The sequence below is a fragment of the Anabrus simplex genome, chromosome 14 (assembly GCF_040414725.1).
Source record: "Anabrus simplex isolate iqAnaSimp1 chromosome 14, ASM4041472v1, whole genome shotgun sequence".
Classification (NCBI taxonomy): domain Eukaryota; kingdom Metazoa; phylum Arthropoda; class Insecta; order Orthoptera; family Tettigoniidae; genus Anabrus; species Anabrus simplex.
In genome coordinates this window covers 79,127,332-79,251,993 of record NC_090278.1, presented here as the reverse complement: position 1 = coordinate 79,251,993, position 124,662 = coordinate 79,127,332, and the positions used below count along the sequence as shown (strand labels likewise).

At 38.4% G+C, this 124,662-nt stretch overlaps 2 protein-coding genes across 6 annotated transcripts; one reads left to right on the top strand and one right to left on the bottom strand.

Moving 5' to 3' along the window:
- Window positions 1–23,694: 23,694 nt before the first annotated feature.
- LOC136885405 (dynein regulatory complex protein 9) lies at window positions 23,695–72,911 on the bottom strand. Its single transcript, XM_067157922.2, has 6 exons — window positions 72,796–72,911; window positions 55,511–55,615; window positions 37,173–37,413; window positions 33,919–34,125; window positions 29,316–29,447; window positions 23,695–25,304 (listed from the first exon to the last, which is right to left on the bottom strand). The coding sequence occupies exons 1-6, from the start codon at window positions 72,906–72,908 to the stop codon at window positions 25,092–25,094; spliced, it is 1,011 nt and encodes a 336-aa protein (XP_067014023.2). The 5' UTR covers window positions 72,909–72,911; the 3' UTR covers window positions 23,695–25,091.
- A 4,202-nt stretch (window positions 72,912–77,113) lies between these two features.
- On the top strand, window positions 77,114–116,902 carry LOC136885697 (uncharacterized). Of its 5 annotated transcripts, none has more exons than XM_067158412.2 (2): window positions 77,114–77,562; window positions 108,618–116,902. In XM_067158412.2, exons 1-2 carry the CDS (start codon window positions 77,371–77,373, stop codon window positions 112,533–112,535), a joined length of 4,110 nt encoding a protein of 1,369 aa, XP_067014513.2. In that variant the 5' UTR covers window positions 77,114–77,370; the 3' UTR covers window positions 112,536–116,902. The 5 variants fall into 5 exon arrangements, with proteins under 5 accessions (XP_067014513.2, XP_068086523.1, XP_067014515.2 ...); XM_068230422.1 differs by lacking the exon at window positions 77,114–77,562 and adding an exon at window positions 77,703–77,877; XM_067158414.2 differs by lacking the exon at window positions 77,114–77,562 and adding an exon at window positions 77,908–78,096.
- The last annotated feature ends 7,760 nt before the right edge of the window (window positions 116,903–124,662 follow it).

Below are 124,662 nucleotides of genomic sequence, written 5' to 3'. Positions count from 1 at the left end.
TTAGCAACATTATGAGAATTTTTTTTTCTATTTGCTTTACGTCGCTCCGAAACAGGTAGGTCTTATGGCGACGATGGAATAGGAAAGGCCTAGGAATTGGAAGGAAGCAGCCGTGGCCTTAATTAAGATACAGCCCCGGCAATTGCCTGGTGTGAAAATGGGAAACCACAGAAAACCATCTTCAGGGCTGCCGACAGTGGGGCTCAAACCCACTATCTCCCGATTACATGAAGAATCTTTCAAGCAGTACTATGTTGCCGCATTCTAGTGCAGAATTAGAAAGCGTGTTTAGTAATACAAACACCATGAACAAAATTACAAAATTGTTTAGGTCTTACGTTAAAAATGCATACCAATAGTACGAAGTTTGGTAAAGTCGTTTGGAAAATGGTGTCATTTGTACAAACATCCACATGATGTGCTTCATTTAGTACATACAGCAGGGAAGTATTGACAGACATCCCCTCAGCCATTTACCTGCAGTATTGGTGAGTGCAAGGGTTCCTACAGAGATGGCTTTCCTGGCATGGAATAAAATAGGTAATTAATATTGAATTGGCCCAAATAGGCGACTTCCATGCACTCTACAGTGTAATGGCAGTAGTGAATTTTATTGCATGTACTGTTACACATTTTTTAACGGAATATTACAATTACGATACACATTTTGAATGAATGAATGCCTACATGAATAGGTGGATGTGGAGGGTGCATGATTGCTTGATTGTGTTCATGACTGAATGAATGAATGAATGAATAAACACTCTTCTCACCCAGTCATGGATAGCCACCAACTGGAGAGAGAGCATTTGTTAATGAATGGGTGAATGAATTAAATAAATTGAATTAATGCTGTCAGCCTACCACTGCGCAGTGATGACAGTAGTGCAATACCTATAGCTTAGATCCTTTCGAACAGAACAAATATGATCTAGGCCACTATAGCTCAATGGTAGAGCAACCAACATAAAATCAGGAGGGTGTGGGTTAGGATACCAGTGGTGTCCGGTTGGCCATTTTTGTTCTGTACTTAATATCTCTATTAAAATAGGTGAGTTCATAACAATACATTGCATGAGCCATTTTTAAAATTTGTTAGTGTATTTTGATTTAGCGACTTTTTGAGTCCTATTTAGTAACTAACTCATGAGTTAATAGCATTGGTGTGGAGAGCATACACTGTCATGTAAAACTGTGTACAACTGGGTTGAGGGATGGAAAAATGGCTGTGCCTCAACGAAGGTGACTTGTTCTGGGAGGACAATAACTACAATGAATATCTCAAAAGTGGAGAGGGTCATCCTCAACAGCAACTCCATCACATTCCTAATAGAGGTAGGCACAGAACATAGTGCACGAGTACCTGCAGTTGGGGAAGGTATCCTCGGTGTGTGTTCCCTGGTTTTTAACTGAAGCAGAAAGGCACGTTTGTGTAGATGTCAGCAGTGATCTTCTGCAACGCCTCAACCAGGATGCAGTGGTCTTCATGTAAAGGTCTGTGTGTGAGGATGAAGCATATCCCCACTGTCATAAACCAGAGACCAAATGCAGTGGAAGCATATGGCCAGCCTACCCCAGAAGAAGTTTAGAACTGTGCCTTCAGTTGCCAAGCACGCAGGCATGAATTTTTGGGACAGGGAGGATATCATCCTCATTTTCTAGCTGGAACCGGGGGCCATTATCAACAGTACTGTATATGTGGCAACACTACTCAGATTGCATCTTTTTCTTGTGCCATCTCCTTGCAGAAGGTTGGTGACCATCATGGAGTAATTTTTTACTATTTTGTCTCTCCCATATCAGGTTTGTTATATCATAAGTAATAATAACTTAAATGTTTCCACCTTTTCAATACAATATATTCACAAGATTACAAAATTATACGGTACTAGTTTCGACCCATCTAGGGGTCATCATCAGCCGTATTGGAGCAAAGATCATTTGTGGCGAAATCCTAAGACAAGATCACATCAGCATTTCCCTTCTTTCTCAGGCTGTATTTGTCATTTCAGAAGATGAGACCAAAACGGGCTGCTTTTCTGAATTTTTCAAGGGTTAAAGGCTTTGTGATGAAGACCTCCTAATTCGCGACGTGGTCTACCCCTGGGGATCTTCAACATTCTGTGATAACACCCCATTTCAAAGGCCTGCAGTTGGTTCATTGACAAAGCCTTCATTGACCATCCATCATTTTCCAGCTCCAGCTTCCTGGGTATGGTTTTCAAGCGCTCACCACTTCTTCCTGAGTTAGTATAGTTTCTGTTTCTCTATGTTCTCCCATTTGACATTCCTCTTGCTGACCTTCACTTTCACCGTGTGCATCCTTCTACACTCTAAAACAACACTGGTAACACTTCATGACATGCTGACAAGTTTCAGATCAGAGGTCACATCTACATATGAGATGTTTTATTTTCAGATCAAATTGCATCAAGCATTTCAAAAGATGTCACAGAAATGAGTGTATGTGTTGTTCTGCAACACAGTGCACACTCCTATATGAGCTGGGAAATGATTGCCATCATTGCCAAGCTGGGTTGAACGTACTACCACATCCACCTTACTACACTGACTCGACTTCTTATTATTAAAAAAAAAAAAAAACTTTCTCATTACGAGGCAATGGATTCCAAGATTCAAATTCTTTTAACCTGGATATATTTTGGGCTGGAGGTCTTCTGAAATTAGCATCATTACTTTAGTATCGGCAGAAAACCAACATTGTGGTAACCAGGCAATCAGTGTTCATCATCTATCTGTACTAAGTCCTCATCATCTTCTTCGTCGCTTTATTACCTTGTGCAGAACACTGCCTTCTATATACAGTCGGTACAAATGGCACCGTGTTTTAAACGAGTTTCCACTGTCTTTGACTGGCATTTCGTCTAGGTCACAGCAAAGCCCCTTACACACGGTAACGTCACCGAAGGCCGCAGAATTTTTCTCATATATGTACCTTACAAAAATTTATGGCCATAAAATTGTGTGCTAAATCAGCGACCATTGTGTTGGAAGTAGATCTTGATAGGTGAAGTTATCTTGTGACATGGCATGGGAATGTTGTGTGCTCAATCAGCTGCCATATTGTTAGATGTAGATCATGATGCTACATAATATTTCTTTCACTTTATCGGAACTCTTTGTCCCCGCCCCCATGGGTGGAGCCAAAGGATGTATTATCTGTACGCCTTGCATGTCTTAAGAGGCCACTAAGAGGAGAACAACCAAAGAAAGAATCTGTACTCACTCTATCGTTGTCTAAGCCAAAAAGCAGAGAAATTTACATATACAGTGAAACTCTGTTAAGAAGTTTTTCAAGGGACCACAAAAAAAAAACTTCTTAAGCAGGAAACTTCTTAAAAGGGGTAATGCCCAAAAACTTATTCTGTACTTTGACATACATGTGAAACACACAGCCAACAGATTTTCTTACTTGTGAACACAATACTGAAATAGGCTGATATATAAGAGCTGCTAAAAGAAAGCCACAATATAAATACAGTATTAGATTATCATGACATGTATTTTTAGAGATAAAGTAAAATACTGTAATTGAACATAATGAATTATAAAAATTCTTGATAAGAGAAAGGAACATATTACATAAAACCTTGCACAAGAGATAAAAGAAATATTAAGAACATTAAAACGGTAGATGGTGAACGTACATTATGTAAATTCCATACTGCATTAGACATTAAATACATTTCCAAACACAAAAATCTAGGTTCCTACTCAGAAAAGAAATTGTCCACGGTTGACTGTTTTTAGGTTTTTACTGCTTTCTTGAACTATAAACCACCGAGCTGGATAGCTGCAGTCGCTTAAGTGCGGCCAGTATTCAGTATTCGGGAGATAGTGGGTTTGAACCCCACTGTCGGCAGCCCTGAAGATGGTTTTCCGTGGTTTCCCATTTTCACACAAGGCAAATGCTGGGGCTGTACCTTAATTAAGGCCATGGCCGCTTCCTTCCCATTCCTAGCCCTTTCCTGTCCTATCGTCGCCATAAGACCTATCTGTGTCGGTGCGACGTAAAGCAACTTGCAAAAAAAAAAAAAAACAAACAAACTATAAAACCTCCCACATTCCCACATTGCCTTCCATGTGTTCTGAGGCACACTGACTGAACCTTCCATAAACCACCTCAGTTTTTCACACCCCCCGACATCTTCAAGTTAACGCAGCAGACGGGACATCGGCAACTTATTCTTAGAGATTCTTAGAACCTATTCATAGGCCTATATCGCCCCTGCATTTATACTAATTGTCACAGCCACGGGCGTAGTTTCTGGCTGTTTCGCAAGTACCGCATGGACAAGCCGATATTGAGTTTATTTTCCTGCTTTAATCCTCTTCATGCTAAAGGTAATGAAGAAAAGAAAAGCAGGTTCGAAGTTGCACAAATGAGTGCATGGGAAAGTATTGGGGTATTACGTGCGAGTGATAAAGGCACAGTAGCAACACTAGCACATCTAAACGTAAACAGTTTCTTTCCCCGCGAGAATTTTATTTCATGTCTCCTCATCCTTGTGCTACGTTCTAATAATCCGATGTAATAATTACGAGCAACACGATAATACAATGTTTAGCTCGTATAAAGGTAAAAATGAAAATAACTTTCAATTTTACGCCAATGCGTGGTATCGCAATGCCTCTGCGTATATGTATCAGGCCCCCTCTCACCAACACCCAGCTGGTTATAAACATTCGTTCAACTTCGTAGACAATCGGGATCTTTCGGCCGGCTGTTTGGCGGCATAATACATATCAGCTGGCAAGTCGGCTGCATTCTCTTTGGTCGGCTGTTTCCTGCATAGAGTCGGGATGTTTCTTTGCTTCGTAATAGTTTATTCACCTAACTAATAATGGACACAGGAAATCTTATCAGTTTAGTTCCAAAACGTAATTTCCTCTACGACAAGACCCATAAGCATTATTGCAACAACAACGTAAGAGAGAATGCCTGGAAGGAAATAAGCATGGGAATGTAAACCAAACTGGTTAGAATATTCAATTTTGTGGTAGATTAAGCCTATATGGTACTTTATTTCGCAATTATTGTTGACCTTCTTTCAAATCATATTATCATGTTAGAGTTCATATACAGTACGGTATGTCAGTACAATAATTGACTTGGCTTGGAATGTACAGTATTTACCATGAACAATTTTGTAAGTGGCATTCCCTACGGTTGTCGTTCATGTATTCCTAACAAACAGTATGGTAATGCATAAGAAGCTGCTGTGTTGTGGACAAATATATTAATGTTGATGCCACCTCGATTAATGACTTCACCATGTCGCGGCCCGCAACTTACTGCATTACTGTTTTATCAAAGCATCCATTGCGGGCTTTTTGTTTCCCGCGTAGAATCCCATTTGATTCTATTCTGCTTGATGTAAACGGTGGAGTGGAAATTATGACTGATGGATTTGATTCGATTACACAAGGTGAGAGTGAGCATCTGGTGGTGGTGGTGGTGGTGGTGGTGTTGTCACAGCATGACGTCATATGGCCTTGGCAAGCCCGGAGAGGCTCCATGACAGGCGCAAATGGTTTAACACAGGGTTCAACTTGCATGGGGACTGGAGGGTTCTAACCATGAGCTGCTTTGAGCGGACGTTTTCTATCTCAAGGGGCTCTAAAATTTGAACTGTTTAACCGGGAAATATATTTACAACAGAACACTTTAAGCAGGATAAATATGAATATATCTTAATGCAACCAATCAAGGGACCAAGAATACCACACTTCTTAGGCGGGAAAACTTCTTATGCGGAAACTTCTTAACCGAGTTTCACTGTATCTTTTTTCTCTCAGTTGTTTGCTATAATTTCAGGCATTTATCTACCTGCGATTTTTTAAGCAAGATATCTGTTGCTAAGTTGGCCATGCAATTATGCAATTTGGGTCATGTGGCTGTGAGTTTGCAATCAGGAGATGGTGGGTTCTCAAACCCCACTGCCGGCAGCCCTGAAGATGGTCTTTTTGTGGTTTCCCATTTTCACCTTACTTTATTAAGGCTACAGGCACTTCCTTCCCAATCCTAGGTCTTGTTGCCATAAGACCTATCTGCGACATAAAACAAACGGCAAAAGAAAAAAACAGTCCCCAAGCAAAAGGCCAAGGAGCCAGACACAATAAGATACATTTTAAAAATACAAGATTTGCTTTGTAAAAAATAAAAACATTGCATTTACCCACAAATGAACAGCACACTTTTGAGCCAGTTATGCAAATCAATAAACATTACAAGTAATAAACATCACTTTTAATCATCAGTATTGACAAAATACTCAAGTTATTAGATGAGAAGAGTCGACCTTTCTCAATACCTAATACTGCCTTATCTTTTTAAAAGTAATATATTTTTTACTAATATAAATAAAAGTACATTCCGTCCCTCGTTGGGGACATCTTCAACTGATAGAAGATATTAAAATATTAAAAAATGCATGACAAATAAATTATAACTAGACACTCTAAACCAGTTTTAAATGTTTTTTAGGGTACACTGCTTATTAATAACACGTCTTCTTTTTTAACATACAGTTCTTGTATATTACCTCTTGTGATGATTTTAATGTATTTTATTAAGCTGAAGCTGGCCGCAATAAGGGATGAAATATGTACTTCCATTTATATTAGTAAAAAAAATGTATTACTCTTAAAAAGATAATACAGTATTAGGTATTGAAAAGGGTGGACTCTTCTAAATTACTGAATTGAGTATCACTATTCAAAATAGCTAAATATCCTATGCAGAGGTACCAAACATGAAGATTCATAATCTCTTTTAGCACATTTTTATTACAAATGATAACATCTGAAAACTCTACTTATGATAAAATCAGTGACATTCATGGTTAAGGGAGTGAACAGTACTGAGATAGCAGACAAACAATTTATTTTAGCCACTACATAATATTTTTTGGAAATTTGACCATTTATGAAGTACATTGTGTTTGTGTACATAAATAACAATATAAGCAATATCATTTTTTTTACAAGTTTCTTTACGTTGCACCGACACAGATAGGTCTAATGGTAACGTGGGACAGGAAAGGGCTAGGAGTGGGAATGAAGCAGCCGTGGCCGTAATTAAGGTACAGCCCTCGCATTTGCCTGGTGTGAATATGAGAAACAACAGAAAACTACCTTCAGGGCTGCCGACAATGGGGTTCAAACTCACTATCACTCAAATACTGGATACTGGCAGCACTTAAGCGACTGCAGCCACCGAGTTTGGTAGAAATATGAATTGAATAAGCAAGTGTATAAATTTAAATAATTAAGCTAGGGAGGATATAGAAACACACACAAGGATGTAATAATGACATGTGGTCTCCGGTGAGGCCTGGTGCAGGTCGTTTGACATGCAATGTAAGCGGCTGAAGTTTTACGGGGACCTTCTGAGAACGGGCAATGGCAGACTTAAGATCTTCTAACTTATCAAAAGCTACAAGACTAGAAGCATGTGGCTGAATGAAGTAAAAAAAAAAAAAAAAAAAAGCCTTTACCAAAGGTTGTTAAATCTTGCAAACGTAAAGGAAAAACTAATAGCAGGACTCAAGAGGTATTTGGAATGAACGCGAGCATCCAAGAGAACTAGTTATCTAGTCATAAGTACTCCCTAGTGGGCTTATATCACTAATAATAAAGAAGAATGATGAATAATTTCATAAGTTGCTGCCAGAAATAGTTAGAAAATGAAGAAAGCAGTTCCTACATCTCCTTGCATGATCACTTTAAATATTATTAGCCAGTGAATATTATTTGTTGCTGTCTGGCCGTGAGTATAGGCTGGTAGTTTCTAACGTCAGGCTTATATGATGGAGCAGTTCTACCACCACTATAGCCTAAACCCACAAGCTGGATATGTCTTGCTGCGGGTACGAAGGTGACTAGAATCTGTCATTAAAGATGATGACATAGTTCTAAACTCCAGTGTTGTAATATGAAGATATTAGTCATCTGAAAAAAAAGAAAAGTCATCATTGTAGCTGGCAGATTATTAAGAATATTTCTATAATACTGTATTCTGGACAATTTTAATAGAAGTAGAGTCAGTTATTTATATTTTATACTATACCTTATATACTTGTTGGGTATCTTCAGAAGGTTGACTTACCATTCTGTCTAGTTGTTGGCCATCTACTAGTGCAACTTGTCATGTACCACATGCTTCAGACATATACAGTGCAGTAAGCTGGGTGACCTAAATTAACAGGTCTTTTGGAGAAGTAGAATTGCAGTCCAAACTCCAGATCTGTCAAAAATATCTCTGCTTTCCCAATGCAGCAGGACAAGCTACTCTTACTAAAGCAAATTGGGAAAGTTGAAGAAATTAATTTCCTTTTCTGCGGCTACATACATGACATAATACATCCAACATTACCTGATAATAGAGGGTGATCTTGTGGGAAATATTAGAGCACAAAGTGAAAGTGTCTCACCCTTCACGTTGTCTAGGGTGCAAGAAAGCGTTATGAGGTGTGTAGAGGGCGGATAGTTTGAGCATATTTTGTAAATGAAATGGTACTATGCAGTAATAAAATTGCACTGTTTATTTAAGTTTATCTTCATTCCATTATTTGAGGCTTTCTCCCTTAGAGCAGATTGCCCTCAGCACAGATAGCAGAGACGTTGCTGAGAGCTCGGATTGAAAATCTACTTTTCCATAGCACCTATTGCTTTAGGCCATCCAACATATGTACCTGAAGCACGCTGAACATTTCATGAGGGGAAAACTAAAATGAGACATATCTGGTGTTGGTGATGGTTCTGTGATTGCTGTTTCAAGGGGAATCATCCGCTTGAATTCTAACAATAGGAATAAAGAGGAAGAAGCCCTTCCTTTCCAGGATTGAAGGAATTGGGAAAAGAAGGGAAATGGCTCTGATAGGTGTGAATATTACAATAAAAAGTGATTTTATAGTTCTACATGACTGTTGATATCATAACCATAACCAAAGAACCTCAAGGTTTACATGGGATCCGAGCCACAGGTATTTGACTTTCCATCTCAAAAATCCCACCTTCATTGGATATGAATTGAAATGCAGTCTTGCATTGTCCTATGGTTATCACGCCTCAATTTTTTCCCCATGTGTTTAACGTTCACTAACACATACATGTTTTCAGCAACAATGGGACAATAGGAAGGTAGTTACAACAAACAAAACCAAAAACACAAATAAAAAACACTTAGCTAAAGGCTAAATATGCATTCCCTTACCTTCCACACATCTTCATCTTCCACTTCCATCCAATCCAATTAACCTGGACTAATCTCCTGGCCAGAGAGAGGACATTACTTTCTAGGGGGCCTGCCCCACCCCGTCAGTGTAAGAAATGAAAACATTCGTAGCTAAATAAATAGGTAGTAAATATTGAGACATTTTCCCTATGTGAAAAAGAAAAAACCATACTGAGGCCTGCCTATGGCAGCATTGCAAACCATGATCTCCCAGAATCAAGTTTACAACTACATGACCCATACTGCTTAACACATTCACTCCTGTAGACGCCTTAATGCGTTTAAGAGCAGCATTATGTGCGGGACCGTATCCGAGTTAAGGCATTTAAGGTCGCGCAATGTAAACGTTGTTTCGAATTTAGCACTAAATTTGTTCAAAGTCATACTTCATGTTGAAAACAATAGATGGCATATAAATGAACAGCCTGTCATCCTGACTACCTGAACAGTGGGTACATTCCAATGCTTTCTTTCTTTTTTGTTTGTTTGAATAAACACGGACCTAAACCAGTCATGGTATTCTTGCAAGGGTGTGTAGTGAAGTGAGTTATTGTGTCGCGATAACATGACAAGTAACAAACACAGCATACGAAGAGAGGAAATTTAAGACATACTACTGAACGATAATTCTGGTGATGAACTCATCTCTGATTTCAGTGATAGTGAAAGCAATTCTGATGGTATATACCAGACTCTGGGCAAAGTGAAATTGAGCACATTGAAATAACCGATACGCATCCGTCTTATTGCCCACCTGCAATCAAGTTCATTGGCTGGGTAGGATTAAATGTTGACATCAAAAATAGAAACAAAATTATGTCTTTCGTTAATTAATTTGTAAATGACAGTTTCCTTGAATGTGTATGCCATCAAACAAACCTTTACATGGAATAAGTTATAAGTGCAACACCGCATCCATTCACTAAATAGGCCTAATCTTTTTTCAGACGTGGAAACCAGTTGACATAAATGAGCGGAAAATGTTTTTAGGGCTAATGTTTGTAACCAGAATAATTTAAAAACCAGATCGAAAAATGTACTGGACAGAGGACACTATTTTTGGCTCACTGACTTTTTTCGAAAACCATGGCACGAACCCGGTTCAAAAACATATTGTCATCCTTGCACCTTAATGACAGAAGTCATGAGGGGAATCCTGAAAGGCTATACAAAATTAGGCCTATTCTCAAAATGCTCAGTGATCAGTTTTTGTACAGCAACATTTAATGTAAAATAGTGCAGTATAGAGATGACAGGATTTAAAAAGGCTGGACTGGAGGTTTAAATCACCCACTGAAAAGCTGGTAGTCAACGTGTTAACTAAATCACTTGGCCTTGCAAACCCAATACCATATCAGGGTCAGAAGAGATCAAGAACTGTACAGTTTGACTATCTAAGCAGTTGCCACTTGCCAGATGATCCAGACATATTAGTGCTACAGTTACTTCATTCTCTAATGAAATTAGTATCCCTTCACACAGAGGTATAAGAAGTTCTTCCTTGTTGTGATAGATGTCAAGGGATATCTGGGAGAATTTTGAAAATAATGACTAATGTCATCTAATTTTTAATATTTTTTTTTTCAATAAGAACACTGTTTGATTTCTTAGGCTGCACATTTCTTGTATCCTGAAATTTAACCAAGAGTAGCAATAACAGACAGATAACATTACTTAGATAATGTTTTCATAAAAATAATGTAAATAATAAAACAAATGTTTCCTTTTGAAAATTCAAGTGATCCATTCATTTTGCCTGTCAGTATATTTAGAGAATGGAGTACTGGGCAGCTGCTAAAATAATACTGTGATGAATGTTAGCAGCCAAGAAATTCTGAACATTTATCCAACATGACATTTTTAAGGAAATAGGCTTAAACTATGCAAATTCAACCAGGACTCAAATTATTAAATCTATAAATTTTCACAAATTTTATGAATCAAATAAATACTATACAACTCACCCTTCATTCATTTCATTCTTTTTATTTGCTGATGAATACAGATATAATAATTAAGCTGAAAACTACTTTCTAAATTATCAACTACATACTCGTACAACACCTGGAAAGCAAAGCTGCCTTACAATGCTGTGTTTGTAAGTGGAGCAGGATTGCTTGTCTGTCCACTATTTCATGCTCAGCTTAAAACTAATTATTTTTAAAAGGAGTAAGTTACGTCTTACGTTCAGTTCAGCTCTCAAGGGAAACTGACAAACTGATCAACAAAAGTATAGTCTTGGAACTTTCACAGTTAGCAGCATGCGGGACAAGAGAATCACATGGCACTTCTTAAATTCTTCATACATAGAGCCAGAGTTGTAAGGTTTGTCGTAGTTCCATTAAAACTTCTTCTTTACTGTGTTTCTCTATATTTCCTAAAGATGTCTTCTTTCAGAGTTCTTAACTTCATTTTAAAATGCTAACACAATATGCTTTTTTGTATGTATAAACTCGTGGAAAGTGATGTTATGATTGAATGTAAGAATAAAATAAATTATCAATGAAAGGAAACAACAAATTTGAAAATGGACACAGAAGCAACAGCAGGGAGTAAAAATACAAGAAGGATCGTACTGCATCTGCAGCAGCCATTAGAGCTTCAGTTGGCACCAGAGCGACGCAGTGTAATAAATCAATTACTTAAGGGACAGCTCCGAGCCAGACGTCCTGTCCAGTAACTCCGAATCCCTGCCATCTATGACTTCCGTGCTGTCAAGCTAGAGCTCATTGGAGGGCAGAGTGGAGATCTGTTGTGTTCTCAGATGAGAGCCATTTCTGTCTTGGTGCCAGCGATGGCCGAAGGGAGAGTCCTTCATGGATATACAAAATATTATCTGCATCTGCTCCGGATCTGCAAATGGTTATCTGTGGTTATTGTAACTATATAACATCCAAGGTATTGAAAGGGATAGATCTGTTAACATAATACAGTGGACCTGATACCTGCACCAGCACCCCTACAGTGACAGACTTATGATGGTTTTCCTCTTGTGACAACTACCGACATATTGAGTGGTTCTCTTTCAGAACATTTGTTCCTTCATTTCATTAACTGCGGGCAGGAGCCAATTAGGCTTGGGTCATATTTACGGCTTTATGGACTCAAAGCTCTTTTTACATCACCATTCTCCCATACCAATTTCAACGGTCGCTTCACCACAAGCAAAAGTAACTGCATGAAATATATGACTGACTTGTGGACATTTCTTGAGTATACCTGAGTGAAAATGAATAAACATCATTATTTAGAAATTATCAGCAAAATTATCCATACTGACACAGAGTTTCCATCCGCAAAGATACTAACTTTGCAGATATATGCATCCGTGCAGGGCTGTAATTGTAGGTTGGTAGGGAGGAGGCCATGACAGTGCCTGCAACCAAGCTGTCTGCAGCATTGACACACTGGACTACACCAGGAATTATGGTCTGGGGAGGCAGGCTGGGCAGTTCAGATGGTAGAGCATTGGCCTTCTGAGCTCAAGTTGTGGGTTTGATTCCAGCTCAGTCCAGCAGTATTTGAAAGTGCCTAGGTATGTCTGCCTTGCATATTCAAAGAACTCTTGCGGGACAAACTTCTGGCACCTCAAAGTCTCAGAAAATTGTTAATGTAGTTAGGGGACATAAAACCAATAATATTATTATAATTAAATTAAGAAATGACTTGAAGGAGACTCACCAAGATAGCATATATAGCAATCATATGCCAGTGTTGACATGTTAGTGCTGACCTACTGCCCTTTTCCATTCCTCCTTGGCTCACCTTGCATCTGTTAGTGTACAGTAACTGCTAGGGACTATCAAAGTATCCCTTACAACTCTGGTTCTATAAAGTGTGAAACACAAAATATCACATCTTTAGACCTCCCCATGAGCTATAAATTGTGAAAGTTTCAAAGTGATAATCGTCGAACAGTTCTCTGCTTTTCCGGGTCCATCAAGAGATCTGGATGTCAACCCAGCAAACAGTAATTCTGCTAACATTTCTAACAAAGAGACAAAGAAGCAACTTCTATAAGAAAGATATAGGCATGAAATATTAAAGGCCAAAACTTACAAACTATAATATTACATCTACTTGAGTTAGTTCTCAAGCTGTTAGAACTACAGAAAGCTTTAGGAGGAGAAATTCTCCTGTTTTGTACAGGGATATATATAATATACAGAAGTCCTCTTGAGTAATACTTGAAAATAGGATTCAGAAAAAAAAATATTAAAATAAGCTTAACTATTGGTTGAATACCACTCAAAATTTTCACTAGAATTCAGAAAAATTATTAAAATAAGCTTAAATATTGGCTGAATACCACTCAAAATTTTCACACCCCATAGGAAATAAAGTCTAAAACGGTCTAACACCGAGGTTAGCCGGTTCGAGTCCCGTTGGTCGAAAAAATTTTCACCATCAGAATGTTGGCCGGCAGGGTAGGGGAGGTGGTGGTATACAATTTCTAATCACTAGATTGCGTGCCAAAAGCCTGGATTAAATTCCAAACCTCTCCGCAGTGCTCATATGGAGTGAGGGCATATGACGCTGTTGATGGTGATTCGTCCGTCGGATGGGGACGTTAAGCCTTGAGCAGACCCCTTGGTGCTATTCGACAGGAGTAGGCTATGTGCCGGCACCGGGTTTCACCCTCTCCCTACTATCATATATCACGTCATTCATTTCATCTCTCATTAACTCCTCTGATGAGGTTGACGTCAGGAAGGGCATCCGGTCATAAAAAACCGCCACGACAAATTCATCTCACCTCATACCCGACCCCGTAGGGAAACGGGACAAGGGCTGGACAAACATAGGAAATAAAGAAAAAAAAGCACAGATAAAATTATTAGATAAGTTTAATCATATCATGATCAGGTTTGGTGGACCATGCACAGCTGCAGGACATTTCCTTCACTGTGTCCCATCCCTTGTTCTCTCCCACCAGGCGTTCTCAAAGCTGATCTGTCTCCAGTCTTCAATAGTCTGTCACTCTACCCATTCCTTGATCTGCCCAGCGGTCCCTTCCCACAGAGGACAAAATCTATCAGTTTCACAGGTCATCTGTGTGTATCCATTTGTGAAACATGCCGGGCTAACACGAGGCGTTTACTTCTTATGCAGCTTATAATATTTGGAAATTCATACATTTCATCCTGCTCACAACTGTATCATTTCTACCCCTCCCCAGTTGTTGCGTCCTTTATCACTCATGAAGATCTTCTGCTAAACTTGCAATATGTGTTCCTGGATTATGTTGACTGTCCAGACAAACTTCTTCTATACACTTGCATAGCCATTGTGGTGTAGTATCTGGTATAGTGCAATGGAGCATTGAACCTCCAAATTCCAGTTTATATCAAATTTTAATTAACTACTACAGTTTCAGAGTTCCTTATGAATCTCAAAGCTCTTGCTAAGCCCACCTCTCCATAATATACTCGTACTGACTTTCAGTTCATGCAAACTGCGCGAAGTCCATGACTGGATACTCGTCTGAAATGTTCCCTCTTGCATGGTGAGGGGAGAGATAAGGTGTGGGGGGACATCAGTCAGCACAAGGACGAGAGAAGGATATCACAGAAACTGTATCCCTGCTATACGCACGCGCAATATGCTACAAACAACAACACGAAACATGGATTCTTTAGTCACAATAAAACTAATAAACTTAAAGATGACGAATTCCAGGAATCGGGTATTTATAAGCTGACTTGTGCTCAATGTAAAAAAACTTACATGGGACAATCTGGAAGGAACTTCTTAATTAGATATCAAGAACACTTCAATGCTGAAAAATACAAAAGATTCTCTGCCATGGGATCCCATATGAAAGTCCAACCACAAATTCACTAATATAAAACAGGACCTTCAAATTATGTGTATGATAAATAAAGGTAATCTTATGAACAACCTGGAAAACATCCACATCGTTCTTGATAAATTGGAAAACGGTGAAGAGAATCTCAACGAAAACGAGCATAAAAACATCTTATATGAGAATATTAGCAAATACTTAGAATGGGTAGACATGAAACAGACTAGACGAACAAGAGATATAATCAAATACAACATCGCAGAAGCCCAATCTCCCTCCTCACATGTTATTTTAGATGACGATAAATCTCTACTTCCCTTCTCACCAGAGCTTACCATGAACTGTCAGACTGTATCACATCGTTACTTCACCAGGTCGCGCTCAAAGACAGACCCTCTAGACAGCGCAGAATAAATATCTTTTCCAAACAAGAACGAGAGGCAAGATGTCCTATTCTGATGACCTCCATTTTTATCAAAGAAGTCTCCAAAGAACTTTTATTTGTGCTTATTGTCATAATGTTTTTTCTTCTCAATTCTTTATTTATACAGCTGAAGAGGACCACTAAGTGGTCGAAACATGTCCTGTAAGTTTTAATTATATTCAATTTTGCCTGAGGCAATAATAAAGTATCGATTAGGTGGTTATTTATACTTACTTCTTCAATATGCTACTCTCGCTCATCTTCGTAATTGTTGTGGGGGTTGCAAAACTAGCATGTGCCTGCCATCTATTGCCTTTACAGGAATTTAACTATTGCATATAGTGCACGTCTGCATATAGTTAGCACTACTGCTGACAAACATCATTACTACCATAAGTCGCATTAAACTACCCAACTCCGATTGATACTTTCTCTCAAATGTATCAATACTTACTAAACATCTATTCATTTGCTTTCTTTGGGGTAATTACATTTTGGAGGGAAAGCTACGTCATTGAGACAAAGAGGATCGGAAAGGTAATACCGTTCCTCACACAGGTTCTTAAAATTAAGTTACTAACATTCTCAACAGTGTGAACATACATCCTTAAAGTTTCCTCATGTTTACAAAAGTTTGTTGAACCCCTGGTGACAAAAGTCACAAGCTGCCACTGTAACACTTCATGACATGCCAGTGAGTTTCTAATTGGAATTTGTAGTTCCACAGAAACACACTTCTTGTAATGTCAATTCTGGTTTTTGTTTCTACAACCCAATCCCATTCATTCTTTTCTTGCAAAAACTACAAAATGTTTTATATGCTTATAAGCTGATGTAGGAAATGTTGGCTTGAGAGCAAATGATGCTCACAAAAATGCCAAATGGTGTTTAGTGACTCGAAGAACAGACCCTACATCTGCAAGACAACAAGATGATTTCTTCATCTTTTGTGTTCCCCTTGAGGCTAGATGTTAAACAAGAAACCCTCCATTGAACGACAAGTCAAAATCAATACAATTGACTAAATTAGAGCACGACACTGAACTATTTTATTTCTGAAACAGATAAACTAAATATGTATGGTACAGAATTCGCTTTAGTCTTACCTTTGGAATAGTAAGACACTACTATACACTAAAGTGAGAATGGTTAAGACATTAGTCTTTTCCATAGCTACATATGGTTGTGAAAGCTGTACCATAAGGAAGAAAGATAAGAAGAATGTTAATGCATTTGAGCTCTGGTGTTGGAGAAGGATATTGCATATCCCTTGGACAGCCAAGAAGACTAATACATGGGTCATTCAAAAGATCAAACCAGATCTGTCTCTTGAGGCATTGTTACAAGATTACAGCTGTCATATTTTGGACACATTTGAGATGCTGTGATTCATTGGAAAGGACTATTATATTTGGGAACGTGGAGGTATCTCAGGGACTAAGGCAGCCAACATTGAGATGGATCGGTTCTATCAAATCCAACATGAACATGTCACTGAAGGATCTGAAATACGAGGGCAAGCCAATAAGTATCTGCAATTTTGCTCTAGTTGTCTTTAGGTTGGCTCTATGGCAATGTGTGCTCACCAACCATTGTCTATGTCTGTGGCAGGTTTCAGCATTATCAGATTAGTACAGCTGCGCTGTTGCGACGTAAAGATTGTCGCGCCACTCTCTGTTTGTACCAAGGAAGAACAGCATTCCGTAATCCGTTTTTTGTGGACTGAGGGTGTACCAGGAACAGAAATTCATAGAATAGTTACTCGTGTGTTATTCAGGATCATATCACGCACGTGTTCAATATTGGCATCAGTTACGGCTGCAGATGGACTCCCGGATCTTTCCTCGTCCTTCACGCTCGTGCAACCCCCTTTGAACTAACTGTTCAATCTACTGGTAAACACTTCGCTGTGGCAAAACATTTTCACCGTATTGTACTGAGTCTTCTATGAATGTCCGCTCCTGGTACAACCTCAAACCACAAAAACCGGAGTACAGAACGTTGTTCTTCCTTGGTGCAAACAGAAAGCGATGCGTCCATCTTTACCAGCTGTACTGATCTCATAAAATCTGGAGGCAGTCCATCCATACAGTCGCCAGGAGTCGACATTGACTTGACGGCACCTGATCATCATTATTATCATCGTCACTATATTTAATGAGGAGAATACTGCAAATAACTTGGCAAGACGGGCGCACAAATATCAGCGTTCTTGAAGAGGCACACACCACCAGTATAGAATTGATGGTTTTTAAGACGCCAGCTACGACGGACAGGCCACGTAGTTCGCATGCCCAATAATTGCATTCCCAAACAAGTGTTTTACTCTGAGCTATCAGTAGGTAAACGCTGTGTAGGCGGTCAGAGGAAGCGATTTAAAGATGTAATCAAGGCTAACTTGAAGAGATGTAACATTGATGTTGATAACTGGGAGAGCTTAGCGCTTGACCGTTCATCCTGGAGATCACTAGTCCATTACGGCACACTGTCTTTTGAAGAAAACCGCCGACGTACAGCGAATGACAAGAGGCAACGTAGGAAAGAAAAGGAAGTGCTGAGAAGACATAGAAATAACATAACTGCTCCACCTGGGACTACCTGTCATCACTGTGGCAAATTGTGTAACTGTATAGTCACCTCCGAACACATAGATGAAGAGACATCCTACCTGGAAGACAAACCTACTCGATTACGAGTGTTTGCTATCATCATTTAATGAAGAGAAAGATAAAAGTTTAGCTTTTCCTGCAGCTGCTTAAAACAACACTCTTGCAGTTTTTTTTTTTTTTTTCCCTTTCTCTATATTACAGAGTTAAAATTTTGAGTGATACAGCATTTTTAGCATGTAATAAAAAGGTATGAAATGAAAAGTAAATATTTAGGTATACAACTCAGCCATTTTGTATGGAGAGCAGATATGGTGAACATTGATAAAGAGAATGTAAGAGAAATTTTGGGTGAAATTTTGAACTAGAGAAAAGGTTGTTAGAAGCTGTTCCCTGCATCAAGACAATGCACCAGCTGACAATGCCCTTTCTGTGAAATGTTTTTCTTGAATATCCTCTACACTCGCCAGATATGGCACTTTGTGACTTTTTCCTTCTCCCATAAGTGAAAAGTGTTTTAAAGGGAACTCATTTTCAGACCATGGAAGAGTTAAAAGCCAAAACAGTGAAGGTACTGCACAGGTTTGACATTTAATGACTATCAGCATTATTATGAATAGTGGAAGATCCATATGCAGTGATGTATAGACAGAGAAGAGAAGTACTTTGAAGGTGTTTCGGGGAAGTTGTGATATTCGTGTAATAAATCGTATTTATGATATCAGACCTGTTTCCTTGGGTGTAGCCAGGGGAGGAGGAGGGGGTACTGGGGTTGGAACCCCGCCCATGAGATTTTTACAAAAATAAAATGAACACTGAAGTACATAAACATTCAGAGGTATAACTGCAGAACCAACATATCTGTTGAATCTATTTTCTAAAAAGCCTTGAAAGTTGGATTTTAGATTGTAAATCAAACAGACCATTCCGTGTAAAACTGTTGTCCTTGATTGTATTGTTCTTGTTCTGTATTTTAATGTAACATGTTATAGTGCACTCTAATCTGAATATCAACATAATTCACTTGTATCATTGTCCTTACATAAAAAAGTCATACGTGCGTGCACCACACGCACAAGCACCTTGTGTTCTATCATAATTTTGTAGTCCGGCTCCATGGCTAAAATAGTTAGCATGTTGGCCTTTGGTCCAGAGGGTCCCGGGTTCGATTCCCAACTGGGTCGGAGATTTTAACCTTAATTCATTCGGGGTGTGTGTGGCATATTCAGTATTAGAAACCATCTTAGGTTGGGCCCACATCTTCACAGCCATGCAGGTCGCCTAATAGGCCGTCTATGAGAAAAAGACCTGCACCAGGCCTCTCTGGAGGCCATATGTCATTATTATTATTATTATCATAATTTTGTAACTAAAACCCCCATTGGCCGATGCTGGCTATGCTGCTGCCTGTTACACACCTCATATGCATATGTATAATCATAATATCCCTTCAAATGCTATCAGTTTGAACCTTCCATTTCTCCAGCGACCTCAGATATTTGGGACAAACAGCTTGTAAAGATGGATTCATAAAATGAACAAATTAATTTTCTATTTGAAATAAAAATTAAAGAACTTTTGTATTTTGTCATAGAGTGAATTTAGTAAATGTTAGGTAGTTATTTCAAACTTAGTTCTTTTCTTTTCATTCATACCTTTCTCTTACATAACTGATTCTTACCTTTTTCTCGTAATCATAAATAAGATCTCAAGTACTGTTCCCAAGTGAAGAGACTCCTCCTAGTGCTCAAGTACCACCAGTGTAAATGCTTCAGCTGATATAAATATTCACTCTACTGACATGAACTTCCCACTGAACAAAAAGTGGGACTTGTATAATTTTCAACAAGATGGCTTACAGTAAGTCTTACTAACGAGAGGGACGGGTTACTCTTATCAGCGATAGGTGTCAAGATCACCGCTTGCACCTAATGTACTGTAGCTTTGCTCCCACAAAAGAAAGAAGGAAGGAAACCGTACTATAGTAGGTGTATAGTAATACTATTGGCACTTATAAGGGCCTCTCCGTTAAGGGGTTAATACTTTAAATAAAGAACAATCTGGTGTTACGTTGTTTGAAGAGGAACGATGATGACATAAAGAGAATAAACAACAAGCATGGAAGCTCCATCAAGCTCATCCATGCCCTCCCCCCAGCCATTCCATATGATCTGTGTGGATGGATGTTTCATGCCAAGATTGGGATACTAAGTCATATGAAAGAATATGTTTACTCGGATATGAGTTGCAGCCAACGATGACGGAAGAACAATCCTGTATGACACCAACTGAAGGTAGTTTCTCCAGAATTAATTTTTTTTAAATATTCTTTTTATAAGCTGCTTTACGTTGCACCAACACAGATAGGTCTTATGGCGGTGATTAAAAAATTATCAGATTATAAGAAATTTATAAGAGAAGTTTCAAAAAATTGTTGACAAAACTCCAAATACAATTTTTTTAAAACATACATTGTACATTCCTTGATGGACCAGGAAGACTTCTGATCATGCACCATCTCATAATCTGTAGGCCTTTGTGCTGAGCAGCGATTGCTTATGTTTTTGCACCATGAGATTTGTTCGTCAAACATAAAAAAAGGATAAAAATTATTGTAAATAAAACATGAAAGGAGGAAGCATAATTGTTCTAATAAGTTTAGAATCTGCAAAGGTGCACTTGCGTGTGTTCCCACAAAAAATCTATTAGATGTGATGCATTTACTGAAGAAATACGGAACTTAAATTTCACTCTGTTCTGATATTCTTCTTCTCCTCTTCGTCCTCTTTCCAGTCTTCTGGGTCGGGTTATGAATCAAGGACCTCCACAGTCTTCTCTTTCTCTCCTCGCTCCCTTCCTTCCTCCAATATTTCTTCTCTATCCTCTCCTTCACCGTATCCATCCAACTCTTCCTGGGCCTTCCCATTATTTTCTCTGTAAATACTCGCTTTGGAATTCTATCCTCTTCCATACTCACCAATCAATCAATCAATCAATCAATACTGATCTACATTTAGGGCAGTCGCCCAGGTGGCAGATTCTGTATCTGTTGTTTTCCTAGCCTTTTCTTAAATGATTTCAATGACATTGGAAATTTATTGAATATCTCCCTTGGTAAGTTATTCCAATCCCTAACTCCCCTTCCTATAAATGAATATTTGCTCCAATTTGTCCTCTTGTATTCCAACTTTATCTTCATATTGTGATCTTTCCTACTTTTAAAGACGCCACTCAAACTTATTCGTCTACTAATGTCATTCCACGCCATACAGCTCGGAACATACCACTCAATAATAAATGTAAGAAATTTATTTTTAACTTCAACCTATTCAATACAGTACAAGATGTTAACGTGTTAGTTAAACATCATTAAAATAATTGAGACATGTTTCACCCCCTTTGTGGGGCATCACTAGTCATATCAAAACCTCAAAATTCTACCAGACGTAAAATTGTAAAATCATGTTAAACACCAAATGTGTCACAAGAAATTTTCTTTAACATGTCGACATGTCTTTTTTTTTCCAACCTTCAAAAATCCTTCTACCTCTGCCGGGTTTGAACCTGCAACCTTGGGATCCAGAGGCAGATATTCTACCACTGATCCAAAGAAGCAGCTCACTATTCAAGAAGTTAACAAGATCTGGAAATAACTACGTGGTATTTCAAAACAAGGGCTCGACAACTATGAGAAATGAATTATTTTAACCAGTAGCGGCGACTGGGAATTAGAAGTGAGGGGACAAAAAAATGTACAGACAACAAGTACCAGGGTTTGAGAGATATAGCAGCAACTATGGGGTTAAAATCAAAACTGAAAAAGTTTTTTTGATGTTGTCTGAGCAAATTTCACCAGAGAGGTAAAGGTTCACGGTTTACCAACTTAAGTGTGGTAATCTTAGTTATTTGAGAAAACTCCAAAGAAAAGCAGCTCGATTTGTTCTGGTTGATTTCCGACAAAAGAGTAGCGTTACAAAAATGTTGCAATGTTTGGGTTGGGAAGAACTGAGAGAAAGAAGAAGAGCTGCTCGACTAAGTGGTATGTGATTGAAATAATAACATTAAGTTATTTATTAGACCACCACTTAAAATTAATTTTGTATTGATTAGGTGGTCTAATAAATAACTTAATGTTATTATTTCAATCAAATATCATCAATACGGACCAAAAATGATATTTATTACATGTAATAAGTGGTATGTTCCGAACTGTCAGCGGAGAAATGGCGTGGAATGACATTAGTAGACGAATAAGTTTGAATGGCGTTTATAAAAGTAGGAAAGATCACAATATGAAGATAAAGTTGGAATTCAAGAGGACAAACTGGGGCAAATATTCATTTATAGGAAGGGGAGTTAGGGATTGGAATAACTTACCAAAGGAGATGTTCAATAAATTTCCAATTTCTTTGAAATCATTTAGGAAAAGGCTAGGAAAGCAACAGATAGGGAATCTGCCACCTGAGCAACTGCCCTAAATGCAGATCAGTATTGATTGATTGATTGATTGATTGATTGATTGATTGATTGATTGATTGATTGATTGATTGATTGAGAATTTGATTCAATAATATACAATAAAACTTTCACCAAAGGAACAATATTACACATGTATTACAACTAAATAGAAGTATGGCATGATTATACAATTAAAATCATTCAGTATTTGACTACATACTAACAGATTAACAGGCACTAAGAGACTGCCAGACTGATCAATGCACACGGCAAGTGGGTGAATCATATCTCACTGTCCATGACCTTAGCGAAAAAATATTCCCTGCTCACCCTTCATCACAGCACATACAAAGTCTCCTCTACTTGCTGCTACACTATACAAATCGGTTAACCGCAACAAATGACATTTTGTGCTAATTTCCGGGAATAATTAAAGAAAATAAAGGAAAGAATTATCTGATAAGACAACAGGGCTTGTACAAATTGCTATGATTCCTAGTTTCAACTGGCTAAAATGGAATTAAAATTTAAGGTTTTTCCACAAAATGGGGTGGCAACTACCCCCGCCCCCTTGTACTCCCTAATTGACGCTAATGATTTTAACCTTAATGGTCAGCTATATTAGGTCCATACTGACTTAAAATTAATCATACGTTCATTTAAATACCTTTTTCCACCTTGCGAATTCTATTAAGAGTTCATTGTTATTAAAAGCTGTAAATGTTTTGAGAAACTTGAACTGTTCTCTCTTCTTCAGCGGCATAAAATTACCAAATTGGATTTGGATTATAATGATGTAACAAGTCCAAGAGTATGTTTGGTAATTTTACGCTGCTGAAGAAGAGAACAATTTAAGTTTCTCTAAACATTTACGGCTTTTAATAACAATGAACTGTTAATAGAATTCACTAGAATAAACTGTTAATAGTATTGACAAGGTGAAACATGATGTTTAAATAAATTAATGCATGATTAACTGTGAGAGAATTGCTATCTTTACCGAAAGTGGGAACACAAGAGCATCCCCTGAGCTCTTAGGAGTACAACAGGACAAAATGTCTAATGCCTGTTATTTAAAAAAAAAATTAAAAACACATGGCACTACAGCCCTGATGGGCCTTGGCCTACCAAGCGACCGCTGCTCAGCCCGAAGGCCTGCAGATTATGAGGTGTCATATGGTCAGCACAACAAATCCACTCAGCCGTTATTCTTGACTTTCTAGACTGAGGCTGCTATTTCACCGTCAGATAGCTGCTCAATTCTTATCACAAAGGCTGAGTGGACATTGAACCAGCCCTCAGATCCAGGTAAAAAACCCTGACCTGGCTGAGAATCAAACCCAGGGCCTCCGGGTAAGTGCCACACACGCTACCCATGGGGCCAGCCTAATACCTGTTGCTCATGGTAAAATTTTCCTTCAGATTTATTGTACAATAATTTAATTTTATAAAATTTCTATTGCTCACAGTCAAATTCAAATTTTATGAAACCTTTGATAAAACTTTTCATAAAATAGGACATGTTCTATTCTGTAAAATTAATTTTGCAAAATAAACCAATCAACGAAGCTAACATGACGATGATTCTGGTACTATGATGTGAGAAGGTTGTGAAGTTCGTTTGTAAACATAAACAAATGCTTCTAAAATGGTAGGATCTGGGTGGACTAACGAGGCTGTTAGTGTTTGTAAGAGGTTAAAACGCCAATGTATCACAACAGAAATGCAAGAAGGGAGGCAGAAAACTTAATCGCCGAACACAAGCCAGGCTGATGTGAAGACGAAGGTAAACGGCCTTTGAAATCAATTCTTGGCAGCACATACACATCTTAATTCAGAATTCGGTTCATACTCGTAGATGGCCATTCTGATGCCTCCACGGATTTTATAAAATAATTTTACTGTGAACAACACAACTTGTTTTTGTCATATTTTATAAAATTAGTTGTACAACAAATTTTACGAAACATTTTACCGTGAGCTACGGGCATAAAAGTGGGATTGTATTGTCTAGTCTGAGACATCTGGTTTTATTTTACTTTTTTTAAATTTTTTTTTTGCTAGCGATTTAAAATTTGACAAACACATCAAAGGAATGATTGGAAAGGGCTAGGAGTGGGAAGGTAGCAGTCATGGCCATAATTAAGGTACAGCTCCAGAATTTTCCTGGTGTGAAAATTGGAACCCACGGAAAACCATCTTCATGGCTGTCAATGGTGGGATTCAAACTCAACATTTCCAAAATGCTAGTTCACAGCTATGCGACCCTAACCACACGGCCAACTCACTTGGTGAGTTAGTTTTCCTTTTCGTCTTTGCTCAGGCTGAAGTTGTGCGTGTTCTATTCAATTGAGAACAGTACACAAACAAGCAAACAGAATATTACGTGATTAAATTAAATATGCATAAGCATAATTTATAACTATAAATAAGGAATATAAAAAAGCATTTATAACTATAAATGAGGAATATAAAAATCTATAAAGAGCTACAAAATACATAGATGTATAAAAAAGTGTATAGCATGGGACTAGTGCATTATTTCTTTTTTTTCTTTCCTTTTTTAGCACTTCCTTTCTTATCCTTCTTCTTCTTCCTGTATGGGCCAAGTCCTCTGCGGACCATAGTGCCTCTCCACCAGGCTTGAATTCGGATCGCCATTTTGATCCGGAGTTCCTCCTCCTCTTCTTTTAGTCTCTTTGCCTCTTTGTACTCCAAAAATTCTTGTATTTCTACTTGGCGAGCATTATACTGGAATTAAGAGAGTGATCATTGCTATAGATGGTAGATATTAGCAATCTGAAAAATAAATTTAGCATCTTCTAACATTATTCATGTAACACTTAACATTTTTACACTGGAAATGATATTTTTGTATGGTGAATTGAATGTTAAAATATCAATGTATCAGCTGCTGGATTTTCTGGATATTTCAGCTTAAATTCAAGAAAGTAACTAAAGGAATATATAAAATTGAAGTAAAATGGTAAATAACAGACATGTAAATCATACAATATACCAACATATATTAAGAAATCTATATTAAAGGAAATAAACAATTGTATTTTGTTATTTGAACTCACCCCTTAAAAATTTAAGACAAATTTTACTTTCATTTACCTATTGTAGATACACAAAGATTTTTTAATTAAGGACTGTTTATTAATAAAATATGAACCAGTACATATTATAATTTAAATCCCTTTTTTTATTCCATTCTATGAACCTTCAACTACTCTTCCACATAATTTCCATGCTTAGTCAAACCTTTGTTATAGCATAGAAAGCCATTGCTGACAAGTGTGAAAACTACCACACCGGTAGTTTACTATCTCACACCTGCAAAATTTTAACATGTATTATTTACAGAAGAACACAAAGACAAGTTGAAACTGAGTTGGGAGAAGATGAATTTGGCTTCAGGAGAAATGTAGGAAGACGTGAAGCAATCCTGACTTTATGTCTGATCTTAGAGGGCCGAATTAAGAAGGACAAGCTTACATAAATGACGTTTTTAGATCTTGAAAAGGCATTTGATAATGTTGATTGGACCAAGATGTTTGGGATTCTGAAGGTGATTGGGATTATCTACAATCTGTCTACAGTCTACAGCGGGGCCTCTCAAACGCCCAAAATCTCACGCGTGCAAATCGAGGCGCAAGAGCTCCGTGCACTGTGCGTCGGTCCCGCTCGGCTCGGACCAATGCTTCATCTCTGGGCTACTTGGCTAAGCTCGGCTCGGATTTGGAGCGCTACGAAGCAAATGAGGATGAGGGAGACAGGCGTGGGGAAAGAGAGAGACAGCGTTATTGCTCCACATTGAGGAGTGGGGGTCTGCACTCTGGTCAACCAAGCAAAGTCGTCTTATGCACCATGCACAGGGCATGCACCAGGCGCATGCACCCTGAGAGGCCCTGGTCTACAGTGATAATAATCGAGGCCTTTGGAAAAGAAGCAGCAATCCAGAAGGCAGTGAGGCAAGGTTGCAGTTTTATGTCCCCCCCCCCACTTTTCAATGTTTCAATGTCTCACAACATTATCAAGGTCATTTTGCCGTTTTTCACAATGACGGTCCATTCAACTATCTAGTACTCTCTACAAAGGGCCTTAGATTCAATGTGACTGCATGGTTATTTTTAGTTCACCTTTATGATATTCTTAGCGGCGATTCCAGCTAACGCCTTATTTTATAAATGTCAAAATGTCTCTATTGACAAACTTTGCATACTCACCCGTTATTTACGATAGCACCAACTACGTATTTCACAACTCATGGGCGCCCATGCCTGGGGGCAAGGTGGGGATGCGGCAACCCTCTCCCCCTAGCTTTCAGATAAAGGAAAAAATCCAATATAGTCAGTTGTTTTTCTTTCAAGAAAATGAGTTAAAAGTCGGTATTATGTAGAAGTGGCCGTGTGTGGTACTCTACCATGGAATACAAGTTGCCATTCATCTTCCAAAATATTTAAAATACTACAAACCCCCCCAGGTCTACCCCCCACACCCCACCCCCCCGCCCATGTCACAACTCACTCAAAAATTTATATTCTTGTACAAATGCAATCATCTTTGTTCAGTTTGAACACACGAACTTTAACTTTAGGCAAGGTCTTTTGAGACTTTCTTGGAATTACATATTCGAGAATATACAAGTTCCACATGTTCTAGAAGGATGAAGATCTAGTTTTAGTTTCAGACGCGTGGTTTTAGACTAATATTGAGATAGTTTTGATCTATTACGTTATCACAGTTTTAATGTAGTATTGTCCATATTTTAAATGACTTTGTATACTAGTTTTAGCTTTACAATTTAATTATCTAGCTTCTTGTTTCACATTTTATTTAATATTTAAGTTCAACATTTTAAGACTGACTAAAGGCTGAAGATGCCCTCTAGAAAGTGCGAAACATGTACTGTGAAACCTATAGCTGTATATAAATGTAACCACATAACAGTGGATAGTTTTGAATAGGCGGACCAATAAAATACCTTTCTTCTTCTTCTTCTTCTTCTTGCGTTCCGGCCTTCTAAAGACCACGTTACAATTTCAATTCTTCCTCCTTAGTTGTTCTTTCCTTTTCTTCCAGTATTCTTTCATTGCTTCACTGTGCTTCTTTTTCCTGTCTTCAGTCCACTTTGTGCCTGTTTTCTTTTCCTTCCTCCCTTGGAATTCTTCCATTTTAAGGCTTTCTTCCTAAAAATCTTCCTTTCCAATAATTCTTCTACTCGTATGTTGTTCCTTTCCAGGTCTTCCTTGACTTCTTGAATCCAGGTGGTGGTTGTTTTCTTTTCCAAAGGTACTTGTCATCCATTCCATAAATGTGTATAAAACTTTCAATACAGAAAAATGATGAGGATAATAACTTGTAATAAGGGGTATGTTCCAAGCTGTCAATGGAGAGATGGCGTGAAATGATGTTAGCAGACGAATAAGTTTGAGTGGTGTCTTTAAAAGTAGGAAAGATTACAATATGAATATAAAGCTGGCATTCAAGAGGGCAAATTGGGGAAAATATTTGTTTATAGGAAGAGGAGTTAGGGATTGGAATAACTTACCAAGGGAGATGATCAATAAATCTCCAGTTTCTAAGAAATCTTTTTTTTTTCCCCGCACCAACATAGATATGTCTTATGGCGATGATAGGATGGGAAAGGCCTAGGAAAGGGAAGGAAGCAGCCGTGGCCTTAATTAAGGTACAGCCACAGAATTTGCCTGGTGTGAAAATGGGAAACCATAGAAAACCATCTTCAGGGCTGCCGACAGTGGGGTTCAAACCCACTATCTCCCGATTATTGGATAATGGCCACACTTAAGCGACTGCAGCTATCGAGCTCGGTAAGAAATCATTTAAGAAAAGGCTAGGGGAAAAAGAGATAGGGAATCTGCCACCTGGGCGACTGCCCAAAATGCAGATCAGTAGTGATTGATAGTCATATTTCATTCCTAAAGTCATTTTACAATTAAAATTAAAATTCATAATGAAATTTCTATCTCTTAATGACATCATTTTACCCAAAATCTTAAAAATAACTGTAAATGGCGAGTTCCTGACCCAGTTTAAAGCAATTTTATGCTGCATATAAATGCATATTTTGGCCATTTTTATTGCTTTGATCATACTTTACTCATTTTTGTGGTATAAGGTTATTTTTGGTTATATTTTGAGAATTTTTGTTCAAATTGAGGCGTTGTTTTTAAGAAGGTATATGTTATCTGTGTCGAGTTTCAAACACAGGATTTCAAAATATTGTAGTAGATGTATTTTTCTTTGTTTCCCTGAAACAGATAGGCAGCAGGTTTACGAGACATGACTCCGAGAAACAGACAGATACCAAAAAGCATGCTAATACCTCATTTTTGGTTATTGTTTAGGAAAACAGAGTGAGAACTCTGCCTCAGGGCTATGATACTGAATGAATGTATAAAGTTTCAATTTATCTACTGCAGCTCTGTCAGTTTGCATTATTAAATGTGTCTGCTCTATTATCGCTTATCCTTTTTTGACGTGTTTAATGTTAGAAATACTCTAATACTTGCTAACTATACCTACAATTCATAAGTCTCATTTTACTTTTTTTTAAGGTCATATTTAGCTAGTTTTTAGGGAATTTTGGCTTCCATATTTTGTACTTCTTTAGATCTAAAACTTCCAGTCCCTAGCTATAACAAAGATCTACTGTATTTATTACAAATGATGCAATTCTTAGGTTTTTCAGTGCTATCCTAGCATTTACTACAGGGAAGTAACAAAACAACTTACCAAGTCCATAATGGTTTCCAATTCTTCCAGTTGTTTTTGTTTCTTATCATTTAGCACTATGATCATGTCATCCAAATGTGTAACATCTTCTTCATACTTTATTGACCAAGCCTCAATATCATTCGTCAGTTTCTGTATTGTAATTAGAAAGAAAGGCAATTAATCTATATATATTAAATAACATGTCTTGACTGACTGACTGACTGATTCTTCATCACTGAACCAAAACTACTGAACATAAAGAAATGAAATTTTGGGGATACGTTTGTATTATAGTGTAGTTGCTCATTAAGGGGGTATTTTTGGATATCTGTAGAGTTCAACAAGAGGGTACAATAGCGAAATGCATTTTTTCCAGAGTGTGAAGAACTTACCTGGAAGTGTAAATAGGTAATATACAGGTTGTCCTTGAAAAAGGGTCCAATATTTACAGAGTAGGAAGCATGCAACAAACAAAGGCAAAAAGGTGCTGTGAACCTTGATTGCAAACCTAACATCTTTGGAGTTATGGTCTACTACCACTACTATCAATGATCACGATGTTCCAATAATTTACGGAGAGTCGTATGAAACAAAAGACGGAAATACGTTCCTACCTAAACATTGGTCGTAAACCTAGCGTGTTGGGCACTGGCCCATTTTCATTGCAGGGTCTGGCAAACATGGATCTTCCATGAGTGATGGGTTGGACCAGAAGGGCCAATCCTTGGACTGCCTGTTTGCCTGATCTAAATCCTTTAGATTTTTGGCTTTGGGGACATGTAAAGACCATAGTGTGGTGTTGGTTGTGGTAGTTACTGTTTTAAGAGGAAGTACAACTAGGCAACCATCTTCTATATAACACTACTCGGAGAGAAAAAAACAGAAGGGATCCATCACTTCGAAAAATGAAAAAATCGGCCAAAGAAATCAAGGGCCATGAAGGATGTGAAAAGTAAATACTCCCTAGCCCTCGGAAACCTAACAGCGTCGGGGTTGGAAAAGAACAAGAGTTGACCAAGGAAGGTCAGATAGGATAGATGAAAGTGAAGAGCCTAGCACAAGTAAGTGGAAGCAATGCCAGGACTCGGCTAAGGGTCCCGTGGTTGCCAATCCGCACTCCCAAGTTGAGAGCTCCTAGGTCCCCTTTCAGTCACATTTTACGACAGGCAGGGGATACCGTGAGTGTTATTCTACCGCCCCCACCCACAGGGGAGTAGATGGCAGTCACATGTTGTGAAGAGTAGATCAGAGACACTAATTACTGATGGCAGTGGTAGCGAATCGTAACTCCAAAGTTGTGATCAATGTTTAGAGGACTTTTTTCTCCTTAATTTGTTGTGTGCTGCCTGCCCTGTAAATATTGGAACCTTTCTCAAGGACACCCTGTATAAAGTGTATTATTGCCAAAACTCTCGTATGCAGCAAAGTCCTGGTCTCTGACGGAAAGACAAAGTAGGACAGGGAAGAAATGAGGTTGTTGGGAAGGAAATCAGCCACGGATTTATGAACTGCAAAATCCTGCATTGCAAGGGTCTCTAAAAACCCTTAGGAATTTTAATACTGATGGTTTCTGGTTGGCTTCTAATTCTTTTTTTTCCAGATGGCACTGGTAGTTTGATCATTCTGGAGTTCATATCGATTACATTGCTATAATTTCAACTTTCTTTCCAGGACAACAGGCTATTTGTTGGCCACTCTGACTGTGAACTTAACTTTTTCATGTCATGAAGTACATTGTTTTCATTGTTCACTGGTGGTGTCATTGCTGTTTAAGAGGAAGTACAACTCCTCTATTAACCCTTTGAGAGTTGGGTTTACAAAACACCGATACACCCCACAATACAGGATTTTGCACATTTGTAAATAAACCCCAGTATAAATTACTGTAGAGGTACATAATACATTATATTTAAAAAATGTCCAAATTATACATGAAAAAAGTGAAAATTCACACAATTTTCATAATTAACAATTTCAACACTACCATATTTTAACATGGACCCTGGCAGCGAACTGGGTCATTTTCTCGAATCTTAATACCAGGTGTATGCATAAGTTTTTGCCAGTTTTTGTGGTAAAGAAAACACGTAATTTTCAAGGGAAATTCATTTTTTTATTTCTTCAAAAAATTGGCCATTAGCTTCTACACATTTCGCCCACCTTTCAAGTAAGTTATGAATACCATACCTGAAAAACTGCTTATCTTTTGTGGCAAACCATTTGTTGAGCCATTTTACAACTTCCTCAAAATTGCTGAAGTGCTGCTCGGCAAGTGCGTGCCCCATTGATGCGAAGAGGTGATAGTCAGATGGCGCCAGGTCGTGGAAGTATGGCGGGTGTGGTAGGATGTCCCATCCAAGCGATTTCAAGGTGTCTTTTACTGGTTTTGCTGTGTGAGATGGCACAGGGTCGTGTAACAAAATCACTTTGCCATGTCTTCTGGCCATTGCGGTCGTCTTTTGATCAATGCGTGATTAAATTAATCATTTGTTGGCGATAGCGTTGTGCATTAACAGTTTAGCCGGTCTTCAAGAGTTCATAATACACAATACCGCTACCAGAGCGCGTACTGTCTTTCACATTGAAATCACCATGTTTAAATTGTCAAAACCATGCCTGACATGTTCTAATCGATGGAACGTGTTCACCATATGTTTTTACTAGCAAACGACGACTTTCCACAGCCTTTTTCTTTTGATTAAATAAGAAAAGCAATGTGTGCCTCGAATGTTCTTTTTTGGGCACAAACGTCAATATGATCACTGAACGATACAACACAGACGCTAGTGTTTGGCGGACTCAACTTTAGGTTAATGTCAGATGAACAAACAAACGAAAAAGACTTATGCATACACCTGGCACATTATTACACAACAGCAAACCATAGTACTTACCTGATTTTCGTTTCATATGAAGGTGTCAGCAATCCAAAATAAAGATGATAATCAGGAAGTACATATCTAATGTAATTTAATTATACTAGTCTTACAAAAAGCATAAAAAAATGCACAGAAAAAGCTTTTACAATCAAGTTATACCAATAAGCCCACTCATACAATAAAAATTACAGTAAAAACTGTTGGACACCAATGATATTGAAACTATGAATATACAGATTTTACTACCCCTTATGAATCTGACTCAAACATACTTCCCTACATTGAAATACCTACCGACTAATATTTCACTACAAATTTTCTGTTCTTGATAATAATGTCACATTAAGCAAAAAATAAACAAAATTACATTTGAAATACAAAATTTACTCATTTGGGAACAGTTTGTTTTGGTAGAGTAGCCCTGAAAACATTGGGCAATGCATAGTCTAACCTCGGACTCCTTGCACCCCCATCTACTTTCTTTTCACGGTACAGGGGAATCATCAGCCAGCGTCTCTTTGTCTAAACAATAAAAATAAGCCCACATTTCTGGAGAGGTGAAGTATTTCTATCGTTTGTAACATAAGTAAAATAATGCAGCTAAAAACTTGCATTTGAAAGTGACATAACAAATAAAAATCTTGCCCGAACTATCGCTTGATATGTGATCTGGTTCTTAAGCAAAGTCTTCATCACTGTCATCTGCAGTATATCTGAACCCACTTCTTGTGATAAAATATCCAAGCTATCACTATCACTGAGCCGGCGTGAGGATGCACAGCTGACAGCGCGACAGATTTGGCGCGTTCAGCACCCGGCATATCAAGTGCTTCGGTACAGGTCACAAGAAGGAGAAACTACATCATTTCAATTGCTGCATTCTAGTGGACACTACATAAACTACTACCTCCAAGCAAGGGTTGGAAACCATATGGGATACATTCAGCTGCCTATAAACACGCATGAAAATCAGTCCACAATCAGGAAAGCAGTGCACCCGTATCCCGTACGGGCATAGTGTTGAAAGTGCCTACTAGATAGCGTACAGAGTAAACTAAATCTACCTTGGGCGTGTAAGAAACTAACACCTACCGAGCTCGATAGCTGCAGTCGCTGAAGTGCGGCCAGTATCCAGTAATCGGGAGATAGTGGGTTCGAGCAAAAAAAAAAGCAAACAATTATTTGTTCATTAAAATGAAGAAGTACTGGGCCGATCGAAAGAGGAAGAACCGTAAATAAATGATGCTTAATGTGGTCCATAGTAGACCCATTCGAAAACAAGAAGAAGAAAATATCATTACTATATAAAAAGTAAACAGGAAGAAGTAACAATTAAAATGGGTCTATAATAAACTAGACATTAATCACAGGAAGTTGATATCCAAGTCATAGTAATGTGCCAATTAAATTGTAAGATTTGGCTAAAAGTTCCTGTTTTTTCTAACACTGCCAGTGTTAAGTTATTTATCAAAGCATAAATGTTCATATGAAGATTAAACTGTATCCGTATGGACCTATATAATGAAGTATGTAAATTGCAACATTCCACTTTGGCCGACTGTAGTCAAGTGGGCCATGGGTGTGGGGAAAGCTGGGTGGCCTTGGCTAAGCCGTGTGCAAGTGGTCAGGTTTTACACGCAAAACCCTGTATGTTTTGGATTGAGGAAAGCTCACTATATTAAAAGTAGTGCAAAACCTAAATGTAAATTTTAAATCAGAAAATAAAAGAACTTGAATCTTACCTCTTCAGCTGCTTTAAGAAATGCCTCAATTTCATTGTGAACCCTAATTTCTATATCAATTCCAATTTGGTTGTTAGTAAGTGCTTTATGAAGATCATTTTCTTTCTTACTCAAAGCCATATCATTCTGTTCCATCCTTGAGAACTCCCACTTCTCAATAAATTTTGTCTCTGCAGATGCTCGGAACATAAAATCTTGCATTTTGTCCTTTGGAAGATAAAGTACATGTAATTAGAATTACAGGCACCTTTAAACATTATTGGATGAAGTCTAATAATATTGCCATCATTCCTTATTAAATGATGTGCATCTATATGGTGAGTACGTTTATCTAAGTACCCTTAGGAATCATTTATACAACTAGTTAAAAAATGATTAACACAGTAGCCTACGAACACAATTTAAGGGAATTTATTATGTGTAGTTTTATTAATATAATTTTGGATCATCTAAATCAGAGGCAATCTACCGGTGGATCATGAGAACAGATTTAGGCAACTGTGAGCTTTATGGAGAGAAAAAATGGTGTCCAGAATCAATCACTACTGATCTGCATTTAGGGCAGTCACCAAGGTGGCAGATTCCCTATCTGTTGTTTTCCTAGCCTTTTATTAAATGATTAAAAAGAAATTGGAAATTTTTGAACATCTCCCTTGGTAAGTTATTTCAATCCCTAACTCCCCTTACTATAAACGAATATGTGCCCCAACTTGTCCTCTAGAATTCCAACTTTTATCTTCATATTGTAATCTTTCTTACTTTTAAAGAAATCACTCAAACTTATTCGTCTACTAATGTCAGCTGCTAAGATTAAACTTATATGACAATGTGAGGCTGTACTACATGCCAAGTGTCATATTTATCCATTCTGCTAGAGAATACTTTTGCAGAACCTAAGAAATATTGGTGAGTGATTCCACAGGTGAAAGTAATCTTTGTTAAATGATGATGTATTTTGTTTATAAGCCTTGTTTGCTTCTACGTACCTTAGAAAATACTTGTTTTTAAGCATGAGCTACATTAATCCATGAGGGGTCATGTTAGTGTGTTGCAGGATAAAAATACAAAGTGTCCAGGTTAAAGGTATAATAATATAAAATTTAATAACTTGAGAGTAATGGAGATATTTACTTGCGGTTAGTTTCTGCAAGTAGGGTAACTCAAAATGTTTGTTTACATACATAATAAACCTCGATATGCGCACCACTAGTGGCACGACAGACATCTAATCATTAATGGTTATGAATTTCATGTTTTTGGTCCGTATTGAACTGAGAATAATATATAAGTAATAATAATAACAACATAAACGTTTCCACCTTTTCAATACTAAAATATATTCACAAAATTATAAATTACACGGTACTAGTTTCGACCCATCTAGGGGTCATCATCAGCCGTATTGGAGCAAAGATCACTTTTGGCGAAATCCTAAGAAAATGTTATTTTAAAGAATAACAAGTGAAATGAGATGTTATTATGGTAATAGTTAATAATACAAGGAATATACATATTATTATTATTATTATTATTATTATTATTATTATTATTATTATTATTATTATTATTATTATTATTATTATTATTATTATTATTATTATTATTATAATAAACTATTACTTGTAACCTTACTTATTCCAGAGGTTACAAGATGGATACAATTGGGGAGTACCTTCTACCACCGGGTAGTGGTGGTGGTGGTGGTGATTATCATTTTAAGAGGAAGTACAACTAGGCAACCATCCTCTATATAACACTAATCAGAGAAAAAAATGGAAGGGAACCGACACTTTGAAAAATGAAGATATCGGCCAAAGAAAGACAAGGGTCATAAAGGATGTGAAATTGAGAAACTCTCTAGGCATCTTTACCTAATACCGTCAGGGTCGGAAAAGAACAAGAGTTGACCAAGGGACATCAGATAGGAAAGATGAAAGTGAGGAGCCTGGCACAAGTAAGTGGATGCAATGCCAGGACTCAGCTAAGGGCCCTGTGTTTGCCAACCCATGCTCCACAAACTTCAGAACCCCAGGGGCCCCTTTTAGTCACCTCTTACGATAGACAGGGTATTTTGTTGCTCCCATCCACAGGGGTTGTCGTAGGAGACCTGGCAGAAATCTCGTGGACTGGTACGGGTTGAGCATGATATGCCTGTTCCACGTCGCTGTATCCACATTAAACATCACCATGTTGATCGCCAACCTTCGCTAGGAGATGGCAGGTTAAGAAATGTGATATGTTGGAATAAACAGAATTAATAAAATATGTTTGAATGAAATCACTCAATACTCATTCCAGACAATAAATTGCTATAATGTATCAAAAAGAAAAATCTGCCACCTGTAAGCAATCTTTTGATATTGATTTATGCACCACCAGGTACAGAGATTAATATGGAATTAAGATGTAACAATGAAGGCTAAAGAAGTAATGTCCAAGGGGTATTACTTACCTATAATGACATACGCATCAGAAACCTGAACAATAACTCAGAGAGAACACAGTAGAGTATAGGCAGGAGGTTGTTTTGACATATCAAGCAGATGAAAGAAGAAAAACTGCCAAGACAAGTACCGGAAAGACAGATGACAGGCAAGAGAAAACGAGGAAGACTCTCTGAAGAACAGCACAGGACAACAGAACCTGGACTGGAACACAGTGTTGGATGAGGAATGGTGGACAGACAGGATGAAATAGAGAGGAACCATATTTGCCCCCACCTGGTGTAGCCGGAAAAGGGTAAATGATGATGAATATGAGAAATGTTAGGACATTTCCGAGAGACTTTTTAAAAGTCCATCTAAATCCATCCGGAAATTGGCACAGCAGACGGGTGTATCTGTTTTCACAGCATGTACAGCAGCAAGAAAGAAGCTAAATCTTTATCTGTATAAATCTGCTGTGAACCTGGTAAGTGTACAACCAATCATGAGGCTTACAATTCACTCTTTTGTTATTGGCTTTTTTAACAGTCTATCATTATGTAATATGTCATTACAGAACCGTTGTGCTGAGCAGACATTGCTGCCACTAGAACTATGCACCCAGATAGGCCACAGCTGCATTACTTGCTGTGGAGAGTCATTTCTAACACACTGTATTAGCAGTATAATTTATTTCCAGCAGGGCTGAGTTGTTCAGACGGTTGAGGTGCTGTTTATGGCTGGTGTTCGATAATTCTGGAATTTTTGGTCTGCGTACAGACATAAAACACTTCTGCCTTGTAGAATAAATAATATTTAAAATAAATTTACCCTGAGTTTGGCAATGTTTCCTTCACACTCATCAAGATCTTCCATCATCTTCTTCTTGAGACCTAGGACCTGCTTTCGGAGATGCTGTACAGCTTCACGATTCTTTTTTTCCTCCTCGATGAGCAGCTTCTCCTCAGCATTCATCACCATTTCCTGCAATACTATTCTAGCCAGGATGAAGAACGTGCCATCCGTCTGCAGTTCCTCTATGGTTTGTATTAAGACCTCTTCTAGAAAAGAGCTTTCAAATGGATAATATTAAATACAACACACTTCTAGAATATTGGACACAAAAACTGATTGGCAAACATAATGCAACAAATTTTAAATTCACAAAAACTTTATTTGAAAATGTAGGTGTTCTTTATGTATTTCGACCTCCTGAATTCGAAAATGACAATGAAAATATCGTATCACCCACAATATTTCCACAAATTGCATAAATTTGTAATTAATGGTAATGCAATTTAATGATATTATAATAATATTCTGAGCTTCATATGGTGTGTTAGTGTTTATTATAATATACAAAATAATATTTATTTATTTATTTATTTATTTATTTATTTATTTATTTATTTATTTATTTATTTATTTATTTATGACATATGTCTGTAACAGAGTTGCACTCCAATTACAACAGACACTACAAAATATAGTACAATAATACACATTGCAAAACAGAAAAAATATCACGAAAAATTAACAACAAATTTTGAAAAATTATAATAAACAAATTTAGAGGGAAAAATGACAAAAACAACAATAGGTTATATACAGATCAGGATTAGATAGTGCTGCAATTGCTGACTCCTGATTTCATAAGTAGGAAGAGCTAAAACTTTATGTGCAAGCACACACATGTGAACAGGTCAGGTGCATGATTAAGAGTGTAAAAATATCTCGGAGTTTATAGACAATTAAATTACATTTGGGTTATTGACAAAGAGACAGTGTAATGAATTCTATTTTCTTTTTATAAGATACTGTTTGTTAAGATTGTTAAAGTATATTCACTAAAGAAAATCAGTAAACATTTTTTGAAGTCTGTTAGGGACATTGAGAGATCTATGTCGTGGTTTCTGAATAAGTCATTAAACATATTACACATCCTTACTAATGGCGAATGTTTATGAATTAATATGTTGGATAAGGGATTGTAAAAGTATGTCCGGTTACGCAAGTTAGATTTGCTTACATTAAAATTTATTCTGGCTAGTAGATCACCACTATCTATAACGCCATTTATAATTTTGTGGAGAAACAGTTGTTGGTATAATTCTCGGCGAGCGCTTACTGAATTAATGAATGCAAAAGCAGTGGCCCCGAAGGTTGGAAATGGTTCATGGGGGAAAAAATATCAAGTGTGACCCTCTAGTGGAAAGAGACAGAATACTCTTGCCACCTCTGCACCTCAAACTGGGCATAATGAAGCAGTTTGTCAAAGCATTACCTAGGTGTGACAACTGTTTCAAATATCTATGTAACAAGTTCCCCAACCTGTCAGATGCTAAGTTGAAGGAGGGCATGTTCACTGGTCCCAATATTCGGAAAGTAATGCTAGATGAAGATTTCCTTCTTTCAATGAATGCCGTTGAGTGAGAAGCCTGAACTGCCTTTAAGTGTGTGGTTCAAAACTTCCTGTGAAACAACAGTAGCCCAGATGTCAACATAGTGGAGAACATGCTGACAAAGCTGAAAATGCTGCGATGCTCAATGAGTTTGAAGTTACATTTTTTACATTCTCACCTTGACTTTTTTTCCTCCAAACCTGGGTACTGTAAGTGAGAAACAGGGTGAAAGGTTCCATCAAGATATAAAGGACATGGAACAACAACACCAGGGAACTTGGGATTTTTGAATGATGGGCAACTACTGCTGGATGCTTCACCATGAGCACACAGAAATGCCCCATAAGAGGAAAAGCAGGGGCCACACCCTGACAACTAAAAAAAGCACAGGATGAATTATGTTAGCGCATGTTTTCTACCACATTCTTTGTATGCATCTGTTGAATGTGTGCACATTTCAATATGTTGTTGGTTTAAACTTGTATTCCAGTTGAGTATCATTCGTGTGCCATATATATATGTACTACTTCAATATAGGATATCATTATTAGCAAAGTATATGTTTTGTGCCAAAACTGTGGGTGATATGATATTTTCAGTGTCAGTTTTGAATTCAGAAGGCAGAAGGCAGAAATAAGTGCCGAAATTGATTCTTTTATATTAAAGGCAGGCCATTACAAATATTTTTAAATCTAGGAGCCAGCACTCAAACCTAGGAGCCAGGTAAGATTTTTAGTACTTGCATCGTTAATATACTAGCGTCCCGCCTCCTGAAAAATAAAACATGGTAGTAATAGCTAGGAACAGGATTTTCAGGTGAAAAGTATGGTCAGAAAAGGGGGAAAAATGGTTGTGAAAAAACATACAAAAAAGTGCAAAAAAAGGTGTTGATGAAATCACTTTTATGAAGGTTTAAACCAGTTACATAAACTTTCTTTATCCCATTTATTGGGTTCTGATAATTAATAAACTTGTTATATTGGATTACACATGACATTTCAATGTTTTTGACAGTATGTTGCTCAACCAATGAATATTCAAGATAAACTTAAATATTATAATTAAGTGGTCCGCCTATTCAATACAATATGTAATTTTTTATATCTAGTACATGTTTCGTCCCCTAAGGGACATCATCAGTTAATAATAAATTAACATTAATATATCAGAAATAAATATTATTAAAATTGGAAAGACACATTAAAATTTTTTGACATTTAAAATAAGATTTTCAAAATTTTGTTAAAATTGCAAGTCGTAAGACAGATAAAACAGTTAAATTGTCCATATTTCTCTTGTTGATGTTCTTGGGAAATACCAGTTTTGCTTATAAAATCTTAAAATATCATTTGTTGTAAATAGCACACTTGATGTGTATCTCTTGGTAGAAGATTTGTTGAAACTTAATAAACATTCCTTAGACGGTATAATAAAATTTAAATGCTTCAGAATTTAAAGTCAGATCGGGGCCGTGATGGTAAAGTTCTGTGTGGTAATGAATATAATTTTTATTCCTTATTATTGGCCCCGATGTGCGGAGAAGGACTCACTTCTACCGAGGTAAGTGTGCATATTTAAGTTTATCTTGAATATTCATTGATTGATTATAGTCAATACGGGATTAGTATTACTTGAAATGAAGCTATTAGAGCTTATCACTTGTAAAGTATGTTGCTCTGCACATCCTTGAAGGATCCTTAACAGCAGAACATCAGAAAATGCATAATATTTCACTCAGACTAGATATTCATACGTGGATGATGATGATAATAATATCAGGAGCCTTTATGAGAATCTTGCCATGGAAAGGTCCTCACTGAACTCAAGCAATGACCGCTGCTTTTCAGATCCTGAAGTGAAGGCGTGTTGCTTAGGTTTATTTATTTTTCTTTGGTGCTTGTCATCAAATGCAATATTTACTTCGCAAATGGCACATCGAAGGATGATGCTATCAGTTTTGATAAACTGCATCTTCAATTCTTCTGAAAGTGCATACAACTTCTTCTCCTTATGCACCGGCATGATTTTGTGTTGTGAAAAATACGTTCTTGTCCGGACTGGAAAAACACTAACACGGTCAACAACAGAGCACACAGCTGATAAGTGGAACCATTAAATTCATGCCAGTACTAACTGAACTTAGTTTTAAACTTTCACAGCATCATTGTTTAAATTTTAATTTGATAGCACAGCTCCAGGTTGGCCATTATTGCTGGAATATGAATTACTGGTGGTTTTTATAAATTATATTTTAATATGTATTTAGACTATTGTTGGCTTCTTCTTCTTCTTCTTCTTTGTTTATGACCACATAGGTTCACTTAGTCAATCCATCGTTCAGGTCTCTTTGAAGGGATTGTTCAGGTTTTGCAGTCCTCCCAGTACTTCTTCAGACGCTCCGATCTTCGTGCCCTTTCCTCGGTTGAAAATATGCACGTTGGTGGTTTGTTTCATGTAAGGGTAAAGCAGAGGTTTGTATTCTTGAGTTTTGTGTTCAATTTTATCTTATTTGTGGTGTCTTCTGTTGTAAGGCCTATTTCCTTCAGATCCTTTTGTACTTCTCTGATCTATTTACATCTTATTGTGGTATTTTGTAAGACAAGATTGTGTTGTACTAGTTGTTTCAGAAGTCTCGAGTCCTGCATCCTTATGATATGTCCAAAGAATCCCAGACTCCTCTTGCGCATAGTATCTGTAATGGGTTCTAACTCTTTGTACACGACTTTGTTAGGTATTATATGCCACTGTCCATCTTTCTGGTATTTTTTGTTGATACAGGTTCTTCCAATCCTCCTTTCAATTTTCTGAAGTCTCTCAGTCTTTGATTGTTTATTCAGGTGAAAACAAGTTTCTGTTGCATATGTAGCTTCCAGTTTTATGACAGTGTTGTAGTGTTTTATTTTTGCATTATTGATAGACATTTCTTTTTGTAGATATCCCATGTTAAGTTTTGTGCTTTAGCTAATCTATTTTTTCTTGTTTACATTGATATTTTTTTCATTTAGTTTGTGTGTTATTACTTCTCCAAGATACTTAAAATGAGTTACTGTTTTGATTTTATTACCATTTATGGTAATTTCTTTTAGTTGTGTTGGTTTTTGGGGCATAATTTCTGTTTTTTCAAATTATATTTTGAGGCCAATTTCATTTGCAATGTTTTGAAGTTCTGATATCTGGGTTTTTGCTTCTTTTATGTCAACTGCAGTAATGCTGAATCATCAGTGAAACCCAGGCAATTTGTTTTGATTTTTCGGCCAATCTTTATTGTTTGGGGACATTTCCTAAACCATTCCCTCATTACCATTTCTAGAGCACAATTAAATAATAGTGGTGAGAGCCCATCTCCCTGCCGTAGTCCAGTTTTAATTTCAAATGACTCTGATGTTTCACCCCTAAACTTCACTTTTGATTTGGTGTTAGTGAGAGTCAATTTTATCAGGTTTATTATTTTGAGGCATAGTCCAAGGTGTCTTAAAATTTTAAACAGAGATTCTCTATGAATGCAATCGTAAGCTCTCTTGAAATCTACAAATATTATCACCATATCTTTGTTTCTTCTCCTGTTACAGTCCATTATCAATTTAAGACTCATGATCTGATCAAGACAGCTCCTCCAGGGTATGAATGAAACCTCCTTGATATTCTCCTAGTTCTTTCTTAAGTTGGAAACTTATTCTATTAAGGATGATTATTGAAAAGATTCTGTATGTTATGTCTAGGAGCAAGATTCCCCTGTAATTATCAGGGTCAGTTTTGTCTCCATTTTTGTGCAGTGGGTGAATGAGGGCTGTTGTCCAGTGTTCTGGCAGTTCTTCTTTAATCCAGACAGAGACAAGTTGTTGATGTTTATTGGTTTAGTTTATTGCCTTTCTTATATGGCGGGGCTCAGGCTATGAAGTCTGCTATTATGCCAAACCATATTATACAACAGCTTTATACAATTTACAGAATAATGTTCATAAAATCATTTTTACATATATTTCTAAAAATCACTAAAATTAATTTACTTAACCTCTATAATTTTGTATCCTTATTGATAATTAAGAGCTAATTATTAAATTCTTATGTTAGTAAAATCTACTTTTTACATATTTGTGTAGCACGTTAAACATTTCCTTTTAAATAACTTCGGATTGCTTATGCCTCTAATTTCAGCTGGGATTGAGTTCCAGGAACGTATGGTAGCAGGTATGAATGAGTTGTACGAGTTACTGTGGTGAATGGGAATGGACAAGAGGGAACGTGTGGATGACCTTGAGGGAGCTCTATCGGAAGGGGAGAGGTATTTAAAGTCTGTTCTAAGATAGTCTGGTTTGTTTGTTTGCAGAATACTGTGGAGAAGGGAAACAGCATGGTATTTACGTTGTTCAGTCAATCTTAGCCACGACAGCTGAGAGAGGAAAGGGCTAATATGAGTTTGGATTGGGATATTTAATACGAATCGAGCACAAGCATTGTAGGCTCGCTGTAGTCGACATGAAAGTGTTTTGCTCATACTATTATAAACTACATCTCCGTAGTCAAATATTGGAAATATTAGACTCTGTACTAATAATTTTCTTGTGTTTCTTGGAAGGAAGTCCCTCATCCTTTTTGCAGAATGTAATGAGTAGAATACTCTTTGACAGATTTTTGTGATGTGTTCCGACCAACTTAAATATTTATCGAATACTACTCCAAGGTTCTTTACATGATCGCTAAATGTTACTGGTATTCCACTGAGCATAACACTGGGTATAGACGTGTTTTGTATTTTAGCATGAGAGATGGAGGGAAACTTTCGCTCATCTTCCTGCATATTTCCAGATTTCCGCAAAGGTCTGATCTCCTGGGGCTTTGTAGTTTTTTAATTTATTCAGTGCTGTTGGCTTCTAATTAAACAAATTTTCAAAAATCTGTTTCAGTAAGAGAAAAAAAAAATCTGTCTATTGTTTTTAAACACTGATAAAAGCAGGGAGAAGGTGCTGAAACATGAAATAGAATGGAAAAAGGGGACAAAATATAGTAATCTTACAAAAAGGTGAAAAAAGGTGCAACAAATTGTGTTTATTTTGCTTCATTTCATGTCCCCGACTTATCTGTACAAAAATAGCTATATTTTTGGAAAGGCACTGCACCTTAAAAGCCTTTCACTAGCAGTGTTGCCAACCCATAAATCTTTTCTCCAGTAGATTTTAGTTGAAAATCCGCCAAATTCCGCTACATTTCGAATTGAAGCAAAACAGCCCAGCTGTTTAAATGAAGTTGATTAACTCAACACTCACCAGTTTCAGAACAGGAGTTCATCTTCTTCTCCGTGCACTATATGCTCTGAAGCAGATGTGCTGAGTTGAGGTCCTGTTGTTTCATATGAACCCATATGGTACTGTTCATTTTTCCAAAGAATATGCTGGCACACCACAGCAGCAAAAACCATACGGAAATTTTCAAATCTATTTTGAAAGTTATTTCCACTTTCATTACTGTTTTCATTGTTTTCAATAAGTGCGGAAAGAATTATTGTCAAACAATTTTGCATTTGTAATGCACTGCCAATAGACGCACTGTCCGTATTTGGGATCACCGGGAAGCCCAACCAACTAGTCGTTTAAAGTTTAATTATGTAACCACACTTTACGAAATTCCTGACTACTTTTTGACCTTTTCTTTCGACATATTGACGTACCAAAAAGAGCCTGCTGTCAAAAGAAACACCTTATCAAACACGACACTATCGGGCTCATCAAGAGTACAGTAACGATTGTACTGACTGAGTCTGTGGGCCAGAGGTAGCCTAGAAAACAAGTGGTAGTATGCAGCATAAGTTCAATATGACAGGAATGCGTAAACTATTACGCCGTACTAAGTTCTATATTTTTTTCTCCTGGTGATGAAAGGTGATATTCTTACCGCTGAAAATTGCTAAAACACAAGTTTGAAAATCCGTCAAAAAATCTGCTGTCCGCTAAATGGAAAATTTATCCGCTGTTCCATTTAAAAATCTGCCAAATTTGGTGGAAAATCCGCTGAATTGGCAACGCTGTTCACTAGTAATAGCAATAAGTATTGTGATTTTATAGTTTTGAACACTACAACAGATTGCCATAAAATGTAAAGAGAGCAGGACACTAAACTAAATAAGGTGTAGGCTGCCCCCTAGTGAACTTGACTGTACTAAAACCAAAAATAAGTGATCTTTGCCGAGAGAGAAAGGCGGAGGAAAAGCAAAGATGGAGTGAACTGTGTTTGTATATTTGTGTATAACGATAATTGTGGTGCAAAATTAAAGTGTAGCTAAGGTGGATTCAGTGTGTTGTGTACTTCACTATATAATTTGTGTACTTCACTACATATTAGGCTTCCAGATGAATTCTTCGATAACCCTCAACCTCAGATCGAACCAGAAACTTCTGTCTCTAAACTTCAGCAGCACAGGCAGCAACTCAGACCTGTGGAAGTTAAGCACAAAACTTCCCGAACTGTGTTCATCCATAAAGATTTCAGTAAATGTAGTCATGTATTTCTGAGAATCAATAGAGTGAAAAGACCTTTGCAACCCCCATATGAAGGTCCTTTCCAGGTAACTGCCAAACTGATAAATATTTCATGATTAAAATCTATAAACGTCTCCACTGATCACCTGAAACCAGCCTACTTCATAGCAGCAGATGATGAGACTTCTACAGCTCGTCATGAAGAACGACCAGGTGTCCTGCAAGGACCCTGCCCCACTGATGGATTAACGACAGATCCCCAGGACGAGCCCAGTAAGGAGAAAGTAGTAACAAGATCACGTAGTGGAAGGACAGTCAGGTTTCTCACTTGCTACACAGATGACGTTGTATATATTTAATATTTTGTTTATGTTCATATTATCTTTGTATCGTAACTTGGTTACTGGAGGGGAAACGGTGTAGGCCACCTTTTAGTGGACTTGACTGATCTAAAAACCAAAAATAAGCGATCTTTGCCGAGAGAGAAAAGCAAAGAAAAATTAAAGATGGAGTGAGCTGCTTTTGTATATTTGTGTACTTCACTATGTAATTTGTGTACTTTACTACAAAGACATGCCACTATGTATACAATTTATGAAACTAGCCAATTGTTGCATACTTTGATACTGTTCTAAAAACTTGTAAATTGTAAAATGTAAATAGTAAAGTGAATATTGTAGTCAACAGCACCAAATTGCACAATTCCTTTGTATGTATTAATCTGTCATGTTAAAGGATTAATAACTTAAAATTTAAACATTATCTATCCATCTAAAAAGCAAATAGGAGACAAGGAACAAGGCATACTTAACAAGACATCGTTATTTTGTCTTTCGTGTCCATGCACATGCCTAGGAACTTCGTATGCTGTCAGTATACGAAAATAAATTCCACGAGAGTACGTTCTATTCCACTTTACAATAACAGCCCTGTTGAAATAATAAATTTAATAGCAAACGAGCCCGCTTGGTGGGCATGATCGTTAAGGCATTGAAATATAAACAGTCTGACACCGTGGTTAGCCAGTTCGAGTCCTGTTGCTCGAAAAAAATGTCACCATCAGAATGTTGGCTGGCAGGGAAGGGGAGGTGGTGGTGGTGTACAATTCCAAACCTCTCCGCAGTGCTCATATGGAGTGAGGGCATATGACGCTGCTGATGGTGATTCGTCCATCGGATGGGGACATTAAGCATTGAGCAGACTCCTTGGTGCTATTCGACAGGAGTAGGCCATGTACCACCACCGGGTTTCACCCTCTCCCTTCCTACTATCACAGATCACGTCATTCATTTCATCTCATTAACTCCTCTGGTCAGGTTGATGTCAGGAAGGCCATCCGGTCATAAAAAACTCACCACGACAGATTCATCTCACCTCATACATGACCCCGTAGAGAAACAGGACAAGGGTTGGACAAACAAATAGCAAACAAGATCCTATTTTAATAGTGAAATGAAATGGCGTATGACTTTTAGTGCCGGGAGTGTCTGAGGACAAGTTCGGCTCGCCAGGTGCAAGTCTTTTGATTTGACTCCCACAGGCGACCTGCGTGTCGTGATGAGGATGATATAATGATGAAAACGACACATACACCCAGCCCCCGTGCCAGAGAAATTAACCAATGATGGTTAAAATTCCCAACCCGCCGGGAATCGAACCCGGGAACCCTGTGACCAAAGGCCAGCACGCTAACCATTTAGCCATGGAGCCAGACTATTTTGATGCTAAAGGAGAAGAATATTTGAGTTATTTTTACATTGGTAATACTTTCGTTACAAGAGGTTTTCTTGACACCCAAACATTCTACTTAACATTATTTTTTCTTCTGTTGCTTATACAGTGTGGCCTTCATTATTGTTTAAAATGTTAAAAATATCACCCAGAGTGTCAAGGGGTTGTGTGTTATTGCATGTGCTTTGCAGTAGTTCAGCAACACCAAACCAGGAATTAAACATATAAAGGTGGAGATAATACCCAGCGCAAAAAAATAAGGTGCCAAAGAAAGAATTTTAGGCACCATGGCGACCCAGATTTATAATGCCCTGGCCAAAAGTGTAAACTTTATATAGTTTATAGTCCGACTTTTGAATTATTGAAAATTTTGTATTGGCATGCCAACGGCCGTAGCCATGTTGAAACACCGGATCCCGTGAGATTTCCGAAGTTAAGCAACAATGGGCGTGGTCAGGAGTTGGATGGGTGGTGGTGGTGGTGATTATTGTTTTAAGAGGAAGTACAACTAGGCAACCATCCTCTATATAACACTAATCAGAGGAAAAATATGGAAGGGGTCCGAGACTTCGAAAAATGAAGATATCGGCCAAAGGAAGACAAGGGCCATGAAGGGCGTGAAAATGAAAGACTCCCTAGCCCTCGCAAACCTAATATCGTCGGGGTCGGAAAAGAACAAGAGTTGATCAAGAGAGGTCGGATAGGATAGATGAAGGTGGTGGTGGTGGTGATTATTGTTTTAAGAGGAAGTACAACTAGGCAACCATCCTCTATATAACACTAATCAGAGAGAAAAATGGAAGGGATCCGACACTTCGAAAAATGAAGATATCGGTCAAAGAAAGGCAAGGGCCACGAAGGGCGTGAAAATGAAAGACTCCCTAGCCCTCGCAAACCTAATAGCGTCGGGGTCGGAAAAGAACAAGTGTTGACCAAGAGAGGTCGGATAGGACAGATGAAAGTGAGGAGCCTGGCACAAGTAAGTAGAAGCAGTGCCAGGACTCAGCTGAGGGCCCCGTGGTCGCCAACCCACGCTCCACAGTTCAGAGCCCTTGGGGCCCCTTTTAGTCGCCTCTTACGACAGGCAGGGGATACCATGGGTGTTATTCTACCGCCCCCACCCACAGAGGGATAGGATAGATGAAAGTGAGGAGCCTGGCACAAGTAAATGGAAGCAATGCCAGGACTCAGCTGAGGGCCCCGTGGTCGCTAACCCACGCTCCAAAGTTCAGAGCCCTTGGGGCCCCTTTTAGTCACCTCTTATGACAGGCAGGGGTTACCGTGTGTTATTCTACCGCCCCCACCCACAGGGGGAGGAGTTGGATGGGTTGCCACGCGCTGTTGGTGGAGGGTAAGGGAATGGAGGAGCGGAAAGGAACTGGCCACCCTACTGCACGTAAACTCCGGCTCAGGAACACCTCTCCGGAGGCTCGGACCTGCCTTCGGTCAGAATAACCCTTACCTTACCTGTATTGGCATCGGAAGGCTGTGGTGAAGGTTGATGATGATACAATGGACTACATAGAAATTTGACGAGGAGTTCGTCAAGGCTATGATTTGTCTCCGTTATTGTTTAACATCTATTCAGATGCCATATTTAAGGCAGTATCAGTCGATTTGGAAGTGGGAATTAAAATAAATGGAGAACTAATAAAGTAATAAGTAATTTGCGATATGCAGATGACACAGTAATAAATTCTTGCTAATAGTGTTGAAAGCTTGCAACTATTCCTGGACAAAATTAATGTAGTTGGGGAAGAGATGGTTCTAAACATCAACATCAAAAAAACAAAACTAATGGTTTCAGCAGAGGAAGAAATAATGCTACTCTGAAAGTTAAAGACCAACAAATTCAACAAGTAAATAAATAAACTTAAATAGCTTGGTTGTTGGATAACAGATGATTTGAACCAAGACCTAGAAATTAAGAGCCGAATAGAAATTGCAAAATCAACATTCAGAAGATGAAGACATTATTGTGTGATGATGTATTAAATTTAAAACTTTGGCAACATATGGTGAAATGTTATATTTGGTCTACTCTCCTTTATGAGGTTGAAGTTTGGACATTAAAAGAGGCCACCATCAAAAGATTGGAAGCCTTAGAACTTTGGCTTCATAGAAGAATGCTCAGAGTCTCATGGATTGACCATGCCACCAATGAACCAGTATTACAGAGAACAAACTGCAAGAAAGGAAATGGTAACCACCATCAAATGCAGAAAAGTTGCATACCTAGGGCATGTTTTGCATGGTGAAAAATATGCAGTTTTACATCTAATTTTGAAAGGCAAAATTGAAGGGCACCAAGCAGTAGACAGGAGGAGAACAACATGCCTTAAGAATATTAAAGACTGGACAGGCATAAAAAGCACTGAAGAACTCTACCGTGTGGCTGAAGACAGAAAAGCACTCTCCACATTGATCGCCAATGTCTGGGAGACTGGGCACGGCACATAGCAGAAGAAGAAGAAGAAGAAGAAGAAGAAGAAGAAGAAGACGTTGGACTTTTGTTCTCAACATGGGAAATGAATTTTGACCAAACACCAACACATCAATCATTAAATTAAAGTTTTGTATCAAGAGACTAACTGCCATTTCTGAGCCTGAATTATGCATCAAAATTGCAGGCCTATCTGCTAGGGGCTTTACGTCGCACCGACACAGATAGGTCTTATGGCGACGATGGGATAGGAAAGGCCTAAGAGTTGGAAGGAAGCGGCCGTGGCCTTAGTTAAGGTACAGCCCCAGCATTTGCCTGGTGTGAAAATGGGAAACCACAGAAAACCATCTTCAGGGCTGCCGATAGTGGGATTTGAACCTACTATCTCCCGGATGCAAGCTCACAGCCGCGCGCCTCTACGCGCACGGCCAACTCGCCCGGTAGGCCTATCTGAAAGAGGTCTGTAGACAAACATAATCAATACAATACATTGTCCTCACAATATGCTCCAGCAGGTAGATGTCATAACAACTTCGATGGGGAAAGAGAAGCCATCTATCTTGCTCTACGAAATCTGATTTATAGAATCAGTTCATTTGAAAAAGCAGTCCTACTCACAGATTCACAGGCTTCCATACAAACAGTATCCTTAAATACCAAACCCCATTCATCAAGAATTAATGACATTAAACATCATCATCATCATCATCATCATCATCATCATCCTTTCATGTATTAGTCCTATAGAAGAACTGTTACGGTCCATACAAAAGATTTGCATTTTCACGCCATCTCTTCCTGGGGCGTCCCAGAGATCTCTTCTCACCGGGGCAGTAGTTTATGACTACTTTGGGGATTCTGCTTCTGTCCATCCTGTTTAGGCGTTCTAGCCAATTTCTCTGGTATTCATAGAGGTATTCCAATAAAGGTATGCTTTTACGGTCATTCAGCACTTCTGTATTTCTTTTGTGTTCCCACTTAGTGACTCCTGCTGTTCGCCGTGTGTATTTAATTTCAGCTGTAGTTATTCTTCTCTCATCGCGGTCCACGCTTCACTTCCATAGCAAAGTACAGGACTTGCCAAGGTTTTGTAGATTCTTGTACGGGTGTGTTTTTGAACTAATGATGGTTTAGACATTAAATATCTACTAACAAAATTGAAAATTTTAAAGAGAAACGTCACTTTACAATGGATCCCTGCACATGTAAGAATAGAAGGCAATGAACTGGCAGTTAAATTAACAAGAAATGGCACTAGTACCTACATGAGAACCAAACCTCTAGCAGCTCAATCAAGAAGAATGAAGAAATGAAACAGAAAAAAATGACCTATGGGACAAAAATAAAAGCAAGCCGAGGAAAGATGCAGTGGCGATCTTCAGGCTGGAGACAGGACATGACTGTTTAGCTGCACATTTAGCTAGAATCAAAATATACCTGACGGAAAAGTGTACCGTCTGCAAAATTACTGGATCAGTGATGGAAACCTACTTCAGTGCACAGGACTCAATACAAGCCAACAAAAAAACAGGAAAATTACCAGCCCTTTACTGGACAGCCAGAAACAAGATGAAACAAGACTGTTCCCTAATACATCTGTACTTTATTAATGTTATTTGTATATTACTATTGTCTGAGATATCAATTTTGTATTAGAGTTACTTCCCAGTAAAGCCATAGGTTACAACAACAACAACAACAACAACAACAACAACAACAACAACAACAACAACAACAACAACAACAACAACAACAACAACAACAACAACAACAACAACAACAACAACAACAACAACAACAACAACAACAACAACAACAACAACAACAACAACAACAACAACAACAACAACAACAACAACAACAACAACAACAACAACAACAACAACAACAACAACAACAACAACAACAACAACAACAACAACAACAACAACAACAACAACAACAACAACAACAACAACAACAACAACAACAACAACAACAACAACAACAACAACAACAACAACAACAACAACAACAACAACAACAACAACAACAACAACAACAACAACAACAACAACAACAACAACAACAACAACAACAACAACAACAACAACAACAACAACAACAACAACAACAACATACATGATATGGTATTTGAACTAAGACAAAGGAAGTGTATTATTTCCACTTATATTTATAAAGGCTACAGATGAAATTATAAAGGAAACAAAGGCAGGATATGGAGGGGATATGAAAATATTGTTGTTTACAGATGACATAGTGATCTGGGGAGTCAACAATACAGAGGCACAAATCCAAATAGAGGCTTTAAATAACAATATTGAGAAATGTGGTATGAAACTAAATTCAGTGTGGAGAAGAGCAAAAATGTGGTGATCACAAGAGGAGAAAGGGAAGGAAAAGGAATCGTTAGTATCGGGGAACAAAACCTTGAGGTTGTTGAATACTTCAAATATTTGGGGAGTGAAATAATGCAAGATGCAAGGTGAGGTGGTGGTGATTATAGTTTTAAGAGGAAGTACAACTAGGCAACCATCCTCTATATAACACTAATCAGAGAGAAAAATGGAAGGGATCCGACACTTCGAAAAATGAAGGTATCGGCCAAAGAAAGATAAGGGCCACGAAAGGCGTGAAAATGAAAGACTCCCTAGCCCTCGCAAACCTAATAGCGTCGGGGTCGGAAAAGAACAAGAGTTGACCAAGGGAGGTCGGACAGGATAGATTAAAGTGAGGAGCCTGGCACAAGTAAGTGGAAGCAATGCCAGGACTCAGCAAGATGCAAGGTCGGGTAAGGAGATCCGCAGGAGGGCATAAGCAGGAAATACATTCTACCAGAACACAGTAGCGGCTGGTGGTTAAAAAGTTCAGTGGTGCACAATCTTTACCAATGATATAATATGATTACAGGCTAATTTTCAAATCTAGATACATCAACAATACTTTTTTATTATTAAAAATAAAACAAACATTTTACATTTTTATTTTCAGGAATATTACTACAACGCATCAAATTTTTTTCATTTAAAAACCCTTTTACCATATTGAAACGAAACACTTTGAGGTAGCCTAATTCCGGTATTGTAAATTTATACTTTTGTAATGTATCTGGTTTTGAAATTAAATGTCGCGTGGGCCTACCCATTCGTTTCACCTCGGATTTTTCCTCGGCAGTCCATTGCGGAAACAGCCTAGACATTAAAGAATGCACCGAATTCATGATCTGGCAAAACACCACTAACTGATAAAAATACACAATAATAAAAACACACATGCTGACACGAATGTTTACACAATGAAATCAATAAGCTACTTAGCTTGTACGCACATAACAAAGCTCACGACTATACTGAAAGAAATGGCGGTGTTTATTTTCAAATTTAGAGCCATTAGTTATATATCCAGCCACGGTCGACTTGATGCATCGCTCTAGCCAGGACGAATAGCTCTAGCTAGCTCCTTACGGAGCGCAGCGAGGGAGCCAACCAGCCGTGATCCCGCAGATGAACTTCCATCCTGTGTCGCTAGATGACACTCCTGTTCTACAACAGAATCTCACATTGAGCAGCAACGGTCTCTAGCGACTTTGCTAGTAGTTGGTTATGTAGGAGCACAGCCGATTTGATGCTTCGCTCTAGCTAGCTCCTTAGCGCAGCGAGCGATCCAGTCGGGCGTGGTAAGAGGAGCCAGGTTGATAAACCTCCGTTTAAGCAATGTATAAGAAGCCACGCCTATCTTTTCCTCTCCCCGCGCACCCCTCTAGCAGCCCAAAAGCACACTTCTAGAAGCCTAGGTTTCATCCTACCACAGGTTGACTTCCCGGTGCAAACTTTGCGGCTCCTGCAGTGAACATCTAAGAGTACCAGCTTGCAAATTATCCTGTAGTCAATATTTGCTCTTTCAAGCTCTTGAAAGGTTTGTCTTGGTGAATGAAAATACAGTAGTTGAGTAATCCAAATTATGAAACTTTACCTAAAATAAACATAAAAATTTAATGGGGGTAGCGCAAACCTGCAACCTTATGGAGAAACCACCCCTGCCAGAACATAAGAAACCTGGTGTGGAACAGAGAAGTTCCTATGAAATGTAAAGAGATAATGTACAAGATGTACTATACCCCCATATTAACATATGCATCAGAGACTTGGAATTTGACACCAAGAAATGAGAGTAAAATTCAGGCCAGTGAGATGAAGTTCCTGAGGAGTATGGTAGGGAAGACAAGGAGAGACAGAGTAAGAAATGTTGAGGTCAGAAAAGAGATAGGGGTAGAGAAATGGACTGATACGATGGAGAAGAATAAATTGAGATGGTTTGAACATGTTATGAGGATGGAGGAGGGAAGGAGGCTAAGAGGGCAAGAGGAAGGCCCAAACCAAGATGGATGGACTCTATCAAGAACAGTATAAGAAGAAGAAGACTGAACTGGAATACAATTACTGAAGAAGGAGAGGCAACGGTGAAGAAGTGCCATCAACACCCCAACCTGGCAGGAGATGGACCAGGGGAAATGAAAATGATGAATTAATGATGATGATGGTATTTGACAGAATATTACACTGTACTCAAATGAACAATAACATTTGTTAAATATTGTCATATTATACACTACACTGATTGTTTACATATCAAATTAAATCACTAAATGACAATGCGATTACACTGAAAGTTAAGGTTCTGAACAAACCATAATACACTGAAGAAAATGGACATTGCAACACCCAGAAGGAGTGGTGCTAAATTGCTGAAATTGAACATGCAGAACGAGTGTTTGGTTGTGATTCGATGATTACACTTTCAGGTCCCTCTGACCACAAGTTTGGTCATCAAACAATACAGGATGTGCCCACCATGAGCTGCAATACATTGATGAATTCATCGAGGCATGGAGTCAATAAGGCCCTGGATCGCTTCCTGAGGAATTGTGGTCCATGCTTGCTGCACTGCACGGGTCAGTTTTTCCCGAGTTGTGGGTAGCTGAGGACGGTTGCCCAGTTGTCGACCCATCATGTCCCACATATGCTCAATAGGACTGAGGTCTGGGGATCTGGCGGGCCATTCTAAGGTTGTGATGTCGTGGAGAGCTTCTCTGGAGATGCGTGCAGTATGAACCCGGGCATTGTCCTGCTGAAACATCCCATTAGCAATGTTCGCCATCATAGGGAAAACCACTGGATTGAGTACCCAATCAACGTACTGTCAAGCAGTCATAGTGCCCTCAACAAGCACTAATTGTGATTTCACATTAAAGCCAATAGCTCCCCAAACCATAATGCTTGATGTTGGCCCTGTGTGCCTCTCGACAATAAGATCTAGGCGGCCCCTCTCTGCGGTATGTTGGCGCACACGATTCTGGCGATCACTGCAGGCAAGACAGAAGTGCAATTCATCACTAAAGACGACCCTACGCCATTCGTCGACCTACGTCGATCTTTCTCGACACCAGGCCAGCCTTACACGTCGCTGTTGTGGGGTCAATGGAACACCTTCTGCAGGGACACGGGATCGTAAGCCAGCTGCACGCAGGCGATTACCAACTGTTTGTTGTGTAACGTGGGGTGTTACAGCTGCTCGAATTTACGCTGCTGTTGCATGGGATTCCATCCGGGCCATCCGAATGATGCGGCGATCCTCTCTCATAGTTGTCTGTCGCGCTGGGCCTGTGCCAGGTCTATAAGTATGGGTACCTTCATTTGACCACTGCTGCCATACACGTTGTACCGTAGATGCCTGTCAGCCAACATGTGCAGCGACAGTCCTTAACGATAATCCAGCCTCACACAGCCCAATTATCCGAGTCCTCTCAAACAATGACAGTTGTTGACAGCATGCTCTTCTCTGTCGTCAAGGCATGTTTGATGGTGAACACTTCACTGCACAGACTGCAAGTCAACTACGCTACACCAGAGTCCGTATACTGGAGTTGATTCCTCCGCGACCAATCAGGTGGGGAGACCTGTAGCAACAATCAAATGGGTCTGAAACTTTGATCGTTTACATACCTACATGGCATCATTCCATATCTTGAAAATCAACACAAACGACCAATGCCTTCATGGTGTTGCAATTTCAATTTTCTTAAGTATAATTAACATAGGCGAATAATAGGCTCCCACTCACCGATCTAATTGAAGCTTTCTCAGTTTCATGGTGTTTTCTACAGTCTCAATGGGCTGATCTGTTTCACGATCAATTAGTACTTCACTTTCATGTTTAACACCAAACCTAGGAAGAAAAATAATAGACAATTAATACAGAATTGGAGTAAGTGAAAAAATAAAACATATATCTAAATTTCTCCATTTCATGGAGGTGATTATTGTTTCAGGGCTTAGAAGATGAGAGTGGTGGTGGTGATTATTGTTTTAAGAGGAGGTACAACTAGGCAGCCATACTCTATTTAACACTAATCAGAGAGGAAAAACGGAAGGGATCTGACATTCCAAGAAATGAAGGTATCAGCCAACGGTGGTGGTGGTGGCGACGGCGGCGGCTGTTGTGGTGGAGGTGGTTTTTAGAGGAAGTAAACCACTATGTAACACTAATCAGAGAGAAAAAATGGAAGGAACACTTCGAAAAATGAAGGTATCGGCCAAAGGAAGGCAAGGGCCATGAAGGACGTGAAATTGAAATACTCCCTAGCCCTCGGAAACCTAACAGCGTCGGTGTTGGAAAAGAACAAGAGTTGACCAAGGAAGGTCGGATAGGATAGATGAATGTGAGGAGCCTGGCACAAGTAAATGGAAGCAATGCCAGGACTCAGCTAAGGGCCTCGTAGTCGCCAACCCACGCTCCAAAGTTCAGAGCCCCTGGGGCCCCCTTTAGCCGCCTCTTACGACAGGCAGGGGATATCATGGGTGTTAATCTACTGTCCTCGCCCACAGGGGCATTTAAAACATGGTGCCACTTTTTATATCTAGGAGTGTTTATGTTTCGTAGATCTAGAGAAAGCATATGACAAGGTACCGAGGGAAAAGATGTTCGCCATATTGGGGGACTATGGAATTAAAGGTAGATTATTCAAATCAATCAAAGTCATTTATGTTGACAATTGGGCTTCAGTGAGAATTGATGGTAGAATGAGTTCTTGGTTCAGGGTACTTACAGGGGTTAGACAAGGCTGTAATCTTTCACCTTTGCTGTTCGTAGTCTACATGGATCATCTGCTGAAAGGTATAAAATGGCAGGGGGGGATTCAGTTAGGTGGAAATGTAGTAAGCAGTCTGGACTAAGCTGACGACTTGGTCTTAATGGCAGACTGTGCCGAAAGCCTGCAGTCTAATATCTTGGAACTTGAAAATAGATGCAATGAGTGTGGTATGAAAATTAGCCTTTCGAAGACTAAATTGATGCCAGTAGGTAAGAAATTCAACAGAAATGAATGTCAGATTGGTGATACAAAGCTAGAACAGGTCGATAATTTCAAGTATTTAGGTTGTGTGTTCTCCCAGGATGGTAATATAGTAAGTGAGATTGAATCAAGGTGTAGTAAAGCTAATGTCGTGAGCTCGCAGTTGCGATCAACAGTATTCTGTAAGAAGGAAGTCAGCTCCCAGACGAAACTATCCTTACATCGGTCTGTTTTCAGACCAACTTTGCTTTACAGGAGCGAAAGCTGGGTGGACTCAGGATCTCTTATTCATAAGTTAGAAGTAACAGACATGAAAGTAGCAAGAATGATTGCTGGTACAAACGGGTGGGAACAATGGCAAGAGGATATTCGGAATGAGGAGATAAAGGCTAATTTAGGAATGAACTCTATGGATGAAGCTGTACGCATAAAACGGCTTTGGTGGTGGGGTCATGTGAGGCGGATGGAGGAGGATAGGTTACGTAGGAGAATAATGGACTCTGCTATGGAGGGTAAGAGAAACAGAGGGAGACCAAGATGACGATGGTTAGACTCAGTTTCTAATGATTTAAAGATAAGAGGTATAGAACTAAATGAGGCCACAGCACTAATTGCAAATAGAGGATTGTGGAGACGTTAGTAAATTCACAGAGGCTTGCAGACTGAATGCTGAAAGGTATAACAGTCTTTAATGATAATGTATGTTTGTATGTATGTACACTCTCAACAAATGTTAACTGTTCACAAGATGTGGATAGGAGAAATGGTGCTGCCCACTCAGCATTTGGATGTTTATCCCGAATGTCTTCATGCATACCAAGATCATGGTTTACAATGCTGTTGTCACATCAACACTTCCTTATGGTTGTGAAACATGGACCCTCTACCACCAGGATATAAAAAACTAGAGCGCTTCCATCTGTAGAAACTTAGAGCCAGCTTGAACATCAAACAGGAGGACCATGTCAGCAGTTCTTGAGAAAGCGCATGCTGTAAGTATTGAAGCTACCATCATTGGCCACTGTCTCAGATGGATAGGGCAAGTCCGTCACATGAGTGAAACCAGACTTCCTCATCAACTCCTGTACGGTGAACTCTGCTCTGGCACAAGACCTCATGGAGCCCCTTTGAGGCGTTCCAAAGATCAACTAAAGCATACTATGAAAAGAGCTGGAATTAATACTCAATCCTGGGATACGCTTGCTGAGAATTGTACACTTTGGTGCCACGCTGTTTCTACATCAGTTACAGTATTTGAAGAGGAACGACAACAATGTGAAGAGGATAAACAACAAGCACGAGAGCTCCGTCAAGCTCAGCCCCACCCTCCTCCAGCCAGTCCATGTGATCTGTGTGAACGTACATTTCATGCCAAGATTGAGCTACTAAGTCATACGAAACATAAAGCAATGGAAGTGTAAAAATGTTAACTGCTGAAGAATATGTTTACTTGGATACGAGTTGCAGCCAACGACGACAATATAGAAGGCAGTATTATGGCACACAGTAATCACGTGACAAAGAAGATGATGAAGATTTAGTGTAGATAGATGAGGAACACTGGTTGCCTAGTTACCACGGTGTCGATTTTATGTCTAAGCTAAACTAATGACACTAATTTCTGATAGACCTCCAGCCCGAAAACATCATAATCGTCGTCGTCGTCATCGACATCATCATCGTCACCATCATCATTATTTTGCCTTGTCCAGCTCCTGCCAGGTCGGGGTGTGGTACTTCTCCACCATTGCCTCTCCTTCTACCACTCCTCTTCAATACAGTAGACTCCCTCTAGTTCGGCTTTGGTTAGTTCGCCCCAGGTGGCAGTTGTCCTTAAACGAAGAGGGAAAAATGTGTCACGCTGAGAGAAGTGCAGCTTTTACTTATTACGAGCAGTGGACAAAAGGAACAGCAGTTGATGTAATGTGTATTAAAAAAAGTGGTAGGAATAAAACAGAGAAAGATAATAGATTTCTTTTAATTTTTGAATTCTGCAGAGTTTATGACACAGTACTACAGTACACTGAATGTGAGTTCCTGTTGTTTTTTTTTATTTTTTTATGGCAGTCTGTGACGTTTATACAAAGTATTAGTGTACCTTTACAAATTAAATTCTGAATCTTTGTAATATTTTTTTCTGTATTTAATTGTCCACCACAAGTCTTCATCTCTCATCAGGAGTGAAACTTCAGTAGTGTATGGAGACATCATAAAGACAACGTTAATTCATTTCAAGTGAGTACACTTGGTAAAGACACATTAGTACTACTTGACTTATAATTGGTTCTCTTTATAGCATATTGTCGGTTAGTCCAGCCTAGGGTCTGGTCCTGATGTGGCCGAACTAGAGGGAGTCTACTCTAATTGTATTCCAGTCCAGTCTTCTTCTTCTTCTTATACTGTTCTTGATAGAGTCCATCCATCTTGTTCTGGGCCTCCCTCTTGCCCTCTTTCCCTTCATCTTAGCCTCCAACACATGTTTTGGTATCCTTCCCTCCTCCATCCTCATAACATGTCCAAACCATCTAAATTTATTCTAAAATGCCTATGGGAGTGGCAACCCCATCCTAACAATAGCCTAAAAATGAGTGATGGTAAATATCAGCCTAAAATCATTTCCATGTTAAAACTCCCATGGTCTAATAAAGGATCGGTACCTATAAGACATGACTTTAGACTGTAGAATTTTAAAATTCCTATTCATCTTTTTTCCTTTAGTGTGTATCTTGCTCCGAGGCAGCGTCTGCTACGTTGGCACAGTCATGGACCTGGTCAGGGTGTAGGCCTGCAATACTGAGGTCATCGAGCAGGCTATGAAGCCAGCACTGCCTCAATCTTCCTACTGACCCTTTACCATTGATTTCCAGTGCATTTGTGAATGGTTATCCATGGATATTGTAAATATTTAAGTACAGTATATTACACCCAAGGTATTGAAACAGATAGATCTGTTAACATAATACAATAGGCCTGATACCTGGCACCAGACACCCCCCCACAATCACAGGTTTATGAGAGATTTTCTCTTGCGACAACTACCAACGTATTGACATTTGTTCCTTCCTTCCATTAATTGCAGGCAGGAGTCAGTTAGGCTACGGTCAGATTTATGGATTTATGATCTCAAGGCTCTTTATATATCACCATTCTCCCATACAACTGTGAAGGGTTGCCTAACCACAAGCAAAAATAAGAGTATAGCTGAGTGAAAATTAATAAACTTCATTATTTAGAAATTATCAGCAAAATTATCCACACTGGCATACAATTTGCATCCACCAAGACACTAACTTGGTGGGGCTCTACCCATAGCCTGTTTACATTTTTTAACCAATTTCCATAGATCATAATGTTTTTTTTTTTTTTAATTTCCCCATACCTCTCTTGTATCAACCGTATAATGTTACCTAATAGTCCTACTGTTACAACATTCCTTTCTATCACATTTGTTTTTAACTATGACAGAAACAGCTTCATGATCACTGATGCCATCTATCACTTTAGCTACTTTATACAGCTCATTTGGTTTTATCAGCACAGCCTTGTCATAGAAGAATTCATCAAGAAGGACCAGCAGATGGAATTAATTTTCAAATAGGACAAGACAATGCGAGTTATATAAAATATCTTCTTAGATTATGATTAAGGCAAAGGTTTCATTGTACATGTACAATTTAGGGGTGGTAGATGGAGAAAGGAGAATTACTCTGATATCTCATGTGCTAAGATAATGGAGAGGATACTGAAAAATAGGATAAGGCTGAGGGTTAAAAATCAGATACAGGAAAATCAGTTTGGTTTCAGAAGTAGAAGGTCAACAATAGAACCCATTTTTTTATTATGAGACAACTAATGAAAAAGCAATGGGAGTATGGGAATGATATGGTGATGACATTATTATGATTAAGGCAGAGGTTTTGTCATAAATGCCTATTTTTCTCCTCATCCCAGAACTGTAGGCTCATAAGTCTAAAATCTGTTTCAGTCGATTTGTGAAAGAAATACATATTATCCGCTCACTTTTTAGTGATAGATTTTTGTACTCGTTGGAGAAGTAAGAAGGGTTCCGTAAATACTGCCAACTGAATGGAAATGAAATCTGAATTGAATCGATAATATGATCGATCGATATGAATTTTATAAACCTTTATTATTTTAAGCAAACAACTGTGTCACACACACAATATTTAATACTATATAACATTTCCCGTTGCGAAAAGTGTTCCTAGCATGAATTCTATAGTTTAGCTTTGCTGTGTAAACAACAACAGTACGAGTACTTAAAGTGTACGCCAGATGGCGCACAGCGATGATAAGCGATTCTTAGTTTGTGTTTCAAAGGTTGCCAATACGAATCTCGAAGATAACCAAAGTCGACCGCTTCAGCACTAGGGTGTAAATCTATCACTAAAAAGTGCGCAGATAATACTTGGGTTTTATAATTCCAATAAATGCTTATTTTATTATTATTATTATTATTATTATTATTATTATTATTATTATTATTATTATTATTATTATTATTATTATTATTATTATTATTAATATTATTAGCAGGCACAACGGATAACTTGGCCTACATACAAAAAGAAATGTCTTTCGATTAATGCTAAATTTAGGCATTATAACTCTGTTATTAAACCAGAAGCAACTTATGCTTGTGAAACATTATTTAACTCAGTACTAGATCAACAACAGAACGCTTACAACGAGTTGATCGAAGGATACTCAGGACGATCATAAACAAGAAACATCAGGTGGATGGACAGTGGAGATTGTTGCCGAATGAGGTTATCTATCGGGAAAGTGAGTCCATCACAGGCACGATGAGAAAAAGAAGAATAGCCTTTTTTGTCATATATTTCGACTAAGTGATAACAGAGTTTTAAAACAATTAAGTTATTTAATTACTTTTGGAATAGTAAATCAAAAAACAATTGGTTTAAAGAAGTTCAAAGTGATTTGGAGGAGTTGAATATTACCATGCAAACCATAGAAAACAGAGGCGAGAAAAGTATTTTGAAGAATAAATGTATCAGGCTTCCTCTGACCACTGTACAGAGGAAACACTATGTTATAACGGATGCGGAGAGGGCAGCCAGGTCAACCAGACTCAAGACGTTTTGGGAGAAGAAAAGGAAGACAAATTTGTTGTAGTCTGATTTAAGTGCTCCAATGTGGGCGTAAACTCTGTAAATAAATAAATAAATAAATAAATAAATAAATAAATAAATAAATAAATAAATAAATAAATAAATAAATAAATAAATAAATAAATAAATTATTATTATTATTATTATTATTATTATTATTATTATTATTATTATTATTATTATTATTATTATTATTATTATTATTATTATTATTATTATTATTATTATTATTATTATTATTATTATTATTATTATTATTATATTGAAACGTGTACCGGCCCGGTACCATGCCTGATTTTCTTCTGTATCTTTCTACTACTTCTTCTTCAGATGCCTACGTCAACCTTCTAGACAATGGGGCGTGCATGTTGGGTGTGTGTTGGGTCAAACACTAGTGGAGATTTGACAACACATTTCAATATTATTTATGTCAAGAACATGAAAATGAAATGTGTATCAAATAAGCCCCAGTATCGATATCCTCCTTTCTCAAGACTTATGATAGAGAAGAAGATCCATTTTGGTCTTGAACATATTTTTAAGTTAAATAGAATAGAATTGCCAGGTTAAAATACAGTTAATTTAAATTTATATTTTCAATCTTGACCAGCCTACAATTAACAATCAGTTCAAAATCTCCACTAGTTGTTGACAACACATCCTGACATCAGTTACGGTACGTCACGAATATGATATGATATAGGGGTCAAATGAACCCTGGTATGTAATATCCTCTTTACCCAAGACTTATGATAGAGAAAGAAGACCCATTTTAGTTTTGGACATATTTTCAAATTAGATAGAATAGAACCGACAAGTTTAAATGTGTTAAAACACCATTAACTTATGTTAACCACAGTTATGTTTAGTTCACATTTTCTAAATTATTATCCTGGCATGTTAGTCTTAAGAGATTATTAATGATTGTATATATTGTATATATTGTATATATGGGTTCATATATATTGGTTAAAAAGGTCCCAAACCTTGACCTAAAGGTTGTCTATAGGCTGAAGATGCCCAAAATAATGGGTGAAACATGTACCTGACCTGATAAGTCTACATAAATTCATATAGATTCAAACCACATTAAACGTGGAAAGTATTTAATAGGTGGTTTTTATTAAATTATCCTTGAAATTCGATACCTAACATGCATACATATTCGCTCACATTCAACTGTACTTGCACCCATCTTTCTTACAATTCTAATTTATACAAGTTATATACGTCACATATGGGTTTCTATTTACTGGGTGAAGGAAGTGAGGAAGAGAAAGCAGTTTTACCTCAAAGAGTAGAAGATTCCAGATTCGAGCAAACCTTGCGTAAAATCCATTTGAATATGAGGTTGTTCTGGTTAGGGGAGGGGGAAAGAGTAACTCCTTGGCCTCTTAACAGAGCGGTAATTAAGCTGCAACTCATAAATCTCATATTTTGTCCCGTATTGATTCAACACAACTAAGGCTATGTTACAAGGAGTTTCCCACCTTTCTATACTTGCACAATTTCTTATAGCTAGTTTTTTGTTTACATGACATAATCCAACTTAATCTCTAAGTATAATACTAAACAGAACATGTTCGTTCCAATTATGGAACATCTTCAGCTAACAGATTTAACAAAAATTGACAGGACAATTAAAATATATATGATGATTATGATGATGAGATAAAATGTTTATTCATGTTGGGTTAAAATTTTCAAGTCAATGCCCAAGTTAATGAATAAAATCAGCGTAAGGGGTCTTCTTTTAGGCTGGAGAAGTATATACTTGTTGAGTCTTGAAGATAAACTTAAGAATATAAAAGATTTTCTAACATATGATTGTCGGGGGAATTCTTGAGAACAACTGACGACAGTTGAAGACACGGCATAAGGGAAGACGCAAAACACAACATGACCAACTTTGAGACTTATCAGAACATTCTAACTTCAGATTCAACTTCAACTATGGTTGTTCTCAAGAGTTCCCCTGACAATCATATGTTAGAAAATCTTTTATATTCTTAAGTTTATCTTCAAGACTCAAAAGTATATACTTCTCCAGCCTAAAAGAAGTCCCCTTACACCGATTTTATTCGTTAACTTGGACACTGACTTGTTGGAAATTTTAACCCAACATGAATGAACATTTTATCCTATCATCATAATCATCATATATATTTTAACTGTCCTGTCAATTTTTGTTAAATCTCTTAGCTGAAGATGTTCCATAATAGGAATGAAACATGTTCTGTTTAGTATTATACTTAGAGATTAAGTTGGATTGTCTGTTAAGTCATCAGCCCAGAGGCTGGTTGGATCCTCAAATAGCACCACCAAAGGTTATGCGGTTAAAAGGAAACCGCAAAAACCAATGGCAGCACCAAAATGAGGGGTACTAGGCAAGACGAGGAATGAGGTAGTTTGCCATTGCTTTCCTCACTGGGTCAGAAAGTGCTATTGCAGCACGACTGACCCTATGAGCAACACCTTTCATAACACTCATGCACTAGTCATGCTCTGAATGTCATTACTCAGCACCACCCATACCCCAGCAGCTTCCATATTGTCACAGCCATGGATGAGACTGGGACTTTGGTGGAAGCTACACTTTACTCTGGCCTGTGCCAAGAGATGGATACAAAAGTACTGTATCCATCAAGAAATGGCAGCAGGCAAGGATTATGTCATGTAAACAATGCTATTTGTTTTACATTGCATCGACATAGATAGGTCTTATGGTGACGATGGGATAGGAAAGGCCTAGGAAGTGGAAGGAAGCGGCCGTGGCCTTAATTATGGTACAGCCGTGGCATTTGCCTGGTGTGAAAATGGGAAACCACTTAAGCGACTGCAACTATTGAGCTCGGTCATGTAAACAATAAACTAGCTATAAGAAATTGTACACATATTGGAAAGTGAGAACCTCTTTGTAACATAATTAAGCCGCAGGTGGTGGAAACGGGGTATGTGTGTGGGTTGTTTTTTGTTTTTTTGTTTTTGTCTGTTAGGGCTTTCTTAAAGAAGTCTTATGTCTATTTATTTACATAACAAGTTCACTGTTGGCAATGACCTGGCTGTGTTTAAAGGGATGTGTTTGTTAATTAAATGTTCTGCTCGTTGCTGGACACCCTCTAGTTTCCTCATATTTTCCGTTGTCGTTGGGTGCCAGGAAGGAAGTAGTATGGGCCGCACCAGGGAAATATAAGCCATTCGTAGGGCTTTCCTTCTTCCTCCCAAGAGACATTTACAGACAAAACCCAACACTCTGTATGCCTTACACCTCACTTACTCCATGTGCTTATTCCATTTCCATTTGAATTGCATGTTAAGTGCTAAAAAAAGTCAAATACTTTTTAATATCATATTTTTCTACCTATCCCTACTTTGTTAATTTTCTTTACCAGATAGCCACTGAAAGCAGGCATTATTTGCAGGTAGCTACCAAAGACAAGCACTTAAAAGGGATTAAAAGGACAATAGCATTCTTTATGTCCTCTTATTCTGCTAGCAAGCTGGGTAATTATTGGGGGAGGGGAGCATGATTAACATGAACATGTGAAATGAGGAAATAAACTATCAATGCAAACATTCCTATATACCAGCAATAACAATATTCACAAACAAACAGAAAAAACAGAACAATAACAGAGCTTGTTTCTCAAATACATTTTTGAATGAGTCTTATGTACAGACTTTTCAATAATACTGTATTCACAAGTAAACAGAAAAATACAACTTGATTCATAAATACAGTAAATATTTTGGAGGAATGTTTTATGTACAAAGCTTTAAAAAATATTCACAAATTTTAAAAATTAGAACTTGCTTCATAAATACATATTTTTAATAAACATCCTAATACCATACTGTATATTATGCATTTTATGATATGAACTATGAAGAGCTCCACCAGCAGATGTACCGCCAGAACAGTCTCCATTTGGAAATGTAGTATTCTGAAGGAATGCCCGCTTTCTAATCTAATTTTTAGATATAAAAACATCTACCACTTTCTCTATTAATATTTCAAGGCAGTATTATTGGACATTTATGTTTTCTTATATATATCAATGATATGTGTAAAGAAGTGGAATCAGAGATAAGGTTTTTTGCAGATGATGTTACTCTGTACAGAGTAATAAATAAGTTACAAGATTGTGAGCAACTGCAAAATGACCTCGATAATGTTGTGAGATGGACAGCAGGCAATGGTATGATGATAAATGGGGATAAAAGTCAGGTTGTGAGTTTCACAAATAGGAAAAGTCCTCTCAGTTTTAATTACTGCATTGATGGGGTGAAAGTTCCCTTTGGGGATCATTGTACATACCTAGGTATAAATATAAGGAAAGATCTTCATTGGGGTAATCACATAAATATGATTGTAAATAAAGGGTACAGATCTCTGCACATGGTTATGAGAGTATTTAGGGGTTGTAGTAAGGATGTAAAGGAGAGAGCATATTTGTCTCTGGTGAGACCTCAACTTGAGTATGGTTCCAGTGTATGGGACCCTTACCAGGATTACTTGGTTCAGGAACTAGAAAAAATCCAAAGAAAAGGAGCTCGATTTGTTCTGGGCGATTTCCGACAAAAGAGTAGCATTACAAAAATGTTGCAAAGTTTGGGCTGGGAAGACTTGGGAGAAAGGAGACGAGCTGCTCGACTAAGTGGTATGTTCCGAGCTGTCAGTGGAGAGATGGTGTGGGAGGACATCAGTAGACGAATAAGTTTGGATCGTGTCTTTAAAAGTAGGAAAGATCACAATATGAAGATAAAGTTGGAATTCAAGAGGACAAATTCGGGCAAATATTTGTTTATAGGAAGGGGAGTTAGGGAGTGGAATAACTTACCAAGGGAGATGTTCAATAAATTTCCAATTTGTTTGCAATCATCTAAGAAAAGGCTAGGAAAACAACAGATAGGGAATCTGCCACCTGGGCGACTGCCCTAAATGCAGATCAGTAGTGATTGATTGATAGATTTGACGTCTTAGCAGCCTCCGAAGACTACCAACTCCATGCTTTAAGGGGACTTAATATCTAGACGGAGAATATTTGAGGGGACAAAATGGCACTCTGCTCCCCTAAGATCAGTTGGGGGGGGGGGGGGGGCAGGAAAAGCCTTGCCCTCACTAAAGTCGGCGCCACTGCCTTGCTGTAGGGCTGTAGGGTGGGAGGAGGAGGTGGGGAGGGGAGATATAGAAGCTAAGGCTGCACTGACCAACCCCAGGATTTTCACTGGTCTCATATACATTTCTTCCAAGTTTGAACAGCTACCTTCCAAAATAAAGCAGCTGGAAGAGAGAGAATTACCTCTTGTGAAGGCTGTATGAATTGTTTGTAAGGTGGAGGCAACTATTGCTAACCTTAATAGAGTGATAGGAGATGAGATCAGTGCCAAATTTCACAGTAAAGAGTCTCTCACATAAACTAAGACCGTCTAAGCAGCGTTTTTACTCTCCAATATGTAAGCTCCAGTATGGGAGGTGCGCGCATGGTTCTTGACCTTGCAAGCAGCCTGCACTTATTCAACCTGGCAACCATCAGCCGCCATTCTGAATCTCAGCTGTTAACATGGTGAGACATTTATCATTGCAACACTGTATTTTCATATCTAAAAGTTCTGGTTTAATTTTAATGGTCGTGTGAACAAACTTAACTCTTGCTATTGGTATGCAGAAAATCCTAATGGTTTTTATGAAGTCCATCATTATGATAGGAAGATTGGTGTTTGGTGTGCTGTTAGTGCAAGACAAATAATTGGGCCATTTTATATTCAAAACGACAGTAAATGCAGAGAGATACCAAGATGACATTTTGACGCCATTCTTCCATCAGTTAATGGAAGAAGTAATTTTGAGTGGGTGGTTTCAACAGGATTCAGCCCCTGTTCATACAGCAGAAGATTCCCTTCTTTCAATTTCGGAAGTGTTTGCAGACTGAGTGAACAGTGCTGGTCTATTTCCCCGTCGTTCTGCAGATCTAACAGAGTGTGATTTTTACTTGTAGCATAAACTGAAAGAAAAAATGTATTGAACAAATCTTCACATATTGGAGGAACTGAAAAGAAACATTAGGAATGAAATCAGAAACATTACAGTGGCAGAACTCACTCGCGTCAGGTGGTGGTGGTGACTATTATTTTAGGAGGAAGTACAACTGGGCAACCATCCTCTATATAACACTAATCAGAGAGAAAAATGGAAGGGGTCCGACACTTCGAAAAATGAAGGTATCGGCCAAGGGAAGACAAGGGCCACGAAGGCCATGAAAATGAAAGACTCCCTAGGCCTCCATCGTAATACTGTCGGGGTTGAAAAAGAACAAGAGTTGACCAAGGGAGGGTGGATAGGATAGATGAAAGTGAGGAGCCTGGCACAAGTAAGTGGAAGCAATGCCAGGACTCAGCTGAGGGCCCCGTGGTCGCCAACCCACACTCCAAAGTTTAGAGCCCTTGGAGCCCCTTTTAGTTGCCTTTTATGACAGGCAGGGGATACCATGGGTGTTATTCTACCACCCCCACCCACAGGGGGTCACTTGCGTCAGCCAGAATATGGTTACCTGTACAACGCAGGAAGGATGACATTTCCAGCATCTTTTATAAGGTAAGATTTCATATAAAATTGTATACACGCTTAAAGCAGGGAGACCGCGCATGACATGAGTTCATAAGACATAAATGAAAGAAAAGTTCCACCTAATCAATACTATTTTATTGTCACATGTAGGACATAATATGTAAATGCAATTTTAGTGTAGCTGAGGATGATCTTTTGAGAGGTCGAAACCGGTCCTACATGTGACAATAAAATAGTATTGATTAGGTGGAACTTTTCTCTTTTTTTTTTTTTTTTTTTTTTTTTTTTTTTTGTACATATGTAAGAAACTAATATGAATTCGTCTTTTCTATAATGTGATGAGTATGTCGGAGTATTTTTTAAACATAGGCATTTGCCTATTTGTCCTACATGTGACAATAAAATAGTATTGATTAGGTGGAACTTTTCTTTCATTTATGTCTTATGGTGACTATCAATACGGAATAAAAAATGAAATTTATCAATCAAGATGACATAAGTTCGGCTGAGGCAGCTGCCATAGCGCAGAGTACAAACACCGTGCGTTGTCTTAGCTTGAAGGATGCTATAGCCATTGCTGCTGTTCATGAGTGGAAATATGTAGCACCAGTCCCAGGTTTCACCCCCAGCAGAGCTAGTTGCTCTTACATACAGTTCCCTGACCTCATGTGAAATGGAAGGGTCATTTGCTCAATTTAAAAATATATTAGCCTAGCCGACAACAGGCAAAGTTTTACTGTTCAAAATTTGGAACAATATCTGGTTGTCCATTGCGACATGCGCTAACTAAGATTCATTTAAAGTGTCCTGTTGACATAATTATTATCTGGAACAGATAACAGTGTTTTCAATTGTATTAATAATACTAATCATTATTACTCTTACCTTTTCCTGATTTTGATGACCACTTACTACTTGGCGTAAAACCCTTAGCTGAGAACTAAGTGGCATGATTCACATATGATGAGTAATTTTAATTGCTAAGGAGATTGGATTTTAGTGCCTATTTTTGCCATTTTAGTGCCTACGTTGCACTTTTTAAAGTGCATATTTGCCTGCCTATTTGCCCTTACTGTAAAAGTCACACACCACAGCTAAAATGTTAATTTATATGAAGAGGAATTAGAGAATGGAATAATTTATCAAGAGAAATGTTCCGTAAATCTCCATCTTCTTTGAATTTATTTAAGGGGAGGTGGTACCCCCTCTGGTTCAAAAATTCAATAATTCTTTTGTGGGTGGATTTTTAAATATTGAAGAATATTTAATTATGTATGAGTAATAGGATTAAGCCACAATCATTCCTAATGCCCTCAAATACAATTTAAATGGCAAGTTGACACTTGAGGTTACGCCCTCTACATAAAGCATCCACTGATGAATATCTCCAACATGTTTTATGTCCCATGAGGGAACTTTTGTGGTGTAAATATAACAGGTCTTTAGTTACCTCGTACTGGTGAAGTTTATAGTCACAAACATTCCCTGCCTGAACCAATCACTGACATTATAAAGCCTGTGTTCAGGAGACTTTCTGATCCAGAACTACATCTTAAATGCTTGCATGGTCGAACTCAGAACCCTAATGAATCATTCAACAGTGTCGTATAGAGTTGGGTTCCAAAAACAGTATTTGTAGGATATCAGTCATTGTGCAATGGTGTTTATGATGCTGTAATTACTTTCATTGAAGGATGTGCTGGTAGGATGAAAGTTACGCAGCAATTAGGGATCGAGCCAGGAGTGAAAACTCTTGGTACATTTCAAGAAATTGCTAATATGAGGAGGAAAAAGGTCTAACCTAGATGCTTCTGTTATCTCCAAAGCATTAAGAACTGTGCGGAGAAGCCAGAAAAGGTCTAGGGAAGATGCTGATGACCCTATGATCCAGAATATGGTGCTGGTATGCATTAAAAAGGTAATCTTGACTTGTTCCTTTGCTTTCTCCATTTGAGTTTTCTTTAAGAAAAGGTACCAATATTTCAGGTAGTGCTAGGCATATGAGCATACAATTTTAATCACTTATACTCTGGAGTGTTTTACACATTTCTGTGTTTTCATAACATCATTACTTAAAAACTGTGGATTTTATTTGGCTACAATGTGTTAAAAAAATAAAAATACGTGTCCATTAAAAAAATTATATAAATTCAGTTGGGTTATTATTCAAAGTCTAAAAACAATTGTTGTCGCAAAAGCCCTTAAGCTGTATCCATATCAAATTTCAAAGTGATATTATTGATAGTTATCACAAAATGTGTACCTGAATTTCCTGAAGTAGGTAAAATTAGCATTGCCAAGATAGGGGGTACCACCTCCCCTTAAGAAAACACGTGGTAAACAATTGACAGGGAATCTGCCACCTAAACACAGATCAGTGATGATTCCCCCCTGTGGGTGGGGGCAGTAGAATAACACCCACGGTATCCCCTGCCTGTCGTAAGAGGCGACTAAAAGGGCCTCAGGGGCTCTGAACTTTGGAGCGTGGGTTGGCGACCACGGGGCCCTCAGCTGAGTCCTGGCGTTGCTTCCACTAACTTGTGCCAGGCTCCTCACTTTCATCTATCCTATCAGACCTCTCTTGGTCAACTCTTGTTTTTTTCCGACCCCGACACTATTAGGTTTGCAAGGGCTAGGGAGTCTTTAATTTTCACGCCCTTCATGGCCCTTGTCTTCCTTTGGCCGATATCTTCATTTTTCGAAGTGTTGGACCCCTTCCATTTTTCCCTCTGATTAGTGTTATATAGAGGATGGTAGCCTAGTTGTACTTCCTCTTAAAACAATAATCACCACCACCACCTCAGTGATGATTGTTGATTGAATTGAGCTAGTGTTAAAGATGGTGGTGATTATTGTTTTAAGAACAATTACAACTGGGCATCCATCATCTCTTAATTCTAAACAGAAGGGAAATGGAAGAGTGGTGGCGATTATTGTTTTAAGAGGAAGTACAACTAGGCAACCATCCTCTACATAACACTAATCAGAGAGAAAGTGTGGAAGGGATCCAAGACTTTGAAAAATGAAATTATCAACCAAAGAAAGATAAGGGCCATGAATGGCGTGAAAATGAAAGACTCCCTAGGCCTCGATACCTAATACCGTCGGGGTTAGAAAAGAACAAGAGTTGACCAAGGGAGATCAAATAGGATAGATAAAATGTGGTGGTGGTGATTATTGTTTTAAGAGAAAGTACAACTGGGCAACCATCCTCTATATAATACTAATCAGAGAGAAAAAATGGAAGGGGTCTGACACTTTGAAAAATGAAGGTATCGGCCAAAGGAAGGCAAGGACCACGAAGGGCGTGAAAATGAAAGACTCCCCTAGGCCTCCAAACGTAAAACCGCCGGGGTCGGAAAAGAACAAGAGTTGACCAATGGAGATCAGATAGGATAGATGAAAGTGAGGAGCCTGGCACAAGTTAGTGGAAGCAATGCCAGGACTCAGCTGAGGGCCCCGTGGTCGCCAACCCACGCTCCGAAGTTCAGAGCCCCTGGGGCGGATAGATGAAAGTGAGAAGCCTGGCACAAATAAGTGAAGCAATACCAGGACTCAGCTAAGGCCCCCGTGGTCACCAACCCAGCTTCGCAAACCTATTACCATTGGGTTGTAAGAGAACTAGAGTTGACCAAGAAAGATCAGATAGGAAAGATGAAAGTTAGAAATATGACACAAGTACCGGTAAGTGGAAGCAATCCCAGACTGAGTGAAGGGAACCGAGGTTCCCAAGTTAGGCTCCAAAGTTCAGATCATCTGGTAGCACTTTTACAACAGGCAGGGGATACCATGGATATATTCCAACCCCTATCACCAAACTTGAAAGGTGGTGGTGGTGATTATTGTTTTAAGAGGAAGTACGACTGGGCAACCATCCTCCATATAACACTAATCAGAGAGCAAAAATGGAAGGGGTCCAACACTTCAAAAAATGAAGATATCGGCCAAAGGAAGACAAGGGCCACGAAGAGCATGAAAATGAAGGATTCCCTAGGCCTCCATACGTAATACTGTCGGGGTCGGAAAATAACAAGAGTTGACCAAGAGAGGTTGGATAGGATAGATGAAAGTGACGAGCCTGGCACAAGTAAGTGGAAACAATGCCAGGACTCAGCTAAGGGCACTGTGGTCGCCAACCCACGCTCCAAAGTTCAGAGCCCATGGGGCCCCTTTTAGTCGCCTCTTACGACAGGCAGGGGATACCGTGGGTGTTATTCTACTGCCCCCACCCACAGGGGGTCCAAACTTGAAATGGCACCACTGAATGTTGATGATGATGATCACATGCAATAAGCATAAAACTGTGTAATTAATTTAAGGAATGATAATTTACCTTTCTTTAAGACTTTTGTAAACCAGTTCTGGTTTAACATAAGGTTTTTGATAAGTGTAAGATAAAATTTGAAGTTTATTAACAGCATCCTGCAATACAGCTATTATTCCCATGACTTCCAGTTCTGTTAACTGCTTTGCATTAATATGTGCTGATTCATCTTCCTGGTTCTGATCAGGAATATTTCCCATTATTTGATGAAGATGTAAGTTCTCAAAGAACTTACATTTACTGCCTATTGTTTCATCTAATTTTGCAAGAAATTCATCATTATTCATTATAAAACTCAACATACTGTCATATACTTTCTTAAAGCCTATCTGGCCATATGAAATAGAAGAATGTCGATACCATCCATTACTTCTCAAAATAAAGCCTTCAAGAGAACTGGGAGACAATGCAAAATCATCGTCATCTGCATCTTGATTTTCTTCATTGCTAACTTTCATTTGAGATCCTGGGGCGGACATATACCGGTACCGATTCGGTTGCTGTGCAGTGATGTTTAGGTCTAATATCGAAAAACATCACGACAAATCAAGAACGTACTCTTTCTTTATTTTATCAACTCATCTCTTGATCACAATCTGTAATTTTGCCTTCACTTTTAAAGTAGAAAGTGCCGGAAATGCGATAACTTGCCAACTTATTTATCTTTCTCACAGATATTGCACAATAGTCCAGTAAATAACCACAAAATAGATGCAAGTATAAAAATGCTTAAGAGCAAAAAGGTAGAAACTTAAATCCAGTTAAAATGACATTTCTACAATACTGTTTACTCCGTTGCCTAGCAACCAATTAACCATGGTGTGTACATCCGCAGACCTCCCCAAAGAAAGATCTCCTCCACACGCAATATAATGCAATGTGAAACTACGATACAGTTCTAGTGTCAAACGCAAGCTTAAATGCACCTTCGTGCGCAGTTATATTATTATTATTATTATTATTAGACCCCCGCAAGATCATTTCTCACTGTTCAATACCCTCCAAGTGACGCACAGTAGAACCAAATACAGTAGAGTCTATACTGTATTTGGTAGAACTGTAAAGTGCTACTACGATTTTAGGTAGCGACATGAAGTGTTATCAACGTTTATTAATTCAGATAAAAAAATTAAAATCTGTTGTTCATTTCAGGTAGATATCTTAGATATCTTGTTTGGAATTCCAATCCTATGTTAGCAATACGCGAGAATGTGCTTATGTTCACAATATATAATATTAAAATTGGCCGCCAGAGTGAAGCACTAGTGTACCGTGTTGAAGGATATAAAATGCGTGAAATAAAATCTTCTATGATGAATAAATGCCGCTATAATTAACAGGGTCTGAACATTTTGTTGATTCTGATCGACTCATGCGGCTACTGCTAGGTATCATTCGTTATGAATTCCTTCTTCAAGAGTGAACTTCACATCTTTCTCAATGAGTCTCCTTTGCTGTCCAAAAGACGGTGCGTGATGATACAAGACACCATGACAATAAAGCTAAATAACTCTAATTCTGAATTCTAAATGATTCCAAATAACAGAATAAAACTATTTGTTATTCTTGGTTTGTAACCGTATTGTAATCAATTTTCGTCAACCAGCGTTAATACGGGAGAGAGTGGCATGTTTGCTAACCAATCTGCACTACTTGAGAGACATGTCCGTTTAAGATGTTAAATAGTTATCTCGAAAGGTTTAATTGGATGAAGAGAATTCTTGAAACTTGAAGATTTAATAGATGTATCGCTGAAGTAGTTATCTTTAGAAATCTTGATATTTGATAATCGATCAGTCATAATCAGTTCAGCTTACGCGTTCATTCTTAAGCAAATTATATTTCTCCTAATACTATCGCGTTGCTTGTACGATTTCAAACTGAAGAAATGCGTTCCATTTTGATCTATCATACATTCACGTACCATATTTGTCGTTTATCTGAAATAGGCCCAACAAGACCACCACTTCCCAACCAAATGGCCTGTAGATGTTACTTGATAATGACGACCGGGTTCACTATGTCACGTTTCAATACGTACCACATTCTCAATCTAATCAAGAAGTTTAATGACACTGCCCATGATTAAGATCCTTGGACGATTATAAACCGGAGCTTCGAATATGAGGCAGAGACGCTACTCATGCGATTGAGATTGGTTTACTGTGAAATATACCGTACGGTATTCTATGGCTCCTGTGTTAAACATCGATCGTTCGAAGCGGCATCTTGGGTTCTCATCTCGATAATTCCAGATTAAATTCTTACTTGATAATGCAAAGGTGGGACAGGTTTAATATGGGATTGCCGATTTAGTGTACCTGATCCCCTCTCACCCCATAATGCTCCATTATCATTCATTTGCTACTACTTCAGTAGTGTGCATTAGGTCTTGCTAGTCAACAGCTTCCTATAACATATACAGTGCTGGTTGGTACTTATATGGAATCCGGTTATTATTATTATTATTATTATTATTATTATTATTATTATTATTATTATTTCAGAGGTTAGGAATATTTTACTCTTCTTTTTCACACTATAATAAAATGCACATTCATTATCTCCAAAATGTATGTAGCAATAATCATTACGAACTAAAATTGCTATTAATGATCTGAAATTTCAAATAAAGTAGTAAACGCAACATGCCTCAAAACCTTGCTCAGGTTTGTTAACACAATACCCCAAAGCCTGGAATCAAATATGCCGTTTTCCTCTATATGCTTAAGATCCTAGTCATCAGCTTAAAGAGAATTCAAAGAGGCAAGAGACATCCGCTGCACTGCACAAAGAATGATTGCCCAGTTGAAGGGTAAGGGTGTAAATGAAAGAAACCAGGAACATGGGATTATTTAACATAGAAATTGGAGAACACTGGTTCCAGATGTTTATATAAAAATAATAAACGAAGAAATACAGTGCAAATTTAATTCAACGGCAGACTCAGTTCGGTGTCCAACGATGGTTAACCACGTCCCACAAGTTGAGCGCCTCAGCCGTGTGAGGATGGCAATCGTAACAACAATACAAATAAATTGTCATAAATCTCTGGCCTGGGAGACAGAGTTACTGTCTAGGGGCCCGCCCTGCTCTTTGGGCGGGGAATGAAACACATTCTAAAAAAAGAAATCCATCTTAAAATACATTTGGGGCTATTAATCTGGCTTTATTAATTCTATTTATCTTCTTTTTGTATGGGTTTGTGGTTCATCTTGTATAGAAACAACAAGGTCCAACAAACTATTAAAATATTTAGGATCATACTATACTATGAACTATGATTATTAAATATCTGCAAAGAAAGCTGTGGGACTATATAGTGAAATATAATGCTTCTCTCTAACTTCAGAGCTAAAAACGATGAGTGACTATTGGGTAATACCATATCACTACAACTCTTCTACTTGCCATAATATTTCTATTTATGTAAAATATCTTCCTGTCATGAAAGAAGGCTAAAATGTTATTGAGCCGACACAATAGGCTTACTGCAATAATATGTTTCTGATCGACTCAAATGTATTTCAGTTCAACAAAATAAAATAGTCCACTAGATATTATATTAAACGAACGCTAGTAGCAATTTAATGAAAGAACGCGATTTTTTCCACGTTCCTTTGAGGTAAAATTATATTTATAGAACAGCATGGAGATCAATCGTGCAGCAATATAGGCGCATGTTGTATCGTATTTGAGAAATAATGTGCCGAAATCTTTTGACGTCATTCTTTGACATTTATTTTACTAACAGTTAGACTTCATTTTACAACGCATTTTACACGAGAAAAAATTGTATTTAATTAAAATCCTGGAAGATTGTCACTTGCATAGGTACTTACAAGCGTTTTCGAATATTTTTTCTGAAAAGTAATACCACCTAGCTGAGTGATAGTTACGGTATTGAACTACGATATCTTAGAAGGAAAACTTTGAAAGGTTATTTTACAGTTAATTTTATGATGATATAGAAATAAGAAGTATATTCTCTAGTGAGTATTTAATGTATAAAATTTGAAAATACTGTTGCATGCTGTGTTTCACTCATACAGTTGTCAATTTGACAGGGATTCTTTATTCATTCTTAAACACTACGGAAATTCTCCAATACAGATGTGAATAATGTAAAAATATAAATACATTTATTTTAACTACCATTTGGAGTAGAATTGCAATATTAATCTCTTTTTTGAGTCGGGAATGATCGTTTTTGGGGTCGAGATATTTTGAATTACGCGCGTGTTGTAATGAAGCAGTGTTGGAAATTCATGTGTCTCAAACACAGCGCCATAACAGTGCAGTGAGTTTCTATGTAACTATTCAGCGTGCTGTAGTTTGGGGTTACATACGTATGCTTTCATTTCTCAAATTTAGGCCATCTTAGTGCAATATTAGTAGTGGGAAATGCAAAGTGAATGTAAAAATGATTGTGAATGTTGTGGTTAGGTAATACATGTTTGTATAAGGCGGCATAACGTTTGTTTATGTTGTAAGACTAGCTGCCGTTTGAAAGTTGATAAAAACCGAGTGTACAATTACTGGCAGGTTTATAAGCGATTTCAGTTAAATGCGAAACTGTGCACAATGGATGAGGATGGAGTTGATCCGTCAACAATAAACAAATCACCTCATGTTTTGAAGTCTGCTGTGGAAGATGTTAATAAACTGGATGTTCTTGTTTGTGGTCGCTGCCTTCGTGTGTGCCATTTCGTCGAGGAGTTTAAGCTTCATAAAATAACGGAAAGTTGTGGCGAAGGAAAGGACGCTTTCGAGCAGGTCGCGTATTGCATTTATCTTTGTACTTAGCATGATTTGATATTGTATGTCGTTTAGGATTGATGAGAAGGTATATTTTATTTAATATTCTTGTTTACAATCAACTCATTATTGCCAACATTGCCAGTATGGCTCGATAAAACCAATGCTAGTTCTATATTTACTGAAAAGTATTCTTTGCTTTCCCCACTTTGGGAGCGAGAAACAATATTCCATCCACTTGGTATTAGTGTGTTGATTACAAGTCTCTTAAGACTAAAAATTATTTATGTTGTCCGAGCGCGGGCTATTTATTGCCAACTTTCGAATACCTAAGTAAAGTTTGGCATGTTTGATCGAGACATTTTACTTCTATTGCGTGTTGAATATGATTAATCACTGTTGCTATTTTACCGAATGGCTGTCTTTTTTAGACGTTAAAACTGTCATCAAACAGTGGAAAGATAGCTTAAGTTTATTCACAGTTCCTCTTTACCTTCTATTTTCTTTTCTGATGAGAGAAATGCACACTACTTGCATGCAGTCTGTGGTTAGGTAGGGGGGATTAGATGGTTGCCTTTGCATGCTTCTGTTTCATCAGCCAGTATGTACCATATGACGGAATAATTTTTTGTGTGGTTATTGATTTTACAATGAGCACACACAACATAACACAGTAGAAAATAATTTTAACCATTTAAAGTAGATTTTGATTTCATTTTGTTGAATATTTCAACAATGAAGACATTAAGCTGTACTTGACCTGCAGCAAGAAGTCAGTAGATCTCTATTAAGTTCTACATTCAGGAATTTGCTGGTAGATTGAATGTTTATTTCTTCATTAACATTGATGCCACTAGAAGTAAATCTTATGTTTATATTCTATTATTAGCCTACTAGTGTCATGTTTTTGTTTTGCTAATTTTCCATGCTCTTTACAGAATCATTTATCATAAGGGTGAAAATATAATTGCCTTGCAGGAATACTGCAATAATAGACCTATTTTTTGACTGTTGTGGCAGTTATGTACGTGCTGTTCATACATATACTGTAGATGCTATTTTACTGTACTGGTAGGCCTACTTGTACTCATTCTTGGTTGTTTTCAATTCTTGTATTAGGATGGATTTGTAATCATTGATTTACCAGTAGTGGTGATTGGGTGTAATTCTATATAATTGCCTCAATTAAATAAATTATACATATTTTCTTTCTGTTCGCACCAAAATATTGTAGTAGCCTATTCACAGCTCGCTACGTTGCAGTACCGGCAACAAATTCTTATTCAGCACATTAACATGTTAAAACAATTTTATATTAATTTAATCATAATCTATTGTAATTTTTATTATTTTTTAAGGAATCCGAAGCTTCTGCTCTACGAGTAATTGTAACCACACAAAGGAAATGTGTTTGAAATTTGTGGCTTCCTATATCGTTCAGCTTGTTCTTTCATGGTTTGCATCTTATTATGCTTACTCTGTGCTTCAAAGAGTGTGAGATGTAGTGAACAGATTTATCCTTGTGAAAAACTTTGTTACAGTATTACAAAACTGCCAAAGATTGGGCAGAAGGGAAAGGGGTGGGGGTGGCGGCTGTCAAAAATCTAGGAATGCTCTTGCGCAAATACTGCCCTACCCCCACATCATATCCTGGGGAGTGGCTCAGTTGTGAATGATCAATTTGCCTGCATGTGTATTATTGGAGTCAAATCTCATATTCGTTGTTCTGTATTAACACCAATGACATAAAATAACCTCAAAAAGTAATTATTTTGGTTCCACCATATTCAATACCACTTCAGATTCTTAAAATCTTGAACTTAATATTATTAGGCCCCTATCATTATTATTATTATTAATATTGATTCTTTCATGGCCCGTACTTGTAGACATGAAATTTGTAGCTACCTGTTTTGTTCAACTTGTTCTTTCATGGTTTGCATCTTATTATGCTTACTCTGTGCTTCAAAGAGCGTGAGACATAATGAACAGATTTATCCTTGTGAAAAAAATTTGTTATAGTACTTACAAAACTGCCAAAGATTGGGCTTTACGTTTCGCAGAGAACTTCACTCCGTGTCTTCAGAAGAAAATCTCGATTGTTCACAAGGAAGACTTTTATAATAATGAGCGTTTGAATTTAAGAATGTATTACTGTTGGAGTTGTAGTGGTATGCCCATTCGTCACCAGGTGTCTCGCTGTATGCTGGCACAGTGCTCCAAGTGGAAGTTGACAACAACATTAAACTCCATTTAAAATGTTCTGCGTGAGAAGTATCAGAGAAGACATCAGACGAATCAGGGACGAATGTGGTAGATGAAATAAATAGAAAGTAACAAAATAAAGAAAATAAAAAGCACTCATCACTGTAGAATTGTTCCTCGTGAACAGTCAAGATTTACTTCTGAAGATGCGGAGCAAAGTTCTCTGCAAAACGTAAAGAATTCACCTTGTTTTCCTGACCTGGTATAAGCCCAAAAGCCCATATTATGTCTGCGTCTATTATTATTATTATTATTATTACTATTACTATTAACATTTATTAATCGCTCATTTTACGGTACATGTTTGGTTGTCCCTATTGTGGGACGTCTTTAGCCAATACCATTGATGAAACCAACAGACACGTTATTAAGATCTCAAAATATCGAACGTAAGCAATTTTTAAGAATCTGAAGTATTGAATAAGATAAAATCTGCCAAAACGTCAATTTAGAAGTAGAGCCGTATGGAGTATAAGATGTCACACCGCTACAACACATGAAGTACAAGAGCAGTACCTGTCAGTCGAGCTGGCGACAAGAATGACATGATCTTGCCACATACAACACAAGGAGGTAAGCAAAAGCTCCAGAACTTAGCTCTTTAAGCGATTAATAACACCATCTTTCTATAAAACATAATTTTCAAGTTTGTTACAGACATTCTGACAACTTCATTTCCTCAATGGATATCATTGTTCCGTCTAAAAAGTTGGTATTTAGTGAGTCTCCCATTCAACCAACATCAAGACAGTGGCCGACACCACACCTCGAACACTTTGGAACTATCGTTGATGGGATACTATGCGAGTAAAAATAGGACAATAATAGTAAAAAAAAAAAAAAAAACCTAAGTTCACGTCACATATAGTTGACTGGATATTTCTTTTCCCTAAAGAACAGTGAATACCATAAATTAATATCCTATTTTACTGATTTCTGTAAACTATGTATATATATAGTACGCAAAATTTTAGTGATACTTTGGCTCCCTAGTGCTGAATATAACCTTGGTTATCTTACAGATTCGTATTGACAACCTTTGACGCATAAACCATGAATCGATTATGCATCGCTGTGAGACATCTGGCGTACACTTTACGTACTAGTACTGTTGTTGTTTACACAGCAAGGCCAAGGTGAAATTTCTGAGAATTCATGCTAGGAACAAGATTCACGTTGAGAAATGTTATATAAGGTGTGAGTGACACAGTTGTTGGCTTAATGTAATAAAGGTTTAGAGAATCCATATCGATTGATCATACTATCGATTCAATTCAGATTTTATTTCCATTAAGTTGGCAGTACTACCGGAACTGGGGTAGCTCCCTCCTTACTCTTCACCCCTGTAAAACCAAGTATCACTAACAGTTGGCAGTACTACCAGAACCAGGGTAGCCCCCTCCTTACTCCTCACCCCTGTAAAACCAAGTATCAAGCAGACTATATGTGTGTATGCATGTATGTGTGTATGGTATTGGTTTGCCAGTTCCTGTTTTGTTTTTTCATGATGAAACCTTTATAGATCAATAATTGATACCATTTTTATGTGTATTGCATTCAGACATTGTCACTAGCAGTACTTTCAATGACAACAGTCGGCCAATTAGAAAGTCTGTTGCACCAGACTGAACCTAACCTAACCCAGTGACTATCAGTGGTTTTCGGTGTATCACAGCCTAACCTGTCGCTATCAGTAGTTTTCGGTGGATCACAACCTAACCTATCACCATTGGTGCTTTTCATTGGATTACAATAGTCTTATAAATTTGAAACAATTAAGTTTATTGAAGTGGTTTACCTATTCAATACAATACATTCGTGAGAATGTTTATAACTTAAGCATGACGCTTAAATTGGGACATGTTTCGCCCTTGTTATGGGCATCATCTGCCTCAAAATCAGTTCTCATTGGGATCCCGATACATTCATATTAAACCATCATATAACTAAAATAGTAGTATGAGTTAAAATACAATGTGATGGTCCTTTACTGACAGGTAAACAAGATTTAGTGGAGTTCTTGAAAAAGTCTTTGAAATAATTAGTAAGATATCTGGTGTTGGCACCTATTAAAATAATTATCATGTTACCATGTGGTTAGGCACTTTCAGTCTTATGAAACAATGTTTAAAGTTTAAAGAATACATTAACACTTGATACAAATTAAACACCACGTTAAGACACTATGTACAGTCACAGCATAAAGATTTAAGTGAAAGTTGTCTGGATGCTAATTACAATGTTTGATGTTTGATAACTCTGTTAATTGTACTCGAAGGATGTCATAAAACCTCTTGATGTTTCTATAATCGTAGTCGTATTTTTCTAAGTTGAAGTCTTCTTTACAAAAAGCACATCAACAGATTGTGTAATTGAAGCAGCTGTGAGTTATATTGTAGCCAAGCCCTTGGTTCATGCTATTTAAAAAAATGGTCTGTTGTTGACTGGTGACCTAATTTGCACGCTGTAATGGTTTAGAGAATAATAAGGATAGGTAGATGAACGATAGTTCCAAAGTGTTTGAGGTGTGGTGTCGGCCACTGTCTTGATGTTGGTTGAATGGGAGACTCACAAAATACCATCTTTTTAGACGGAACAATGATATCGATTGAGGAAATGAAGTTGTTAGAATGTCTGTAACACAATTGAAAATTGTTTTATAGAAAGATGGTATTATTAATCGCTTAAAGAGCTAAGTTCTGGAGCTTTTACTTACCTCCTTGTGTTGTATGTGGCAATATCATGTCATTCTTGTCGCCAGCTCGACTGACAGGTACTGCTCTTGTACTTCGTGTGTTGTAGCGGTGTGACATCTTATACTCCATACGGCTCTACTCCTAAATTGACATTTTGGCAGATTTTGACTCTGTCTGGTGGTTACGCGCTGAAGCATAGGCATCCAACCAAACCCAATCTGCCATTCATATAGATTTATATCGGCAGAGCACAATCTCGAAACCCAGTTGCCAACTCTAATATTTACATTCGCCACGTGGTTAACCTATCTCGCTCAGCGTGTATGGTATTTGGTACGCTTCGCGATCTTTCGCATTTTCCTTCAGTAATTAGTGTGTTTTTCATATTGTTGGAGGGTTCTAGCGACTGAGATCAGTGGAGTGTTCCTTTTGTAGGCCATAACCTCCTTCCTGTGCCAGCCATTAGCGGTGAGTGATATGTTATTTCCTCATTCTCTTTTATTCTTAATAATATATTCTCTTATTAGTGTCAGATGTTGTTAGTAAGTGTAGTTTTTGTGAATTTGTTTTCAATCCATATTCATTAGTTTTTCTGAGTACGGTATTACATTTTACAAGGGCTGTTTGCCACGTTCGTATAGCATCAGCTGTTCTCGCGGGCGTAGCACGCTGGCAACAGAGGAAAGGCGATGCTCATTTGTTTTGTGAAACTTCAATTTAGAAGTAAGGCCGTGCGGAGGGAGGGAAGGGTTAGGAGAGATAGGCTGACGATGCTTGCAACAAGGGCGAAACATGTTCCAAGTGTTACGTTTAAGTTATAAACATTCTCACAAATGTATTGTACTGAATAGGTTGACCATTTCAATAAACTTAATTGTTTCAAATTTATATACAATTTTCATTACATGCATTACAATAGTCTTGTTGCTAGCCGATATTGTCCTGGGGAATGTTAGAGGCCTTCTTGTCGCTTCGCGACCCTAACCTGGGGGCTTACCCTCCCAGACTTCCTTTGCTTGCCCTCAGCCCAATGGTCTTGTCACTAGCCAGACCTAACCAATTCAGCCCAATGGTTTGGGCACTAGCTGCACGAATCTCATTTTCTATCATGTTCTTGTCACTAGCGATGGTCATGGTCATTCCATTGTGTTAGCTATAATGTAAACCTCTCTTTTACAAACCAGTTATTAACGTTTTACCCAATCTAGTGGCCCTTTGATTTGCTACCCTTGATCTATATTTTTATGTTGTGTCAAAAAGCCAAAATATACCAGGTTGTGAAATCTCCGTTCAAATTATCCGCCATTACTGTAAATCTCAACCTTCCAATGATGTCGCACAGATTCATGGCTCGCAGCCGCGGAGCCCGTGCTCGGCCGTGTCGGCGGATCCTGGACTTATACCCAAATTTTAAAAATAGAAATGGTCAGGAACATAGATTGGTGAGGTCGGATATCCTGCCCGTCATTGTTTGTGAGTAGCTGTTTTAACTTTTTACTGGGCTGAGTGGTTCAGACGGTTGAGGTGCTGATCTTCCGAGCCCAACTTGGAAGGTTCGATCCTGGCTCAGTCCGGTGGTATTTGAAGGTGCTCAAATACGTCAGCATCGTGTCAGTAGATTTACTGGCACGTAAAAGAACTCCCGTGGAACTAAATTCCGGCACCTCGGCGTCTCCGAAAACTGTAAAAGTAGTTAGTGGGATGTAAAGCCAATAACATTATTATTATTATTATTATTATTATTATTATTATTATTATTATTATTAGCACAATATAAAGACAGAGTGTTTCTTCTTCTTTTTCTTAAGAAAACCACCATGGAACATTACATGTTTTCACAAAGCTTTTACCTATTCATTACATGTATTTTTAATCAGTGTCTCTTGTAATTTTATATGTTTCTAAGCTGAAGATGTTTCATAATAAGAAACGAAACATGTCCTTATCAAGTGTCATCCTTGACAACATGATAACTTATATGCATTGAAAGGTGGAAAGTTCTCGATTGTAATTAGACAGCCAGATGGTGTCAAATTAAAACTTCTGCACATGGTAGCTGAAGCCATACAATTATTATTATTATTATTATTATTATTATTATTATTATTAATTTATTACTTGACATTTTTTGGCCTTCACTGGACCACTTTAGTCAGTTATACAATGGGTTTTTCGATTTTTTTTCTCCTCCGAGTACTTCTTCATTCTCTCGGATCTTAATTTTTTCTCCTTGTTTGAAATCACTCTTCCCATGGTTTGTCTGTTGATCTTGGTCTGTAGTTTGGTGTCTATGTTTTTGAATGTTTTGATTCTGTGGGTCTTGTTTTTTGATTTTGTGGTTTATAGTTCCTTCATACCTTCTTTGATTTCTGTAATCCACTTAATATTACTCCTACTGTTCCACAGTTTTTCTATTATTGTCCTGCTGATTCTATTTTTGGGTGTTCTAATTAGGTGACCAAAGAATGAGAAGTTTTCTCCTGATAGTGCTCATTACCGGTTCTATTTCTTTGTAGACTGTTACGTTAGAAACTAGTCTCCAGTGTCCATTTTCTTGGTTATTTTTTGTTTTACATGTTGTTCTGATTATTCTTCTTTCTATTTTGAATATTCTGTCTATTGCTGCAGTATTAGTTGTTTTGAAAATGGTTTCACAAGCATTATGTTATTTCTGGTTGTATGACTGTTTTATAATGTTTTTAATTTTGTGGCTATTGAGAGGTCTTTTTGGTTGTATGTGTTGAGCTTTGGTTAATTTGGTTATTCTATTATGCCATTATTATTATTATTATTATTATTATTGTTATTATTATTACCACCAATCAATCACCATTGATCTGCGTTTACGGCATACACCCAGGTGGTAAATTCCCTATCAGTTCTTTATCTAGTCTGTTCTTAAATGATTTCAAAGAACTGAGCGAGTTGGCCGTGCAGTTAGGGGTGCGCACCTGTGAGCTTGTATCCAGGAGATAGTGAGTTTGAACCTCACTGTCAGCAGCCTTGAAGATGGTTTTCTGTGGTTTCCCATTTTTGCACCAGGCAAATGCTGGGGCTGTACCTTTAATTAAGGCCACGGCCGCTTCCTTCCCGCTCCTACCCCTTTCCTATCCCATCTTCGCCATAAGACATATCTATGTCGGTGCGACGCAAAGCAAATTGAGAGAAAAAATATTTCAAGAAGTTGAAAATTACATCTCTTTTGATAAATTATCCCAGTCCCTAATTCTTCTTCCTATAAATTAATTTTATTTGTCCTCTTGAATTTCAACTTTAATCTTCAATTTATTAACTTTCCTACTTTTAAATACTCCTCTCAAGCTTATTCATCCACTAATGTTATTCCAAGCTATCTCTCCACTGACAGCTCAAAATGTTCCGTTTTGTCAAAGCGCTAATCTCTTTACTTCCAAGTCATCCCAGCCCAAAGTTTGCAACATTTTTGTAACTCATCTCTTTTGTTGGAAATCACCCAGAACAAATTGTGCTGCTTTCCTTTGAAGTTTTCCAGTTCTTATATCACTTAATCCTTGTGAGGGTATCATACACTAGAACATGCTCTAATTAGAGTCTGGCCAATGACTTGCAGTATATGCCTTCTCCTTTACATCCTTACTATGCTTCGCACTGTTTTACTTCTAAATTGACAGTTGGCAAAACCTGTGAGCATCAGCTGTACCTCTGTTGCTAGAGCTCGTCTGCTGCGAGAACTGCTGATGCAATACAGTTGTGGAAAAATGTAATACCCTACTCAGAAATGCTAATGAATCAAGATTGGAAACAAATTCACAAAATAATCAAAGATGCTGTATGTATATACTTACTAACAAAATCAGACACTAAAAATAGAATACATTATTAAGAATAATTAAGAATGAGGAAATAACAGCACATCACTCACTGCTAATGGCTGGCACAGGAAGGAGTTTATGGCGTACAAAGGGAACAAACACTCCACTGATCTCAGAGTCACTGGAACCTCTAACGATGAATCAGTTACTACCACCACCTCCCAAAGATTTTATGAAACTTTCGATGCAGTTCTCCTCTACACCTTCATTTTTCTATGCCTCGTTCTTGTATGGTGCACAACTTTCCTCCAGTCATCGGCACTGACATTCGCCACATTTTCGGTTAACAGGTTTTTCACCATGGAAACAGTGAACTGCTTAATTTTTTTTGTCTAATATAACTCTTAACCTGAGCCCAAACTCTCTCTGTTGCATTGAAATGGCAAGGATAAGTTGGAAGTCGAATAACTTTGTGTCCATGACGTCTTGCAATTTCAATCAATCAATACTGATCTGCATTTAGGGCAGTCGCCCAGGTGGCAGATTCCCTATCTGTTGCTTTCCTAGCCTTTTCCTAAATGATTTCAAAGAAATTGGAAATTTATTGAACATCTCCCTTGGTAAGTTATTCCAATCCCTAACTCCCCTTCCTATAAATGAATATTTGCCCCAGTTTGTCCTCTTAAAATTCCAACTTTATCTTCATATTGTGATCTTTCCTACTTTTATAAACGCCATTCAAACTTATTCATCTACTAATGTCATTCCACGCCATCTCTCCGCTGACAGCTCGGAACATACCACTTATGTCTAAAGTATTATTACAATACAATGAGAATAGTTACTTGTAACATACCACTTAGTCGAGCAGCTCTTCTTCTTTCTCTCAATTCTTCCCAACCCAAACTTTGCAACATTTTTGTAACGCTACTCTTTTTGTTGGAAATCACCCAGAACAATTCGAGCTGCTTTTCTTTGGATTTTTTCCAGTTCTTGAATCAGGTAATCCTGGTGAGGGTCTCATACACTGGAACCATACTCTAGTTGGGGTCTTACCAGAGACTTATATGCACTCTCCTTTACATCCTTACTACAACCCCTAAACACCCTCATAACCATGTGCAGAGATCTGTACCCTTTATTTACAATTCCATTTATGTGATTACCCCAATGAAGATCTTTCCTTATATTAACACCTAGATACTTACAATGATCCCCAAAAGGAACTTTCACCCCATCAACGCAGTAATTAAAACTGAGAGGACTTTTCCTATTTGTGAAACTCACAACCTGACTTTTAACCCCGTTTATCAACATACCATTGCCTGCTGTCCATCTCACAACATTTTCGAGGTCACGTTGCAGTTGCTCACAATCTTGTAACTTATTTATCACTCTATAGAGAATAACATCATCCGCAAACCTCCGATTCCACTCCTTTACTCATATCATTTATATATATAAGAAAACATACAGTTCCGATAATACTGCCTTGAGGAATTCCCCTCTTAATTGTTACAGGGTCAGATAAAGCTTCACCTACTCTAATTCTCTGAGTTCTATTTTCTAGAAATATAGCAGCCCATTCAGTCACTCTTTTGTCTAGTCCAATTGCACTCATTTTTGCCAGTAGTCTCCCATGATCCACCCTATCAAATGCTTTAGACAGGTAAATCACGATACAGTCCATTTGACCTCCAGAATCCATCGACAACGTACACTGGAAATTGTGGCTTGTTTTCTTTCACAAGCCGCAACAGTTCACCTTTCCTCATGTTGTCCTGCACATGAATATTGTGCCTCCTTAATCACTCGGCAAGAACAGACTTCTTTGCTGCCATTGTCGGAGCCTTGTCCTGTATTACGGAATGGTAGGGAGTATTGTCCATTATTATTGCACAATTCTCAGGCAGGTTATTCAGTAACGTGTATTCAAATCAGTTCTGAAAATTAACACTATTCATCTCCTCGTGGTAATTGCCAGTCTTCTTAGACATCAATGCATATAAACAGATAGGTATACATCCATTTGGAGTACCGGCATGTAGCACAATAATTCTTCCCCCTTTTCCAATGGGCACTGCCATTGTACCTTCCACAGAATCATCTGTCCAGCCTTTTCCTAAGTTATGGTTAGCATTGCTCCATGTTCCATCGAGTCACACAATCAAATTAAAATCTTGATTCATAATGTCTCATAAAAACGGCAGCGCTACATGAAGATAACACTTCTCTCCATTAATACTCTCTAGCCGTTTAATTTCTTGTAGCGGAACACTGGTTCCTTTACCACTACATTGAGTGAAGTCTTGCTTCCCTTAAATAGCTTGCTTTCACTCAGAGAATGTAGTAACTTTGCAAGAGTGGAGTGGTCCTTATAAATCTCATATTTTATCCCGTATTGGCTCAACACAAGTAAGGTTATGTTAAAAGGAGATTACCACCTTTCAATACTTGTCAATTTCTTATAGCTAGTTTATTATTTACATAACATAATATAGCTTAATCTCCGAGTATAATACTAAATAGAACATGTTTCGTTCCAGTTATGGAACATCTTCAGCTAAAAGATTTAACAAAATTGACAAGACAAATAAAACACTAGTGATGATTATGATAATGATGATGAGATAAAATGTTCATTCATGTTGGGTTAAAATTTTCCAACAAGTCAGTGTCCAAGTTGACGACACGGCGTAAGGGAGGACGCTAAACACAACACGACCGACTATGAGACTTATTTCAAGTCTAACTTTAAATTCAACTTCAGCTACGGTTGTTTTCAAGAAAATGTTTTATATTCTTAATTTTACCTTCAAGATTCAACAAGTACATATATCTCCGGCCTAAAAATAAGACGCCGAGTAAAGCTGTGTGGAGTATTAAAAACCCTAAATACTCTCGTAACTAGAGGTCAGATGTTGATGACCTAAAATATCACCAAAATTTATCACTAAAATGCCCTTAATTTTATGGAAAAAAGCTCTAAATAAAAAAAAGCTTTAAAATATTTGACCAAATTGGTTTGGTGATTGTATAACAATGATTTCACAAGTAATATCTCCCTGTTCTATTCACTGCACAGTTTTGTTTTACATAAATAATTATCTCCTTAGTTACTTGGAAGTATATGATGTGGTGAATGTAGTGCTAGGTTGTACAACAAACCTTCTTTCTTGCACTCACTTTAACACTACACAGTTTACAAAACGAAACACATCTTTCATGACCTGTACTTGGAGCTCCCTCATCCTTCGGCTCCGCCTTAAGTCACTCCCCTTCTTCACTTCTCACGACACCCTGCTCAACCCTCCCCACCTCCCCTTCCTCCTCCTTTTTCCCTGTCCAACACATACGCAGTCTAGTTGCACACAACTAGCCAAGCTTCACACACTGCCGCGCAAGGTGAGTGTTTCCTTATTTTGTTTTTCCACCCTCTTCTTCTTTCTTCGCAAACTTTGCGTTAACTTTAACTTTCTTTTTCTCTTCATCAGGTTCCATTTGTTTCCGCTATGGACCGAGAACTCCACCCATTCGCTCCACCGTATGCAGGTCTTATAGAATTTCAAGAATTCGTTTATATCCAGTCTGAATATATCTATTTCTGAACCCTTGCAAGCTACATTACCAATTGGACTTAAAGCAAGTTATATATTACCCTCTGCGCCAGTCTCGCAAATATTTCATTCAAATGATACATGTGCAGTTGAGCTACAGAACTTACTAGTAGCAATCTGGTTATTATACTCTGACTGCGAACGAAATTCTATACTTTTATCATTATGCAACATTTTAATGTTCATGTAATATTTTTAAGTATTGTCGTAAAAATTGATGCGAAGTACAATTGAAATACTATTCACAGAATTTACAGACAATATATGTACATAGATCTCAGATGTTTTAATGACATTGTATACTTTTAATTTAACGAATTGGTATCACGAAATATTTTAATATCCATTTCATGTATCTAAGCATATATCATAACGTATGTTATTGTACTGTACATATAGCTCTTAACACTATTTTTATTTCTTTATAAGAAGATATTGTTCAAGGACTCGACAATTAATGTGTACTCAATTAATGCTGATGATGACTCCAAGTAGGGTCGAAACTAGTCCCTGGTAGCACATTGTGATGTAAATATTTGCTTTGCAAGTAATGTAAAGTATTGAATAGGTGGAATAAAACAATTTTTGTGAAATCAAATTAGATGTAATCTCAGTTCAATACGGAAACAAAAATGAAATTTATAACCCTTGACAGCGCTAGCATTCGAAGCGGAAGCTGACGGCACCATCAGAATCGATCTGGGCGGGGGTGTAACTGGTGTACATACATGAAAGTATTACTCTCTCACAAGCCTGGAATGAAAAATCTGGTGATGAGGAATGTACGGATTTGGAAAACACCAAAATAAAATAACGATAGTAAAAGGACCTACATAAATCCTTAATGGCTGGCAACCATGTACAGTATTACTTAATTGATAGCCAGTGTCCTGTTGAAATCTTAGAATTTCTACGTATTTCCACAGCTTCCCATATAATCCTGGACCTGTGGTGTCTAAGTGTGGCTAAGAGCTCGAACATCTTGGAACACGACATAATGACCGGATGATAGGCCGTGCTCAGCTACCGCTTATTTGTTTGGCTGGTTGAGACGAATATTTTTTTGGTTTCTCTTGATGCAAGTCCCAATGGACTGGCATGTTTGGCCAATGTATACCTTGCTGCAAGTATAGGGAATTTTGTACACACGTAAGAGAGTTTCACCTTGTTTTTTTGACACGGTATAAGCCCAAATTCATTCACTAGCGGACTTAAAAACACACTTTGTGATGGTTTCTCATTTGGCATTTTTCTTTCACAGGATTACTTGGGAGGATAATTCTGAACTGAAGCAGAAAATTATAAACCGTTTTTTATAATCCCTTCTTATTTCCATTTGTTCTTGGCCGTGAGGTATGTGGGTGTGAAGGCTGGTGCATTCCTTTCATTTGAGGCACGTTAGGATATACTTTCTCCTAATTTGTGTTCTTGCACATATCTTGATTCATGATTCTCAGGTATAAATTCTTGCCTTACCCTTCCTTAGTCACCAACAACTGCCAGTCAGTTTGCTTGATTATGAAAGATATTTAGTAAATTTCATCATTGTGTAAGAAAAATTTATAATATTGCCACTTAGAGTTTTATCAGTCTGACAATAAGGAATACTTGCATAAATTTTTTAAAAATATCTAAAAAAATTACCTAAAACCTTCTTGAAAGTTGTAATAATAATTGATTATCCCAAATTGGCAAAAAATGCAGAAGAATGCAAAATAAAAACTTATTATTCTAGTTTGTTATATCTCGGAATAAATTTCTATACTACTGAGCAACGTCCTAATGCAGAGGGATAAAGGGTGACATTTCAACAATATCCGCCCCCCTACTCATGACCATATGAAGAGATCTGTTACCATTATTTACAATCCTGTTCGTGTGATTATCCCAATGAAGATCTTCCTTATATTAACACCTAGGTACTTTCAGTGCTCCCCATGAGTTACTGTCATCCCATTAACTTTCGTTATCAACCTAACCTAACCTAACCTAATTGTGTGGAACTTCTCAAAGCACTCTCCAGGATGTAACCCAGGCTTTCACTTTACGGTCACTGCAAACTGTAGTTCTCCTCTGTGGATGAGGATAAATGTAGTGGGGACGACCATTTAGACGTTCTTCTTGATCAGAAGTGGATGGCAGACTGCGCTTACGCAAGTCCTTGTTCCGTACATCTCCAACCAACTGCTTTATCAGTTCCCTTCTGTATTGTGTGTGTTTTACTTGACTGTTTTGGATTTACAGAAGAAAACTGTTAATTACTGCTACCTCTAACAGCCAAAAAAACATTTTACGCCACCATTTCACTGACCTTCTAGTACAGCCATAAGCGGATGAAAAGTGATCTGCCAGATCTACCCTACCCATGTACTTATTGTATTTACAAACAACTTTTGGTTTCTGGAGAACTTCATTTTGTTTTCCCTTCATCTTTCTTACTACCTCCTGGCTTGAATTATTGTGGTAGGTGCTCAGCACTGACATAACACGTTTGTCTTTCCATAGTAAGAGAAGAACCCTGTCATCTTTCCGATATGAATGCGCTTCATGTTTTGCCATGGTTTTCACGGTTTTCTTAGCAGAAGTTGGTAACCCCTTCCTCTTCGACATTACTGTTCCAGTAAGCTGGTACCCAAGTTGTAGCAGCTCCATCGCTAAGTCATATCCTGTGTAAAACCTGTCTGTAAATACATGAAAACCTGTTACACCATTTGAGCTGATCAAAAGTTTGTCACACGAATGTAAGACATTCCGAGATGTAAATGACAGATGAGGTCGAGGAAGAGAACTTGTTGTAGTGGCCCCGTAGTATGGCTCAAGTCCTACAACATTCCCTGTTTCAGAATCTGCTAAAACAAATATTGTAGGGCCCCATTTTGTTCGCTTTTGTGGATTGTAGCACTTGAATATAATTCTTCCTTTGAAACCCATTGTACTTTCGTCTATACTGATGTTACAACCTGGTACATAGAACTCCCTAAATTTACAATCCAAATATTCCACTACGTTTTGGATTTTTGCTCCTCTACTGTACTAACTCCCTGCAGTTGCCCTACAGGTTTACAAACATGTAACATCCAGAATATTTGCATAAACCTCTTCCGGGGGAACACATCTTTATAAAATGGACACTTATCTAACCAATCTTCGGAAAAATAGTCTTGTAATTTAGGCTTACTGTTCAGTGCCATATTCAGGATTACGCCTAAAATTGCTTTGAATTCAGAAAGAGTAACATCTACCCACAACCTCCAGATAGACTCACATCTAAGGGGGGTAACCTTTTGAATGTCGACACTGGCATACCGGTTAGTCTCGCGTATGATTTTCGACAATAAATCGTCAGTCATGAATAATTGGAAAAGGTCAAGTTCACTCTTAGGTTTAGTCCCTTGCGGTGGCTTATAACCTGACGTACCTGTAAATGGGATTGTTTTGAAATCCAAGTCCGTGTCACGGTATTCCCTCCAACCATCAGTAGAGGTACCAGCACTCCCATTTAGCATACTTTTCTCGTTATTGGGATCTTCATCAGCCAACACAGTCTAGTTCCGCAGTATCTTCCTCACCACTAAACTGAAAATCACTCTCACTATCGCTGAAATCAGCGTCACTTTCATCTAAAAGTCTAGTTATCTCCTCATGCTGCTCGAATGACGCCATGTCGCTAAACAATGTCTGTTTACAAAACACGCATGGTCTTCAAAGAATGCCCACAAAGCCAGATTTCAAAGAGATTATAGCTATACATGGCTTCAGATTGTCATCGAAAGATGGCAGTAGGTTACTGTATCTATAATTCATGCGTGCCTAACCCGATAAAGGAGTTATATCTGGAAGAAAGTCATGCTGGGCAGTGCCCGACATAGGATCTATACGGGAAATTCTCATTGTCGGGCATGGCCCGCCACGTGAGTGCTAAGGGTTAATACCATTAATACCCGTTAATACCATTGTCTGTTGTCCCTCTCATAACTTTTTTCAAGGTCCTTTTGTAATCGTTCACAATCCTATGACTGATTTATTATTACATGCAGTATAACGGCACCTGAAGGAAAAAAAACCCACCTTATATCGAGCTAGTGGTCGTGCAGTTTGGGTCACGCAGCTATCAGCTTGCATTTGGGAGAGAGTGGGTTCAAACCCCACTGTCGACAGTCCTGAAGATAGTTTTCCGTCGTTTTCCATTTTCACACCGGGTGAATGCTGGCACTGTACTTTTATTAAGGCCAATCCTAGCCCTTTCCTATCCCATCGTCGCCATAAGACCTATCTGTGTTGGTACAAGGTAAAGCAGGTTGTAAAAAAAAAAAAAAAAAACCTTATCTGCAATTCTATTTCCTTACTTATACTATTTCGTATAGCCCAATATATGAAAACAGAGGTCCAATAACACTGCATTGCGTGATTTGATAATGCTTCACCTACTCTCGTTCTCTGAATTCTATTTTCAAGAAACTTAGCCACCAACTCAGTCAAATTTTTGTCTATTCCAATAGCTCTCATTTTCCTTAATGATTTTTTGTGATGGTTTTCAGAGATGTAGAGGTGCCATAATGTTATCCTGCAGAATTTCTTCTAAGTGCCAGTAAATCTGCTGACATTAGGCCATCGAATTCTGATCCTATCTCTAAATACTCTATCTTCCCTTTTGATCCTCTTGTTGCTCTCTTAGCTGTTATGTTTATTGTGGGCTTGGCACCTTGATTGTTACCATGGCTACATTTTCAAAATATGCAGATGTGCTGATTGACAGATGGTTGAGGCACTGGCCTTTTGAGTTGTTAGTGTGACGTAAAAGACCAATAACATTAATAATAATAATAATAATAATAATAAGCATTGAAAGCTACACTACAAGTTCATGAAAGCAGTGAAATGAGGCATGATTTTGTAGATTAATCTATTGAGAATCCTAAGAACCATGTGAACCGGTATTTGCGGAGCATGGGCAAATATAAATTATCAGTGATTGAAACAGGTAGATCAAAAACCCACTAACTCCAATTTTTGGCAACTTTGAGTTATGGGCTGGATTTTTAGTGTGTTCTGCATGGATGGAAGGCTAGAATGCTGTAATTCCACCATTCATCCGCATACAGGAGGTGTTTTAAAATCCATGGAAAGCAAAATACCTCTTACTCCATGGAATTGGAGGGTTCTTGCTTTCAATCAATCAATAAATACTGATCTGCATTTAGGGCAGTCGCACAGGTGGCAGATTCCCTATCTGTTGTTTTCCTAGCCTTTTCCTAAATGATTTCAAAGAAATTGGAAATTTATTGAAAGTCTCCCTTGGTAAGTTATTCCAATCCCTAACTCCCCTTCCTATAAATGAATATTTGCCCCAATTTGTCCTCTTGAATTCCAACTTTATCTTCATATTGTGATCTTTCCTACTTTTATAAACGCCACTCAAACTTATTTGTCTACTAATGTCATTCCACGCCATCTCTCTGCTGACAGCTCGGAACATACCACTTAGTCGAGCAGCTCGTCTTCTTTCTCTCAATTCCTCCAAACCCAAACTTTGCAACATTTTTGCTCTTTTGTCGGAAATCACCCAAAACAAATCGAGCTGCTTTTCTTTGGATTTTTTCCAGTTCTTGAATCAGGTAATCCTGGTGAGGGTCCCATATACTGGAACCATACCCTAGTTGGGGTCTTACCAGAGACTTATATGCCCTCTCCTTTACATCCTTACTACAACCCCTAAACACTCTCATAACCATGTGCAGAGATCTGTACCCTTTATTTACAATCCCATTTATGTGATTACCCCAATGAAGATTCCATGGAGTAAGAGGTATTTTGCTTTCCATGGATTTTAAAAACACCTCCTGTATGCGGATGAATGGCGGAATTACGGCATTCTAGCCTTCCATGCTTTATTTCCAGGTAGAGGGCAACCATCACTTAACCAGCTGAGCAGAGACTGAAAGGTTAAAATTGATTTGGATTCAGTTCCGAAAGGAAAATAAGTGGAAAGAAACAAATAAATAAAGGCAAATGGAAGTGGAACAGTATTTGAAGGCTTAAAGCAAAGGGCAAATAGCTAACCTCAAATGTTTAATTTGATATTGTATTACCCGAAAAGTTTAACATTAAACAATGTACCCCTGCTGAGGTGTGAAATAGGAGTTTTCTTCTCATATGTAAATGTTATATATAAATATACGCTCTAAATAAATGTGTTAGTATTAGGATGGAGTAAAGCAACACATTATTAAAACGAGAAATTCCTCATATCACAAAGTAAAGTAATACAATATTTGGCATCCCACAAAAATGAAATCTGAGTAAAACTGTGAAAAGTACAATATGGAGTCGATTTAACATCCAGAGACCCAATGTAACTGCATCTTTTTCCACTCAACAAAAGTACAACTCACATTTGCCACTGAAAATAGAAAAGCAAAAGGACTTGCAACATTTAATTAATTTCACTTTGGAGGAAAGTAAGATGTATTACAAAACTCTGTTTGTTGACAATAATAACCCTGATTTACTGACTGAACAAGAGAATGAAAGTGAAACAGAAAATCTGTCATGAAGGTCTTTAAGTTTACTTGTGGTTTTATTTATGTATTTTGGTATAATTCAGGTTAGAGTATTAAATGGACATCAGCCTCACGCTGTACCTTTGAAATTAAAAAATGTAACAATGCTAATTTTAATAATGAACTTTCATATTCTATCGTTTCATACGGTAGTTATGGTATAGTGGTACCTTTTCAGTCACATTTTGTATATTTCATTATTTCATACACTCCGGAAATCAAAGAACCCCTAACTCCTCCACTATTTAATTCTAATTGTTGGCATTAAATAATATAAACACTTGAGTTATGAAGCATTTAATTGATAAAGAATATACTTTTACATAATGTGAGCACATAAACACATTAGATTTAAATCAAGCAGGGAGATTATCAGTTTTTTCTATCTCCTGTAAAATTAGGTTTACTGGAGTTAGTGGGTTTTTGATTTCCCTGCTTCAATTGCTTCACTGCACTGGGCAGCCATAAGTTTAAATGTCAATCATGGAAGTGTTCTGAGCATACTACTAGAGAAGTTAAATTTCCCCAGCAGTTAAGGGCACGCAGGTGTGAGCTTGCATCTGGGAGATAGTAGGTTTCAATCCCACTGTCGGCAGCTTTGAAAATGTTTTTTTTGTGGTTTCGCAGTTTCACACCAGGTAGAGATGGGCACAATCAACTGAAAACCACTATCGACTAGTTGGGCGATAGTCCCTTCAAACTATCGACTGAATAGTCGAATGTTTTCAGTCGAACAAAAGTATTCATTACTTCCTGTTGAGAAGACTGAACAGTCGAATGATTTCAGTCGAAAGAAAGTATTCAGATAACGCAAGCAGTCAGTCCATGAAAAACATTCGAATGTTTCCAGTCGAAACTCTCCGTATCAAAAGTGGAGAGTCGTACTTTTATGAATTCGACTGATTTTAATGCAATTTACCAATAATTAGAAATCACTTGTATAGACACCCATTAGAACAAAAGTAATGTTGTATTGAGTGACTTACAAATTACACCACTCCACATTAAGAATAACAAGCTGCACCACCTGGATATCCCAGGTCCGTATTCCATTCACTGACAGCGGATACCATATCCTTAAAGCAGTTTTCCATGGGGTTTTCTACATTCATTCCTGGCAATTGCCACAACATTACTGTACCTTGGGCGCATACCCCAATCCCAGACTAATATAATCACACTATCGAGGAATTAGCAGTCGCGCAGGTTAAAATCCGATTTACGTACTCGTCCGTACACGGGCCTAATAAATAGGGAGATGCCCTTCACGAATCAGCATCATAGGAATGGCCTTTCTTGGTGCTAAATGGACAGTGACACATAGAAAGACGACAATGAGGCTCTATTCCCGAACAATGCTAGCAATAATAATATGTAAAATTTGTTGCTGTAGTACACAATCAAGATATATATGAGAATAGCCAAACACACTACTACTGTATTTTCTAGATTATTATTATTATTATTATTATTATTATTATTATTATTATGCTTATGCAGATTATTTTATAGTTATGCCTTATTTATGAATAACGTAATAGCCAAACACACTACTACTGTATTTTCTAGATTATTATTATTATTATTATTATGCTTATGCAGATTATTTTATAGTTATGCCTTATTTATGAATAACGTAATTAATATAAACAAATATGCAACGAAATAAAGAGCACATAAACGACAAGAGAAAATCGCCACATTAAGTATGTACATATAAAATTAACATATTATATATTACATATCCGAAATGACCATAAACTGATAGTTCCATTCGCTTCCGCGTCGCTGTGACGGGAGTACGACTGAATTCAGTCGACTTGTTTTGTGCTGACTGGAGAGCAAAGCGTGGAGAGATCCGTGACGGGGACTGCGACTGAATTCAGTCGACTTGTTTTTTAAAGTAGTCGACTGTTACGATAGTTTAAACTATCGACTAGTTCGATAGTTATCAGTCGATAGTGCCCATCTCTAACACCAGGCAAATGCTGAGTCTGTACCTTAATTAAGGTCATGACTGCTTCCTTCTCACTCCTAACCCTTTCCTATCCCATCATCGCCGCCATAAGACCTATCTATATCAGTGCGACGTAATGCAGCTTGCAAAAAAAAATTCACTATCTGTTGTATATCTACTTGTGGAGCTTATCATCATCTTAAACGCTCTGCAGTTTTTTGCTGAGCCATGAGCGAGGCTACTTCCTCATGTGTAACTCTTGAATCTCTTTGCAGTCTATAGATTTATGTTTCCTGCAACACCCAGTGGTGTTACAGATCCATGACTTAGCCAGGCTGTGTGTGTAGCCTCCTAGCCGCATAGGGATTGCAGGCAACAAACGTGTGGATAAGGCTGTAAAAGAAGTGGTAGTTTCTGTTACTGTACTGCCGTCATCGAGGGAACTGAAACGGATGTAAACAAAGTACATCATGTTTCCATGTGTGGTCTCGTCGTTGATTGAAGAATCACTTACAAAGGGTAGAGAAAGGTCCACCTATTAAGTACCAATTAAATTAATGCTGTTATCTTTCATTAATATTGGTACTAGTTTCGACCCTTATTAGGTCATGTTTAGCTATGATCATATTTGGAATTGGCATATTTCCGGGCTGAGTAGCTCAAACGGTTGAGCTGCTGGCCTTCTGTTCCCAACTTGGCAGGTTCGATCCTGGTTTAGTCCTATGGTATTTGAAGGTATTCAAATACGTCAGCCTTGTGTCTGTAGATTTACTGGCAAGTAAAAGAACTCCTGCGGGACTAAATTCTGACACCTCGGCATCTCCACAAACCGTAATAGTAGTTAGTGTGACATAGAGCAAATAACATTAATTGGAATTAGCATGCACATTATGTGAACATCAATAAAATATTACAGTTGGTATGTCTTAATTTGTAGTACATAATGTTGAGAACACACATAAGCCCTGTCCAAACTAATGTTGTTATACACATTTCTGAAGTCCTATGGGATAATGATATCTTGCCTTCATTGGTAACTAGAGTCTTAATATAAAGCAGTGTGGATGAAATGTCAGGCTTCACATATAAAAAGTGGAATTAAAATAACATTTTAAAACTGTTGTGACTGATGTTGTTGAACTATGCCAATGTTCTTATTATAAACAAGTATTCTTGAATTGATCTTGAAGCTGATAATTAATCATTTATGTATGTTGTGGACCCATTTGATTCACAAATTATGCCTTAACGATTAGAATGTACAAGTAACAGTTTATATAGCGTTCAAAGGGACATTAACAGCTTGAATAAGTGGTCTTTCTATCTGATGAAATGTTCTGTATTAGAATTCAGTGTGAAGTGAACGTCTGAAAAAGAAAAAGAAAAAAATTGAAGTGAAATTTGAGAAAATAAGGGAAGCAAAAAGTTCAAAAAATAACATACAGTTGTATGAGACACACTCCCACGCCTCTCGTAGTTTATATACACTGGGCACGGACACCACCACCAAACTGATTGCCAGGAGGGAGCGGAGGATTAGCTTATGATGGCGGGTATTGTAGGAGGGGTGGGTGCGTAGGGATGAGTGGATTGGTGGACTTGACGTGTCATTTTTACGTTTATACTTCTCGTATATGGGAATGATTATGTGAAACAGATATTAGGTTTCTCATAGATTTCATTAATATTATAGTCAGGATTAAAATACTGTTGTAAATGAATGTAACAGTTCTCCAAAATGTTGAGCATGGTACCCTTCTTAACCACCTTTAATGTGCTTAAATGTTGGTCAATTGATGTAAAAGTGCCCATATATTTTTTTACCAACGAGCATTTAATGTATTTATCAGAATTCTTATTACATGTTGACATGAACAACATGCATGCAATGGATTTTCCTGCCTTGAAAAATCTACCATGGCTGGGATCAAACCTGTGATTGGTACTGTTGCATGCAAATAAAAAAAATGTTTACAGTTTGCTTTTCATTGCACCGACACAGATAGGTCTTATGGCGACGATGGGATAGGAAAGAGCTAGGAGGGGGAAGGAAGTGGCCTTAATTAAGGTACAGTCTGGTGTGAAAATGGAAAACCATCTTCAGGGCTATCAACTGTGGGGTTCGAACCCACTTTCTCCCAAATGCAAGCTCACAGCTGCGCGACCCTAACTGCTTAGCCAATTCGCATGTAATCTCTTTGTTACCCTTAGGTAATTCTTTCAGTTGTGGTCAGTGTTAACACCAAAATAATAGTGTTGAGAAGAAGGTAATGTTTGTGGAATACCCATCAAGATCTAAAGGGAAGAAGGACAGCAACTATACAAAAGAATCGCTTTGCCGTGTAGGTGGACTGTTAACACTGACATTTACACCCTCGATTAGAAATGAGCGGCATCAGAGACAGAGCACAACTCGTCAACAGACATAGTTGATTAGTGTATTATTATTATTATTATTATTATTATTATTATTATTATTATTATTATTATTGATTAGTCGAGGGCTATCAACCTCATGTTCTTGAATGTGTCAAAATGTGTCTGATACAGAGTTGCCAACTACGACGGATTTTCCATAGTTTCTACATTTTTCTCACATGTACTACTGTAATACGTAAATCGTACTGATTATTACGGATTTCGCGAAATTGAAATGTTCCTTATAAATTCTACATTTCTCCTGTGAACTTTTTTAAAAAAAGTTTCACACTTTGGAGACTCGATGTTGGAAAACAGTTCGTGAAAAAACAATTAAATAAAAACTCTAATGGCATATGGCTTTTAGTGCCGGGAGTGTCCCAGGACGTTCAGCTCGCCAAGTGCAGGTCTTCAGAGTTGATGCCATATAGGCGACCTATGAGGATGGGGCCTTACCTATCATGAATTCTAATGCTGAAGACGGCACACACACCCAGCCCCCGAGCCATTGGAATTAACCAGTAAAGGTTAAAATCCTCTACCCGGCTGGGAATCAAACCCGGAACCCTCTGGACCGAAGGCCAGCACGCTAACCATTTAGCCATGGAGATGGACAGGTCTTTTGATTTGACGCCCGCATGCGACTTGTGCCTCGTGGTGAGGTGAAATGATGATGAAGACGACACATACACCCAGCCCCCATGCCAGTGGAATTAACCAATGATGGTTAAAATTCCCGACCTACCAGGAATCGGAACGCGGGACCCCTGTGACCAAAGGCCAGCTCGCTAACCATTGGCCATGGAGTCGGACAATGATGAAATATCATTATTAGTTTACGACCTTTAACAGCCAGTGTAACATTTTTGATGAATGTAAATTTCCAGGATATTTGCCAGTTTCTTTTCTGTTGCCTGTGATTTAGTATTGAGTTGCCTGTGCTGATTATTCTTCTGTTGCATGTTTATGTCGTGTAGTACAAGCATTTAGCCTATGTTTTAAAAACAGCATAAAGTAAAATAACAAGAAGTTGTGTAATATTACCGAAAACAGTACAAGAAAGAGTTTTCATGCATAGAACTATCAAAAATGTCATTGAAACCAGATTCTGTTGAACATGCAGGTATGATTTTTCAGTTAAACCTGGAGAACACAATGACTTTCCAGGCTATGGGAAATCTAAAAAAACGATCTGCTTCCAGTTCTGAGAAAAGAATCGGAGTTATAACATGAATGCACTTTGTATACTTGCTGCAGCGCCTGTTCTCTGGACGGCGTGAAATGAGCGGTCTGCCACCTGAAAAAAGTCAACAACTGTTCTCAAGCAGATACCAGTGCACTTCCCCCCCCCCTTCGTGTGTATAACTCAGAAACTGGTTGCTCCACATGCGCCCATGTTTTGTCGTGCTAAATGATGGGAGGATTCTGCAGAAAGGGTTGCCGCTTCATTCCCAATGCTGGTTATGTTTCTAACACTAACGGTAAAGCAGCAGTTGTGGCTTGTCAGCTTAAGACTGCCATCTCGTAGGCGCCACGCTTCTTTGTAGCATGGCATATGCTGCGAGGTAGGGTAGGTCAAGACCTAACATGGAATAAGCGAGAAATACTGGATTCATTTCTTGACGTATATACAAAAGTGTTTCTACTATTGATGTTACAACCATCGTATTGTTATAATCATCATCTGTTCTAAGAGCTTTACTTTGATTTCTCACAATGTAAGGACGTATTTGTAAGTCTTCTGGAGGAAATTGCAGGATATTGACTTTGCCTTAAAAGTCATAGTTTGGACGTTTCTTAGATATAATATTTTTGCTTTATACAGTTAAGTTTAAAAGTTAAATTAAGTTGTACAGAACATATTACATCAAAATCAACTTACATTAATATTTTGTGTGTCCACTTCATGCCGGTTTTTTTTTTTATGGTCCTGAACTCGATGTGTCATTGACTAAACAAGTTTTTTTCACATGTACCAGGTGGAATTTCATGGTACCAGTCTTGAACAATTTTCTCAATTAACTCTACTTGTACAACAATATTTACATAGTTTTTTTGAGACATAATTGCCCACAAATTCTTAATAGGGTTCATGTCGGAAGAATTTGGGGCCCACCATAACTGCTCAATACATTTCTGGACAACCCTGGCATGGTGACAACTAGCATTGTCATCTTGGAAAATGAAAGGCCCAAGATTTTCTCCATTGAAATGATCCCTTGCTGTATTTAATACCTCATTTTTAAGGATATCACAGTATTTTAACCCTGTAATTGAAGCTGCACAACCACGAACCTCCTACACTGGCGTAGCGGTGATACTCCCACGTGGCGGATAGGGGGCTCCTAACCGGCTTGCCGGCGGACTTGAGGGAAATAAAATACCTCTCGCGGACCAAACACACACAACCCTCTGTGGGTGGGGGAGGCAGACGAAGAATTCACCCACTATCCCCTGCCTATCGTAAGAGGCGACCAAGGGATGATCCAATTAGAACCATGAAACTACTTGTGATTAGTACCTCCACGCGGGGAACGCCATGGATAGCTTTTACTTGCGCGTAGTACCACTATGGTGGGTACCAAATAGGTTTGTGATTAGTAGAGCCCGGATTTCCATGCACTATCAAGTCTCGAAATATGCATGCATTCATGCAACATCAAATGACGAAACATGCACAATCAAGTGGAAAATATGCACTATCAAAATTTAGTTCCACATTATAATATTTTCACTTCCGTTTGCAACATTGTACAACAACTAATTTCTCCATATTTTCTTCATTTAAGTTCATTCGTTTATCTGACAGAACATTGCTGAACACGGGAAAATGACCTTTCTACGTCACAAGAAGTGACAGGTTCATACTTAAATGAAGACATTTAGGACGAAGTATATCTGGTTATCTCTTTTCGAAAATTAACTAAAAATTTCCTTACCTCAATCCATTTAGACATGAGGTCTCTTTGTATACTTGTAATAGGTGGCATGTCTGGCTCCATGGCTAAATGGTTAGTGTGCTGATCTTTGGTCACAGGAGTCCCGGGTTCGATTCCCGGCAGGGTCGGGATTTTTAACCATAATTGGTTAAATTCGCTGGCACGGGGGCTGGGTGTATGTGTCGCCTTCATCATCATTTCATCCTCATCACGGCGTGCAGGTCGCCTACGGGAGTCAAATCAAAAGACCTGCATCTGTTGAGTCGAACTTGTCCTCGGACACTCCCGGCACTAAAAGCCATACGCCATTTCATTTCAATCGGTGGCATGACACCAACACTTCACAGCAGAGTCCAACACTAAATTGCAATTTGAAGCGTGTAAGCGTGCTGTTTTTTAACTCCCTTCTTTTCTCAATTATTTTGGCCTCAGACATGTGAACAGTGAGCGTTCGGAGTTCGGGGTAGATAATTCCAGGAGAAGAAAACAGGATGCAGTGCAAAACCAAGGTTTGTAAGTTGCTATCTCAGAAACGCGGCGTTACAGAAGTATGATTGAAGTTTTGATATCTTCGTCTAACATAGACGAAAAAAGGAATAACATTTATTAACCCCAAATTTACGGTTAGTTTTTACTGGGACACCTTATTTCTAAGGATTAGAGAGGTCGACGGGGGGCCTTCCCGCTTATGTCAATGTTTATTCAAGCAACGGAAAAGAACGTGCTTAGCTAACTGAATTATGGCACCTCTATGCATCTTTGGTTGTGAAGTAATATACCAAGAATACATTTTCTTTCTCACTCAGTAATAAACAAATAACGTAGATGTACGGTCCTAAATTCTGCAAATCCATGTTCAGAAAAAGGCACTATCATGCAAATTAACATAATATATGCGTCAAAGTCAGAAGAAAAGTCATATAATACAATATAAATGTCAAATTATTCGCTACTAAATCCAAAATCTTCAAATTATGCATTATGCATGAATTTTCTCCCAAAAAGGCCAAAACATGCAAACATGCACAGAAAAAGTACGGTTGTTTGGAATCGGTTAGTCATAAAACGAATATTTGCAAGTTTCAGAAGTGTAACCAGCTTATTTAGGAACATGCATTTCCATGGAAATCCGGGCTCTAGTGATTAGTATCAAACGAGGGCTCGACGGCTTTTACAGTACTTGTGATTAGTAGCACTATATGAGTGACACCATGGGATGAGGGAACCCATGGTTCTCGCTTGCCTATGATTAGTAACCACTACATGAGGAACTCCACGGGATAGTACGAGTCCCTGTTGTTAGTACCCTTATGTGATGAACACCATAGGTTTGCATTGCCTGTAAACGGCGCCACAATGTGCGAAACAGTGTAGGTCTGTAATACATCTGCGAATTTCATTACCTGTGAGTAGTACCAAAATGTGTGGAATTCCGCAAGTCTACGCTACTCTTGATTAGTACCGCAACATGACAAATACCATGGTTCTACTTTCCTAGCGATAAGTACCATTGTGAGGGGCCGCTGACTTGGATTTTGGACCCCTTTTGAATATAAGTATCATCGATTCAGTGTTGTGGTATAGAAGCAGTCCCTTGGTCAGTACTTCTGTTGTTCTACGCCAGCTTCTGTGCATGTGAGGCACTGTGGGTCGGTTCCACTGATCGTTTTAAATTCATATTCATCTGTCCATTCATTCTTTGTCATGTTTTGAATTGTGGTCAGTGGATGTTTTGGAGCTTTTAATTTGCCATTTCATTTTGTACCATTAGGAGCCAATGACCTCGATGTTAGGCCCCTTTAAACAACAAGCATCATTATCATCATCATAGAACCTGGGCAATCCTTAATTCTTCCCATTTCTTTAGCTGTAATTGGTCCTCACAGCATTACACTTTCACTGAACTTCTTCGTTTCCACTACGCCGTCTTTCTTTAATTCCTCTCCTGGCTCCATCCGCAGTTTCAAACCAATGCCATTGCCATACACATTAAATTTCTTCTCATCTGAAAAAATCACTCTCTCCAGTCCTCGGATGTCCAGTGTTGATACAGATCGACAAACCTTTTTCTTCCTTCAACATGCTTTTGTTTTAGGAGGGCTTTCATTGCAGGTTTTTTCTTTTTCTTCAGGTTGAATTCAAAAAGGCATCTTAGCACTGTTTGATGGGAAGTTGAGGTCCCAAACTTCTGCTCAATCTTAAAAGCAGTCTGCCCTGAACTCGGTTTTCTGTCTTGCTTTGCCACCATTTTCATTGCCCTGCACATTCTGGGACTGGAGATTTTCTTCCGACCACATTTGTATCTCAAACTTGACTTTCGTTTCAGATTATTTCTTCAATATATTTCCCAGAGTTTTGTTGTTAATTGATAATTTCCTAGCAACTTCCCTATTCGAGAATCCTTCTGCTTTGAGTCCCAAAACAATTCCTTGCTTCCTTGGAGATAGGTATTTTCTCTTTCGCATATCCTGTGAAATCAAATATTTGTATGAATAACCTTGGAAACCCAAAGTCATTGTTATTTATGCTTTAAATAGCACAATAGATAAATATAAAAACTGTCTGGATACATACGGAATTAGTTTTTCACACAATTCTTCATAAAATGCACACAATTCAGCTTAACAAACAACAGCTGACAGAAAATTGGAGGGAAGACAAACTAGAGACAACTGGTGGAGTGAAATGAAACTTCCAAGTATGTAAGTGCCATCAAGTATCAATTTTTGTAACTAACTGATGTATATTTCATTTCAAAAAACTTGACTCAATGACCCATTGAGGTTCAAGCATTTAAATAGACACGAGATGGGCACACAAAATTTTAATGCAAGCTGATTTTGATGCAATATGTTCTGTAAAACTCAATTTAACTTTTAAACAAAAAATAAGTTTAGTAAACCAATGAAATATAGCCTCTTTGTTGTTGTTTCGACATGCATTAAGTAAAATTTGTAGGTGGGGATATTATTTTGGACCGAACTGTATAAAACCATATTTTTATCATATTCCGTACAATATACTGAGTGAGTTGGCCATGTGATTAGGGGCGTGCAGCTGTGAGCTTGCTTTCGGAAGGTAGTGTGTTTGAACCACACTGTCGGCGGCAGCCCTGAAGGTAGTTTCTGTGGTTTTCCATTTTCACACCAGGCAAATGGTGGGGCTGTACCTTCAGTAAGACCACGGCTGCCTCCTTCCTAGCCCTTTTTTATCCCATTGTCGCCATAAGACCTATCTGTGTCGGTACATTGTAAGGCAAATTGTAAAGAAAGGACATTTATTATTGTTCCCCTATGATATTTTCTAATTATCTTTTTTCTTATTGAAAGCATGTTAAGTCTTTTGTTTCTCACAGGAAAAACTACAAACACCCTCCGTACACTCTGTTTGCGAATTCTGGTAAGTGCCGGGCTGAGTGGCTCAGGCGGTTGAGACGCTGACCTTCTGACCCCTACTTGGTAGGTTCGATCCTGGCTCAGTCCGGTGGTATTTGAAGGTGTTCAGATATGTCAGCCTCCTGTCGGTAGATATACTGGCACGTAAAATAACTCCGGCGGGACTAAATTGCAGCGCCTCGGCGTCCCCGAAAACCATTAAAAAAATTATTATTATCATAATTCTGCAAAGTAAAAAAACCATTATCTGCTCCTTTGTCTTTCACCATATCCAGTTACGTTGAAGAGTGCACATCTTAAGGGCATAAGTTGTGCTGAGAACTTCTGTCCCCATTATCATATCATCATCATTTTCCAGCTCCAGTACCTGGGTGTGGTGACAAGCACTTGCTGCTTCTTCCTGTCAAACTATAGTTTCTGTTCCTCTATGCCCTCCCACTTGATATTCCTTTTGCTGACTGCCAATTTCACTGTGTCTATCCATCAATTCGTTGGCCTCTCCCCTGTCACTTCTCTGTCAAAGTAATTCTTTGCCGTTCTTGTTCTGTGCACCCTCATAACATGTCCAAACCATTGTAGTCTGCGTCTTCCTAAAAGCTGAGTAACAGGTATTTTGATGCCAGCCTCCTTCGTGTTTGCTTCATTTCTAATCTTGTATTTCTTGGTCTTTTGGTTCATTGTTTTGAAATAAGGTCTGTAGTCAATCTATATATTAAGAGTTTACTAAAAATAGCTTTGGCAAATCCGTCCGTTCTGTTCTTCTGGACCAGTTTGCTTTGTTTCTGTTTTATTCTCTCCAGAATTACCTGCCGGTGAATCATGAGACATTGATAGGTCTCTAAGTTCAGCCAGCTTTGAATAATCATTATGTCCATAACTAATGCTAGGTGCAGAAGGCGGTGTTTCCATTTAGAAAGAAAGTTGGTACTGTCATCTCGGTAGATATTCCTGTTTCTATTATGAGCTCATTAGTAACATTACTGATTGTTAACAGTTATTGTACCAAGCTCGATAGCTGCAGTCACTTAAGTGCGGCCAGTATCCAGTATTCGGGAGATAGTAGGTTCGAACCCCACTGTCGGCAGCCCTGAAAATGGTTTTCCGTGGTTTCCCATTTTCACACCAGGCAAATGTTGGGGCTGTACCTTAATTAAGGCCATGGCCGCTTCCTTCCCACTCCTAGCCCTTTCCTGTCCCATCGTCGCCATAAGACCTATCTGTGTCGGTGCGACGTAAAGAAACTAGCAAAAAAAAAAAAAAAAAGAGTTATTGTAGAAGAACATCTTAGCTGACTGTCCCTGTATGATGTATAATCTGGACGATCTCTTGAAGTAGCATTAGACGTTGAGAATAATAAGCAGGAGTGCGTTTGTAATTTTTTTATTTGTTCCCTTTTTACTGATATAATGTTTTAAAAAGTTTGTTTTGTTTACAGGTGGACCGTGAGAAAAAGGAGGGAGCAGTCGAGAATACATGGGCGTTCTTGTTGTGGAAAAATGCCCAGCACATGAACAGTAGTTTGAGTACACTGACTCTCTACCAACAGTGGAGGAGGTTACCTGAGGAGCGTAAGGAGGCATGGATAATTGCTGGCCAAAGTATCCAACGTTTCAAGATTTTATCACATGCCAAGATCCAGGGAGTACAAAATAATGAAGCTTTGCCTCTATCTAAGGTAAAAGCTCAGTTAAATAAAGTTGTAGGGGCTGGAAAAGAAAATACTAAAGTAGAATCTAAGAGTGTAGTTCAGCAGTTATTGAAACGTGTCGTACAAACTTTGCCTGTTAACAAAAGTGAAGGGCAGAAGAAAAAGACGGGGCTTAACAATCTACCTAATAAGGATGTTCGCACTCCTGTGACACAGACAGGATCACAAGTTAACAGTCATCCTGGCACCTTCTCTGAAACTGAAGAGCCTTCTCTGTTGATGTCTCCAAGAAGAGAAGAAAGGTTATTACGGGAGGAATTTGAAGAAGAGAATAGTGTTGGAAAGGTCGATGACAAACCTGAGGAATCCAACGGTGTGAAGCCTGATAAAGAGCTAGATATCGGAGTCAGGGATTCAGGGGAAGAGCAGCAGAAGACAGAAATAACTTATGATGAATCCCCTGAGATTAAAACTGAGGTCTTGAGTGATATTGACAACAAGAGTATGAGTGACAAGGAGGATACCGAGAACAGACCACCTCTGCTAAAATCTGCTCCATCACAGAACACCAACATGTTGTCCAGGCGAGTTATAAACAAAGACACCAATGCAGGAGATTCCAGTGAGGATGAGTATGTGGTGGAAAAAATTCTAGCTAAACGATATAATCCTCGCAAGAAACATTTTGAGTATCTTCTCAAGTGGGAAGGGTACCCACACGATCAAAATACGTGGGAACCTGTGCAGAATATGGCAACGTGTGTGGAGTTAGTGAAAACATTTGAACAGAATCTTGCAAAACAAAGAGCTGCTCAAGAACAACAGAAAAGATTAGCACAGGCTGTTGCCTCTTCTCAGAAACAACCTGTAAAGCTTGAGAGGTTCTCCACGCCATTGAAAGTGGAGCCTTCTACTCCTAGTCCTACCGATGTTTCTTCCTCTGGCAGGCCTGTTCGGAATAGCAAGAAGAAAGCTCTTGGGAGGATGAAAACTTGGTGTGGATCAATAGGCAGAGAGGATGATGAAAATGGAGGCAAAAGAAAAGCAGAATCGAGTAGCGATTCTGAGGATGGAATGCCTACAAAGAAGATAAAACTAGAACCTGAGGATGATTACGATGATTATGGCATGGATGATTCTGGTAACGAATCATCTGAGGAGGACAAGGGTATTGTATGGCGCCAACGAAATACAAATCTTTCTCAGAACAGGCAAACAAAAGCAGGAAACATAATTGTGAAATCTAAGGATCAGTTCTCGTCAGGCATAAAGAAAATACCTGGTCCTCCATTGAAGAAGATACCTACAGCTGATTCAAGCAATGTAAATGGAATGTCTACTGAGGATGAAGAAAAGCATGAAGAAAGTAATGATTTGGCTGTACAGTTGGGTTTGGAATCTCCTACCAAGCCACGTTCACCCCTCAAATCTTCACAACCACCCGTATTAGTTGCCAACTCTAAAGGTGTTGTCAAAGTTGACCCTTGTCAGTTACCCAACCTAACATCTGGAGTGTATATTGTTGCTAATAAATCGCCTGTTGAAATACCTGTCAAAGCTAAAGGGGTGGATATTAAACAAATTCCTGCACGTAAATCTGAACCTGGAAGTCAACCATCAGCTGGACAGACAGGAATAGTTCGTAAACTTCAATCATCAGGTTCAGCAACAACTGGAGAACAGGGTGCAGCAGAATCTCTAAAGTTACCAAAATCTGGTTTGGTATTAAATCCAGCTGCCATTTCAGCAATGGGTGGTACTTTACCTAAAAAACCGCTTCTAAATGCAGCTTTACAAAACAGTAGACCAAAATTGGCATCTCCACGTCTTCTCGGGCCTCGTCCTGGTGTTTTGGGACCTCGTCCGAGATTGTTGGGACCTCGTCCCGAATTGGGCCAGCGTCCTAAGTTGTTGGGTGCACGTACTGAACAATCATCGTTAGCAACAGCTAATTTGAAAAATACGGATCCCAATAACAAAACATCCCCACCTGGTCAATCTGCTCTGACCCCTCGTTCGGCACTGACCACTCCGGGTACAAGACCACGCCTGCCTCTCCTACGACCCACATTGCCTTCGGGAGTGTTTCGTCCATCTGTTGGAGCCCTTGGAGCTAAAAGAGCTCCCATTGGAATCCCAGGAGTGCAGACTAAAATTACAAGTGCTGTAAAACCTCGTCATCCAGCACAGAAAGTCTTATCTCCTCTTACAGCTCAGACAAAAAGTGGTGTAAAACCAATCCAGGCTATGTTGGGAGGGGCGGTGTCTCCCATGACTCCGCTAGCCGAACTAGCAGCTGCCAAAAGAGCCGCTCGAATGGCAAGCCTTCAAGCTCAGAGGGATGGTCCAGGTTTACAGAAGAAAGGTTTGAAACCTGAAATAGGTAGGGGAAGAGGAAGAGGCCGAGGTGTCCATTTATCAAATTCTTTTCAGGAAGCTGAACTTAGACACAAGGAAAGCAAACTTGTGGATACTGACGGAGTTCACATGGAGTTCCATCAAGAGTCTAGTGAGAGTGATAGTGATGATAACCTTCCTGATTTGCCCATGGGAGATTTACCCCCTTTAGAACCCCCAAGTCCTCCAAGACCCTTCACACTTTGTCCTATCACTGGTAAAATACTTTGCAAAGCTGAAGGAGAACGTACACCCCCACCTAGTCCAGAACCAACTGAGCAGGAAGAAGTCGCCCCTGAAGACGGAAATACTGAAGAGATTCTTCCTGATCGACGAGATACATCTCCGCTGCGTGGAAGTGAAGACAGAGAGACCCTTCTTAAAGTAGAGATGAGTCCTGGGGGAACGACGAGTAAAGTCGTCAGGGAGAATAATGCAGAAAATGGTGGAACATTTGGAGTTGCTGAAGGATCAGAAAGATTAACTGTCACAAAAATTGCTGATGATGCCAAGAATGCTGCAGAAATTGTAAGGAGTGTTCAGGTTATGAAAGGACCTGGAGGAATATCAGTACCTGCCACAAAATTATCTTTAAGTTCTAATGAAGTGAATACAGAATTAGTGACTATGGGTGATGGAGTGGTGTATCAGATTTCTAAGGAAGACAGAGAAGCTCTCGAAGGTCAACATTGTGTTTATGTAACTACAGAACAGATTGAAAATGGAGATGGACAGAATACTGGTATACTAACATTAAACACTGCCGTCGCCGAAGCAGTTGCTCAGATGGGAGGTGTTCCAGAACGTTTAATGACGGAACGAAGTGGCTGTTCTCAGTTCTATGTCAGGGAATCAGAATCGAGTGACGATCTGGTGATGGCAACTGTTGTTGATGCTACGGATGCGGAGGGAAACCCAGAATCAGAGCTTGTGACACATATGGTGCGTCAGGGCGAACTTATCCCAGGTACGAGAGTTATTCTACAGTCAGAAGATGGTACTTCGGTAGTTTACTCGGAGGAAGTGGATGCAGACAAAGAAGGTGCCGTAGTTACACATATGGTGGATGGTGAGGTCAGCCAGGTAGCAGACCAGAGCGATCCAGAAAATATTGTTCACACCGATGCACAGATCGTGGGTGGGGGCGACATCAATCCTGAAACCGGTAAACGGCGTGTGCTTCTCCTACTTCCGAACGGACAGTTGATGGTGACGGACGTTGAGGAAGAGATTGAGGATGAAGGTGAACAGACTGGTGAAAAAACGTCATTCAACCAACTTCTTTTTCCATCAAAAGAGTTTTCATGAATAAAGAAATTAGAATTTAAGAATTTAAAAAAAAGGAAAGGACCTTGTATTGTGATACATAGCACTCTATATTTGTTACTTCTGTGACATACTGTGTTTAATATTCAACGTCCAGGTATAGAGAGTCAACTTTATATTGTTTACATATAGTATAGTTTGAAATGTTCTATCCTCATTCATGTGTATATGTTGAAAGGAATTTATGAGAAATAATATAGTCGAGTGAGAGGATAATATATTTAGACGAAGAGGATGATCTTGCATCCAGAGACACTTGATGTAAAAGCCCGGTTCCTGCATCTCATCTTGTTATTCTTCATATGCTGCTTCTTGTTCCCTCTTGACAGTTTTTTCACAGAACAGACTGGCTACCAAAAAGCAGGGTGGTCACCCAATTGGGGTTATGTATGTACATAAATTGTAATTTAAAAACCAGAAAGTTAGTGTTAATAATTTCGGTTTTATCTCCCACAGTATTTTCAACCATAAGATGAATGCCTTGTTTATTGTGTTAGCAAGGAGATAGTTCCATAGGACCACATTTAGGGTTGCCATATTTTAAAATGAGGAGACCTCTCTCGACAATAAATGAGCCATTTTGGAAGTTGTTAACATCCATTGTATATAATTTGATAATGTCAGTATTGAGTAACTAATTATAAGAAATTGTATGCTTTATTATTGTATATAAAACATGCTGCAGATTTGTTATATGACGTTATAAATTAAACCAAAATACTTTGGAAACAAATTTGCTCCTCTCATCTGTTTGTTTCCCTGACTTGTTGTGCATTTCTAATTCTCTAGCACCATTGTTAACCACTGGAACATATCGTTGCTGCACCGGCTAAACCTCGTAGTTCCACAACACTCCTATCCATTATTCTCCTTAAGACTGTTCACGCATCCCAGCCACATGTGGATATGCAGTCCATCCGAACAATTTTCATTTTGTTCGTTTTCCTATGCTGATGGGTAAACGAAAATGAACCTTAAATGCATTATACTGCAGGAATTTGTAAATACATCGCTCCTACAGTACGATACTGTAAGTTTCATTTTCCTTTACATGTTGGCATATGAAAATGAACACAACAAAATTTGTTCTGATGGACTGCATAACCATACGTGGCTGGAAGGCGTGATCAGCCTTAGGAGAACAATGAATACGAAGGACATTGTGGGGTACAAGGTTTTGCCGGTGCAGCAACGATATGCTCCAGGACTGTAGAACATTCTGTTTGACCAGGGCAAAATCTTTCCTGAATTTCATCCAACAGCATTTCCTTTGTGGCATTTCAGGACTGATCTAAAAATATAACACAAGAAAATACTAGTCCCTGACATCAATGCATAATATGAATAGTATTTTTGCAATATAATAATAGTTTATTTATATTTTACTTTTTATGTCCTACATTGGACCACTCTAGTCAATTATACAAAAAAAATTGATTTCCTATCAGCCCTATATATATCTTCATTCTGAGAATTGCTGTCTTCCTTCAATTGAAAACACCCTCCTATCAGATCTTTTATTGATCTTGGTCTATAACTACAATATCTGAACATCTGTTTGTAACATGAATAGTATTTTTGAATAATAATAATAATTTTATCTCCTCTTACAGCTCAGACAAAAATGGGTGTAGGCCTAAAACCAATTATTATTATTATTTATTTGTCATCGTCTGATACTGTTATCCGAGTATTTATATTTCTCCTGCAATTCTTCCAATCCTTTCATTCGGGGATGCAAATAGATGTCGTTGATTGCTAAGGAGACCGTTGTTGTTGTTATTATTATTATTATTATTATTATTATTATTATTATTATTATTATTATTATTATTATTATTATTATTATTATTATTAACTGATTTGTAAACTCTAGAAAGTGGCAACTTCAGTGGAGTAATGTGGATTATGCAGTAAGGCCTCGATAAATGAAATCTCCAGGGAGGAGAGAAAATGGCTGTGATCTAAAGGTTTTAAAAACCAAGCAGAAGGGATCTAACTAAAACTTTGAATTAACGAGGATTTCAATTTATCAGGATTTGACTGTGTTTTACAGTATATAGAACACTCACAATGCATATATGCATGCAGGTAACAAATTACTTGCCTCGGGTGGAAATTGGCGGAAGAAGATTCAATAGACAGTATTGCCGCTTAGTGTTATCGATTCAACATCGATGAAAGGCGTATGACTGTAAAAGTTCTCCAATGTTGCATGCCTGCTGCTGTCCACATGAAAGAAGACAAGGTGCGTGACTTCACTCGTGAAAGTTATAATTTTGCTTTCTAACAACAAATTGTGGTCAGACCAATGAATTTTCAAAATTGTTTGCAGATTGTCATTTTTCAGCTCAAAGTGAGGATGTATGGCAACCCTAAACATACTGTAGTTAATACTTGCTGGACTCTATCTTGATAAGCCCAGATAAATTTCATGTCAACATAATGTGCATGTTTTCTTTCCTGCACTGTGTTAGAACAATGAGCAAGTAATCATATTTGTGGCTGCTCTTAGAGTACTGGGTTGAAAAGTTAAACCTTTCACTGGGTTGAAAAGTTAAACCTTTCACTGGGTTTAACTGTTTAGTCCATCCTTCCTTTGATGAAAAACTCTTGATGCATGGTCAATGAAATTAGATTTTGTCATTTTGGTAGAATATTGCCATTAATATAACTACCAGAATATAATTTTACTTCATCACCAATTGAAGTGTAGTGAAGAGTAATATAATTATGAGACTTGATTCATTTTCAGATATGCCAGCAAATAGATTTTAACTATTAGCTGTGCCTTGTCAGGTACAAAATTGGTAAATATTTAACATAGTACAGTATTACCAAGAATTTTTTTAAATGGACTTTGGGCTGCCACCCTGTAACAGGTAGAAGTCAGAATAAGAATTGTTGCTTTATTTTATTTCTTTGTCTTGGCAAAAGCAGGGTACAATTTTATGGATTGATCGTAACTGCTAGACAATAAGACTGAGTACAGGAAGACAGTTACATAGATATCAACCGATGTATATGGGCTGGATTTTTTCTTTCACTTTTTCAAATGTTTCCAATATTATGTTTATAAACAAAATTCTAATAAGAATTTATTTCTAATAGTCTACCTACTCAGTACAAATTAAATAATAATGATATGTATTGAATAGATGGGCCATTAGAAATACATTCTTATTAAGAATTTTTTTTACCAATTGTCAGTACAAAACCAAGTATGAAATTAATTATTTGCAACCAGTATCATTTATTCAGTGTTGTGGCTGCAATGGAAATAAAACAAATGCAGTCTGGTTGTATTCACATCTCGCCCTTCATGTTTCCTTTCATGTTTACAACATTATGTAGTTAAGTGCTTTCATCAGAAAATATTACCTTCCACCAATCCTCTGACATCCAGTGCCAGTGTATCCTGCAGAAGTGTAATCTTTGTCATTGTCTCAGTCACCAGCCATTTCTTGGTAGCCTATTAAGCTGGGAGTTACTAATCTTTCTGGAGCCAATGATTGACATAGCCTGAAACAGATCTGTATGCTTATTTTATAATTCTGTAGCTGTAACCTATGGAGTCACAATTGCATCATGTTTTAAAAGGCTATCAATTCTCATTGTAGTTTTATTTTTCACCACCTGAGCTTGCCTTTCGCTGTGGCGTCCCGCGCCAAAGGTAGGATGCTGTTGCCTTTATTTAGGTCATAAGTAGCCTGCCGCGTCCCTTTTTTTAAAGTCTGTTGCTCTTCAGCTGAGAGCTTCTTTTGTTCCATTATGTGGACAGGACATAGATACAAAACTGTGATATACACAGAGCAAAATGAGCGAAGGGAGCAATAAGGAACCGTGCCTTTAACATTGCTAGAACCAACAGGCAAAGGCCACTGTAACAGTTGAGCATGCTACCACGCTGTCAGCAGTCACATGATGGTAAAGATTTCTATTGCATCCACTGTAGACGTAAAATGTTGTGTACTCAAAGAACTGTTGTTTGTTTGTTGAATTTCCAAAGTACAAAAAGACCTACCCTTCATGATGTGTAATATCTAGAAATGTATGCATGTGTGGAATTGAATTCAAAGGATTAAGTTGATGGACATTGTTCTTTCTTATGTGCGTTAATAGATTCAGAAATTTTTTGTGGATATAACATAGATTTGGTATTAATTTAATGAAAATCAGCCGTTCAGTACCACGTGGGCGGAAACTACCTTTACCCTATTATAGAATGTACTCTTAAATGCCGGGCTGAGGTGCTGGCCTTCTGACCCGAACTTGGCAGGTTCGATCCTGGCTCAGTCCGTGGTGCTCAAATACATCAGCCTCGTGTCTGTAGATTTACCGGCATGTTAACAATTATAATACCAATATAATGGTCCGTTATTGGACATTATAAATTTTCCAGCTAACTCATTCTTGGTTGCCTGCGTTTCGCCCTCATGTGCTAAGTTAGGCTCGTCAGTTGGGACTTAGCACACCACCCAAGACGCAAGGCTAGTGCATACCGTGGAGGCCACTGCATAGGCTATTTGAAGCCACCAGCAGTGCCAATGCACTATGAGAGCTATGTCTCACTTCCAAAAATAGATGCCTGCCTGGCCATCAAATGATGTAGATGTTGATTCCCATAGGGAACCTAGAATATTTGTCCCGAATGAGTAAATTTATAATACCAATATAATGGTCCGTTATTGGACATTATAAATTTTCCAGCTAACTCATTCTTGGTTGCCTGCGTTTCGCCCTCATGTGCTAAGTTAGGCTCGTCAGTTGGGACTTAGCACACCACCCAAGACGCAAGGCTAGTGCATACCGTGGAGGCCACTGCATAGGCTATTTGAAGCCACCAGCAGTGCCAATGCACTATGAGAGCTATGTCTCACTTCCAAAAATAGATGCCTGCCTGGCCATCAAATGATGTAGATGTTGATTCCCATAGGGAACCTAGAATATTTGTCCCGAATGAGTAAATTTATAATACCAATATAATGGTCCGTTATTGGACATTATAAATTTTCCAGCTAACTCATTCTTGGTTGCCTGCGTTTCGCCCTCATGTGCTAAGTTAGGCTCGTCAGTTGGGACTTAGCACACCACCCAAGACGCAAGATGGGAATCAACATCTACATCATTTGATGGCCAGGCAGGCATCTATTTTTGGAAGTGAGACATAGCTCTCATAGTGCATTGGCACTGCTGGTGGCTTCAAATAGCCTATGCAGTGGCCTCCACGGTATGCACTAGCCTTGCGTCTTGGGTGGTGTGCTAAGTCCCAACTGACGAGCCTAACTTAGCACATGAGGGCGAAACGCAGGCAACCAAGAATGAGTTAGCTGGAAAATTTATAATGTCCAATAACGGACCATTATATTGGTATTATAAATTTACTCATTCGGGACAAATATTCTAGGTTCCCTATGGGAATCAACATCTACATCATTTGATGGCCAGGCAGGCATCTATTTTTGGAAGTGAGACATAGCTCTCATAGTGCATTGGCACTGCTGGTGGCTTCAAATAGCCTATGCAGTGGCCTCCACGGTATGCACTAGCCTTGCGTCTTGGGTGGTGTGCTAAGTCCCAACTGACGAGCCTAACTTAGCACATGAGGGCGAAACGCAGGCAACCAAGAATGAGTTAGCTGGAAAATTTATAATGTCCAATAACGGACCATTATATTGGTATTATAAATTTACTCATTCGGGACAAATATTCTAGGTTCCCTATGGGAATCAACATCTACATCATGTTAACAATTCCCGCGGGACTAAATTCTGGCACCTCACAGTCTCTGAAAACCGTAAAAGTAGTTAATGGGACATAAAAACAATAACATTAGTACTTGTAAGGTAAGGGTGTATTCTGCCCGAAGGCAGGTCCGAACCTCCTCAGAGGTGTACCTGAGCCGGAGTTTACGTACGGTAGGGTGGCCAGTTCCTTTCCGCTCCTCCATTCTCTTACCCACCCACCACCAGCGCCTGGCAACCCATCCAAGTCTTTACCATGCCCAATGTTGCTTAACCTCCGAGATCTCACGGGATCCGGTGTTTCAACATGGCTACGACCATTGGCTTACAGTTAGGTGTAAACAAACGTATTTAGCAATCCACAACGTCTATCATTCGGAACACGACTAGTACGTTTATAAAAGGTGTTGCTCATAGGGTCATTCATGTTCCAATAGCGCTTTCTGGCACATTGAGGAAAGCAATGGCAAACCACCTCACCACTTATCTTGTCTAGTATGCTTCATTTTGGTGCTGCCGTTGGTTTTTGCGGTTTCCTTATAACTGCATTTTTGGTGGTGCTATTTAAGGATCCAACCAGCCTCTTGGCTGATGACCTAGCAGACAGACAATGTCTGTGTGCATCCCTCCATGTTCAATGTGAAGGTTTATGCATTGCTTCGTTCTTTTGTGCATCCGCTGCGGCATAATAGGCACGATCATTTGAAATGCTATCAGAACTCCGTCTTTCCGCAGATTGTTATTAATGTATTGCCGTTTATGCACCTCTTCTTTAACAAGACCTTAAAGCTCATTGTCCAGTGTTGTTAGGTCCAGGCTTCGTGTTGGCTTTGGCAATGGGGCATGAAAGTATTTTGATCCATGTCTGATCCAGCGATTCGGAAACAGTTTGTTCAGGTGTCTGTGGATACTCAGAGCAAAACATAAAAGGTGCAAGTCCCTCCGCATGTGGTCTCGCATAGTCTATTACAGGACGCCTAACTCCACAAAACGTTTTAAGACTTGACTTTATTAGTGATCGCTCAATTAATTTTGCCATAGCAACACAAATCTCGGTGCGACTGCTGGGTCTCCCACTACGTGGTGCATCATGGAACACTTTCCTCTACCAGTAACATTTGCAGAGATGGCACGGTTTCCTGAAATGCACGGCAAAGTGCCTCGTAATGACTTTCCGTGTCTTATGTGTTGTTTGATATTCTTTAACCTACACACAAGCCACCAAATGCTCCTCAACACTGAAATCACTTGTATTTGCCATTGTGTTACTCTTCCGACTAAACCAAACAAGAATAAGGAAATAAATGAATAATAATAAAGGCTGATTTCGATTCAGAAACTTAGTTGTCAATTAATGTGTTATGGAACTGTATAAAAAAAATGTTTGCACATTACTTTTTAATATGGTCTATTGTAAAGGGACCTTTTGCCCAGCTTGTACAATCCATTAGTAATATTTTGAAAGATAGGTACACAAGTAAAAACACAAGAGGACAAATATAATAACAGTTCAGTGTGGAAACTGAAATAAGAGAAAAGGACAAAAATGAAAAAGCAAAAGATCAAGGATTATCTGTAATCTGACTCTGATATTGGTTGTAATTTGTAGTATTACCTGTTTCTACTCAAAATAATAAAATAATAAGTCTTATATGGAGGAAGAGAAATGAACATCATGTTATTTGCTGATGATATTGTGATTTGGGGAGAAGAGGACATGAAGGTTCAAGAACAGTTGGATGTGGTGAATGGGAAGATCAAAGAATGTGGATTGAAAATAAGTGTAGAAAAGAGTAAAACTCTTGTGATGACTAGAGGGGAGAAAGAAGAGAAAGGTCAGATTAGACTTGCACACAAGCCCCTGGAAGTAGTGGAGATGTTCAAATACCTGGGGAGTGAATTAATGGAGAATGCTTGACTGGATGCTGAAATTAGTAAGAGGATTCAAGCTGGAAGCTGTTTCTATGGTAGTGTAAGGAACATGATATGGAACAAAGATGTGCCAATGGAAGCAAAGGAAACTATTGTAGCGTGTTGGCGGGGTAAATAAGTACATAAATGCGTACAGAACCTGGTAGCGTCCTATTTCTAAGATTTATTAACTTAGCACTACAATTACAGATTTACACACACACAGACGATAGCCGAGATTACAAGTTACACAAGTACACGGTTACACACACAATTCGCGCTCTCTCTCTTAGTTTCTCATGTCCCATCTACAATGACACATACACACAGAATCTCCGATTATGTACACTACACTCACTCAGTCACACTCGCTTGTGCTGTCACGGTCCACAGCCTACACGTCAGTCTCGCAGGTCGGAATAGTATCCGCTGTTCACTCAATCCATCGAACCCCGTTCGCAGTCTACACACGTCGTCACACAGTGTTCCCTTCTTCGCCGCTCCAGAACACCCAAGGTTCTTCTCCAGCAGCCAGCCACAAGGGACGTGCACACACATGACGTCAGGGGAACAGGAATGAGTTCTCGGCTCCAACAGGCAGACACTCCATCAGGCTGCACTCTCCCAGGCCATCACTGACTGCGCTCCAGCGAACTCAGTCTCGCTCACTCTTACTCACTAACTCCGTCTCTCACTGACTGACTGACTGCAGGCAGGTCGTTCCTCTGCACTGGCCCTTCTGGAATAGTCCGGATGTTGGATGGATCCAGGAATCTCGCGAAACAGAAGACTCCAGATTAATCTTCCAGTAATTTCCATAGTCCTCTGCAGCGGGACCGCGGACGGAGGCGAGAGGGCCGGCGTAGCACCAAGTGTTGCTCATGATTGGCACGCTCGAGCGTAAGGGGGGTGGGGCCGATACGATGACGCCCCTGGCGCGTAGCGAGTTGGCATGGCGGACGCTATAACCATTACACTATGTACAAGATGTATTACGAACCCATAACAACTTACGGAGCAGAAACTTGGACAGTGACAAAGAAGGATGAGAGTCGAATACAGGCAGCACCAAAGAAAAAAAAAATCTTCTGAGCTGAAAGGATCACGCCACAGCAAGTACGCTACGGTAACACCGGCCGAATCCCACGGTGTGTTTGTATTTGATGCTAATTTCTTGGCATTGGTAGATGTTAGGCGATTGGTCATTTATGGAAATTTGCATTAAGCAGCCCATTTGAATTTGAAGCAATCTGACTGGCTAATTTCAGCAGCTGATAAAATGACAACAGCACGAGATACTGAATTATTTTTTTCAAGTAATTTCAGTATGACCAACCCCCTAACAGTCATATACCCGGTTCAAATTGTTTGCGACCACCCTGTATATATGACTATCCATTTTTATTTGTCTCTTCCCTGTTCTTGTGTATATCCAGCTACTTCCCACATTAAGATCAAAGATCTCTCAAGACAGCTCCTCAACATATGATGAGATCTGCTTTCCTAACGAAGTGCTGAAGCAGAAACAAGCTCGTCTGGGGCTGAGAAGAAACAGACTGATAAGGAGAAAACCCATCTAATGGAAGACAGGGCTATGTGAAGATCTGTGATAGTACATCTGTCACACCTCAGTGAAACAATCATAACCCCTTATGTTGTGTGATGATTATTCAATATTAATTATTTCTAAAGTTAATGTAGAAATTGACTGAGAAGTTCTCAGTCTTGTACACTGTCAGAAGTATGTATGAATCACAGCCACCTGCGTGCAGTAAGGCACTGACGCGGTGAAATATAGCCGGGTGTGGCTGCTTTTGCAGAAGACTTCGGGACAAATGAAGACGAAAATTAGGAGATTGAAAGCTATACAAGTGGGAACACAGGCTGGCTTGAGATACATTTACTCTAACTGGAAGTCCATTTGTTACTACAACAGAGTGTCTGTCGAGATTATTTTCATCTTGGTTGTTGTAACGGCAGTCTGTTCTATCTGGCTGGCTGTGGTACTGTTGTAGTACACTCATTATTAGAGGCATGACTTTTTCGCATAAACGATAAACACGACAACAAATATTTTAAAGCAATTTTGAGATATCCCATGATTAATGGTAAAGAAATTCATGATTTTGTTTTCACAAATTATATCGAATTAAAGCAAAATTTACTTCTTTTGCTATAAGTGCAAAACTGCATCGAAATTCATGGAAAATTACGAGCTTGAAACAGTATTCCAATATTACGTGTGTGAAGAGAAATGGAAGATTGAATAAAGATTTCTCAATTCAACAGAAGTACCTGTTTGTTTTATCATTCTATAGTCCTATTCAAGATTACATAAGGAATAATGAATGATTATCAACATTGTTTCTCTTTTTATATCTACCATTCACATAAATAATTTACACATTGCAGGAATGAGATTTTTTATAAACAATTTTAGAAAATGATTATAGCAAAATTCAAGCTATGGGTCAAGACCTATTTTGTGAAATAATGCGAAAAATCATGCTTTTTCTAATTATTAGTTGACAATTTATTATTCATTTGTGGTCTGTTTTCGAAGTGTTGACAAAACTCGTCATAATTATGGCATGTGTTTGGAAAGAGTTAACATTATATTTTCAACAAACGTTCAAATCAGTGAATCTTTATTAAGGTAATGTATTGTAAAAAAAAAAAAAAAAAAAAAAAAAAAAAAAAAAAAAAAAAAAAAAAAAAAAAAAGCAGCATCAGTGGTGCAACTTGTGTATTGCATATCTATACAGTACAAGTGGTGGCGTCGTCATTTCTATGTTCGCTGTAGTTTCAAACATTAACTACAAATGGTAGTTTATCACAAAATGAAATTCTCACACACTTTTAGGGTTCAGATTATGTGTATAATGATGAAGTGTGTCAGCATGAATTACTGCAGAATATAGTTAGTACAGCTAGTTATTTTATAGTAGGAGCAAAGAAGTTATTTCTGGTATTTAACCTGGGTGCAGTCCCTCAAGGAACATATTATGCAAAGACTAAATGAAAAGGCTGAATAGATGAAGAGTGGACAGGTATGAAGAATGAGATCAGTAGTACTGCTAAAGGAAAAAAGATAAGATCAAGTAAGAATCAGTGGAAAACTCAGGAGATACTACACCTGATTGACAAGAATGCAAAAAATGAGAAGGGCAAAGAAAAAAATGCAGGCAATTAAAGGATGAAGTAGATATAAAGTGTAAGAGAGCTAAGGAAGAATGGCTGAAAGAAAAGTGCAAGAATGTTAAAGGTTGTATGGCTGTAAGAAAGGTAGGTGCTGCATATAAGAAAATCAAGAAAACCTTTGGCGAAAGGAAAACTAGGTTTGTGAATATTTAGTTCAGATGGAAAACTACTTCTAGGGGAAGACAAGGCAGAAAGATAGCAAGAACTTATTGAACAATTGTATCAAGGGAAAGAAATAGATGATAAGGTTCTGGAACAGAAACAGGCTGCTGATGCTGTTGAAATGGGAGACCCAATTGTGAGACCAGAATTTGACAGATCTTTGAGAGACGTAAGTGGATAATGTTTCTTTCTCACTTGAACTCGTTTAGCTGAGTGTAACGGAAACAAATCACTACACTTAGAGGTACAAAAAGTCCTGAGAAATGTTATTTCCATTTCAATCTAGGGTAAGGGAATTCATTCCAGTCAATGAAAAATGAGATGTGTATTACCTTAGCCCTCTTTATGTTGATAGGAATAGTACGGAAACTAAATTTTAGGTCGTACTTCTTGAGAAATTGTACCATTGTCATGCTCCTTATTTGATTCATATCTTTAGACAAACTTGAATCCATATGCAAATTACCTCACTTCAACGACGAGACTAAACACACTATATATGGTGGACCGAAAAGCTATTTCCATTATAATCAAAATTGGTTGGAAATTAACAGAGAGATAGTATCATAAAGCAGTTTGGTGCACAAGTATGCTAGCTTTTAAATGCCCAGTGAAAGCTCCTCCCGCATTCGGTGAAGGCTAGATTGTTAAATGCTCCCACTCAGAAGGGTTAAAAAAGGCCTTCCTTACTTGTACTAGTGCTCATTTTATGCCCTCCTTACGTCTGCTATAATTTGCTATTGTGCTACCCAAGTAACGATAATCATCTACTTTGACTTCATTTAACACTTGGCTGCCAGAGCAGTACATTGCACCGCTGAGTGAGTTTCTCATGAGGCCACGGCGGCACAAAGTACCGCTGACAGGTGTTGCTACATGACTTTCCCTGCTGGGCCGGCAGAACGCTGAGCTGTTGAATTCGCTATGCTAGCGTACCACAATGGCCTCGTAGCAAATCCTGGCATGCTTAGTTTCCAAAATATAGTCTTTATTATTTTTTGTTAATCCAACCTCTTTTTTTTTTTGGCAATATGTGAGTATTTTTCCAACCAGTTTAGCCATGCGCTTAGGTGTGCTGGGTTAGCTAACTC

Coding starts and splice junctions, on each gene's coding strand:
- LOC136885405 (XM_067157922.2), bottom strand. CDS start 72,908: ATGGGAATAATAGCTGTATTGCAGGATGCTGTTAATAAACTTCAAATT. Junction 34,126..37,172: donor GAAACATTGCCAAACTCAGG/GTAAATTTATTT, acceptor TATCTTCCAAAG/GACAAAATGCAAGATTTTAT. Junction 25,305..29,315: donor TGGAAACCATTATGGACTTG/GTAAGTTGTTTT, acceptor TCTTAATTCCAG/TATAATGCTCGCCAAGTAGA.
- LOC136885697 (XM_067158412.2), top strand. CDS start 77,371: ATGGATGAGGATGGAGTTGATCCGTCAACAATAAACAAATCACCTCAT. Junction 77,563..108,617: donor GAAAGGACGCTTTCGAGCAG/GTCGCGTATTGC, acceptor TTTTGTTTACAG/GTGGACCGTGAGAAAAAGGA.